Source organism: Psammomys obesus, unplaced genomic scaffold, assembly GCF_907164565.1.
Source record: "Psammomys obesus unplaced genomic scaffold, mPsaObe1.curated_primary_1811, whole genome shotgun sequence".
Lineage (NCBI taxonomy): Eukaryota > Metazoa > Chordata > Mammalia > Rodentia > Muridae > Psammomys > Psammomys obesus.
In genome coordinates this window covers 24,729,285-24,873,463 of record NW_026596069.1, presented here as the reverse complement: position 1 = coordinate 24,873,463, position 144,179 = coordinate 24,729,285, and the positions used below count along the sequence as shown (strand labels likewise).

At 38.2% G+C, this 144,179-nt stretch overlaps 2 protein-coding genes across 4 annotated transcripts in view; both read right to left on the bottom strand.

Moving 5' to 3' along the window:
- Usp14 (ubiquitin specific peptidase 14) overlaps positions 1–2,634 on the bottom strand; it is a 31,778-nt gene extending 29,144 nt beyond the window's left edge. Inside the window, exon 1 of one of the 2 annotated variants that reach the window (XM_055625315.1) lies at positions 2,415–2,634. In XM_055625315.1, coding sequence (XP_055481290.1) covers positions 2,415–2,430 — 16 coding nt within the window. In that variant the 5' untranslated portion in view covers positions 2,431–2,634. The remainder of the gene's footprint in view (positions 1–2,414) is intronic. The other variant, XM_055625316.1, reaches the window with a different exon arrangement.
- Positions 2,635–24,869: 22,235 nt separating this feature from the next.
- Rock1 (Rho associated coiled-coil containing protein kinase 1) lies at positions 24,870–122,515 on the bottom strand. Of its 2 annotated transcripts, none has more exons than XM_055625470.1 (33): positions 122,422–122,515; positions 99,458–99,539; positions 91,060–91,160; positions 90,390–90,527; positions 85,958–86,133; positions 84,515–84,599; positions 82,994–83,138; positions 82,327–82,465; positions 79,755–79,846; positions 75,328–75,487; positions 72,792–72,852; positions 69,788–69,876; positions 65,737–65,785; positions 61,956–62,091; positions 60,182–60,273; positions 59,843–60,089; positions 55,332–55,438; positions 54,019–54,169; positions 52,288–52,448; positions 50,348–50,532; positions 48,629–48,698; positions 47,551–47,645; positions 45,711–45,876; positions 42,582–42,675; positions 41,237–41,325; positions 39,683–39,871; positions 38,465–38,624; positions 32,040–32,110; positions 31,750–31,838; positions 28,993–29,071; positions 28,583–28,844; positions 27,796–28,003; positions 24,870–26,394 (listed from the first exon to the last, which is right to left on the bottom strand). In XM_055625470.1, exons 1-33 carry the CDS (start codon positions 122,512–122,514, stop codon positions 26,391–26,393), a joined length of 4,065 nt encoding a protein of 1,354 aa, XP_055481445.1. In that variant the 5' UTR covers position 122,515; the 3' UTR covers positions 24,870–26,390. The 2 variants fall into 2 exon arrangements, with proteins under 2 accessions (XP_055481445.1, XP_055481446.1); XM_055625471.1 differs by having other exon boundaries at positions 69,788–69,873.
- Positions 122,516–144,179: the final 21,664 nt, after the last annotated feature.

Below are 144,179 nucleotides of genomic sequence, written 5' to 3'. Positions count from 1 at the left end.
AAAACAGTTCCTCCGATTACCAAACACATTCTGCATGCATATACCACTCATACACAATAAATGAACACTGGTTTAGTAACAAGCAAGTTATTTATCTTTGGAGAGAACCTAATATAGTCTAATGAAGAGATGATGTGGTGGTTATAATAATGACTATCACAAAAACAAACGGCTCAAAGAGCAAATATATATATATATATATATATATATATATATATTTTTTTTTTTTTTTTTTTTTTTTTTAAAGCCACAGTCTCACTATGTAGTCCTGGCTATAATGCACTATGCAGACCAGGCTGGCTTTAAACTAACAGGCAGACTCTGCCACCCAAGTTCTGGAATTAAAGGCATGTCCCACCATATACAAAAAGCCAAAGATCTTGAGTAAGGAAGTATTTCTGTTTGTTGTTCTGTTTGGTCTTGCTTTTTAGAACAGATTCTCCCTCTGTAGCCTACGCTGTACAAAAATTAATGATCCTTCTGTCTCAGTGCTTCAAATGTTGAGATTTGAGATATGAGCCACCATAACCCAACCAGGAAAGATTTCTTGGAGAAAGAATTAACTTTTGAATTACCACTGCCAACTCTGAGTTGAATCTCAAAACAAAGGTACTGGCCAGAGATTAGAAGTATTCCTAAAACAGACAAGAAAAGCATTTAGCATGAGTTCTGAAATAGTAGTAATTCCCAGAGAGAATGAGACAGCAGAGGAAAAAACTAGAAGCAAGTTAATAAGGGCCAAGTTAGAAAGGTAGAATATGGCTGGGTGGTGACAGTGCACAGCTTTAATGGCAGCACTGGGGGGAGGGGCAGGTGGATCTCCGAGTTTGAGGCTGGCCTAGTCTAGAGTATGAGTTCCAGGACAGCCAAGGAAGGCTACAACAAAGAAATCCTATCTCAGGAAGAAACAACAACACAAAACAAAACAAAAAAGAAAAAAAGAATGGTAGCAGATAGCATATGGCATGTTAAAACACACATATGACCTTTACGGTACAGGCATGTGTAATCCCTGGAGACTTAAATAGAGGCTGCTTGGTCTGTTTATTATTAGACAACTCTAGGAGCAGCAAAATAACGAAATTCAAATGTGGCACAAACTGTAATCATAAAGAGACAAAAGGCAAAGGCACTGGGGAAATAGCGTAGTGGAACGTTCCTACTTAGCATGCACAAGGACGGTCCTGAGTTTGATCTTCAATACCACTAGAGCAAGAAGTTATTTTTGTTTGTTTGGAGTTTGGGGAAGGTTTTTTTGTTTTGGTTTTTTGGTTGTTCGAGACTGGGTTTCCCTGGCTGCCCTGAAACTCTGCAGACCAGACTGTCCTCAAAAATCAAAGTTCAACCTGCTTCTACCTTCCAACTGCTGGGATCAATGGCATGGGCCACTACACCTGGCCTACAAGTTTTAAAGTAATGTATAATAGTACAAACTAAAGATAACATGGGAATAAATGAAGGCATTATTAGAAATAAGGAAGAGGAGGCCAGGCATGGTGGTCATATATTTAACCCTAGCATTCGGGAGGCAGAGACAGGCAATCTCTTGAGTTCCAGGCCAGGTAGGCCTACACAGCAGACCCTGTCTCGAAATAAATAGATAAATGAATAAAACAGTCCACCCTAAGATCAATTATTATTCTTGATTCACATCATTCCTCTAATAAAGGAATTATGTATACCAAAGTGGAGAGTCAGAGATAATAAATCACATATCCATAGCCAACTAGAGTCACCATACACATTTCAAAGGCCATTTTGACTACGAGGAGGGACAGTGAAGTCCATTAACTAAGGAAAACGTGATCCTCAGTCAACACCTTGGAAAGCCATCAATAAATGACTCCTGCTAACACTATGTTTCATCTTCGAAGTCCAAAACAATCTATGCTGAAATTAAAACGAAGCATCAAAAAAGACTGATCGGCAGTAGGCTTCCCGACAGAACTGAATTGGTAGGGGACAGAACCAAAAGGGTCCGTAGGGCGCTACCGAGAGCAATGCCGAGCAGAAGTGAGCAAACCTGTACCTCCCACTTCCAACTTCTTTCCACGCTCATTCCACCCCTGCTCTCATCCAGGAACTCAACGCAATCACACTCCAGCAGCCTGGTCTCCTGAGCCCCAGGACACACCTTCGCCTTTCCCAGCACTCCAGGACAGCGACAGAAACTATTCTGCAGAGTCACGATTCTCCAGATTCTCCCCGTCTCCACTCCAGCTCCCACCCCACCCACGCGAAGACACAGCGGCCAAGCTCCCACGCGTGGCCGGGCTCCAACTCGTGTGGCCGCCACTGCACGCTCCCCACCGTGGCCCTCGGCGGCTGGGTCCTGCGCGCGCCTCTGCAGGCTGGGCTACGAGGAGGCCTAGAGTCGGCTGCGAGGGCGCGGCACGAGGGAGGACGGCGCTCACCAGAGTAGAGTGGCATGGCGAGGCAGGAGGGAGGACACGGCGCGGAAGGCTGGGTCTGACAAGGGCGGCGGAGGAATGAGAAGCAGCTCCTGGAGCCGGCCGGGAAGGAAGCGCGGGGGTGGCGGCAGCTCCGGTGCGACGAGCCTCATTCAAACCGGCCACTGGCGATGACGCAGCAGCACGCTGCTCACCCAGGGAGCCACCGCACGGGGGGAGGGGCCGCACGCCCCGGGGGCGGGGCCCGAGGGAGGCGGGGCCTGGCGTGAGGGGAGGGCTGACGTCGTGGGGGCGGGGCCTGGGCAGGAGAACCACGGCGGACGGAGGGAGAGGAGGCGCGACCTGAGGCTGCGGGTTGCTGAAGGGATGGGGCGGGGCGGGGCGTGGGGACGGGCAGACGGTGGGGCAGCGGCGGGTCCTGCAGTAGGAGGAACCCGGGGGTGCGTGGAGGAAAACGGGCGGACCCAGGGTGCGAGGAGGAGGAGCCTAGGCGGCTTGAAAACACAAAAAGGACGGAGGCCAGGAGCGGACGGTGGCCCTCGAGGCCTAGGAGAGGAAGCGGCGGGGCTGGCGCCTGGCAGGGTGCAGCCCCGGAAGTTGGCGCTCTTCCGCCGCCGCTGGCACCTGAGAACACGTGGTCCTCCTTGTGCCACAGATGGGAACCTGGTGTTCCCACTTACGGCTGGGTCATCATCTGTGCTTTCGTTAGCTCGTTGTTGCCTCTTACTAACTCGGTGCATTTCTGATTCTTGAACACGTGCTCAGGCATTGTCTGATGCCGTGACAACCGGAAGTGAACATTTATTGAGATTCCCATCCTGTAGATGCCCAGTGAGTTAACTCCATCAAGTTTGTTTACAGTACACACTTCGGTAGCACACTAACTTCTCCTAGCGTCTGTGGGGACCTGCTCACCTGTATTTAAAACACATGAGACCAAAGGCAGTCTTTGGAAACACACTGGCCATGGAAAGGGAGCTTTAAAAATTCTTTTGCAAAGCTATCCTCAGTGACAGCGGGAGTCCATGATAATAGCAGCCTTATCATACATTGCTAAATGGACGGATTTTTTGTTTAAGGTAGACTTCCTTACATAATAAAATGTATTAATGAGATTTTTGGTTTCGTTTGGTTTGGTTGATTTTTTTGAGACAAGGTTTCTCTGTGTAGCCCTGGATGTCCTGGAACTCGCTCTGTAGACCAGGCTGGCCTGGAACTCAGGGATCTGCCTGAATTACGGGATTAAAGGCTGTGCCACCACTTCCCGGGATATATTGGTAAGAACCTTAACCTGCATGTTTATGAATAAACAAGGCCTGTGAAATATGGCCAAATATCGGGACTCTTATAATCTTGTTAATGTACGCAAGACAAGAGAACAAGGCCTCTCAATAAAGTTAAGGGCCTTTATAAAATACCACTGCTTTCTTCTTCTGGCTAACATGAATTGTGACCATCTTTAAAATCCCCCATTTATTACTAACTTATCTAAAGAAAACCTGCTCTTACAATTACTCCTTTCCTATCCAGTAGTATTACATTCATAGCTAGTCTCTCCATTCCCCCCGAGTAGATGTGAATCTAAAGCACTCAATATAGGATACAAAATGAATCAAACACAGATCCTGTCTTAAGAGGACCTATAATAACTCAAAGTATTAACATATGCATGCATGAACTCCATTTCTAAATGGAGCCCTTTGCTGGGTGCAACAGAAGCCAGAGATAGACAGGCACAAAGAAAGAACTGTCTAGCTCAGCCTCCCTTCATATGCACGGAGGCAAAGATCGTGGGCCTTCCGAAATGGAAAAGCCCCTCAGTAGTTTCCCATCGCTGCTGTAACTCCACCACAAACTTATTGATTGCAAGCCAAACAGATGAATTGTCCTACCAGTGTGTAGTCAGAGGCCTGGGAAGACTTAACCTCAAGGTGTTGGCAGGCAGGTCACTTCCTTTCTGGAGGTACCAATGTCGATATCTAGTCCTTGCCTTTTCTAAGTGATACAAACTGTCTGTGTTCGCTGGTTGCTAATTCGGCCCCTGCCCTGGTTATCGTGCTATCCTCACGAGCTTCTGACTCTGACTACTGCCTCCCTCTTTATAAGCTCTCATTGATTACACTGGCGTCACCTGGGTAATTCAGGCCAAACTTATCATCTTAAAATCCTTAATGTAAATACACCAGTAAGTCACTGTTTGAAGGTAGTATGTACAAGCTCAGGGGATTCAAATGTGGACATATTTGCAGGAGCGTTATTTAATCTGCTACATACTTCCAAAACCAAATATTTGAAGTAAAACAATATCTAGTGTCCTTTCTTGTAAGATGTTTTTTTAAGGAACAATTTTATTATTTTATTATTTCTTGGAATTACAGACAGTTGTGAGCTGACATGTGGGTGCTGGTAATTGAACCCTGGTCCTCTGGAAGAGAAGTCAGTGCCGTTAACCACTGAGCCACCTCTCCAGCCCCAGCATCTATTATTTTTATTCCAATGTTTTCCTCTCTGCTGCATAATTCTTAGAGAATAAAACCTAGCCTTGAATAATTTAGGAAATATATGAGATCTAGAAGTGCTTTGCTTTAAAATATGTGCTAAGCATAATTGGAAATCAATAGAGATGCAGATAATACCCAGTAAATGCATTATTCTGTTAAAAAAAATAGAAAGACAGACCTCAAAATTCACCTGTTTGAAGATAAAAAGTTGTGGAAGAGTCAGGGAAGAGCAAGTTGACTGAGAATCCATCAAGTTCATCTGCCACCTATTTTGCAAGAGTTTTCCTCTGTGACTGAGTGTGGGTGGTTGCCTCTCATATGGCTGGGTGGGCAAAGGCGTCTGCTGCTATGCCTGAGGCTCTGAGTTTGCTCTCTGGAGCCCACTGGTGGGAAGGAGCTGATTCCCACAAGTTGTTCTCTAACCTTCAAGCAGGCACAAGAACCAACATACACACATGCACACACAGCATGCACAGAAGAAAGAAAGAATTAAATGTGAAGGTTTAAAAGCTTTCGCCTTTTTCCCCTTTGGTTTAATATGTTGCATGTATAGACAGATGTTAGCCCAAAGGAAGAAGCAAGAAAAGAAAGTATAAAATAGCAATTTTTAAAAAGATTTATTTCTTTTTATATGTATGAGAGCCTTCGCCTGCATGTACGCTGTATACATTGTGTGTGTGTGTGTGTGTGTGTGTGTGTGTGTGTGTTTGTGTTACCAAGGAAGCCAGAGGAAGGCATTGGATTATGGACAGTTACAGGCATCCATGTAGGTACTTGAACCCAAACCCACTTATTTCAAAAAAGCCACAAGTACTCCTAACTCCTGAGTCCTCTAGCCAGCCTCAGTGGTTTCCTAAAAGTAAGAATGTACACAGACTGCTCCCAGTCATGTTTCATTATAATTAATTACACGGTCATGGGAGCTGGAATTATAACAGAGCACAGGTATACAAGCTCAAACCCATTAACATTCAAGAAGGACAGTGGACTTTAATGGAAAACAGTATCTCTTCTGTTCATATTGTTTTGTACATTGTCTCCAAGCTTATGATGCCCTGTGAGTGACAAAACTCTGGTGCTTCAGTTTTCTCCGTTGAGCACTGATAATGGTTATACTGATACTGGAATTCCTCAGGGTTGTAATGTTAAAATGGCTGAGTACGTATTATGTTAAAATAATTACCAAACAGATAGTTTGGGACAAATAGTAAATGCGCTTGAATGTTTAACATCTACCTTTCAATTTAAGTTCAATTACTAAAGTTTTATTATTGTAGCCAATGGAAATATATATGTATATGTATGTATATATAAGTACATATGTATATATGGTTTTTGCTTGTTTTTTCAAGACAGGGTTTCTCTGTATAACAGCTCTGGCTTTCCTGCAACAGCTAGCTTTAGCAACACAGCAAATTTGCAGTCAGCTTGGGCTCCATAAAACTGTGTCTCAAAACCAAAACAAAACAGTTTTTTACAACTGAATGCTAGACAAAATAGTGTAGCAACCATTTTCATCACACTAGGCATCATAAATAATAATTATTCCAGTAATCATATGATTCCATATATAAGAGAATATGAATAGGCTATAAGCAAATATTACACGATGTTGTGTAAGAGACATGAGCATGGAAGATTTCTGTATCTGCAGTGATTCCAAGAACCCATGCCCCTTGGACGCTAAAGAATGGCTTTCCTGCCCTTTCCTGCCTTCCAGTAAAAACATTACTGTTATTCCTGTTACTTGTGGTGGTGATGTGGTGTGTGTGTGCGTGTACATCCACAATGTGCATGTGGGAATCAACGGACAACATTGTAGACTCAGTTCTCTCCCTCTGCTTTTATGTGGTTTCCAGGGATAGAACTCAGGTTGTCAGGCTTATGCATCAAATACCTTTACCTGATGACCCATCTTTTTTTATCTTTTTTAAATGTGATTTGGTATTTTGCCTGCATGTATGTATAGGTGAAAGTGTCAGATCTTGAAGTCACACACAGTTGTGAGCTGTCAGATGGATGCTAGGATTTGAACCCAGGTCTTCTGGAAGAACTCTCAGTGCCCTTAACTGCTGTGCCATCTCTCCAGCTCTGATGACCCATCTTGCTAATTCCATCTTCCAGTTTTGCTCTTCACTCCCACCTTGAAATGTCCCCACACCCCAATTTCCCTCCACTTATCTCCTTGATATATGTTTAAATCTTACAAGCTGGGAAATTTTCTCTGCCTGTTTTTATTCATTTATTTTGTATGTTAAAGTTTTCTCCTTTTTTGAGATTATAATACAATTATATTATAGGTCCATATATTCCTCCTGGCTCTCTTTCAAATTCATGGCTTTTTTTTTTTTCTAATTGTTGTTCCACGCTTAGTCTGTATAACGTTACTTGTATGCATGTTTTATGGATTCCTCTTTGGTCTTGGCTAACCACTTGGTGGGATCTTCCCTGAAGAAGAGTAAGTCTACTGCTCTCAGCATTCCTTAGTAGCCTGTAGTTCTCTGTGGAATGTTGAGGCCTTGTGAGTTTTCCCCCACCTACTTTGGCATGTCTATTGGTGTGATCCTTGTTTGGCTCATGTTAGGGCAGTTGTGTAGATAAAACTTTATGGATATAGTGTCTGACATTCCTAGGAGATACAATCTCACAGCAAACTCCCTGATCCTCTGGCACTGAGAACCTTTCCACTCACCTTTCCAAAATGGTCCCTGAGCCTAAGGTGTTGGATTTTCTTGTAGATGTACCCATTGGAACTGGACTCCACAGCTCTGATTTTTGGTTGGTTATGATTTTTTAATAGTCTCCAATGCCTTTTTATTATTTTAAAAATTTATTATGTATATGAATGTTTTTGCCTTCATGTATGTCTGTGTAGCACGTGTGTATCTGGTACCCACAGAGGCCAGAAGAAGGCATTGGATTCTCCAGAACCAGAGTTAGCATGGTTGTAAGTTGCTATGTGCGTGCTAGGACTTGAATTGACACTTCTAGAAAAGCAGCCAATGGTCTTAGCTGCTGAACACTCTCCTGCCTCTTCTCTGCCTCTTTAAACAACTGCTCTTGCCAGGTGGCAGTGCACACAGCGTTCAGCAGGCAGAGGCAAGAAGATCTCTCTAAGTTTGAGGCCAGCCTGGTCTACGGGATAGCCAAAGCTACACAGAGAAACCTTGTCTCAAAAATCCAAAATAAACAAACCACTGCTCTTTGGACCAGTTGGCACTTAATTACTTTTAATATTGACAATTTATTAGCAGTTAATGATTTGTAGTATCCTATTTGTGTGTGTGTGTGCGTGTAAATATATAGCAGTTATATTTTATATTTACATTTAGGCTATGAATCATTCTTCCCTCTTCACAGATTTTTGATGGCTACAGCCAGCTAGATGATTCAGTGGGTAGAGGTGACTACATGCAGTTCTGAGAACCTGAGTTCAATTTGCATATCTCACCAGGTGACAGGAGAGAACTGATTCCTGAGACTTCTCCTGTGACCTCCATATGAGAACCATGGCATGCACACATCTGCGTGTGCGCACACACACACACGAACATGTAAATAAAAATATATTGTCTGTATATGTTTCATGTCTGCATAAGGACTGCGCCTAATTTGTTCATCTGTGTGTTCCCCAGTCCTAGTTCAGATCAGACCACCATTACTAGGCATGGTAATGGAACTCCAAGAGAAGAAAGAAACTGAAGGATCTTGAAGACATTTGAGGCATCAGAACTCTAGATAACTACAGAAAAAAGCAAAAACCCTAAAGCAATCAAATCCATTCATTTGACAATTATTGCTTAATTATATACTCATGAACCCCTACATTCCAGGAACTCACAGTTTATCAGAAAATAAGGAAACAATACGAGGCACGTGCCTTTAGTCCCATCACAGGAGGCTGAGGCAGGTGAACCTCTGAGAACGTGAGGCCAGGCTGGTCTATATAGTGAGTTCTAGGGCTACTTAATGAGACTGTCTCAAAATGAAGCAAAATAGTACACATTATTAAAATATATGGCCAGGAATGGTAGTTTACACTTACAATCTTAGTATTCAAGAAACAGAAACAAGAGGATTGTAAGTTGTAGGCTAATCTGGGCTATAGTGAGAACCCATCTTGGAAAACAAACTATTAAAACATGTAATAGTGCATATGAAGATTAGGAGGGAGGATTGCTAGCTACAGCAGAGGGTGCCTGTGTGGGACTGTGGAACTAGATAAGGCAGGATGGGCAATATGGGATACGCTGATTATGGAGAGCCTAGGTACTAGGGGGAAATGTTCCGTCTCAGGTTAACAGGGTTCCCTTCTTAAGGTCACTGTTCATCACAAAGGAAAAGTAATGCTGACATTTCCACATGCTCCTTATTTAAAAGATAACCTGTAAAGAAAGACAAGACTCATCTTCCTGGCCTCAGTTTCACATCTCCCAGGCAGCTGTTGACCCTGTCTGATTTCAGATCTCAGGTCACTCTATAATTCTAAACAATATAATCTTATTACTTACTTTATCAAGTTTAATGGAACATTTAGAGCTTACTCCATAAAATATGAGAAACTATTATGTTGTATGCACTACATCTCTTCCACCTTCGATTTTCTTATTGAAAATACATTCTTTTGTTCAGACAATATATTCTGATCACAGTTTCCCCTTCCCAAATTCCTCCCAGATACTCCCATTTCCTACCCTCCCAACTTCATACTTTCTCTCTCTTTGGAGAACAAAGGTAGAAAGTGTTTCTAGGAATTGGCCACTATTCCCCGGGCCTCACAAATTCAAACAGCCTTCCAGGATTTCTGTATTTGCTGCAAAGAATCCTCCTTTAAAAAAAAATCATTAAGATTATTAGTTCTTTTACTCCTCAAAGTTATAAACATACTGTCCTAGTTAGGGTTTCTATTCCTGTAATGAAATACCATGACCAAAGCAACTTTGGGAGGAAAGGATTTATTTGGCTTTTACTTCTATATCACTGTCCATCATCAAAGGAAGTCAGGGCAGGAACTCAAACAGGACAGGAACCTGGATGCGGGAGCTGGTACAGAGGCCATGGAGGGTGCTGCTTACTGGCTTGCTCTCCATGGCTTGTTCAGACTACTTTTTGTTTGTATTTCGAGACAGGGTTTTGTTGGGGGTAGAGAAATCAGCATTTGAATAACAAGGGTAAATTGTATATTTTACAATTCCACAAGAACATTATACCAACACCCTTTCTACATTCCTCTCAGTCCTCTCCCCTACCCCCAGATCACTACTTCTCCATTTCCTTTCAGAAACGAGCAGGCCTTCCAGGGACATCAACCAAATACGCCTTAACAATATGCAACAAGCCTAGGCATATACCCTCATACCAATGCCTGGAAATTAAAAGCTCTCCCTCTCTCTGTTTTCTTTTTTTTTTTTTTTTAGTTTATTTATTCTTTTTTAGTTTTTTGAGACAGGATTTCTCTGTGTAACCCTAACTGCCTGGCTGTGCTGGAGCTCAGAAATCCACCTGCCTCTGCCTCCTGAGTGCTGGGATTAAAAATATACACCAATGCCACTATCATCCCCTGGCATACACGTTTTCTTAATTGAGGTTCCCTCCTCTCAGATGACGTTAGCTTGTGTCAAGCTGACATGACTATCCAGCACACATATGTAAACCTCAACTTCTTTTTCTATTACCTCACAGTTTCTTATCCCACTATGCTATACTGCTGCTTAGGTAAGAATGTCTACATTTTCTGTACTCTTGCTCCTCCCAACTTCTTTCAGCCACACTATCTGTAAAAACTACAGCCATTTTTAATCATAACCACCTGACTGTCCCTGAGCAAACCTACCAGTTTTCCCACCTAGTTTCCAACAATCCTATAAACAAAGAGAACTTTCAGAGCGGTTTGTGAAGCTCTGTGACAAGACCTGAAACTTCAGGGCCAGGGCTGTGCTAGACTCTGATATTCATTTGAGCATGACACAAATACATTCCAGAGGAAGTCACTGTTTTCATGACTTTTCCTCCCCTTCCGCTCACTCAAAATATGGTTATGCACCTGTTCTGCTGCCAGCCAAGACAGGTCTGCTAGTAAGCCCCCTAAACTGTACTCTGTAAAGTCCTAGATATGCCTGCCTTTTTCTCAGGGCTCATAAGAATATTTTGCATATAATTCTTCATATGCTAGAACCAGGTTTTCCCAAAACATCATTACTTTTATATGGTAAAATATTTCCAACAACAGGAACTGAATATATTACAGAATCAGTAAGAAATGGATCAAGGTCACGGAAGGTCAGAGGGCTAGGGAGCAAGAACGACCTCCTGGAGGCTGAGAGGAGACGTAGCCGTTAGGGATGCTCGCCACCCTTTCAGAGCCTTCAAACTCAGTTCCCCGCATCCACTTCAGGCGGCTCACAACTCCAGCTGCAGGGGATCTGACACCCTCTTCTGGCCTCTAAGGAAACCCCAGTGCACAGGTGCACATACGTTTACGCAGGCTCATACACATAAGTAATAAAAACCTAAAAACAAAAGAACGATCTACTGGCAGTGAGTACGCCTAAAAGTCTTCTTGGATGAATGAATTATTTTGCCATATTAGCTACACCGATAGTGTTTTCGGTGTAGGTATGGAGGTCATGAGCTCTCCTACATAAGAACGATATGACTTGATGGGCGCTGGTGGTGCATGCTGGGATTAATAGTACTCCAAAGGCAGAGGCAGAGGTAGGTAGATCTCTGTGAATTCGAGGTCAGCCTGGTCTACAAAGCAAGTTCCAGGACAGCCATGGCGACACAGAGAAACCCTGTCTTGAAAAACAAACAAACAAAACAAAAAACTATTAAAAAAAACAAACAGGTTCTCATTTTGTTGGCTGTCCTAGAACTCACTACGTAGACCGACCGAGCCTTTACCTGCCACTGCCTGGGAGCAAAGAGGTGTACCGCCACCCCCAGACTTACTCCTATATGACGTTACTAGCTATGTCCAATTAAGGTTCTGAGGAGGGTGGTGAACTTACAATGTCTGAGAGTGTTGCTTAGTTTTACAGTGCTGGGGATCAAACTGTGGGCGTCCTATGTGCTAGCCAAACACTCTACCACTATCTTCATTCTCCTGTTTTGTTTTTTTGAGACAGGGTTTCTTTGCATAGTCCTGGGTGTCCTGGAACTTCTGGTGCCACCACTGCCTGGCTTCTCTATTCTTAGCTTTGAAGATCATTTGGTTCCATTGAGATGAATAGGTCCAGAGTCATTTTCTTTCAGCGCTTTAGAGATATTTCATTCCCTTTTATTTCTGGTAAGAAATTGTTGGTTCAGTGCAGTTGCTTTTAATTCACAGGTAAATCTTTTCTTGCTGGTAGACTTTTGTTACTGAAATGTAAACTTTTCTGTTCTTTGTAGTAATTCAGTTTCATTACAATAGGTCTAGGAGTTCATCTAACAACATTCTCAATACTAGTCAGAAAGTTTTGAGATAAGACAGGCGTAGTGGCACATGCCTTTCATTTCGGCCAGCACTCAGGAAGGTAGAGGCAGGCTGTGAGTTCAAGGCCAGCCTGGTCTACAAAGTGAGTCCAGGACAGCCAGGGCTACACAGAGAAACCCTGTTGCAAAAATAAGTACATAAATAACAAATAATTAAATAAACAAAAAGCTAACCCTGTTTTGAATACTTTTCATTTGTCTTCTCATTTTATTTATTTTAGTAATAAATTATGTTTAAAAAAATTGTTTTTTGGTTTTGAGACAGGGTTTCTCTGTGTAGTACAGGTTGTTCTGGATCTCAGAGATCTGCTTGCCTTTGCCTACTGAGTGCCCTGGGAGCTGGGATTAAAGGTATATGCTACCACCACCCAATTATGTTTGAATTATTTTTTGTTTGAATTCTTAATAGTCTTCCAAATCAACACTCTGTCTAGTCAACTTATTTAACCAACTTCTGTTTTGTATTACTAAGGATTATATTTTACATTTCCAAGTTTGCTCTTTGGTTTCTTTTTGATAATTTTCTGTTTTACTTTGTATAGTATTTGCTATTTTGTTTCATAATTTATCTCAAGTAACAAAGATTCCTTCATATTCATTTTTTGTTTTCATTACTGTTTTGCTGTTAGTGGTGGTAAGCTCAAATATGGGCTTTGTGCATGCCAAGAAAAAAAAATATGATACTGTGAATTATTCTTGTGAACACCTGGATGTTCAGGACCTCTTTTCCTCCTCAACTACATCTTTATTAAGCCAGGATTTGGAGCAGGAAAATAAAAGCCACTTCCTGTCAGCCTGCGTCCCATCTATCCTTTCTTTTCCTCCTGCTTCTTCCTTCTTTCTCTCCGGGCCTTTTTTCTTGTGCAGCTGAGAGTAGAACACAGATTCTCACCATAGCCTTTTCCAAAAGTTAAGTATGTTCTCTCATAATGTTAAATGCCCATTAGCTTTTGTATGGCATCATTGTTTTCATCTGTGCTCCTTGTAAAATAAATCAGCCCAACCCGTTTAGATTTTTCATCTGTTTTTTTTTTTTTTTTTAAATAAAAGCACTCAAATGATAACGTGCGGGTCACACAGTACTGTAGCAGTGGTACCGAATCACGGTTGGGCATTTTCCCATGATAGGCTAAGCCTGTATGAGAGACTCAGGCGAGGCTCTCTTTTCCCTCTGCTGTTAGGCTCCCTCAGAACTCGGGGATACAGATTTTAATACAGCTGTTCCTCTACGCTTGTACAATGACTCTTACATTCCTCACACCTCGCTATTTTTCTTTGAATAACTTTCTTTCCATACAATTATATACCACACTAGAACAGCTTCACCTAGAAAGACAGTCTAAGGGGTGGGGCTGGGGAGACCGCTCCCTGGGTAAGCCGCTTACATGAGGGCCTGAGCTCACGTTCCCAGCGCCCATGCAGAAGATGGGCACAGCAGTGCATGTCTGTAATTCTAGAGCTGGAGGCTGGCCAACCAGTCTAGTTGCAGCAGTGAGCTCCAGGTTCAGTGACAGACTCTGCCTCAAAACATAAGGTGGAAAGGGAGAGAGGAACATATTGGACATCTGGCCTCCAGACACAGGTAAACACTACCACAGAGAGACAGACAGAGACACACAGAGAGATTTAAGGGTTTTCTTTATATTGAAAATGTCACTGTCTGATATTGGCGCCCAGGTGCTAGCATCCAGCCTTCCTGCTCATTCGCACACATCAATCATAGTGAGGTCATTCCATCAGTGATGGGTCTCAGTTCATTCCAGGAGTGTTGGGTAAGACTCTCCTCTGCTTTAAGCCCTCCTGTCTTCTGAGTTTGAGTGGTTTGTTCTTTTCCTTTTTTTTTTTTTTTTTTTTTTTTTTTTTTGTCTCTTTAGAGATAAGGTCTTGGCAGTCCAGACTATCCTAGAACTCACATACAATTCCTGACTTTGCCTCAAAAGTGCTGAGGTTACGGGCATGTGTTATCACACCTGGATTCTAGCCTCTTTTAGGCTCTTTTCCACCAGCCTGGTGCTGTGGGGCTTCTGTTACATATTGACATTTGTAGAGTACACATAAAGTCAATAAACAATGGCTCATTCAACTCAGTTAATGGTCATGGGATTCTGCTACTCTCTCTAATGGCCACTCTTGGTTGTCAACTTGACCACAATTGGAATTAACTAAAGCCCAAGCATCTGAGCACACCTGTGAAGGGTTTTTCTTGAGTGGATCGTTTGAAGTGGGAAGACCCACCTTCAGTCTGGGACACATTTTTTGGTGGTACTCTACATGCTCTTCTAGAACATAGAAGCAGGGAGCTTTTGCTTTTTGCCTGCTTGCCCTCATTTTTACTGCAAGTTCATTTTTTTCACTGGTATCCAAGTATGAAATTCTGGGGCATACTGAACACCAACTGAGGCATCCAGCCTTGTGGACTGAAAAATTCTTGGACTTTCTGTCAGGTGATAGCCATTGTTGGGCTAGCCAGACCACAGCCTATACAGTGCTCCAAGAAATCCCATCTTTATACATATAAACCCATTCTATCAGTTCTGTTTCTCTAGAGAACCTTAAGAAATTCACTATTCTGTTGTGACCAGTGGTTCATGTCTCCTGGTGAAGAAAAAACCTAAGCCTCAGGGCAGCCTTTAAACCCACTTCCACTTCCTCTCCTTCTGCCCAGCTAATTGGCCAATCTGATCTTTATCGACAGCTGCTACATCCATACAAGACATTCCTCCACAATTCCCCCTTTAGTCTAAAAAAAGGCCCCCTTTACATATACATCTATATTATTATATGTATATACAGTAAACTACATACAGCAAGAATGACCACAAAACAATTAGGAAAACCATATATAAAACTTACATTCATAGTGTTTTGCTTATTTGCATTTGGTAACCTTGAAGAAAACATCATCTCTCCCATTTTGGTGAGTCTAAAATTCTGAACCTATATCAATCTCCATCATATCTTGTATTAACCTAAAAATAACTATCTAGACCTAAAAACATCTTAACTCCTAAGCAACTAAGCTTAATTGTAAGACTATAAATATCTAGTCTTCAACCCCATTAGAGAATTGAAAAGGAGTAAAATTATTACCTGAGTAAGCAGGAAGTGCAGGCAAGCAGCTTCCAGAGCTATAGAGATGACAGAGACACCTTTCTGCCTGGACAGTCCCCAAAATTCCTCCATACTGTTGGAGCATCAGTATTTAGCCTTCCGGCCCAGGAAAACTGACAGACACATTTGTGAAGCAGCAACTATGAAGGACTTGCTTACTCTGTCTTGACAGAGCTAGGCAGTCAACTTCCTGCATCAAGTTTTGCCCATATTGGACAGCATTCTGTCCGCAGTTGAGTAGGAGTATTACCTTTTGCCTGGTGGCTAGCTTGCCACATTTGAATTATCTCCTAATGGAGATTCTTTGATGCTCATCACCTTCTTTGAGGTAGGCTGAGGTTATTATCAGAAGCTGACTTGTCTCATTGTCAAAGAATCTTTCAATTAATAACATTTTAAATGCCATATTCTATAGATTTGAGGTTTTTGAACAACACCTATCTATCTGTCTATCTAACCTGAATTGTTTGTTTCTAGCTATTTTTTTAATCTGTCAATCTAGGAAACATTTTTGTAATTGATTAAACTAATATCTAACATGACTATGAGTTTGATTGACTGCTAATATGCATTTCTTACTTATCCTAAACAGTTTTTTAAATTATTTATTATTTATACAGTATTCTGCCTGTATGTGTGCCACCAGGCCAGAAGAAGGCACCAGATCTGATTATAGATGGTTGTGAGCCACCATGTGGTTTCTGGGAATTGAACTCTTAGTACCTTTTGAAGAACAGCCAGTGTTCTTAACCCCTGAGCTATCTCTCCAGCTCTAATAGCAGTTTTTAAAGAATTGGAAGTAAACCTTAAATTTGCAAATGAATTATATAAGTCCAATTCCTTACATGAGATGAGACACATATATGTGTTAAAGTTAACCTTAAATTTGTATCAATATACCAAGATTTTTACCAACGAAAATTTTAACTCTGTACCAATATACAATAGTTCATATTAATGTAAGTAAAATTAACCTTATTTGAGAATGCCAATATTTCTAAGTTGAAGAGTAGAGTCAATGATCTATCTTTATATCCTATTATTTCTGTATTATCCCTATATTCCTCTCTTCTTCTCAATCCCCTTCCCTAAGAAGGAAAGACGAGAAAAGGAAAGAGAAATCCTGAGTCTAAGTTACTAAACCTTGTTTTTGCCCTGATCAAGACAATTTTACAACATGTAACTAACTCCCCTAAACAACAACATCCATAGCTCAACAGAATAACCAAAACCTACCCACACCAACCTAAGACTCCTTCCTGCTCATGTGGGGCATAGGATGCTTTTTTGGGGGCCCAAAGGAAATAGGGGGAAAAAAGGTTAATTACATTAGCAATAATATTTGTGGTCCAGTCTCTAAATGTTGAGAAAGTCTAGGCTTACGTGAAGCCCTGTTTGGAACAGTCTGAAAGGCTGGACCAATTGGGATCAGCAGCTGTCTTTGAAGCTGTCCTGGAAGCAAGCTCTGATGAATAGCAACTGAAGCAGTCTGAGGCAGGACAATGTAGGATGCTGGAATATCTTGTGTTAGCATTTCAGCATCCTCCAGGGTGAATCCTGTCAGGTCTGATCCAACCAGTATCTGGTTCTTTTGTTCTGAAAACATGTAATATCTCACAAGTAAGATATAGTCTTATAATCATAAGGTATGAGATGTGCAGAATGCACAGAATCAGTTAAGGAGGGTATTCTGTTCTTCGCACGAGCAGAAGAAAGGCATCTTTCTTAAGGCATTCTGGATCGCATACCAATTGTATCTGTCATTTTAAAAAATGGCGTAAGTGTAGAGGATTTTGTAGCCAACAAGATTTTATTGGCTATGCATAGCTGAAGTCTGGCTGGAGACATTTAAATGTCCCAGTCATTCTCAGAGCTGTTCCCATGTAGAGGGATCAGCAAATTATATTACCTGTCCTGTTTTAAACTATATATATAATGATTATTTACATTCAGATCTTAATTTTTCTATTTTACCCTTATGTTCTATGCATTTATTTTGTTTTACTTGAGATAATGTCCCATGTCCTACATCTTGTATACATACCTTTTGAAGTGGCCAAGCTGAATTCCAGTCTTGTGAAGTTCTTGCAGTATTAGCGCCCATATTTATTAAGCCTTTAATTTTATTCTTATCTACTTGTAATTTTAACTTTGGTTTCTTATCTTTTATAACAGCTTGTCAAATTACTTGCTTTTTGGTCTTTCCTGAGTTTTCTGATGTTAAAGCCGTTTTGGCTTTGCTATCTGGGTTGTTAAGGTTTATATGTAGAATAGTGCTGTTTAATTATTCTGTAGATGAGTTTTTCTGCTGTTGACTTGAGATAGCCAATTTGAATTTGGTATTGGAACTTCTTGGGACATTTCTTGACAAAGGTTCCTTTGTTTGTCCCTTGCTGATCTACCTTCATTAGTCCAGTGTCGGCCTTTGCCACACTACATATTCCAGAAGGCTGGGGCCTTCTTCTTAGATTAAATCTAGAAAAAAACCAAACCAAACAAAAAAACCATTGTTTTTAGGAATGCCTTGCCTATCATACCTTCTTAAATGACCTTGCTTATCACAATTAAAAAATCTAGGATTCTGAATTGTCTTAAAGTCTTTTGTGATAGCTTCTTCTATTAAAGTCATATTAGGTGAGTGAGATCTGAGGTCAGTCATATTTCTAATCCACTCTTCTATCTATGCTGATCTTGTGCTTAATGGCCTTATTACCTCTTTGCATTCAGTGTTAGCATTTTCAAAAGCTAAAGATTCTATTAGTGGCTTTCAAGCTAGTGGATCTGATATACTTCCATGCACAGCTGAGGTCAATCTTTGTAAAAAGTCAGTGAACGTTTCCAGTATAATGGTTATTAACATAGCAATATTTATATCTTTCCACATTTAAGCCATATAAAATGGTATTAACATCCAAAGGATCTGAACCATTGTGCCCTTTATTTGCCTATTTTCTTTAAAATCACTAATTTTAAAGTATATGTAACTATAATCTTTTATATCCAATTCTTTAAGCTTTTTAGTAAAGAAAAGGCAGAAATCTTTTCTTTTGCTCAGGATGTTTGCTTTTTTGTGGTGGGTGGGAGAGTGGAGTGGCTAGAGAGCTACCAGAAGGGCATGGACCAGATCATACCACCCTAGAAAACTGTGTAGATTTAGCCAGTCTTTTAATACCTGAATATGAATTTTAAGGGAATGGATAATGTGCCATCCATATTGAGTGCAAATTGTTGTGACCAGTGGTTCATGGCTTCTGGAAAACATAAGTCCCAGGGCAGCATTTTAACCATAAAAATAAAAATGCCAAGACACTCCTGCCCACCAGGGAAGAGAGTGTATCCTGAGCAGACATGGTGCTGGATGAGCCAAGAGATCTACATCCAGATCGTCAGGCAGCAGGAGAGAGTGATACTGGGCCTGGCTTGAGCATTTGAAGCCTCAAAACCCATTCCCAGTGACACACTTCTCTTAACAAGGCCTCACCTACTCCAACAAGGCCACATTGCTCTAGAGTGTCCCTCCCTATGAGCTTCTGGGAGACATTTTCATTCAAACCACCACATTCCACTCCCTGGTCCCCATAGGCCATTTTTACAGTGCTCTGTTCAACTTCAAAATCCACAGAGTCTGGCAGTCTCAACCTTATTTAAATGTTCAAAGTCTCTTCTGAGACTAATGGCAATCTCTTAACTGTAATCCTCTACAAAATCAAAACCAAAAAGCAGATCACCTACTTCCAACATACAACAGCACAGAATATATATTACCATTCCAAAAGGGAGGAAAGGTGGCTTAGTGAGGAAATACCTGATCAAAGAGAGACCGAAAACTCCTGGGCAAACACCAACTCTACATCTCCATGTCGTATGTCAAAGAGCTCTTCAGATCTCCATCTTCTTTCAGCTTTGTTGACTGCAACACATTTTTTTTCTCTCTCTTTGGCTGGCCGACTCCCTGTTAGTAGCTTTCTTAGGCAGGTCCAACGACTCTAACATCTCCAACATCTTGGGGTCTCTGCAATCCAGGAATCACCTTCACAGCTTCACATGATGGCCTCTCTAGGCCTCTGTACAGGCCACCCCTGACATAAGCAGCTTTCCTTAGTTATGGAGGAAAATTGCCATAATCTTTTCTTGTATCCTTAACTCTAAAGCCGGAACCACGTGGTCAAAGCTGTCAAGTTCTGCTCCTTGCTGAGGCCTGAAACATGGCCTCCTTGTTTTACCTCCATACACCAGGCTGGCCTTGAACTCAGAAACCCACCTGCCTCTGCTTCCTAAGTGCTGGAACTAAACATGTTTGCCATCAAGCTTTTCTTATATACCTTTTACAGATTGGAAGCTTAGCCTGGTGGGATTGTGCCCTGAGGTCACTATTCCTTTATTCCATTTAAGATCAGGTTTTTCTTTTAATGTTTTCCAGGTGCTCCTTTTCTCAAGCTGTACATTTTGTATTTTTCCTTGCTCAACTTGCTCCTTTTCATTATCGATCTGCATTAAATGTGGCCACTAATGACCAAGTAACACAGTTATTACAGGTTGTCGGAAACCTCCTTCACCAAGGCTACCAATCCATAACTCTTCAATTTAGCCTCAGGCATGTTTTTTTGGACAAGGGCAGAAAGCATGACATTAATCGCCAAGATATCACAAGAATGGTCTCTAGGCCACATACTATTCTCCTCTTAAAAAACAAACAAACAAACAAACAAACAAACAAACAAACAAACAAAAAACGCTTGAGCCAGGATCCTACAATTCAAATGCTCCTCAGCACCACTTTTTTCCATGGCCCATTTAGCCTGGATTAAAGCATTCAACTGAGTCCAAAGTCCACATTGCTCCAAACAAAAGCCACAGTCAGGCCTATCAAAGCAATAACCTAGTCCCTGGTACCAATTTCTGCTTTAGGGTTTCTCTTGTGAAGAGACCACATGACAATGGCAACTCTTAGCCAGGCGGTGGTGGTGGTGATGGCAGCGGTGGCACATGCCTCTAATCCAGCACTCAGGAGGCAGAGGCAGGCAGATCTTTGTGAGTTCAAGGCCAGCCTGATCTAAGGATTGAGTCCCAGGAGAGCCTGGAACAGTGCTAGAATTAACGGTATGCACCCCCAGGCCCTTCCAAGATTTTTTTTTTTTTATGTGCATGGCTACACAGAGAAACCCTGTCTCAAAAAACCAAAACAACCCCCCCCCCCAAAAAAAACAACAAATTCCCAAATAAAACCAATGGTAGCTCTTATAAAGAACATTCAATTAGGGCTTGCTTATAGAGAGCTTTAGTCCGTTATATGCATGTCAGGAAGCATGGTGGCACAAAGGCAGGCGTGGTGCTGGAGAGGTAGTTGAGGAGTTCTACACCCCTATCTACCGCCAGGAAGCAGAAAGAGTGACACTGAGCCTGCCTTGAGCATCTAAAACCTCAAAATCCATCCCCCAGTGATCCGCTTCCTCCAACAAGGCTAATAGTGCCTCTTCTCTATAACCCTGTGGGGGTTCGTAGAATAGCTCCACTTACCATTTGGATGTGTTGCTCCATTTCTGGTCTACAGTTAATTTTTAGTCCATACATAAATTCATGGTATCTTTGTGTGTATATGTGTGAATATATTTAGGAGGTATTCAGTCGTCATTATTTTTAAATTTTAGAGATTTATATACTTATTTGAGACAGGGTTTTACTATGTTGTTGTGGCTAGCCTAGAATTCTTAAGTAGACCAAGCTGTCTCCAGAGTGCTAGGATTAAAGGTGTGCACCACCATGCCCTGCCAAAGATTTTTGTTTTCATTCATGTGCATCTGTGCACCTTTGTAAAGTGTGTGCCGTATGTATTTTTGGTGACTCCAGAGGCCAAAAGAGAACTTAGAATCTCTGGAGCTGGGCTTACAGGCAGTTTTAAGTCTCCTGGCATGGTGCTGGGAACTAACTCAGGTCCTTCACAGGAAGTCAGCACTCTTACCCACTGCTCCAGCTCTCTAGCCCTTTAAGAGTATTTTTAAATTGCAGTTTTGGAGTCAGTAAAAAGTTCTGTTAAGCGTAAGAATTCCCCAGGGTCCCATACCATCAGTATTCCCTAACAGAGTGGTGTACTGGTTAATGAGCTAACAGAGCATTAGCACTCAGGGCTTAAGTTGGGACACTGTATGCCATACTTTTTAAAAAAATTTTTTTAAAAATACACATATTTTGACACTGTAATTATAGTCTTTTTTTAAAGACTTATTTATTTATTCATTATTTATACAGCACTCTATCTACATGTATGCCTGCTCAACAGAAGAGGGCACCAGATCTCCCAATAGATGGTTATATGAGCCACCATGCTGGGAATAGAACTCAGGACCTTTGGAAGAGCAGCCAGTGCTCTTAACCTCTGAGCCGTCTCTCCAGCCCCATACTTCTTTTTTAAAATCATAACATGGAACTTCTTTTTTTAAATCATTTTTACTGCTGTGAAAATGGTCAGTGCTCCAAGTGTCCATCCTTCTTTCCTCTTGTAATCTTAACACTATGCTGCGTTTTTAAGTTGGCTTCTTACACTTAGAATATGCATGTTTCTTTAATATTTTTCATAGATTGATCGCTCATTTCCTTTTACTGCCAAAGAATATATGGAATACATTCAAGGATGTACCACCAGTTAAAGTATCCTAAGAGAAAGCCTTGAGATACAGTTGAGAAACTCAAGTATCAAGGGTCTGCAGGAGATCAGAAAGACCCAAACAGCATGCCAGGTATTACAGAGGACTGCATAGGATGGGGTCAACATTCCCAAAGGAACTCAAGGGAATGCTCAGAAGTGTGGCCAGCATTTGAGACATCACCTGATTGGGTCCAGAGGAGAAGACAGAACTGTCCACCACAGAGGAGCTCCCAGGGTTGAGACAAGTTTCTGGGAGGTGAGGATGCTCTGTTTACATTAAAATGATCAGAGAACTGAAATAAGTAACTTAATGCACATTATACAAGTCTTGGAAAGCACTATCCCAAAAGAAATCATTTAGGTCAGAAATAGGGCTAGGGAAATGGCTCAGTTGGTAAAATGCTTGACATGGAAGCATGGGAACCTGAATTCAATTTCCATGTAGAGTAGCTATGCACAGCAGCACTGTCTGAGACTTGACCGCAAGCTAGTCTACCCAAATTGGTGATCCCCCGGCCAGTGAGGTACCATGTTGCATAAACAATGTAGGGAGCAATTGGGAAAGACACCCAACACCAATCTCTGGCTGCTACCCCCCCATCCCATCTCTCTCAGGTGGACTGGTAAACTTCCATTAGTATGTCTTCCAGTGCCACACCCACGCCAGTGTTGCCATAGTAGCATATGCTACAGGGTGGGAGACATGCTTTCTTCGGAAATTTGCTCCCTGGAGGGTCCCTGGCAGACTCATCCCACTTGGAAAAGAGACGTATTCTGAGATTTCTGTGCTTTTCGGGTGCAGTCTTGGGAATGGAATATTGACTCCTGAAACAGCACAACTAATTTTATAAAGAAATTTATTACTAGTAGATTATTAAAAGCTTTAATAAAAATAAAATGTAAAAGGAATAAGTTTAAGAAAAGTAATGAATTAGATTTAGTATTAATAGGCATTAAGGATAGTGAAAAAATAAAGGCTCCTTCTTAAGAAAAAAATAGCATGAGAAGTACAGCTGGCGGGAGTTTCCCCTCCCTTCAGTGCCTTGTTCCTAGGGAAGATCGTAAATCTTAAGCAAGACATATGGGAGGATGGTTAACAAAGGTGTAGTTAGATTTTGATACAGAGAAAGATTTTGGCAGGCATCTGACTTAGCTCCTGACTTTCCTCTTCACTGGTTAGCAATAATGAAACTACATTTGAGGTTTCTTTTTCTTTGTTTGCTCTGATCAAAAAGTTTTTAGGCCAAGATTTCTTGTGGGCATTGCTTTATGTTTGACTACATTTTGAGTTAAAATGTAAACTTTGTATTCTTGGTAAAAGTCTGAATGTTCTGGGAAGTATGCCAACTTTAAGGTGCCTTTTGTGAAATCATTATAAAAATACTAGCTTGATTTCAGTAAAGTCGCAGCAGTCAAAACCATCAAGGTGTCTCTGTCAATTCATCGCCGAATCCATGTCTTCCTGTCCAAAGCCTTGTTCTCCGGAGGAGAACAGGAGCCCGACTGGGCCGGTCTGTGGCATTCCAGTAACAAAGCGGAGAGAAATCTACAAGTTAATACATTTCTCAGACAACCTTGTTCTGGGGAGGGCAATGTCTGGATGGACAATGATTCACATGTGCAATCTGAGATCCCTAAGTGGCAGAAAGTGCGAAGCGCCAGACTGTTCTGTAGATAGAGGACACCTGAAAGCACTGTCAAGCACAGGTTCTTGGTCCCAGCATGCTCTGGCCATCACAGTGCTAAAATATGCTGGGAACATGAACATGGAGGGAGTTCTTCTGTAAGGTAGCCTTGGGAGTCCTCCTCAAGACAGTCAGTTCTGAGCAACATGATGCTCCCATTAACACTTCATTTAAAAAATCCTTGTATTTAAGTATTAACTGGGCTGGCTGCTACTCAACCTGGACATACTACTTAATGGGGATTGTTCTAAGAATAGTTCACGAACTGTCAGGCAGTAAAGGATCAGCACCCTATACCTACTTGGAAGTCCTAAGTTAGTTAAGTCCATCAAAGTGCATAGGTAGCAGGATGAGCCTCATGTTCCACCAGCTCCCAGGGTGGGTAACGTGGGTGCTCAACTCTGATGGTTTTGAGTAATACAGCTGAGGAATTACAACCATAAAGAACCAGTCTTTTTGTTTTTAATTACATGTATATGTATATGGTACCTATGTGTTGGTGCTCAAAGAAATCAGAAGAGGGCACCAGATCCTTCGGAGCTGCAGTTACAGGAAGTCATGAGCTGCCTGACACTGGGTGCTGAGAACTGAACTGCGTCCTGTAGGAAAGGCAAATGTGGTCTTAACTACTGACCCATCTCTTCAGTCCTGAAATCTGATTTTTTTTATAATAAGCTTAAGCAAAGCTGCCTGACTATAACCATGCAGAGAGACCTCTGACAGGACCTCTGAAAGAAAGCATTCTATCTTCTAAGGCTGTTCCCGGTTATTTGTATGGTATTTGTGACGGTCGAAACATAAGTTATCACAAGATATGCAGAACTGCAAAAGATCCATGGGGAACTGTTTTCCAACAAACATGGCCATCCTTTCACTTGAACAACAGCACCTCTTGTTTTAGAGCCCAAGCCAAGTTTTATCTTTTAAAAAATAATTTTAATCTATTCACAAAATTTAGCAAACATTTGTATACAATCATGGAATCATTTTTAGTATGCCATCTATTCATTCCAACCATGAGAAAATACCATAGTAGTCAATATTAAAAGTATCCATCCATAAATTATTTTATTTCTCATTAAATGAGCACAGAGTCATTAGCATATTAATAACAGATATGTTTATTATTACATATCCATCAGTGCGGCTTTCAATACCACTTGAAACATGCATATCACCCTAGAGAAGATCGCTTTTCCAGTGCTTATTTGATACACATTACTGCAAAGCCATTATAAATTACTGAGGAGGTATTTGGTTAAAAAAATAAACAATAAATCACACTGTCCATACAAATAACTCTTGTTTCCAGAGGAGAGTTGAACAGTATTTATATGGTAATTCCTATGTTAACTGGAAAACATCACAGATATATTTCATAATTCTTTACTATTGGTGCAACTTTGTATATTTTTTTGCAGATAGTTTTATAGTCTTTCATTATTGTAGCAGGTAGTTTGGTGCAAAGATTGTACTCAATTTACAAAAGTTCAACAAACCTTTATATATTTTAAATTAAACCAATTACCAATGAAAAAAACCCACTGACACACATAATTTTTTGTAAAATCTGTTTTCTGAAAAGTCTGTACTTATGGCAGTAAAAAATTCTCTCAAATTAAGGCACTAATAGGGCAATGCAAAACTCCCACTGAAAGTGTTCTATGAATAATTTACATTTCAAACAGTGCATACATTTTTATATGTTTGTTAACTTAACGTCTTTTCACTTAAAAACCACAAAGAAATACATTATATAATTACAGAAATGATGTACCCCACAAAATGCTTTTCACCTTGGTTCTCTTGTACAGTTAGTTCTTAATGTCTCTAGTAGTAAAATAACTCAATATGGCTTGGCAAAAATGCATAGATTAAATGTAATTCTTTTGTCTTCTCTCAGTCCCCAATCTACAAACTTGCTGAAACACATACAGTATTTTGTAAAGCATAATGTACGATAGTTAATTTCTCCATAAAACCCACTGTGGGCAATCAACAGTAAGGCTTTTAATTCTACAGTGAGGGCACTGAACTTCAAGTGACACCACTGTGTTCTTAAAATAGTTCTGTATAGTCTTGCAAGAGCACAAAAACTTAGTTATTTAAAAAAAAAAACAAAAAAAACTTGTCTCATTTTGAGATATTTTCTTTACTCCTTCCACAAGCTGATCTTGATAGTGATGGCCATTCCACTGAAAGTGAAAGTTCCTTCCTCTTGTTCACAGGAGGAAAACTGTTCTATCATGACTGACAGGCATTTTCATATAAATTCAAAAAGGCAGCACCTTAAAAAATATATCTAGCTAAGCTTTCCCCAATTGTACTTGCATTACATAGTAATAATTAATCTAATCTACCTGGAGGCAAACCCGCAAGAAACAAAAAAACAATCCTCAGTGTGCTTTTTGTGCCAAAGCAAGGACAGATAACAGCAATCTTAATCCTGAAAAGCCTGTGGTATTTGTGTCAAAGAAACAGCCTGTCTGCTTAGCATGGTTTAACAGCCTGGTTTATCAGGTAGCATCCCACATGATTCCAACACAGCAGTAGGTCCACATGGTTAACTGTTGAAGGAAAAAAAAAATCCTGTAATTTAAGAAAGATGCTCGATTCAAACAATTCAAGAACAACAACTGGAAGAAAGGCTAAGAGTGTGACTCAGTGGTAAAACTATTTGGCTAGCATGCATGAACCCCTGAGTTCAAACTCTATCAGTACCACCCTGACTCCTAAAAAATTAGGGAAAGGCAATACACACACACACACACACACACACACACACACACACACACACACTCTAACACAAAGAATAAGAAATAACATGAAATTCAGAGAAAACAGAAGAGGAAAAAATACTATAATATGATTTCCTTTTGTATTTCTAAAACACTGTCTTACTCAAACACTTACTTTAAATTGTTTTAGTCCTAGTTTATACTCTATACCTAGTCGGGTGAAATAGTATTCTACAGGGTTCAGTTGAATGCTATGATATATTTGAATAGTACGGAGGCTTGAGAATACAGAAGAAAAGGGTATGTATCATTTCAAAAAATAGGATTTGGTTACAATGAGAAGGGAGTGAAGAAAATAAGTGAATTAAAGATAGCTTCAAGCAGAGCATGGTGGACCAGCCTTTAACACCAGCACTCTGAGAAAGAGGCAAGGGGTTCTCTGTGAATATGAGGACAGCCTGGTCTACAGAGTGAGCTGCAGGACAATCAGGGCTATAAAGAGAAACCCTGTCTCAAAAAACCAAATGGGGTAGGGATTGGGTTTAATCAGGTCCTGTAACTGTCATAGCATTCAAAAAATTTTGAAAACAAAAATCCCATCAAAGACTTAAAAAAAGAGGGATTTAACTGAGTTTATCTATCTGTAACACAATATTCATCAAAACTAACAAATAATGATTTTTAAAAAGAACCCAATTCCAACACAGTGTAAAAGGTGAGAAACATTTTTCAATGACTCATTTGCATTTAAAAATATAAGTCTAGTGGGTTAAAATAACAAGGGCTAAACTATGTCACATACATCCTGACTTATGACAGAAACTGGGTATGAAAGTTTTATGTACTAATTCCTAAGAACAATCAATTAAGCTAATTTATAAAATCCTGAAAGTCATATATTAAGACCTACCTATAAATGATGTTCTCTGTAGTAAAAACATTTCAGTTTCTGATTTTAGAATGTATGCTGCCAAAGCTACCACAAGGCTTTTAATTATTATCATTGGTAGAATGATTTTGTTGACAGAGTCTCTGTATTTAGCTCTGGCTGTTCTGGAACTTGCTCTGTAGACCAGGCTGTCAGCAAGGTCACATAGACATACCTGCACCTGTTTCTGAGTGCTGGCCTAAAAGTATGCCCATCATGTCTGACTAGGTTTCTAATTTTCATAGACAGTTTCCAATAATTCTTATATTACTAAACAGATTAATATTTTATTTAGTCTTTACCTAGTTTTTCCAGATGTATTTTTGACTACCTTCCGGAAAGACTGATTTGCAGTGGATCTTGTTGACAGTGTTCGAGGAGAGGCACGGACAAAGCCAGATGGTGGGTTCTTAGGAATCTTCTTTACTAGATGAGTTACCCATTTTTTTTGTTCATCTTGAGAACACGCTAACAGCAGCATATCTCTTGCTGATGTTACATCATAACTTACTGCATTAAAAAGGTCAAGAAGAAAAACCCATAAAACTTTAACAATTGAAATCATAATACAATATTAAATCCATATATTTTCAAGTTCTTAATTCCTAAGATACTATAGTTTGTTATACTTGGACAACATCTTTGTCTTAATTTGACTAAGACTGAAATTTTTTTCTAAAAACCAAAACGATCAAAACCAACAGTCATAAACAAAGAAAAATAGTAAAATTTGAAATATGAAAAATGAAACAAACAAATACATCCATAGAACCTACACCTCCTACTTAAAACAGACCATCTATGCACATTTCCTCTGTCTCACTGTGAAGTGCTGTCTATGACAAGCACACATGGGAAAATAAAGGTGAAAACTCAAAGGGGAGCAGTAGGACTCACCCAAAGCTCTTCTCCCAACTTACAAGTTTTTCAGTGGCATGCCTTTTGAAAGGGGACATCTGCTTTCAAAACCTGCTAAAAGCTGAATCACTAGCTCTGTGAAAAGACTGTGGCATAGTCCCTCAGGTGCCAACACACTACGCCATGGAACCCACCTGCAGAAATCACAGCACCGAGTCACCTCACACTTACCTTTGCATGGGGAAATCAAGTCCTCTTTCTTATCTAGGTGATCCCTGTGGCACTTAACATGGCATCTTCGACACTCTAGGGCAGGGGGTGGCTTAAAGACATGCCACAGGGGTTTGGCACACGCCTCACAGTTGGCAGGGAAGTGATAGAGTGTAGGAATAAATTCATGGCCTTTGTGATTCTGGAAGTTAGTTTTTTCACCTTGTTGAACCGGTTCCATTTCTATATCTTTTCTACATTCACCTTCATTTGCATACAGTATCTAAATTCAGGAGTGGTAGAAAAAGGTTGGAAAAAAAATCTTAATCTGTAAATACAAGTTCTAAATGCATACAAACACTGGTATCTGCTTCACAAAACACTTACTGCTTAGGTAAAAGAGCCTTTAGAATCATAATGTAAATTTGTACCTGAAATATTTTAGGAATTTCTTCAGTTTCAGCTCTGTATACATCTCCCTGGGTTACAGGTCGAACATGAAACAATTTACTAAGAGAGAAATAAATAATATAAACCCATTATAAAAATGTCATTGGTAACAAAAGGCACACATTTCACTGTAGAGAATATATAAGTGGCAAAGAAGCAAATAAGAAGATGCTCAGCATCAATAATCATTCGGAATACCTGCATGCGTGTGTGTTTGTAAAACATGATGTCACAGTATACTTTTCAGAACTTTAAAAGAAACAACAGGAGCTGGAGAGATGGCTCAGTGGTTAAGAGTGTATTCTGCTCTTCTAGAGGACCAGAGTTTGGCTCCCAGCATCCATGTGGCTCACAACTGCCACTAACTTCAATTCAAGAGGCTTCAAAGACACCTACACTCATGTGCACACACCCTCATATATACATAATTAAAAAAAATAAAAGTTTAAAAGTAAAACTAACAATAGCAAATGCTGATGAAATGTAGAGAAGCTGTGGGGAATGTTGAGGTGAGCCTTTTGGAGGCCCACAGGGATGGTGAGTGAAGTGTCAGCAACTCCCACGGCTCCCCGAAAGATCCTGATCCACGCACACAGTGTTGCTCAACTAGCGACTCCTAGCACACTAGTGAAGTCTCAAAATGGATCCCAATGGTGACTGCTTCCCTTTCTTTATAGAAGGAAGTCTTCTAAGGTGACCTTGCCTCCCCACATTTCCCACATTTCCTTATAGTCACACCGACCTGACTGATTGTTAGGTGCTTGAAGATAGCATGGGACGATCTGATTGACCTTTCCATAGTTTAAAGGCCTTTACACTGGACAATAAAGTTAGATCTGTACCTTGAGTCTGGTCTCCGGAGCCCGATTCCTGGGATTCTGTGTGGCCTCCATCACCACTCACCACCCTCCTCCCCGGTTCCTGATCCCCATAATCACTCATATATTGCTCCCAGAAATGCAAAATTGTATATTCATGGCCATTTGTTTTATAAAACTAGACTCACTCTTATTTTTATTATTCTACTCAAGCTCATCACTCATAACTAATGCTTTAAACAGTATGAAACATCATCAGAGCTTGCTCAGTTTTCTTTGTATTCTAACTAGTCCCAGTTCCCGCAATATCTAACATAAAGCCCCTTACATTTTGTGTGTGGGTGCATGTGCCACAGAGTGTGTGTGGAAGCCAGGGAACAACTTTCTCAAGTTCATCCTTATCTTCCACCTTGTGCATTCCAGGGATCAAACTTTGGTCACCCGGCTCGGCAGCAAGGACCTTTACTCACTGACCAATATTGAAGGCCCTTCTTTCAACTTTATATAACTCTTCAACAGCACTCACCAAACCTCATTTTGAATTTGTTACACACTTAAAAATTTTCAACTAGTTGTCTCTAAGCTTCTTAAATATAGAATCTAATTATCTTTACATATATCACATATACACCTCTATGATATAGACAATGTATATGAATGAACACAAAGAAAAAAGCCCATGCTTATTAAGTTTTTAATATATTATTAAAAAAAAAAAAACAGCTGTTTGCTTATAGTACTTAACATAAACCACTAATGGTATCAGTATGATGATCAAATAATGCTATACTAAAGATTTGGGGCTGGAGAGATGGCTCAGAGACTAAGAGGTCTGGCTGCTCTTCCAGAGGACCTGGGTTCAATTCCCAGCAACCACACGGCAGCCTACACCTGCCTTAACTCCAGTTCCAGTGGTTCCGACACCTTCACACAGACACATGTGGGCAAAGTGCCAATGCATATGAAATTTTAAACTCTAAAAAAGGATTTCTTTTCCTGTGCATAAGTGTTTTGTCTGCATGTGTAAGTGTGCATCATGTGTGTCTGTTAAGTGTGGAGGCCAGAAGAGGCTGTTCGAGCCCTGGAACTGCAGCTATAGTTGTGGGTGCTGAGAAACAAGCCTGGGCCTTCTGCAAGAGCAACAGGTACTCAACCTTTGGGCTGTACAACTCCCCTATATTACCCTAGGAGATGCTCAGGGAACTCAAAATCACTAATAAAACTTTCCTTTCAAAGTATATAAATCTTGCATACAAAATTTTTCTTTCTTTTTTTTTTTTGCTTAGGTTAGATTTTTTTTAATTTGTAAATGTGTACTTGTTTGTGTAAATGTGTATGCAAACATGCCAGGGTGCATATATGGAGGTCAGAGGACCACTTTTGGGTGCTGGTCCTCATTTTTCCAACTTCTTTGAGACAGGGTGGCTTTGTCATGCTGTAAGCCAAGCGAGCTGGCTTCAAGCTTCTGGAGACTCTCCAATTTGCCTCCAAACTCTTTTTTTTTTTTTTTTTAATTTATTTTTTGTTTTATGTGCATTGGGAGGATTTCAAATCCCTTAGAATTGGAGTTACAAACAGTTGTAAGCTGCCATGTGGGTGCTGGGAATTGAACCCCGGTCCTTTGAAAGAGCACACAGTGCTCTTAACCACTGAGTCATCTCTCCAGCCCCACCTCCCAACTCTATAGTGGCATGCTGGGATTATGTTTGCCCTCCTACATCCATCTTTTACATGAGTTCTGGGGACTGGAACTCGGGCAGTTAGTTAGGTTTGTATAGCAAATGAATTTTTACCCAGTGGGCCATCTTATTTAGAACTGGAAACACTGTTTAAATAACACAAAATGTGAAGCAGTTCTAAAAATAACCCATAAGTAAACAGTCAAATGATGAAAACAAAATTCAATCAAAGGCAACTTACTCTATGTCCAACACCATAGATGGACTGGATTGCTCCTTATCTTGTTCATCATTATAGAACAAGATTTTTTTACTGCTTACCACAACATACTGAAATGACAAAAAGTGAAGAATTAAAAGAGCAACATTAACTTGATTTAAATTGACTAGCATAATATTTTCCATTTGTGTTTACATAATACTGTATACTTTAAATTCAATCTTAGTAAGAGAGCAATTAATACAAGTTCTATGCTTTATAGTTAAACATGTAACAAAATTATCAAGGAGAAGAAATTAGGTATATGGTACCTGTTTCTTCCAGCCATATCTTTTGATATTTCCTCTATTTGGTACAGAAAGCCAACCTTCAATTCTTGACTCTAGGAGAAAAAAATATATATATATTATTAGTAGTCAATCTTAAATTTTAAAACCAAAGAAAAATACTACAAGTTGTCTGGCAGCATGCAGCAACAGGCAACAGAAAACAGTGAAATGGATAAATGCTGTAATTTGCTCTTTCATGCTTCAATCACACAAATTAACTTTCAATGGCCAAACAAAGACTGCAGAAAAAAAAAAAAAAAAATCCAAAGCCACTTTCTCCATAAAATTAACATTTAGTACTCCATTGAAAAGGTATGAGATAACAATGTCTTTAAGAGCCAGGCAAGACTGGAGTGGATGACAGCTTAAATGGGATATGATATACAATTATTTTCAATATTATATAACATTCATATAAAAAATATGCAGCAAAAAAAAAAAAAAGAAAAAAAATGCAGCAAGTTGAACAATTCAGAGCCATGATTTACACAAGAGCAGGCAAAATTACTGAGGTGTCCTATTACTCACAGAAGACAAGAGTAGAAGATAAATAAATAAGGAATGCAGGCAGAACCAACTAGATACAAAGAATAAAAAAACAAGCATTTTATTTGTTTTCTCAGTAAAATATCCTAATTAAGTATTTGAGTAACACACTCAACAGTTTCATTAAAATTGTTCAAATTTGGTTAGGAAGCAACTTAATTCTATATGGAGAGTCTAATTCTAAACCTTCTCAAACTAACGAAGTATGAAGTCTTTTATGCTTATTTAACTCAATAAACAAAGGAAAAAAACCCACAAAAATAAGTAGGTTAACTGCTAGTACTTATACCACAAACTGCTATTTATAACCAAAGCCTTTTATTGGCAATTGCTGCTAATATTACATAAAGTTTATTCCTTCAGTGTGCCATGGATCAAACTCGGGCACTGGGCATGCTAGGTCAGTGTTCTACCAGAGTCACATCACCAGCTTCTAACTTTTTGCAACAGCCTCACTATATAGCTTACTTGAACTTAATATGTAGCCCAGGCTAGCCTTGTTTAGGCTCCTGAGTGTTGAGGTATTGTTGGTTAAATAGATTTAAAGTTTATTAGAAGTGTCTGAGGAATAATGATTCCTTTCAAGATGGTTATGTTAGGTTGAAGATAAGAAAATTCAAGTTCTTCTCATATTAATCTTATATTTAAGACATAAAAGAATAGAAAGGTAACAAATTTAAAGTACACTGCTACTGCTATAGTGTGATTATTATGGCTGAAACCTTTTTTTGTATAGATTTATTTATTTTATTATGTATATGAGCGCTCTGTTTTCATGCACATCAGAAGAAGGAATAAGATTCCATTACAGTGATTGTGAGCTACCATGTGGTTGCTGGGAATTGAACTCCGGACCTCTGGAAGGGGAGCTCTTAACTTCTTGAGTTCTCTCTCTAGCCCCCTGAAAGCTCAATCTTACAATAATAATAACAGGTATTATTACTGAGCATCTGATTGCCAAAATGCTTTGCAAGTGATACCTTGTATTTAAGATTTGTATAGATTATAGAATATCATATTCTTAAAAAAACTTTATTTATTCTATACATATGAATGCTCTGTCTTCATAGAAACCAGAAGAGAAAATCAGATCCCATTACAGAAGGTTGTGAGTCACAATGTGGTTGCTGGGAATTGAACTCAGGCCTCAAGAAGAACAGACAGGGCTCTTAAACACTGAGCCATCTCTCTAGCCCATGATATATCCTTACATGTCATTCTATTGTCACCTTCTATGTAAAAAAATATGATACCAAGGCCTTCCACGCATTGTTTATTATTATTATATTGATTATTGATACACATTTTATCTTAGAAAATGAGAAATAATACTAAAAGCCCTAGGACTCAAAGCCTGTATGTCTTAACTTCTGAGCTTATGTTTCTAAAATACAATAGTAGTCTATTCTCAAACAAGTCTCACAGTACTAAGTTACTGGCTTTAATATTATTCTGGTTGCTACTTCCACCAACTGCTTAAAAGTCTCCAAGTTTTTGTTGCTTTAATCAACCTCACGCAAACTATAGTTTACTAAATGAAACTGTGATAAGTTAAATTCAAGTTTCCTCTATTTCACCTAGCCTTTTCTTAACTGCTACTATTTACCTTTCAATAATTACCTTTCTCTTAAATAGTTCTCCTTGTGGGATCTGGAGAGCACTTAAGGGCACTTCAAGAGGTCCTGAGTTCAATTTCCAGCAATTCCCAGCAACCACATGGTGGCTCATAACCATCATAATGAGATCTGGTGCCCTCTTTTGGCATGCAGGCATACATGCATGCAGAACACTATATATAATAAATTAATTAATTAAAAATAGTTCTCCTTGTAAGTTTTGAGAGAGCAGGGACAACTAAGAACTTGGCATCTGATACACAGAAAATGTATAATTGATAATGTATTTTTTATTACTTTGCTATTCTGCCTTTTTTTCTAAATTTGCCAAGTAACTCTTAACAACCAAATCAGCAGTTTCATATTAAATAATGCGTGGAAGCACACATTATTTTTCCTACTAATATGGCAAAAATGGAAACTCTTACTTGAAAGCATGGTTTAGGGTGTCTAATACTAGTAATTCCTCACTAAAATAAAAGCCCTTGAACCTACACTTACACAAAACAGTGTACTCTAAAACACCCAATCCTACCCACTTCAGTAATTTCTCTAAGTGAAAAACAAAAAACAAAGCCAGGTGTGATGGTACACACCTTTAAATCCAGCACTAGGGGAAAGCAGAGGCAGGCAAATCTGAGTTCAAGGCCAGCCTGGTTTACAGAGCAAGTTCCAGGACAGCCAGGGCTACTTAGAGAAGCTTGTCTCGGGAAAGCAAAAAAAACGAACAAATATATCAAATAGAATAAAAATAAAAATAAATCCAAAACCAACCAACCAACCAACCAACCAACCAACCAACCAACCAACCAACCAACCAACCAACAAAAACCGACGCCCTCTTTAACAAAACAAAAACTCATGCTATCTAATTCTGTATTTGAGTTGAGAACTGAATTAGGACTAGTGATCATAGATTTTCACACACACACACACACACACACACACACACACACACACTCTCATACTGAAGAGCTGGCTCAGCTTAGAGGCTCACAACACAGCATTGACACTGGCCTCTCTGTTTCTTCTCCTAATTAATGTACCTACTAGCTCTAAATGCGGAGTTTCTGAAAGCCAAAACTAAATGTCCAAGTCCAGTGCTGTAAATTCCATCTTTCACACCACACACAGAAGTTAGGTTTTTTAGAAAGGAAAAGAAACTCAGAACTTATAAGTAGATTCTCATTGACAATGCCACAGGCATATAAAACAACATGGATTTTATACAATATACTTATAAAGTAACTTTAACTTGGAAAAAAAAAAAAAACAAGTCTGCAGTATTGTAACAGCAACAAATGACTCTTTCATGCAAATAACAGATTAAACCCAAGTGGACATAAATAGCTAATAAAGGCAATTTAAATATTAAAGCCATTTTTTGAAAAAGATTAATTTATTATGTATACAATGTTCTGCCTGTATGTACACCTGCATGCTAGAAGAGAACACCAGCTCTCACTATAGGTGGTTGTGAGCCACCATGTGATTGCTGGGAATTGAACTCAGGACCTCTGGGAGAGCAGCCAGTGCTCTTAACCTCTGAGCCATCTCTCCAGCCCTCAAAGACATTTTTTAAAGTTATCTTTTTCTTATCCACTTTACAGCCTGACTACAGTCCTACACTCACACCTCCCCCCATTTTCCCTCCCTTTATCCTCAAAAAAGGGAGGCCCCCGCGGGCAAACAACCTACCCTGGCACATCAGGTCGCAATAGGACTAGGTGCGTCCTCTCCCACTGAGGCCAGACAAGGTAGCCCAGCTATATGAAAGGGGTCCAAAGGCAGGCAGGCAGCAGAGTCAGAGACAACAACTGCTCTAATTTTTTTTTTGGGGGGGGGGCAGGCGGGCAAGGTTTTTCTGAATAATAGCCTAGACTTTGTAGTCTAAGTTGGCCTTGAACTCACAGAGATCCACCTATCTCTGCCTCCCAAGTGCTGGGATTAATGGTGTGTGTGACTCTGTCCAGCTGCCCTGCTCTAATTGTTAGGGAACCCACATGAATAACAAGCTCAAGCTGCACATCTGCTACATATGTGTAGAGAGCTTGGGTCCAGCCCATGCATGCTTCTTGGTTGGTGGTTCAGTCTCTGTGAGCCCCATGGGCCCAGGTTAGTTTACTATATAAGTCTTCTTGTGGTGGCACTGACTGCTCGGGCCCCTCATCCTTCAAAGCCATTTTTTTTAACACTACCAAAGTTTATTTTAACATATTACATACAATTTAATAGAGGTAGAGAACCACTGTGCAATGTTTTAGCTATATTTAAAAGTGACACACAAAGCAAACGCAATCAATTAATACTAATCAATCAATTAATTCTAATACAGAGAAGCATGGCCTCCATCTCATTGACTGGGGAAGGTCAGAAACCCTCACATATTCACATACTTGGAAACTCACCAGTAATTCACTCCTCTCAGGCTTAAGTTACAGAGTGTGAGATCCAAGCGAATGAAAAAGGAAATGATATAAATAAGGGATAATGAGGGTGACACCAAGTGCGTTCCCAATGCTTTATCCCCTACATTCTCTTCAGATAACTAAGTCAATAATTCCAAGAGAAGGTAATAGAAAGAAAAATAACTGAGGGGCATCTGGGTTGTTTCCAGCTTCTGGCTATTACAAATAAAGCTGCTACAAACATGGTTGGACTGGGGGAGGGGCATGGGTGAAGAAGAGGGAAAGAGGGTGGGATTGGGAGGGGTGGAAGGAGGGAGCCACAGGGGGGATATAAAGTGAATAAACTGTAATTAATAAAAATAAAAAAATTTAAAAGTGCTTAAATAAAATTTGAAAATTAATTCTTTCAAAACTTCATGTAATTAATTATAGTAATACTTTTTCTAATGCTGGTTAGCATGTTTATCACTTAAAGGTTTTAAATTTTCAAAATAAGTATTTAGCCCACCTTTCCACAGGGGAAAAAAAAAAGAAAAATAAGACATTTTTAAAAATCATTTATTTTTATTGTACGTGCATTGGTGTTTTGCCTGCATGTATGTTTGTGTGAGGGTGTTGGATCCTCCTGTAAACTGCCATGTGGGTGCTGGGAGTTGAACCCAGGTCCTTTGAAAGAGCAGACAGTGCTCTTAACCACTAAGCCATCTCTCTAGCCTGAAAAGGGCCACTATTACACTGAAGTTATTTTGTTATTTGGGCATAAGAAAAACTGTAACCCTAAAATAATCTCCTACTCACAGTGTGCCAGGTCATCACCTGGCAGAACCAAGAACAGACAAAACCAGTAAGATAAAGCTAACAGAAATGATGGGATAAACATGGTCAAGATTTTTGATTGACATTAAATAGACACATTTACTCCAGAAGTATCCTGCGGTTAACAAAAAATAAGTTTTCAATTTCAGTTCAACAACTAAATCACTGTAACTGTCCCCCACCCCTTAGCTTACTATAAACTCAAGTCATCTGGGAAGAGGAACTCCAGATGAGAAAATACTTTTATCAGATTGTCTACAGCTAAGTCTGTAGTGCACTTTTCTTAATAACTGATGTAAGACAGCCAAGTTCACTGTATGCACCACCTGTGGGCAAGCAGTCCTAGATTGTGTAAGAAAGCAGGCTGAAGGCTGGTGCAGTGGCATATGCCTGTAATCCCAGCACTCAGGGAGGCAGAGCTCTGTGAGTTAGAGGCCAGCCTGGTCCACAAAGCAAGTCTAGGAGAGCCAAACAGAGAAACCCTGTTTTGAAAAACAAAAAATAAAACACATAAACAAAAAGAGAAAGCAAACCAATAAACAGTGTTCCTGCCTCCAGGTTCCTGCTTGAGGTCCTTCTCTGACTTCCCTCAGAGATAGTGTGTGACCTGAGAACTCCAAATTGCTGTTCAAAAATTTTTTATTTATTTATGTAATATCTATGAGTGTTTTGCCTGCATGTTATCTGTGCACCACATAAGAAAAGGGTTTTGGCTCCCTTGGGACTGGAGTTACAAATGCCTGTGAGCCATCATGTGTAGGCTCTGATCCTCTAAAAGAAAACAAACACTTTAAACAAAAACATGTAAAACATCTTCAGGGTTTTTCTCAGGCACATCTGAATAACCTGCTTATGATTGCTTTTATTTTACAAAGTGCACTCGAGTAAACAACGATCACATGTCTTGGCTATTAAAAACAATTCTTCTTAAATAGTCATGGACAAAATGACGAAATGGAAAATGAAAAACATTTCCACAACATTTGCGCAAACCTGGATGACAGAACAGAATTATTCTTACCTGGAAGGTTTCCATCAGTCTCGTCAGCACTAGGAAAACTAGCGACACTAGTTGAATCCGAAAGATCCAAAAGTTTTGCACGCAACTGCTCGATATCACTCTCTTTGCTAGCCAACTGCATTTGAAGTTCATTTCTATGTGTACATTCTTCTACTAATTGCTATTTTTGAGAAAAAAAAATAATCAGACTCAAATAATTTCAACATGAATTGAAATGTAATGAGTAAGTACGCTGAGTGTGAAACATGCTGCACACTGCGGGTGCTTAGCACCATGGTTGGTTTTCTTTTGGAAGCATGTTTGGCCAGAGTGGCCCGGAACTACTCCACCTGGCAACTACCATAGACAATGATGTTCTATAGAATCTAGGCCCCTTCTCAGGTCAACGCTAAAGGTAAACTCCTTTCCCCCTTACTTTTGTGTAAGATGTATTTTTACTTTATGTATATGAATGTTTTGCCTGTATGCATGTATGTTACCATGTGTGTATGCCTGCTGGATCCTGGGAACTAGTGTTACAAATGACTGAACCACCATATGGATGCTGGGAATCAAACTCAAGTCTTCTGCAGAGCAACAAGTATTCTTAACCACAGAGACATCTCTTCAGACCTTAACCTTAACTTTGTTAAGAAATTTTTCAAATGTTAGTAAACTATTTTCTGGCTCTGCACAAATTAATTTTAAAAGCACAGAAAACTGAGGATAAAATCATAAATGACAGAATTAAAGGCTGGATGTAATAAAGAAGTCTTGAGACTACTTTATGTTCACAATTTCATATGTTACTGACATGTGAAAAAGTATAAAATATTATTGGTATTTTTATTTTAGAAAAGTAAATACCGAATAGAAAAATAAGCTTATATTTAAAAACCCTGTAACCCAAGTATAATTAATTATAATAGCCATATTTCAAAATCAGCTGCAATCAATCTAAAAATAAAAACCCTTAAATGTCTCTCACAAACTAGGGCCTCTAGTCAGCAGCCACTAATTAGTAAAAATAATTTAAGCCATGACAAGAGGTAAGAGAGCCATCTTTGAAATTTTTGGAGAGAAATGCTTGTATTAGAGCATATGTGATCAAATGTAAAGACTGTAAATTAAAATATAAACTTTTACAAAAGTAAGTCCATGTTAAGCAGCACAGCTAACAAGCAGACTGACAATGGAGGAGACGACCTCTACGTGCTTATGCACACACACAGACCTTACCGCTTGCATGTCGTTTAGCTCTTTCTGGTGTTTCACCACCATTTGGTTAAATTTCTCCCTTTCTTGGTTAAGTTCCAGTTGCAGCTTTCTATTTTCCTTTTCTTTTTTTCTCAAATCTTGAGTATTAGCTTTCTTCCTATCAATTTTAAAATCTTTGCGATTCATTATTTCTGCCAACTTGTTAACAGCCTGTTCAAATAATTAAAATAGTATTTGTAAGGTTCTATATACTGTAGCCATTCAATTTTAATGTCTATTAAAATGTATTGGTTTTCAAAGCTTTGCAGGATATTTTTTTCTTGGTATAGATATACATGCAAAGGTGCTAGGGAGACAGTATCCTATGAAGACCCCTAGAGAAGTTAGAAAAAGCTCGCTGGAATGCCCGTATATTCCTTCCATCCTTTCCATGTTTCCTTCCATTCTTTCCTTTCTTCTCTTCCTTTCCTTTCTTCTTTCTTTTCTTTCCTCTCTCCCCTTCCTCCCCTCTTCCTTTTGTCTCATTATGTAGCTACCTGGCCTGGAACTGCAAAGACCATACTGCCTCAAAGGCAGAGCATTCCACTTGCCTCTACCTCATGAATGCTAGCTTAAAGGTGGGTACCACTGCCACATGTTTCTTAATTAGGAGATGGAGAAGCAAGCAAAACATATGAAGGAGGGAAAGGAGCGATAGTATTTTAAGCACAGGTAAAAAGGCCAAAGAAATCTCTTTCCTTTGGACAAGTAGGAAAGCAAGGACCAAGTATCTGATTAGGTCACACAGATGAGAAAGAAATGAGTTTAACAGTAAAGATCCCCTTAAGATCGAGGCACCCACCCGAGTAATTTTAATATATATTTAGATTATTAAGTAATAAACCTAACACGAACTTAAAGATAAAATTACTGTCTGTCCTCATTATTTAATTAAATTATATTAAAATGAGAAAAAACATTATTGTAAAAATATAACTGAAGCACTTAAGTTTCTGAACTACTGGTTAACTTAGTAAATGAAAAAAACATGCAAGTTTTTTGCCTCCCCTTCCCCCAACCTTCTTGAGATAGGGTTTCATGTCAAGACATCAAGTTTTAATGACAAAATCATACAAACGAACAAAAACTGACCTAGAGGCATAATCAAATGCAAAACAAAATGGTAAGCCACCACCCTACAGTTTCTTACTTATTCTCAAACTATCACTCTGGCTTTTGAGCTATTATCTTCATGTTTTCTGTCAAAATAGGCTTTCAATACAATCCACATCACTCTTTCTTGGAGTGCTGGAAATGTACACGAATCAACTGCCCTACCACAGAGCAGTGTCCTTATACACTTGTGAGACAGTAGTGATTACGGTGTGAGCTACATTATGATCACACTAGTGAAATTACTACGCAAGTTGAATTTTCTTAACTGCATTTCTACATCTCATGTAAATCTTCACTCTGTTCTAATGAAAAGCTAAACCCTACGAGCTTTGTTTAGTAAAATCATCAAGAACAATCATCAGTTTTCGATTATACGATACTCAAATGCAAACCAACGGGAAGGGCTGATGGCACATGTACCTGTGTTTTTAGGGTCCTTTCAGTACTGATATTCTTTTCAAAGGCAGCCTTAAGATTATTTATTTCTTCCTCCTTCTTCAATTTATATTCTGCCAATAAATCGTGTAAACCATTATTATACAGTATCACATAATTTTATCTGCATTCCAAACTAACAATGTCCTCAATTATTGAAATTACTATACACAGTAATACATAGTATCTTTCAGTAAGTTTATTAAAGTAACTAGTTGACTTTACTAATTTTTTTTAAATACATGTAAGCCCAGGTTGCCCTTGAGCTCCCAATTCTCTTGCCTCCACCTCCCATGGGACTGCATGAATTTATCCAGATCATTAATATAATTTTTAAGGCTATATAAGTTAGTCAATATATGAAAACAAGCACTTAAAAATCCAATGTTAAACATAACTAAAGACTGATCTCAGAATTAGCTTTGCATTTCCTTTCTTTTTGACAGGGTGTCAACCTGGCTAACCTGGAGTGCTTCTGCCTTCTGGGTGTAGGAACTGAAGGCGTGCACCACCATGAATGGCTACATTGCTGCACTGCCACACTCTAGTATGGAGTACTTGGACACAAACAGAGAAGCCAGAAGAGGGCATCAGATTCTCTGGAGCTGGAGTTTCAGGGAGTTTTAAGTTGTTCAGTGTGGGTGCTGGGAACCAAACTTGGGTCTTCTAGGAGAGAAGCAAGCTCTCTTAATGGATGAGCCATCTCTCTAGCCCTCATGTTATCAGTTAAAAAAACACTAAAGCTAATTATCACAAACTTGTTTAAAATTTTTAAAAATTTTATGTGTACTAGTGTTATGCCTGCAAATGTATACCGTGTGCGTGCCTGGTGCCTTCAGAAGTCATGAGAAAGTGTTGGAACCAGGTGGTGGTGCACGCCTGTAATCCCAGCACTCGGGAGGCAGAGACAGGCGGATCTTTGTGAGTTCCAGGCCAATCTGGTCTACAAAGCGAGTCCAGGACAGCCAAGGCTACACAGAGAAACCATCTCAAAAACAAAACTAAACAAAAAGCCAGGCAGTGGTGGTGTGTGCCTATAACCCTAGCACTTGGGAGGAAGAAGCAGGAGGATCTCTGTGAGTTCAAAGCCAGCCTGGTCTATAGAGTGAGTTCCAGGACAGAGAAACCCTATCTCAAAAATCAAAACAAACAGAAACAAAACCAAAAAGTGTTGGATCTCCTGGAGCTGGAGTTACAGATGACTGTGAGCCACCATGTGGGTGCTGGGAATTGAACCTGTATCTTTTTCAAGTGCAGCAAGTGCTCATGATTACTGAGGTCTCTTTCTCTCCAGGCCCACATTGTCATTTCTTAAGGAAACTCCACATACCTTCTTCTGATGTCCTCATCCTTTCATTTAGCTCTTCATTTTCTTTTCTTAGTATTTCAATATCTTTGGTTAGCACACTGTTTGCTTCTTCAAGCTAAATAAAGCCACAAAGATTATAAAGCAGGTCAAACATTGCTTAACTATAGAAAATGCCTAGTTTCTCAGTTTAAAATATGTGAATGAATCATGCAGGCACCTTTAATTCCCAGCATGCAGGAGGCAGGGCCTGTCAGATATCCGAGTTTAAGGTCAGCCTGATCTACAGAGTGAATTCCAGAGAAACCATGTTTTGAAAAACCAAAACCACCCTCCCCTCAAAAATAAAAAAGTGAATATATAAGTTCAAATGTTTTCTTTAATCATAATAACAACTGAATGGAAGGAGTTTCTCAGGATTTGCTTATCTCCACTCCCAAGGCTGAGATTATAGACATGGGCAGCAATGTCAGCGTTTTTATGTGGGTGTTAAGAGATTCAAACTAAGGTCCTTTGCCTCTGAGAAGTTATGTGATCTTGACAGATTATATTAATCCTTTAAATCTCAGATTTGCCAAGATCATGTAACTTCTCAGAGGCAGAGGCAGGATTTGAACCCAGACATGCTTACGTCAGAGTTCTTGTTATCTTACAAAGAAAAGCTTCTGAAACTCCCACTTATCCCATATTACTATATAAAATACAGTATGAACTAAAAAAATAGGGAATTTGTAGGACTGGTTTTTATCACAATGGATTAGTCGACCATCAACAAGGAGTTTCCTATCCCAGAATGATTTCTCTGAATTTCAAAAGAAATCTAGTACATACAACCACTTTTAACATAGTACGAGAATAAGTGAGTTTAAAATAAGCATTTTGGCTGGAAGGAGGCTAATCCTGCCACCTCTTTGCTTCCAGGGAAGCTGGGCCAGGCATCCTGCCAGACAGATGAGTTCCTCTGTGACAATGGCAAGTCTCTGCCACATGGTGGATGACCGTGGAGATGACTCGGATGAGGCTAACTGTTCAGCACCTGCCTCAGGGGCACCCTTCCTGTGCAGTAGTGCCTGTAGAGAGGTGCTGCAACGGCACACAGGCGGTGGTGATGGCTCTGATGAGGCTGGCTGCCCCAACCTAGCATGTGGACGGCAGCTGGGCAGCTTCTATGGTTCCTTCACTTCCCCAGACCTGTTTGTCGCTGCCCATGGGCCTTTGGAACTTCACTGCATCTGGCTGGTGGCCATGCAGGAAGTTCAGTGTGTGCTGCTGCAGCTGGAGCTATGGCTGTGTTATGATCATTGTGTCCAGTGTATTAAGGCCTTGGTGAGTGCGAGGACCATCTGCTGCAAACACTTTCCTACTGCACCAAGCACCAGTCTGGGAGCCTTGAGGCAGCACAGGGCTGTCCACTATGGCCTATCATGCTCATGCCCACAGTGCTGGTCATGGCTTTACTGCCACATAACAGGTGAAGGACTACTGCCTCCCATGGGACAGCTGTGTGGGAGCAGCAGCGAGGATGATAATGGCAGCACAGGTGAGCAGGGCTGCTTCTCAGAGCCACAATTCTGTGATGGCTGGTGGCACTATGCAAATGGCGATGAACAGGGCTATTGAGCATGCCCTCTGGATCAGTATTCCTGTGAAGGTGGCAGCCACCTGTGACATGCCTTCAGAGCCCTGCTTGGTCCAAGACTCCTATCCCTAGACTCTCACTTGCAGCAGCACCCAAGATCCCCATTCTCCAGAGCAGGAAGGGCCCCCAACATGCTCCCCAACACTGGAGGCTAGTGATGAGGAGGCCCTGCTGGTCTGCTGACCCACTGGATACACTAGTGACTGCCACAGCCCCGCTTTGTAACAGGGAATATATGGTCATTTCTACCCTGCCTCTGCATTCTTTCTTATACAGAGAGCCACCCAGCAGCCTGAGTGGAGTACCTGGGCGTTCAGCAGTCTGGCTCTAAAGGGCATTGCTGGCAGGGACTATGGGGGTTGGCCTGGGAAAGAGCGTGGAGCGATGAGATCACTTTTGGGTCAGCATAAGCACAGCCCTTAAGAGGCTCAGTCAAATTGCTCTCTGTCACTCTAATCTGGAGGTTCATTTCCAGAAAGACAGGTGAGGCAGAGACAGGCTTTCTGGAATATTTTCACCCCACAGAGGCACCAGCTGCCCATTCCAGAACTACGACAGGAACTGTAGTTGAGGCCTGAAAAGGCCATGGGGGATATTGGACCTCTTTCGTGGTGAGTGCTTTATCTATATCTCCCCACGGGGGCCCTGGAGAAGATGGGCTAGTGACTTCTGCCCCATCTTGGGCCTTTTGCCCGCTGGCTGCTGGGTCTGTACCCAAGTGTCATAATAAGGCTGGAAATATGAGAAGAGAGTCTATTCTCTGCTTTCTCAGGAGACAGAAGCCAAGGTAGTGACTGATAATGGTATTATTTACCCTGTCCTGCCTCAGAGCCCCAGTTTCCCTACATGAAACCAGGGCTGTACTATCAGAAGTGACAGCATTTACGATGGTGATTTACGGGAAGGATAGTCCCAGCTGGAAATTTCTGGGTCCTTCTGGGTAGCTGAGTTGAAGGTGGCATGGAGGGTTGAAGATGGAGCATCACTGTCTTGTATGGGCTCCATGGAGCCAGCCTCAGGTTCAAACAGCAAACCCCACCAGGGCTGAAAGCCTCCTTCCACAGTGCCTTTCCAGCCAGAAGCCCATACACCTCACTGAGGTACGGTCCCATGGACTCCCCTTGCTCACAACAGCAACCAGCCCTGCTTATTCAAGGTTTTTCCAGAGAAGTTAGCAGAGCATTGATAAGGCAGGATGATAAGGACCCTTGATGATAGGCCTCTAAGGGTCAGATCTTTTTTTTCCAGAAAAAAAAAAAAAATTTTTTTAAAAACAAATCGCAAAACCCTCCTCAATAAACAACACATAAACAGAAGAAAAAGATAATCATTTCTTCACATAAAATATAACATAGATCTACAGAAGGAAAAAGAGCCCAGTGTATTAAGATTTTTTATAATTAAATGTAAGAAGCAAAAGTAAATATGCGTGTACATACAAACACCCCAATATTTTAAAATATGACCTAGTTTGACTTAAATCAATTTCAGCCAGATAGTCACTTATCACTTACCCGACTAACAGTATGATCTTTATCTGTAATCTCTTGTCTATTTCTTGAAGCAGCTTTCTTGCTTTCTTGAGTCAATTCAAAATACTGTTCTTCCAGAATTCCTCGAGCTAACTGCTCAGACTCAGCTTTTGTTTCTGCAAGATCCAACTGAGTAGAAAGAGTTTCTCTGCAACAGTTTTAAGTGACATGAATTAAAAAAATTCAGTTCCTTCTCCTTATATGATCACATAAATGACAACAACTATCTTAGACATAGCAGCCTACACCTGTAATTTTAACAACTGAGCTCTTGAGGCAGAGGGACTGAGAACTGAAGACCAGCCTAGACTACAGGTGAGACTGTCTCTGAAAACAACAACCCCAAAAAACTCTCCCCAGGCCTCCAAAAATCCACATAATTTTTTCTAAATGACAGAACCAAGGATTTTACTTCCTAAAGTAAACTTTAGATCCACTATAAAATTTTTATTCATGACTTTAACTTGTTGTTGTTTTCAAGACACCATTTCTCTGTGTAGCCTTGGCTGTTCTAGACTCACTTTGTAGACCAGGCTGACCCTGAACAGAGATCCATCTGCCTCTGCCTCCAACATGCTGGGATTACAGGTGTGCGCTACCAAGTCTGGATTTAGTAAATAAATTTCTTTTATTCCCCCATCCCAGGTTATTTTTTAATTTTTAAAATTTTATTTCAGTTATTTATTTTATATCCCAAGGGCTCCCGTACCTGTTCCCCTCCTCCTTTCCCTTGAGAGAAAGGGAACCCTCCTCCCCCTGTCTCAACCCTCCCCAGCACATTAAGTGACATCAGGACTGAGCATATCCTCATCCCGAGGCCAGGGAAGGCAGCCCTGCCAGGGGGAAGTGATCCAAAAGCAGGTGATATAGTTCATGTTAAAAGCGCTCCCCTACTCCTCCACTGGCCAGGCGACCAAGCTGCCCATTGGCCACATATGTGCAGGGGACCTAGATTTTAACTTCTTAAGCCATTCACTTTTAGAAAAAAGACTTTACTGTGGCTCTGGAATATAAGCCAGGAAGGCAAAGCTGAAAAGCAACTGGTGGACCAAGAGGTCAGATTCAAAACACTTTCATCCTTATTTCTACTGGGTAGAATCTCTGGGCAAGTTTCTTACACTTCCTGGAGCTTAATTTGATCAAGTCTATAAACTAAGAGGGGTAAATACAAATTATCTGTGAGCAATTCAGTGACTTTAGGAAAACATACAGATTCAAACTACTGTAACCTATTTGGAAATGTAATTTAAAAAAAAAAAAACACACACTTTGAAGCTTTTCAGAATTCCCAGAGTATGGTGGTTATTTCTAGAATTCTAGCACTTGGAAGGTGAGGCAGCAGGACTAAACAAGGGCAGCCTTGAATACAAGCGATTCTATATCAAAACACAACTTTTTGGAACTGATATTCACACTAGGACTAGATTACTTTATTTGTCTGTTTGTCCCAAAGATCCTCTCTTAGACAAGCCATCTTGGTCATCTGTATTATTTCCATGATTTTTGTAGGTTCTCAGTAAATTTGGGTTGTGAATTATCCCTAATCATGACCACCACTACTTCCTCCTTTTCTTTTCGTTGTTTTAAATATTATTTATTTTTATTTTATGTATATGTGTATTTCGCCTACATGTATGTCAAAGTGTTGTGCTGCCTGGAGCTCACAGGGGCCGGAAGAGACAGCCAATGCTCTCAAACTGGAGTCTTAAAGTAGACTAGTCTGATTTGATTATCAATTAGCAGAATAAATTAGTCCTACTCCCTATCTTTCAACTTTTTGAAGCACAGGTTCCTGTTCTGTTTCAAAGCAAAATAAACATACTTTTCACTTTGCAGCTCCTGTATTTTCCTTAAATTTTCTCTGTTTTTTTCTTCAATTTCTTCTTTAAGTTCCTTTACTTGGGTTTTATAAAGTGTCTGTAAAAACAAGTGATAAATACGGTGAGTTATAAACCATTCAGCAGTTTATCTTAAAAGTTAGAAAAGTTTTATTAACTTAAAAGTTAAAACAAGTTAAATTGGGGGTATAGAGAAGGTTCAGTGGTTAAGAGCACTATCTGTTCTTCCAGAAGACCCAGGTTCAGTTCCCAGTATCCACATGGCAGCTCATAACTGTCAGTAGCTCTAGATATAAGGAATAATTCAGCACCCTTACACAGACATACAGGCAGGCAAAATACCAATGCACATTTAAAGAAAAATCATTAAAACAAACAAACTGGGTGGTGGTACACGCCCAGCATTTGAGGGGCAGAGGCAGGTGGATCTGAGCTCAAAGACAGCCTGGTCTACAGAACAATTTTCAGTGCACACAAGTCTGCATAGAAACACCCTACCTTGAAAAACCAAAAAGAAAAACCCACAAACAAAAAACCAAGTTAAATCTCTGCACTTAATTATAGGAAATAAGGCTTGCAAGATAGATGGTAGTTGAGGGCACCATCTGATAAATGTTTAAGTCCATGCTGGATCAGAACTTGAGAAACTCCATGCCCACCCCACCTTAGCCTCCAAGTGCTTTGGGCATCAGACATGTATTTCCATGCCTAGCAACAAAGTCTTTGTTTAGGACAAAGTCTTACTCTGTAGCCCTGGCTAATCTGGATCCACCTGCCTCTGCCTCGGAGTGGTGAGATTAAAGCCCTGCATCACCATGCCCAGTCTACAAAGTGGTATTTACAGCTTTAATCTGATGGTAATTCACTGTTGAAAAATTGCAGTGGCCCACACCTGTAACTCCAGCAACTTGGGGAGGTAGAGGCAGACGAAGTTCTATGAGTTTAAGGCCAGCCTGGTCCACAAAGCAAGCACAGGACAGCCAAGGATACACAGAGAAACCCTATCTCAAAACACAAAAACAAAATAATAAAGTTTCTATAGTAAAAATAATTTTCACTTACAGAGAAGTACTGCTCAGCTTCAAGTTGATCTTGTAACTCCCGCATCTGCCCTTCGTTTCCTCTGTACTGCCTTTAGATAAAAGAAAATCAGTAAACTTTCCAATTTGATAGATTGCATTTAAATTGCTAAAATACAAAAAAATCAATAAAATTACTGCAAGAAAAACATATTTCAGAATCATGTTACTTTTCTAGCTCATCTGGTGAGCCACAGTCTGGCTTCATCTTGCGCCTTTATAAAATGCCTTGCAAAGCATGGGCCCCTTCCTAATGAAAGCCTTCTTCAGAAACAAATTAGCTGTGGGTCTCTCCAAACCATAAAAATGAAACAGACACTGCTGTGTTTTGTTTTCCTGTAAATATTTGTAGAAAAAAAGCAGGAATACACTTTACAGGCAAAAAAAGGTCACAGAAATACATTTTAAATGTCTTGTGTAATAAACAAAAGCAGAGGTCAGACATTATTTGAGTAAAAAATAAAGTGTAACATTTTTTGGCAATTAAACACATGAAGAGGTATAAAAAGTAATTACATGGGGAATATAAAAGGAAAGGAAGAACAAACTGGTAAGGAGAAAGACAAAATACGTACACATCACATACATTAACAAATCTCATAGGAAAAAGGACACACTCAAGAGAGGAAAAGACTCAAACACATAAGAACACAATAGAACATGAAGATCCAGATTTTCAAGGATTAATAATTTTATCCCAGGCTGCTAGGCTTTAATGTTAGACAGCAATTGCTTTGTAGTTTAGTAATAAGCCATGTAGCTGATAGGAAGTAAATAATAAATGCCAATTGAGAGCTGAGTGTTTGGGGAAAAATGTGTATCATCTGGTAAAAATGCAGCTTCTAAATAAAAAAAAAAAACCTGCCAATATAAATCCATAATAAAAGCAGACAGCTTATTACAATGCTGGGAGGTGATGGCACACGTCTTTAAACCCAGCATTCAGGAGGTAGAGGCAGGTGAATCTTTGAGTTCGAGGCCAGCCTGGTCTACAAAGACAGCAAGGGTTACAAAGAGAAACCCTGTCTAAGGGAAACAAACAAACAAACAAACAAACAAAAAACCACAAACCAAAACAAAAAGGGCCTCAAGGTATGGTAACATACATCTGGAGGAAATAAAATCACAACTTGGTGTAAGGAGTACCAATCATTCATACTATATCTGGCTTTGACACTCTGGTTTTGTCTTGATCTCCATTAAGGAGGCACCTGACATCTCAGCAGTAATGGAAAAATAAAAAAGACTAACTCTGGGATGAACCAAAGAAAACAAAAACACCCCACTCCCACCACAAGATTATGTCTAATTGTACTCTCTAAAATAAAATGATCTGGAATACTCTTATCAGGTATGGAGAGCTCTGATAATGCTTACAGATACGAAAATTATGAGAAAGCTGGTATTTCCACCATGAACAGACTGACTGTAAAGCCAGCAACCATACTAATCTATGTTTCTTCCTTTGAATACCTGTAATTTTAACTTAATTTAATGCAGTTTTAGCATGTCCTTCCAAAGCTTGAACTTCCTTGCAAATCTTCTTTGCAAGTAACTTCTTCTATCACATTATTATTATTATTATTATTATTATTATTATTATTATTATTTTGGTCTTTTTCACACATTTTGAGATCATTTGAACACAAAATATCAAGCATCTATAAGGCAATGAAAACACAAAAAATTTTTCTAGACTTACTTTGTAAGCTGTGCTAACTCAAATTCTAACAATCTCTTTGCTTCTAATAAAGTATTTATTTCTTGTTTCATCTGTTTTTCTAAACCTTTTAAATTGTCTGCTTCAAATGCTTGAGTCTTCAATTCATTCTGTAACAAGAGCCGTTTATTTGATTCCTGTTCCAGCTGCAGGGTGAGATTCTTAACCTATGAGTGAGGAAAATGAGTGACATCTTAATCACTTTAGCAATTTATTAGATATCTTAAAGGATACTAATCAAATCTCAAGAACATTATTATTCCTTGGACTATTCTAATTCTTCCTTGTAACTATTATTACTTATTTATTACTAAGTAAAAATAACATAAATTTTAGATATGAAATCTGTACCAAAAAAACCCCTCAGTTTTAACTAGCCTGGAGAATTTTGAAAATAATGATAAGAGTCATATCTGAGGGGACATTCCAAATGGGTTCAACTTAGCTGTTCACCCACAAATGTTTACATATTCTATTTTATACAATCCTAAAACTTAGAAAATAGTACTTATTGGTATAGGGCCAATGAACTCAAAATCTCTGCAGCAGTTTGCAAATGATTATCACAGAGATCATCAAATGGCCAAACTCTTCCATCTCTGTCTTGTACATACATTCCTCCTTTCTGTCCCTTCCTTGGATGGTTTGACAATACAACATGTTCAGACATAATGAATAATCTTAAACTGTGTTTATTCTTCAGCTCCCAAATGCCACACCTTTAACAAGGCTTTCCTTACCTAACGTATGTATGTTTGAACCACACATATATACGTTGCTGTGTCTGTAATTATGATCGGTCTTTCTAAGCTGTTTGCTCCCCCCAAGTATACAGATCATATGTATCTTATTCACCTTAATAACCCTAATGTTGAGACAAAAGGCCACTGTTTTTTAATTAAAAAAAAATTTTTTTTTTTTTCTTGAGACTGGGTTTCCCTGTGTAAGGACTGGCTGTCCTGGACTTGCTTTGTAGAATAGGCTAGTCTTTAACTCTTTAACTCACAGAGATCCATCCTCCTGCCTCTACTTCCCTAAGTGCTGGGATTACAGGCAGGTTAAAAAACCACTTGTAAATTTTACTTCATGTGTATGGAATGCTGTATCTGTGTATCACGTATGTGCCTGAAGAGGCCAGAAGAGGGTGCTGGGAATTAAATCTAGGTTCTCCTGAAGAGCAGTTAATGTCCTTAACAACTGAGCCACCTGCAGGCTCCAGCTTCCAAATTTTTAATATATAGTTATCCTGCTTACTAGTTTATTTTTAATCTCTTTTAAGTCAATACTACATTAATTTTTCTAAAAGGCTATTTTCACCTACAGCATCTCTATAGGTTTTAAAAGAACACCAGTTACTTCAGAGCTCAAGTGTCAACTCCAAGTGACAGTTCTCTGTATCTTTTCTTGTCTGATTTTACTTCCTTTTGCCCATGACTTAACTACGTTCTTACCAAGTATACAAATCTGTAATGACAATGTTGCCTCCATGAAGTCAAGTCTTGGAAACTACTTACAAATAATTTCTAAACTAGACAGTACCAACACAAAGCCTTTTATCATTATATCAATAGTATTATAAATATGTGCTATATGTTTCCTATCAAAGTAAGCCACTCTAAGCAGCAGTTAATTTTTTTAATGCTTTTCTAGATAACACAAATACTTTCTGATGGTCTGTTTTTTAAAAGAAATAATTTCTTCTAGGAGAAACTAAGACATTTTGATACAGTTTCATGGACTGCTCTGAAATACCAAGGAACACATCCTAGGGAGTTAATGTTTAATAGCTATTTGAAATGAATATTTTAAGTCCTGGAATGACAGTATAAGCAATGAACAGATACTTCTCAATCTTTTATACTGCAGTTACAACCTAGGATAGTTTCTCTTAAAAGACGGATAATATTAGTACTGTGTCTTACTTCATCTTCCATCCTTTCTTTGTTTTCAGTCAAATGTTCTAGCTTCTGCTGAGACTGCTTCAGATCAACATCTAGCATAGAGCACTGTTTCTCAGTCTCAACAACTCTATTTTCAGCCTTCTCTCGAGCTTCTCTTTCTTCCTTCAGCTTTTTTTCCATTTCTGCAACAGAAAAAGTTACAAACATACATTTAAAGAGCACCTTAATATTTTTACTTTAAATGGTCTGGAAACTGGTCTTTAAATTTTATTCTGGAACTATAATAGGTATTAATTATAAAAGTTCTAAGAGCATTTGAGTAATTTATATAGTAAGAATCTCTAAAGAAAAAGTTGTAAGTATAATAATTTAAAAATGTCACAATCTAGCCCTTGCCCAAAGGAGAGGAGACAATTCAATAAGGTTTAGATTAGAAGTGGAAGGGTATAGTTGGAAAGAGTAGAATAATAAGGAGTGAAATGAAGGTAAAGAATAGAAAAACATGACTGCAGGTATTAATCTCTATTTTGCACTGGTCTGGAAAAAAAAATTTTTTTTTAAGATTTATTTATTTGTTATGTATATAATGTGGTGTTTGCATGTAGACCTGCACTCCAGAAAAGTGGCACCAAATCTCATTATAGATGGTTGGGTGCTATCATGTGGTTGCTGGCAATTGAACTCAGGACTCTGGAAGAGCAATCAGTGCTCTTAACCTCTGAGCCATCTCTCCAGCCCTGGTCTGGAAATTTTTTAAGGAGGCTCTTAGGCTAGGAACTCTGTGCAACAGTGATAAAATTCCATGGTCGCAGAACACCTTTTTCAATTATTATCAGAAGGTTCTACCCTTTGCCAGCGTGTCTTATTCTAGGATATGGTCAGTCAAGTTCTGATAATTTTAAGCTTTTCCATAGTCAGGACAGTAGGAAGTTGCATAATTAAGTTTTTTTGCTATTCTTGGATCCTGCCCTCAAGCTGACAATTACAATGAAGTTCACTTTTTCCTTAACCTTATAAATACAGCTGTACTAACATAATCATTACTCCCAATTCCCCTCACTCCAATCTAACAGAAATCACTTATCTTACTCCAGATACCTATCCTTGAGTTCCAGTCGTACATAACAATTGAATCATTTATATATATATCTAAATATCTAATAAAATTATCAAAGCTGTTATTTTCAGCTTTGAATTCAAAACCTCAAGCTGGTTAAGCATGTTAGAGTTCTGCCGAAATCAAGGGAGAGATTTAAACACTGGGAGAAAAGAATCCCCAAACTTTGTTTTGTTTTAGACCCAAGCCCTAGTCTCACAAATGCTTAGCTTCTCCCGTACTGAAATTACTGGTTTGGGCCATCATACCTCGTATGTTTTCACTAACTTTTTTTTTTTTTTTTTGAGACAGGGTTTCCTTGTGTGGCCTTGGCTGTCCTGGACTCACTTTGTAGACAAAGTTGTCCTCGAACTCACAGCGATCCACCTGTCTCTGCCTCCCTGAGTGCAGGGATTACAGGCATGTACCATCACGCCTTGCTTTTACTAACTTTTATAGTAAAGACATAGTAAAGTAAGAACACTACAGAAGTAAAATTGTGATAAAAGAGAAGATATAATAAAAAATATTCTATTCTTAGAAAACAATGTTACTTATACTCTCTACCAAAGAAGTGACGTTTTGATCAAAACTGAATTTCTGAAAGTATTATTTAAAACTAATCACAGGAAATATTCATATTAAGTGACACTTACCACACATGGCAACAGACTTTGCCTCTTCAATAGACTGATGCTTATCAGTTAACCGCGCTTTGGTTACTTTGTGTTCATTTACTTCTTGTTCTAACCTCTGCTGTAAAGACTTGAGCTTGTAGTTCAAATCTATCTCTAAATTATTCTTTTCCTAAAAAAATTGGAATGAGAGCCATGGAATATAATAAACTGTGCAAGAGGCATGCAATTAAATCTTACATTCTTCAATATTCCACAGGAGATAAACACTTTCCTAATGACCCCTTCCCATCTGAAACATTCATGACAGCTGATGCAGAACTCCCTGTGCTGCTGGTTATATTCAGATGGTTTACACAAATGGATGCAACAATCTTTCACTTTGTTATTCAATTTTTGCTTAAAAATTTTTTTAATCAAAGAAATTCATCTATATTGATATGTAAATTCACATTTACTTCCCTTTAAAAAAAATGAAGTATCTTGGGACAAGGTAGTGAAATGTTTAGGTGAGAACAGTAAGAATGGATTCCAACCTTTTGAAAGTTTATTATTCTTTCTTTCATCTTATGTATACATTTATATCAGCTTGGCTAACAAAAAAAACTGTGGGATAGAATATGCCAAAGCAGTGGCTTTTAAAATATTTTTTTTTTTCTGAGGGAAACATAGAAATTGAGAACTAGATCTATAAAGTAATGGCTTGAGCCTTTCCTCAGTAGGTACTTAGTAGTAAAATTTTTGATAAAATTCTAAATAAATGCAGGGTCCAAGCAGGATGACCCCGTTGGGTAAAGACACTTGCCACTAAGCCTGATGACAATCTCCCTGCCCCTAATAAGTTGTCCTGACTCTAAACATGTGCCATTATGCACAACCCTACAGGAAGGAGGGAGGGAGATAAGATGGATAAAGGGAAAGGATGCAAAAGCCAATTGTTATTTTTCTTTTCTTTTACTTTTTTACTAACAACATAGTCTAAGCATACATAGTGTGTTAGGGCCCAGTCCTTTATTTTCTCTCTTCATATGATTTAACAGAGCAAGGATTAATACCTTCCTCTTAACTATGTACAAAGAAACTACAAACAATTTTCTTGTTAAAAGTTATTCCCAAACCAAAGTAATGTAATTATCTATTAAAACATCCAAAGCTTTTTAGAGTACAAACAAAAATATGGTAACAAGATGATAAATAAGGCATACATACATTCTCATACACCAAAAAACCAATCACACAATAAAATAAAGACATTACAAATGAATATTCTAAAATACCTTGTAACCTTTGATAACCTTAATATTACCCCATTATTAGGACAGCAAGTCACTTACCTTCTCCGAATGATTAAGCATGTCTTGAGCCTCTTTTCTTTCTTCTTCCACTCTTTCAAGATTATGTTTGAGATGCTTCACCTCCTCTTGTAAAGATGTAATTCGTGCTATGAAGTGAGAAAAATGTTAAAGCAAAACTAATTTATGGTACTATAAACCAGACTTGTGATTATCTGGGAGTGAGGAAGTGGGTGATGGAGGAATTTCATGGGACTTGGTGCTTGTTAATGTTCAGTTTTGAATTTTTATTTTGTGTATGTGAGTTTTGTTGGATATACGTTGTACCCCACTTGTGTGCAGTGCACATGGAGGCCAGAAGAGGGCAACAGGTCCATTGGAACTGGAGTTATAGATAGTTGTAAGCTGCCAGACAGGCGCTGGTAACTTAATCCAGGTCCTTTGTAAAAGCAGCAAGTGCTCCTAACTGTTGCACCATTTCTCTAGCTCAGTGGTTCCCTTCAACCTTCCTACTGCTGTGACCCTTTAATGGAGCTTCTCATGTTGTGATGACCCCAACCATAAAATTATCTTCATTGACTGTAATTTTGCTACTGCTATGAATCATAGCATAAACATGTTTTCCCACGGTCTTTAGCAACCTCTATGAGAGGGTCATTGAATCCCAAAGGGGTTATGAACCATAGATTGAGAACTGCTGAGCTAGAAAAACAGTTAACCAAGGAAGAACAAGGCTCATTCACTGAAAAAATTGTTACACCAGGTGCAGAGGAGGATGACTATAATTTCAGCTGATCAGTAAATGGAAGCAAGAGTGTTTGGGCCCAGAAGTTCAAGGGTACTTTGGACACCATTATCAGACCTTGCCCCAAAACCGAATGAAACACAAAACACAACAAAACCTCAAAACAATGATAAATAAATGGAAATAAGCTGCGTTCATAGACTGGAAGACTTATAAGATGACAATAACTATCTAAATCAACAAAAACATTCGAGCACTATTAAAATTTCAAAAGTATGTTCTTCAGAAATGGAAAAACTAATTAATTAGGAATTTCAAAGAATAGCTAAAATAATATTGTGAAAGAACAGTAACATTGGACAAATCAAACTCCCCAATTTCTTCTTCTTCTGACCCCCGCTTTTTTTTTGTATAAAGGAGATTTTTATTGTGGAAAAGTGGAAAGGCACCGATGATAGAAAGAGAAAGAAACAGAGAAAGCCAGCCAGCCAGCCAGCCAGCCAGCCAGCCAGGGAGAGAAATGGAGAGAGTAAGAGCCAAACTTCCCAATTTCAAAACCAAAACTACAATGGTTGAAACGTGGTGCTGACATAGGCAAAATTACATTACCAACAAAATAGACTTGAAAATACAGAAATAAAGCCATATACTGGGACTCTGTGTGTGTGCATGCTTGTGTGTGTGTCAAGGACACATCTGAGTGCAGGTAAGGGTAGGGGTCATAAGTTGATACCAAGTGTCTTCCTCAATTACCTCTTTACCTTTTTGTTTGTTTGTTTGTTTTTGTTTTTTTGTACTGCACTAAAAGCTCATTTCTTCTATTGCAGCTACACTGGATGGTCAGTGAGGCCCTGGAGATCTGCTTGCCTCTGCTCCCTCCAGGACTAAGGTTGAAGATACGTACTTCCCCACTTGGTTTTACATGGGTGCTAGAGATCTGAACTCAGGTTCTCATACTTGAACTTTACCCACTGTGCCATCTCCGCAGCCAAATCCATTCATTTATTAAAGATATTTTTTCCTGTCTTTTTCATTTATTCAACTTTTCCCCCAGTCCTAAAGATTAGACCCAAGGCTTTCAAGCATGAATGCTAGGTAAGTATTAAAATGCATCTTAGCCATGGACGATCAATGTTTAACAAAAAATGTCAAAAGCACTTAAAGAAGAAGGAATGGGTCTTGAGAAATACATTGGCCTCTACATGTGAGCATGTATACACACTCTTTTGTACACACACATGTACACACAGGCACGCATGCACAGAGGAGGAGCAGCCTCCTAAACAAATGGTGCTAAACAACTGGGTCTATCAGATGTTCAATATCACTACTCATTAGGAAAAAAAAAAAAAAATCAGGAATACAGTAATATGTGATTTCATTCCTATTCAGGCAGTTGCCTAGTGTTAACAACAACATGGAGAAATCCCAATTTCTTAGTAAGGGCAAATGAAATGGCTCAGCCACTGTAGAAAACAGTTTAGCACTTCCACAAAAGTTAAGGATAGAATTACTACATGGACCAGCAATTTCACACATAAATAGTCACTCAAAAGACTACAGATGGTATCCCAGCACTCAGGAGGCAGAGGCAAGCAGATCTCTGAGTTTGAGGCCAGCCTAGTCTACAGAGTGAGTTCCAGGACAGCCAGGACTACACAGAGAAACCCTGATTAAAAAAACAAAATAAAACAAAACAAAAAAGAATACAGAGAGCAAACAGTTTTAAAGTAATATTCGCAACATTGTTATTTACAATAACAAAAAGGAGAAAACATTCTAAAACTCTACCAATAGCAGAATGGATATGAAAACCGTAGTACAAACATACCACAGACTTAGCCTTTAACGAGTTACTAGCACATTCTACAAACATTAAACACAAAAGAAGCTTCATGTAAAAGATACATATTACATGATGCCTACAAAAAAATACATAGATCATGTAAATTCAGAGATTTAAAAAAAATTGTGGCTTCCAGTGGCTAGATGAAAGGGGAACAGGAAAAGACAATTTAATGGGTGAAAGGTGTTTAAAAAGCTGATGAGGAAATCCTGGAGACCTAGGAGACAGTTGTACAACCTTCTGAATACAATAAATGCTGGAAGCATAAAGATAGATGGGAACCATTGTGCAAATGCCTAAGAAAATGAAGAACTGGGCAACCACTACCAATAAAAACAGCCAGATGTCATGTACTAAGTTTTCTTGTTCAAGTCCTATGTGAGACACGTGGAGTCACTAGACAGATCAAGCTTTTAGATCTAAATCCCAATTTAAAGTGCTTACGAGGATAAAATAACATATTAAATTATACAGGTGGGAGAAATCAGCAAATTCAGAATGGGACATTTCAACGCTCACGAGGCAGGGCAAGCAGATCTCTGTGGGCTCTCAGGCCAGCCAGGGCTACATACTAAGATGGTTTCAGACCAAACAAGAACCTCAAAAATGAGACATTTGTTAAGTAATAAACAAAATAAGCAATGAAAAAGGACAAGCATGTAATGATACTATAACTTTTTCTTAACTCTTACCAATATCTAAAAGATTCTGTAAAAAACAAAACAAACAAACAAAAAAAACCACACAACAAAAACAATTAATAAACGGCATGTTGGTGCCAGCCTTGGAAGCAAGTTGTTCAAAGCTTAGACATAAGCAAAAGATAACAAACATAATAATTTTAAGAACTGGAAGGATTTATGGAATTTGAGCAATGAAATTACGTGGCTAAACTGCAGTCTAAACAGTGAGAAGAGCTTGACTTAAACAAGTGTGAGGCTTCCCTAGTAACTGCAAAAAGGCTCCTTTCTTAATTATATCTAGACCTATTTTAAGCCTGTGCCTGAGAGATAAGACTGCACAACTCTCCCCAGCTATGAGCCAATGGGAACCCCTAATTTCTGTTTCCAGAGTCACAAAATATGACCTGACCTCTCTACACAGAATTATAGTTAATCAAGTCCCATGAGAACCAAAATATGTTCCCTTCCATAGAGTATGTTTTAACTAAGTTAACTCCCCTCGATCCACCAGTCTTTTCTGAGAGGCCTGGCAATTCTCACACATATCTTTTGTGTAGGTAGTGTGGATGCTGCTACCAAACAGCAACAAAACCCAGGAAAATATGTGGGAAGTAAAGGCAGTCATCTTTGGAAAACAAATCAAATGGTATTTGCCTTTTTAAACTGTTGTTTTTATTTGCTGTTAGTTATGTTTAATCTGCTTCTTAGTTCTACAAAGAACACCAGTAACTCTAATCCCAACCTTTCCTAGTACCCTGGTCTATTTTTTTGGAAGGGGTCCCACTCTACAACTGAGGAATTTCTCTTGTAATTCCATTTGCATGAGGAACGTGGAGTAGTCAAGTCCCCAGGCACAGAAAGTAGATGATGGTTAGAGACTACTGCGAGAAGGAAAGAATGACAGTTACCGTGTAACAGGTACAGTTTTGTTTGGGATAACCAAAATGGTATGGAGATTTGTGAAAAGATGCATTATAATGTTGAATGCATTTAATGACACTGAAATACACACTTTAAAAGTTTAAAATGGGGCTGGCGAGATGGCTTTGTAGGTAAAGGGCTTACCATGCAAGCCTAACAACCTGAGCTCAATCCCTAGAATCAAAGTAGATGGAATAAGTTAATTTTACCAAGTTTTTCCCTGACCACCCATATATGCCCCATGGCAACACACACCTTTATCATGCATTACACATATCATAATAATAATAAAAAATTAAAGTAAAAACTTGCTATGGTAAGTTTTGTGACATATACTTTACATGAGAAAAAGTATTACCTTGAAGGTCTCCAATCATCTCAGAATCATGCCCTCTGTCTCTTCGCTCTGCTTCCAATACAGCTTGCAGCTGGTAGTAATCCTTGTCTGCTTGTGACTTGGAATTCTCTAAAATTCTGTTTCTCTCCTGTAATTCTCTGTTCAGGGACTCTAGCTGACTAATTGACTTGCTCATCTCTGTGTGACTCTTCCTTAATCTTACAGCTGTGTCTGATTCTGTCCTAAGTAAGTCATTGGCTTCTTCTAACTATTGAAAAAGAAAGAAAGAGGTTTGATCACATACAATCATGTTTCTTTTAATTAACTGTAATTTTAAAAGAATCCTGCTGCAGAACTGACCTGCTTCTGTAACTGTGTCAGCTTCTCATTAGCAAGCTGTGAGCTCTGACTTGCTTTCCGTAAGTCTTCCAACTGGTCCTTTAGTGTAGAAACTAGGAAGCCAAGAATGTAGAAATTACGTATTTTTGTTAGAAAACAACATCCTTTTTAAAAATAAAATTTACTCTTAGACCACAACAATCAGTGAAATTAGGTTCATTCCCACTCCCAAAACAAATTCTATCTTACAAGTTCTTATATTCTAAATTGATCAAAAAGTAGAGCACAGTTTTATAACACAAAGTAAAATAGTTTTGTTTCAGATACTGTAGTATTCCAAATTCTTTTTTATTGCCTTCATGGGACCAATCTATTGGTTTAAAATTAATAGTACAAAGCTACTTTGAGATGTGATTTCCTGTGTCCTGTAGGCTCTTTTCAAACACAAGTGCTCACGTGACTCTCCTGCCTTAACCTCCTAAGTGCTAAGGTACAGGGATGCAGCACTACATTTATAAAACTGTTTTGTTTTTTTTTTTTTTTTGCTTTTGAACACTAAAATAACTTGAATAATTCAGTATTTTTAAAATGGCACAAAAATCAAGATAACAAGTAGTAGAATGACGAGGATTCTTTCCTTGCTTTTCTCCCTTAATTGACTTTTCCTACAACTACTATCAGTTCTTCCTTAAGACAATTTATGAATCAACAGCCTAAAATGAAACCGAACATATCATATACATGTTTTCACAGGCATATCCACAGAAATACATACATATTTAATGATATAGAGATCCCTTTTTCTTTTCTTGAACTGTGTATATTTATGACACAGATATTTCAGTATCTGCAATATCACTGAATACATTGTTTATACTTTTATCAATCCTATATGAAGAGCCTTGTTTATTATATATGATACTGCATACATATATTTATAAAATAAACTATAAGTAAAACCAGCATTTTCAAATGGTATAAAAAAAACTTATGTATATAATACAATTGCAACACTGGCATTAAAATATAAAATTCTACACAGGGTGGTACATGCCTTTAATCCCAGCACTTGGGATGACAGAGGCAGTTGGATTTCTGTGAATTTGAGGCCATCCTGAGCTACTACTGGGAGGTGAGAGTGGGGCTGTAGCAACTCTACCTTAACAGTTCTCAAATGAGGATGCTTGTTAGAACTGTCTAAAGAGTTTATAGCAATACTGATACCAGGCCACATAACTACACCATAATTTAAATAGAAATTTCTGGAGTTTCTGAGTATTCTGTTTTTAAAGTTTTTTTGTATATGGGAGTTCTGCCTGCATACATATCTGCACCATGTAGGTACAGTGTGTGTGAGAACAGAAAGGGACGTTAGATGCTCTGGAACTGGAATTACAAGTGGGTGTCTGCCCCTGTCTGGGTGCTGAGAATTGAACCTCAGTCCTCTAGGAATAGCCAGTGCTCTTAACTGCAGTCATCTCCCCAGCCCTGGTTAGTGGTCTTCAATTCTTCTCAGGTGATTCTGATATGCACATAATTGTGACATCATTAGCTTGGCTAAACACCACTGAAAGTAAAGTGTTAAATGTAATGGAAGATTTGGGTTATTTAACTCATGAAGTAATGTGCTGACTGTGTATTATTGTAGTGTCATCAATCTATTATGTGAGCTACAATTAAGACAACCTCATGTTAAAGACAGTTCAGCATTAGACAAACATTTTGGGGGCTGCAGTTACAGCTCAGTGGTTGTGTCTACTTACATAGTCGAGTATTTTTCAAAAGAACAATTTACCTTCATTTTCTACATTTCTTCTCTTCTCATTTTCCTGTTCAACTTTTCTTTGGTACTCATTAATTCTATGTTGTAGCAACATCTTTTCTTTCTCAATTTGAGACAGTGCAGATTCTAGATTTCTTCTTTGATTTCCCTAAAATTATAATGGTGACAGTTACAACTGCAAACAATAGTTGACACATAGTTCCGGGAGTACTTTCCTCCTGAAAAATGTTTTAGATGAAACCTTAAGACCCAATTTTTTTTTTTTTTTTTTTTTGGCTTAAAACCAGGCAGTATATTATTATGACAGCTTTGCAGTGACAGATAAAACATGTCATACAAAGCAAGACACACCTACCTGAACTAGACAAAGATACCCCTTCTGTGTCTAAACCACCATCAGCAGTATATTACCAGTACTGCCAGGTTTTTGTTGCTTTCTTTTTACATTTCAGACTTGACATGAGGAAATTCTACTATGTGATTTTGTACATTTTCCTATCTGTAAGTAAATACTATATTTTATGTAGCTATTATCAGATTCACAGAGGTGATATAGATCTCCACAGTAGTTACTTAAAAACTCACTGTGTGCATGAAGGTTAGAGCACAGTTCATGGGTATCCATTTCTTCTTGCCACTGTATAGGATGTGGGTGTATGTAGGCTATCAGGTCTACATGCAAGAGCATCTGTTTACTGAGTCACCTCTTTTAACTTTAAATACAACTTGAAGCTGGGCATGGTGGCACATGTGTCATCTCAGCACTCAGGAGGTTGTGGTAGGATTATAAGCAGGAGTCACCAAGCCAAGCTCCTAAAAACCTCACACTTTTATATTTATGTTTCAATCTACTAACTATTAAGTTAACAGCCACAAGGGATGACACATAAGGTTCAGATCTTGGCTCACAATTGCTCCAGCACCATTTGTTCATCTGCCGAAATGCTTTTGCAATTTTGTCAAAGGTCAGCTGGCCACAATTGTGTGGGTTTATTTCTGTTCTTCGTTTCTGTTTTCCTAATCTATAGTCTTCAGGCAATATCATGTTGTTTTGATCACTATAGTTATGATTTTTCTAAGCACACCATCATGTTTCCTGCATAAAACATCTGGACAGGCTTAACTCTTACTTTCTGATCTCTTTGTGATTATGCGATTTACTGTTCTGACTATAACTTCTAGTACTATCTGAATAATGATGAAAGCTGATGTGGTTTTGCTATAACAGACCTTAGGGGAAGTACTTGCTTTTACAGTTAGTTATGAAGTGAACTATAGGTTATGTATATGCTGTTTATCAACTTGAGTTTCCTGAGAATTGTTACCGTGAAGGGATACTGCCTTTTTTTCTAATGCTTTTTCTGTATCAACTAAAATGATTATTTGGTTTTTCTTTAGACTATTAATATGGTGAATTAAGCTAATTGATTTCTAAAATATTAATCTTGAATTCCTGAAACAAACTATAGTCAGATATAGTATCTTTTATGTGCTGCTGAGATCTATGTTAGTGTTTTGCTAAAGACTCTGTAGTTGTAACAATGATCTCTAGTTTCTCTATAGTCTACGACTTGGTGTAAGGTCTAACAAAATGAATTAGGAAGTGTTCTTATTTTGGAGGTGTTGTAAATTATTTGGTGTTTTCGTTAAATTTGGCAGAATTCCCTAATGAAGTTATCTTGTCATCGAGATTCACTAGTTTGTGGGGGTAGAGAGAGTTTTAAAAAAATATGGGTTCACCTTCCTTACAATTATACATAGCTACTGAAATTATCTATTTCACACTGTGTGAGTTGTGGCATGTTGGGTCTTTAAAGCAATCAATTTAATTCACTTAAATGACATGTTTAGAGTTGTTCACATCATTCCCTCACAGTCTTTTTCATTCCTGATGCTGGTTCCTTTTCCCTTTGTCAGCCTTGCCAGAGATTTGGCACTTTTGTAATCCTTTTCACACAAGTTCTTTTGCTCCATCCATTTTCTTCATTGTTGTTTTCAGTTGCAGTGACCTCTGCTTTTACCCTTCTCAGAACTTTTGTTAAGATTAGTCATTAGCAACTTTTCTTTTCCTAATATGAACAATTATGCTAAAATCTTTCCTTCAGGCACTTGTGTTAACTGCATCTTCATTATTTAAGTATTTTCAATGATGAAAAGTTTTAACTTTTTTTCTTTAACATAAAAGCTTGAAGATATAATCAACATTCCAATGTATTTTTCATTCCCCTAAGATTGACACTTTTTGTCATTTGACTTTCATTTGTTCGGTTTTCCTGCTATCTAATTGTGAGTCATTCTGGCTTGATTACATTTTGGTCAGGACACTATCAATCTGATTTTTTTAAGTTTACTTTATGGCTAAGGACACGATCTATTTTGGTGTGTGGTTCTTAAGCACTTGAAAAAAACTGTATATTCTACCACAGTTGAACAGATGCTATTAATGATGTAGTTGTGTTCTATAAAGTCTACTATTGTTATTTCAAGGCCAGGGGAGGAGGGACCCATAGTGTTTCTACTATTAATTTTATTTTCTGAGACACAGTGTGATGTATTCCAGGCTAGCCCTGAATTTCCTATATATCTAAAGAGGACTGTGAACTTTTGTTCTTCCAGCCTCCATTTCCCAGGTATTAGGATTATAGGCATGTGGCAGCACCCCTACTTTAGGAGGTCCTGAGGAATGAAGTCATGCTACACAAGCATTCTTATCAACAGAGCTACTGCCTCAGCCTCACACCACATTCCTGTGGTGTTTCTTAGAAATTAAGTGTCCCACAGCTGGTCTGCTTTCTTCATAATTCTCAGGATCCTACAGTTAATGTATAGGAGCTTTAGCTGTACTTAGTGGCAGAAAGAGGGAATAGTACTTTTACTTTGCCTCTCTTTAAAAAGTAGGACTATGTTAATTTCATAATTAAGAACTTCCTCTCGATCTTGAATTCTAAAGGATGAATAACTTAAACTCATAGTTTATCTGAATTTAGAATTGATTCCCTAAAGACTCAAAATAAAATATACAGTGCCAACTAAGACTACATCGATACTGACCTCTGGTTAATGGTAAAATGTTCTCAAAATCTTTAGATGACTATATTTCTATTGTAAGCCACAGATTAAAGGGAAAAATATTACTAACAGATAAGATTACCTCAGGGAAAAAAAACAGAACAACAAAAAATTTATCAAAGATTAACTCTAGAAAGACAAAGCAAATTATACATTAGAAGAAAACTACAGAGATTATCCATTTCTTTTTAAGGGAGTCATCACACACAGTAGAAAGTTAATAAGAATAAAAATGTATTATATATTTGCACACAAATATCTATCAGGAAATACTGTTTCTCTGATAATGAAAGCAGGCTGGTAGGAAATCACAGAAAACATGAATATTTCTAAACCCAATTCTAAGCCTTGCTAGTCATGTGGTATTATGTCTATATCAATCATTTTGAAATAGTTCTTATTAGTCTGCCTTTCTGATATAGTTGCAACTTCTATTTTTGACCTTTTGCTTCTCTTTTGTCTTTCAACTATCACGAACCACAAAATTGAAATTTATGTACTAAAATTTCAACATGGTCATAGAATAAAGTTGTGCAAAGGAAACAAATTATAATATGTACACTTGAACCTGGAGTCTAAGGTAAAATTTTCTGGTTATCTTTTCTGATCTCAAATGAACTATCCTCTAGAAATGCACCAATGTAAAAGGGGGAAAATGACAAGGAAAACTACTTATGTTTAGTAAACTAAAAAAAAATAAAAAAATAAAAAAATAAAAAAATACCTCTTCATCCAGTTCTTTCATTATCTTGTCTAGTTTTATGTTTGAAGTTCTGTGAAAACAAAAGCAATACAGATTATAAATCTATTTACTTTAATCATCCAGTGTTAACACCTACACCCTTTACTTTTTCACTTCATTTTTTTTTTTCTTTTTTGAGACAGGGTTTCTCTGTGTAGTCCTGGCTGTCCTGAGCTTGCTTTATAGACCAGGTTGGCCTTGAACTCCGAGAGCCACCTGCCTCTGCCTCCTGAGTGCTGGGATTAAAAAGGTGTGCACCACCACCACCTGGGTTCATGTGATTTTCTTAAACGTTAGTATGTGTATATATGATGTCTTAGCTGTCTGGTGAAGACATGTGTTTCTGTGGGGCAATAAATAAACATTTTTTAAAGGCATACAAGTTATGTAAAATCGAAAGATGCCAATTATACTGAAATACAGATATAAAAATTTAAAAAGTAGCAATAATTTCAAAGTAATGATGAATATGAATGAGATGAGAGATTATGCAGCAATAGCAATACTGGAAAACACCTTGATTTCTACTGCAAAAAAAAAAAAATCATAGCTACAGTCTATTATCTGCAGAGTGTTGCTTGAGGAAAAGAAAAAGAAAACTCTGGGGCCAGCAAGATGCTCAGCAATTTAACAGTGCCTGCTTACATGCATCATGATCTCAGCTGGGTCCCAGTCTAACACCCTCCACACAGAGAGGTGCTACATCCCATGCCTTTGCACTCAAATACAAATACTAATAAATTTTTAAAAAGAAAACTGTTCTCCTCCTCCAAGTATAAAGACCTCAAACTGTACACTTAGATTCTTGGGAGAGGTTGAGAATTCTTCAACTGCCAGAGGCTGGTGGCACAGGCCTTTAATCCCAACACTCAGGAGACAGACTCAGGCAGATCTGAGCTTGAGGCCAGCCTGGTCTACAAAGCAAGCCCCAGGATCGCCAGGGCTACAAAGAAAAACTTCGTCTTAGTCAGAGCACCCTCAATCCCCAAAAAGTAATATTCATCAACTCCTAATACAGTAATTGCTATCAAGTAAAAGCCAGTCACTCAATCTGTCATAAAAGACTAAGTGAATGACAGGAAAAGTAGCATTCAGTAAATAAGTAAATGCACTGAGAAATGTAGGCAAAATTCTGAGATCTACTCAGTGTTATTATCTTCATCACAATTTGTGGGGTTTTGTTTGTTTGTTTTGTTTTGCTCTAAGCATAATGGTTCCAACATAGTGGTTCTCAACCTGTAGGTCATGACCCCTTAGGGTGGTTACTTAACAGATATCTTGCATACTGATATTTATATTATGATTCATAACAGTAGCTAAATTGCAGTTATAAAGTAGCAACAAGGTAATTTTATAGTTGAGGGGTTACAACATGAGGAAGTGTATTAAAGGGTGGCAGCATTGGAAACTACTTTTTTATACACACTGTATATGTAATGTGCCAATTCAAATGTCTCAAAATTAACCTGTTAACATCCAAAATTAGCCTGTTCTATACAGCTAGCTTCAACACTACCTTGCTTTTTTTCTAGAATGACTAAGTTCTTTATACCAACAGGGAATTATCCCTGACTCATCCCCCTTCCCCTTTTTAGCCTTTTAAATGTGGAATGTTGCCAATTAATTATTAATCTGTGGATGTGCATGTTTATGGGTATATGTGTGCAGGTATGAAGTGTGGGTATATGTGAAGTTCAGAAATTGACATCCCTGATTATGCTCCACTTTTTAAAGACAGACTGGGAACCCAGACCTTGTCAATTTCACCCACTCTGGCTGGCCAGCTGGCCCAGAAGATCTGTCTCTGCACTGCCCATAGAGAACTGGGACTACATGTAGCTGCCATGCCCACCTGACCTATAAGCTGGTGGATGGTGGAGAACCATTTTTCACTTCTTTAATAACTTTCGGTATATTCCCACCATATTTAGGTAAATTCCAAATCCCTTAGCTCGTCAAAAGCAAAGTCCTTTAATAGTCTGACTCCCCCTACCTTCCCAGTTCCCAGGCTCATTCCTCTTCTTATCCACCAGCTAATCAATCTCCCTTACAAAGCCTCTACATAGTATAATTCCTGGACTTGAAGCATTTTCTTCTACTCTTTTGACTTCAGTCTTCGCACCCAACTTTTGGCTCTGGTCTTTTAAAACATCTAATAAAGTGATATAAGTATCTGTTGAAATAATACTAATTATTTTATTTTATTTTTTTGAGGGAGCAGGCATGTAGCTTACACATGTAGCCCAGGCTAGCCTTGAACTTGTGATCTTCCTGTTCCACCTCTTCAGTGCTGGAATGACAGGTATAGGCCGCCAAGCAAGCATGTCATACTTCCAATACATTCCTGTATCATTTTATTCTCCCTAACTTACCAAATACCACACTAACTTATAATTACATATTACCTGATGTTTACAATCTCCATATGAACAGGGGCTATACCTTCTGTTATTTAGTACTATACTATTGGTATGTACATTATTTGGCACAAACTAAAATCTTTGTTGAATGAATGTAATTAAAATTATTTGAGTGTATGGGCTAAAAACTCTTAGTTCTCTTGCCTCAGCCTCTGGCTGAGATTCAATTTCCCATTTCCATTTCTTCAGGTTACAAATTTTCATATGATCACCTGCTTTGGCCATTCTGATTTCTTCCTCAAAGCCCTGTTCTCAGCAACACAACTGTATTTAATTTTGTTTAAAGTTTTTAAGTATTTAATTGTAAAATATGTGTACATGTATGCCTGTGTTGTCCATGGCGTCAGGAGGTGTTGGCTGCCCTGGAGCTGCAGTCACAGCTATTTGTGAGCCTTTCCATGCGGCTGCTGACAAGAGCAGTAAGCACTCTTTTAACTGCTCAGCCATCTTTCCAGCCCCTCATTTTTTTTAATGTAGAAACTTCTCAGTATTTATACATTTTTATCTACTCTTTTCCTTATTTCTAAACTTTACTCTTTGAAAGTCCTTCCAAATCTTGGCCTCAGTTGTTTGTTCATTGCATGAGTTTTAAAAAATTTTGTAATTATACACTTAGCTATATAATGTACCAGGAAAGGTAGGCAGGCAAAATCTTAAATTATTTCCTATGTCTCTACTGCTCTCAAGTTTTTCTAATTCCGTTTATTAAATACTGAATCTATTACAATTGTATTTCACTTATTCAATAATAGTCATAATTGTAACTATAAAGTCATTATTCGTAGTTAAAAAAGCACCAACATTATGCTAGGTTATTTTAAAATACCTTGATTATCCTTTCAGTCGTTTTCAACCTTTCCAATGCCATGACCCTTTAATACAGTTCCTCATGTTGTGGTGACCCCAATCATAAAATTATTTTCATTACTACCTCATAACTGTAATTTTGCTACTGTTATGAATTATAATGTTAATAACCAATATGCAGAATGGTCTTAGGCAACCCCTGTGAAAGGGTCATTTGACCCTTTAAGGAGTTGCGATCCACAAGTTGAAAACTGTTGCTCTATCCATAAACACGTTATCAGTCGAATTTGATTCAATCAGGAAAAACAGAAATTATGCTCTGTAAAATTTCAGTCGAAGTATGAAAATTAGTCATTTCAGCTCAGAAGATTATTTTGAATTTCAGAAAGGTTTTTCAATTAGCTAGTTAAAACGTAATGGAGGGATACATATGACTAAGGTAACTAAATGAATTAAAACTAAACACACTTTTTAAAAGTTATTATAGCAAATAGAGCTTAAATGGTCTGAAGAAAACGTATCTGTAACTAATGTTAAAACAAATGCTTCCTTCCTCTTCTTTTTGCAGTGTTTGGGATCAAATCTAGGGCCAGGGCCATAAATATGCTAAGTACCTACTCTACCGTAAATCTACATTCCAAGCCATTAATATTTTCAATTCTAGCCAAGACACATGTTTTATGAGTGTACATAAGTTGCAACTTTCATATCCCATCTTCCATATACCTCCAGGTGTTTACAGAGCATACATCCTAAAATATGTACAAAGCTTCTAATATGAGAGCATCATTGAAGGACAGTCTCACCTGCACTTCTGTTCCATTTCATCTTTTAATTGCATTTCATTATGCAGTTGTTCTTCAAGCTTGTAGATTGTTTTCTGTAAACTTTCCTGCTTTAATTAAAAAAAAAAAAACTTCATTCTGTTAATGTTCAGAGAAATTAATAACACCTTTTGTTAACAATAATCATATTTAGAATATGATTATTTAGTTTAATCCTTTATCTTTCTGAATAATATTAATGGATATTTTCTCAATACAGCTGTGCATAATTCATATGTGCATCAAACATTGTATATTAGCCCCATCTGTATATTTTTGTGCTTTACATACCAGTTAATAATGTACAATAATCCAAAGACACAGGCACAAAATATTACAATGTGGTGATAATAAAATTGCATATAAAATGTTCTAAAGAAAAGAAGGAGGCACTTCTAATTTTACCAAGAAAATAAATGCTTTATGATAAATCTAACACATAACAAAATTAGCCTTAAGGAGAAACAGGTAGAAAGAAGGCATTTTACCAATAAAGGGGAGTCCACAGGAAAAGAAGAAAATACTATATTGGTAATGGAAAGAAATCAAGTACAGCACAGAGGAATTAACTCATGTCAAACTTTAAGAAATAAGTAGTACCACGATCCTTATATGCACAATAAATTGAGGACTTAAAAATTTATAATTTTTGACGTAATACTGACATACTAAATATCATTTGAGGGCTAGGCAGTCTTGCCAACAAGCAAGCATCCACATAAGGAGCTGGGCATGGTGGCCCATGACTGTAATCTCAGTGCTAGACAGGGAGGAGAAAGGATGATGTCTGGGGTTTGCTGGTCGGCCAGCTTATCCAGTATCTAAGCTCCAGGATTAGAGTGAGACCTTGAATCAAAGAATAAGGTGGAAAACACAATGAAGATACTCAATCGAATCTGGCCTGTCAACACATACACACACACACACACACACACACACACACACACACTAAAAAAAAAATGAACAGAGCAAAAAAAAGTACTTCAATAGTTCCTTCCTCCCCTTTCTCACTTTTTCTCACATGTTTTCTTAATTCAAGAGGACTACCAAAAGAAAAAGAATTGTATCTGCTTTTCAAGAATAGCTGCTGGTACTTTGGAGGCTGATTCAGAAATATCAGAAGTTCAAGGTCATCATAGCTGGTTAGAAGCCAAACCAAGTAAAAAAATAAATAAATGGTATTGGGAAAAATGGCTCAGTTGATAAGACTGATCTAGGATGCATAAAACCCTTCTATTACCCAGTGCCACATAAACTAGATATAAGTGACCAATACCTATAATACCAACACTTGGGATTGAGGGGCAGAAAGATCAAGTTCATGTTCATCTTAGACTAGACATGAGTTTGAGGTCTGTAAGAGCTACAAAGAATGGGCTCAGTGGCTATTGAGCACTTAACTACTCTGAAAGAGGACTAGAGTTCAGTTCCCAGCACCCACATCGGGCAGCTCATAAGCATCCATAGCTCCAGTTCCAGGTGATCTGATGCTCTCTTTCTGTCTTCCACAGGTACTAACACTCACATGATATCAACATCTACCCAGGTATATACACATATGCATAAAATTTAAAATCTTGAAAAAATGTAAAAACAGTTTTTCAAAAACCTGCTATTCCTTTGCTTAATTAAAAGCATATAATAAAGATGAGGATATAGCTCAGTAGTCAAGTTTATATAAGACACGGTCTTTGATCCCCAGTATCTCAAAGCACCCAAATCCCCAAACAAAAGCAAATAAAAAGCATCCTGTGAGACAAATGGTGGTAGCTCACACCTTTAGTGCCAGCACTCAGGGGGTAGAGGCAGGTGAATCTCTGTAAATTCAAGGCCAGGACAGCCAGGACTAACACAGAAAAACCTGATTTTGAAAACCAAAAAAAAAAAAAAAAAAAAAAAAAGAAAAAGAAAAGCATCCTGTGTACACAAAGTATTTTAAGAACGCTCTATAGGCTAACAAGGTAATTATTTCTAAAAGGAAGAAAGGCAGGCTTGTTTTTCAGCCACATGAACAACAGAAACATACCAACTAGAACATACAAAGTTCCTTAATAATATGCTTATTTATCATATATTACAAATTCCAAAAGGACGAACAAATTATGTTATGCTGGCAATACTGGTTATTCTCTATTTTTCCAACTCTCTTTCAATCTTAAAGATCTACCTTCTACTTTTGTCATAAAACCTACAGATTACATTACTGGATCTGTTCTGCTATGGTTAGTCTCAGACCACAAAGGAAAATAAAAAACAAACAAAAACAACAAGAAAGGTGGAGATATGAAGTTACTTTGAACAGCTCTTGTTCTACATTCCGTGTTCCTCTTCTATGATGCCAGGCGTTGTAAAAGCTACAGCAACATAATTCTTCTTGCTCCCAGCAGTATAGGAGCAACAGCTTCCCACTGCTGTTAGTCCAACTGTGCTTTCTCACCCTTTAATTATTCTGTTTGATGTTTGCAGCAGAACAGTCCCTTCACTTAACTCTTTCCATTTAATGTAGGTATATACATAATGTGATAAACATGTCCACTAAAATACTATTCAGCCTTAAAAAGAAAGTCTAATATATATATTATGATATGGATGAAACAAGACTATCACATAAAAATGTATCTAATTCCAATTAAAGGAGGATGGCCCAATAAATTCATTGTGAGAGAAAGTAGAATAGTGGTTACTAGGCCCTGCAGAAAAGTTGATGAAATGAGTAGTTATCGTTTAATATAATTTACAGCTTGGAATGATGATTTAAAGGATAACTGTCAATCAATAGCAATTCATAATTTATTAACTATGCCTACATGTTTTTCCATTTAATATTCAGATAAATCATATTGAACAGACAATTGAAGTGTCAAATACCTAAACTTACTAACTGCACATTTACAAACAATGTATATGCCTACTCAATAGCATGTACACAAATACATTATTTACGAATTTAAAAATAAAAACAAAGCTGACAATAAGAAATACCTACCAAGCTTTTATCCACATTGGAGCTGGTTCTGTTCTCACTGGGATTTGCTGAAGGTAAGTATCTACAGGGCGAAGTAAGAAATTTAAAAAGAAAACAGCTCTTTAATATACAGCAACTAATAGTATCATGTGTCTTTTTATGTTCAGTGTTACACTACTTAATTTTTAAGAAATTAAGTACAAGTTTAATTTTTAAGAAATTAAGTACAAGTTTAATTTTTTAAGAAACACATGATATGTAAACTAAATAGTTCTTAAGTAATGTTGTGATTATAATTCAGTATTTCTACCAGAAAATATATCAATATTTATACTGTATAAGATAAATTAAAAACAAAACTAGCAAAATTTTAAATATACATAAATGAAACATATTAATGATCTATCAACATTAAGAAACAAAATGGTATTATTTATTACATGAAGTAGTCCAATATTTGCTGTTAAAATTCAAAGTACAATTTCAGTGAGTTTCTTCTAATTTTGCTTTTAACACCAAAGTTTTGAACTTTCAGTATTTGTTTCTTATTTTTATTTTTTAAATTCTTCACTCTTAACATCAAGAGAAAGATAGGGATTCCGGATGTTCTTAAAGCATTACCAACACACTAAAGGCTCTCCCATTGACTTCTATCTTTATTTTAGCTTTGCTGTAAAATGGTACAAATAAAAGTGCATAAAACCAGGAAGCTCCATAGTACACCAAAATCTGCCAGGGAATCGGAACTAGGTAGATCAATTATCTTAGAATCTTGCAGATTTACTATGTAATATAACTTGCATTATACAAAATTAGTAGTAAAAGGTTCTCTTAAGCATGGAGAGATGGCTCAGAGTTTAAGAGCACTGGCTGTTCTTCCAAAGGTCCTAAATTCGATTCTCAGCAACTATATGGTAGCTCAAAACCATCTAAAATGAGATCTAGTGTCCTCTTCTGGTGAGCAAGCATACATGCAGGAGAACACTTTTTACATAATAAATAAATAAATAAATCTTTAAAAAAAAAATGTTCTCTTAATGAAGCACGGGAATACAAGGATATCATTTGTCCATATCTTCCCCCAACTTTGTCTTTTTGTGTTTCAAGGTTTCTTTGTGTTACATATATTGTTGCTTTTACATAAAATATGGACATCTGATAGCTTTTTATCAGTTTATTAGGAATGCAGCTGAATACTCAAGGTATTTTGATAATCACACTATAGAGTTAAACTTTAGAAATAAAGAGCTCTTGGATTTCAGGGTGAACATTTCACAAGTTTTGTATCTCATACAAGTATATTCAAACAGAGTTTTTAGATTACAGTAAGTTAATGAATATTTTATTGACCGTTTTTATCTTTTTAAGACAGGGTCTTGCTCTTTGTATAGTCAACACTACGGTACAGAATAATATATAGTGCATGTTCAATGAGGATCGATTCTAGACTGGCCTTTCGGCTTCTGGATACTTTTGTCTCAGCCTTCCATGTGTCACTTACAGATATGTTCCACCACACCCAACAGTTGATTCTTTATGAAGAACAGCTACAGCTTCACCTTTTCATGTTATAAGCAATTACTTTTTAGAAAACACTACATTTCTGCATGCATGGTCTGCACATACATACACTCACGCACATAAAATAAAATAATAAAAAGAAATACCTATATTAGACAATAAGACTACAATACTTAAGAATATATTTTATTTTTGAGAAACTTTAAAAATAAATGTTATACTATAGGTACTATTGTATGTTACAGTTCATGGGAATTCTCATTAAATATTTTTCTGGGGGGGAGGGGAATCAATTTTTCAAGAACTAAAAATATTGCTTTCAGCATTAATACAGTGATGAAATGCTAGGTAAATGTATTATGTTGTTCCAAAATTTTTAAGCCATAATTCCTTAAAAAAACCAAAAAACTAGTTATAACTGCTTTATTGAAGTATATTTAGTGCAGCCATAGGTCTTGGCCATTTGAAGTTTATAACCCAGCGTTCTTTCATTCAGTTACAGAGTTGTGTAAACATTGTTTTCAGTGATTTTGGAACATCTTCTCACCACAGGAGTAAATGGTCACTGTCCTTTCTCCCAGGCCTATTTTCTCCCTCTCCCTCTTGGGCCTAGTTAGTCATGAGCGTGCTTTCTGTTTCGATGAAGTTTTCTTTTTTTTTTCTTCACGTATTAAAAAATTTGTTTTTTTGTAAATTACAGTTTATTCATTTTGTATTCCCACTGTAGCCTCTTCCCCCATCCCCTCCCAGAGCCATAATTCTTTAAATCAAAATAGTAATTGAAATATAAGGACTAAGAGAATTATTTTATCTGTTGTTTACACTTGAAGATATGCTATATAACTCAACACAGATTTTCCTGAAAAACTATATTCTAAACATGAGATTGAGGAAAAAAAACCAAATATGAAATACTAGAAATAAATATTGGTACAATAAAAAGATGTATACCATCAAATTACTTTAAAACAGTATTTAATTTGGTGACTATAAAAGAATTGTCACTTACCCCTAAAATACTGCTTGGTGTACTTACCTACGATTGCTGTAATATGTAAATCCTACAAAAGGTAGCTGATTGCCAACAAAAGCTTTAGGAATAGGAAATGTTTCTTCATCTCCTTTGTCGTCTTCTAAGTCATCAAAATTACTAGTATCGATGTCACTACTTAAATCAGGTACCACTGGTGCTACAGCTAAAAGACAGAAATTCAAATTTAGCACACAAGTAAATAGCAAAAATCTACAGCAGCTAAAGCCCAGCAGTCCAAGGCTAGCTAGACTGGGCAACAAGACAGACCTCATCTAAAGAGAGCCAACAGGATTCCATATAAAAATTGATGGTTTCTTGCTTCTAAGTAGCCTGTGAATCACAATATAAAATGCATTAAATTTTACAATTCTAAGATTTCCTAGAATTTCAAAATTGCAAAATGATTATATACTTGCAGTTACTAAATTATGCTTCAAGGTTAAGTTGAATGCTACAAGCAAAATTAAGATTTGCTACAAAATACAACATAGTTTAAAATATTCAAAAGCATTTGGGAATGCATACATTAATTTCCAGAACCTACAACTTAACAAAGCATATTCTTAAAAAAAAAAGTTTCAATTTAAGTTGTTAATCTGCTATATAGAAAACTAAAAATCAAAGTTATTTTTTAATAAAGACAAGGAAGGGAATCATACATGATGGTTAAATGGCTTCTATCTAAAAATATAAAAACTTAGTGACAATGTTTAAATATTCATAATACAAGAGAAAATACCATATGAAATTAATGTTACTGATATCTTCTAGAGCTTAAGTATGACACAAAAAGGCATATTAAAAACTAATTGTAAAGCCACAGCGGTGGCGCATGCACTAGGGAAGAAGAGGCAGGTGGAGTTCTATGAGTTTGAGGCCAGCCTGGTCTACAGAATTCCAGGACAGCCAGGGCTACATAGAGCTATCCTGTCTGGAAAAACCAAAGAAAAACAAAACAAAACAAAACACCAATTAAATAGCAAAGTCTTTGGTGTAAAGACAGAGCAGTCAAAAAAAAATACTGGATCACTACCTTAGATATAATTAATTACCTTACTTTCCTTTAGAGAAAAAATATGAATATAAAAAACCCAACTGCGCTTGTTTCATGGACTTTCTTATATAGAGGAGATATTTTTTGTTTGAATTACTGGGATCTAGGCAAAAAAAATTCAATCAAGTCCAATCTTAGCTGTAACATTAACCCAACAAACAGTAGCAACAAAGGGAAAAGGAACCCTTTCTACTTGTATGGTCAAAAGAACTGCCTGACTAAATAATGCCATCCTTCCAGTAACAGCAACTGTCTGGTTTATAAAATGAGGAGTAAATAAAAGGTCGCTGTTCTTGGGCAAGTAAATTATGGTCTCAGCAAAATCAGTCTTTCTTTCCTTTCTTCCCTCCCTCCTTCGGGAATTCCCTTTCTTTGCAGATAGAGTTTCATTGTTTTGTTTTTTTAGGCCACCTTGGCTGGTCTCAAGAGATCTGCCTGCCTCTGCCTCCTGAGTGCTTAGAAATAAAACTGCACCACCATGCCTGGCAAATACTTCTTAAAACAATAGTTTTCAATCTGAATTTTTCGTCCACTGATATAACATTTGACAATGTCTGTATATACCTGTGGCTATCATGAACGGGGAGAGAAATGCTATTACTGTCCGAGTCCATGAATACTGTTAAATAGTTTACAGTAGCACATAGTATTACAGTGATCAAGGCCTAGAACATCACACAGATTTAGATCTGAATCTCTGCATTTCATTGGCTCACAGAGTGCTTGCAGTATGGTAAAGTTTTTCAGGGGAGAGAGTGTTTCCATTTCTTTAGTCTTCTATCTTAATATCACAGCCCTGTCATTTCTTCAACTCTATTTCAAGCAAACATAAAAGTAATTTTATAATCTAAATATTTTATGCCTTTAAATAGAAGATGAATAAATTCAGGAGACTTGGAGAATGTACTGCACACCCAAGAAAAACAGGCTGGCCAGGAGACTAGTTGTCAGGACAACTTTAAAACATTCAAGTAGTAAAACTAAATTAGTTGTAAAGGAAAGCAATTTTACCAGAGAAAATGGGAATTCAAAAATATTAAAAGTAATAACAACTGGAATTGTAGAACTGCTCAGCCATTAAGAGCACTAGCTGCTTTTTGGGAGCCTGTGTGACTACCAGCACCCACATGGCAGTGCACAACTCTCTATAACTGAAATTCCAGGGAGATAACGCCTTCTTGTCTCTGAAGGCACCAGGTATAAACACGTTGCACATACACACACATAAGCAAACATCCAGATGATAGAAATAAGGAAATCTTAAAAAAATTTATAATCATTGTAACTTAGGTCAGTAAGTTCAGTTCCGAAGAAAGCATTCTTGGTATTTTAGGAGTGGGCTGCAAAGAAGGGCAAGAAGAGGGAAGGAGAAAAAAATGCCATAGAAAATGCTACAGCTTTTAGCTTTTCAATAATCACAAAGCAGATTAAGTTTAGGGAAGAAACAAACAAACAAACAAACAAAAAACTAGAGCAATGTTCCTAAGTATGTGAAATCTAAGACTATAAAAACTGTAAGGGTAGGCACGTGGCTCAACAGGAGAGTGTGTGCATGGAAAACACAATCCTAGGCTTGATCCTCAGTGTTACCACACAAACAACAGCAACAAAAACCCTCTACAAAACAGACAGTAATGCAGCTCTTTAAATATAACTGACAATATTAATAAAATAACAAAAGACAGCAATCATCTTTTAAGTATAGACAGTCATTGGACTTAAAGATATAATGGTAAAAAGTTTTATTAAGGACATCTAGGGTTTTAACAAAGTGACAGGGAAATCTGGACCCCAATTTCCATTTAACTATGAGCTGTACAAGGGAAAACTTGGTTTGACACTTTTGTTCTTCCAATGCCTGGAATAAAATCATGCTTGGCCTGAAACAGGGATTCAAATATTTTTCCTCTTCTACTTTCTATCAACTTTTCAAGCCAAAAAAGAAATATAACCATCCTATTTTTTTAGAGTGGTTTATTATGTGGCTATTGTATTACTATCTGTGGTACATTTTCTTACTCTAAAAAATGACTCAAAACAATTCAAAAGATACTTTTCTTCAATCTCCATATATAGATTTTTAAATTTTTATTTTTAAGCCTTCTTAAACTTTACGAAAAGCATATATAAATAAAGGAACAAAGCTTTTCAATATAACTCTGCCTCATTTCCTGCTCATTGCTCTCTAGCAAAAATCTACTTTGCGGCCCAAGGACAATAAAGGCCTCACATTTATCAGTAGAGAAGATTTTTCCCTGGATGTTAAAGAGTTTTCCTAAGGTCACATTGCTGCCATAGCTTCTCTAATAGGCCTGTAAGTACACAGTCAATGATACTTCTTGCTCTTGTACAATCTGTATTGACCTCTGGAGTAATTTATCTCTCCTTCCTCGTGGGTGATTTTATAGTGTAGGACAATATGTGCTATATTTTAAGTAATACAACTGTTTCTTTTAGTAACCTCTGATAACTAGAATACACCACTAAAATTAGTAAATCTACACCATCCTCTTATTCAAAATTAATTTAAAAATTCCACCATCAAGTAAGAACTACTACATACTGCCTCAGTGAACTGCAGAGTCCTACTATTCCTAACACTACTCAGGAGAGCTCATTCCATCACTGCTCATGGCTGGTGGCACAGCAACATTAGCCTTCTTCTGATAAATAAAAAGGGGGGGGGGAAACCCTATGAAATCTCTGTATGGAAAACAATGAATGCTTAGTCTTTCAAATCTGGGTCATCTTTGGTGTTATTATATAATTAGGTGGAAAAATGTATTATAATATATAAATACAATTTTAGTACAACTGTGTTATGTAAAGTTTTCTTCAGATCAACTTATACTTTTAACTTTGTTTTATAAAAAATAAGAAAATGCTCTACAATGACTAAATAAATTCTAGCATACTATATATTTCACAACTGCAATTTGCAAAGCTCTAATGAAATCAAGTATACCGCAAGTTCCAATGTCTACATAAACAAATCTGAGTTATACTCTGGACTTAGCTGTAACACAGCTACCTGACAACTTGAGTTTATAAAACTTGTCATTATAGAAGAGAAAACATTTTTATTCCATTTGTTCCTACTTACTGCTTTCTTTCATATAGAAATGACTAAGCCTAAAAGAACAACTCAAAAATGCTCAAGTACCAACTATGACTGACTCCATTTCTAGCTGTACGCTATGTGCAAGGGACATAAGAGGGCAGCGCCACACAGTTCTCCATCAATACCAAATTCTTTTTAACTAGGTTTAGACAATTTCTATCCAGCACTGTGAACTTATTTCCATCGACTGGACCAGATACTTTCAACTTACCACAACTACTTTCAAACACTCATGATTGGGAAAAAATAACTTACTATCTCGGAGTGTTTCCCAAGCCCATTGATCATTTTTGAAGAAGAGATGACGTTTGATTTCCTCTACACCATTTCTGCCCAATCTCACTTCTCTAAATAGAAAAAGAAGGAGAAAAGTAATTAATCATTTAAAATCTTATTATAACTTAACATAGGTTTCTTTGTGACAGAACTCCAAACCTGAGATCTGTCACCTTAAAAAAAAATCTGTTATCAGCAAAATTTTCAGAAAATGAAGAGCAGGTTGACATTAACAATCTTTTGTTTGTTTGTTTTTGTTTTCGTGACAGGGTTTCTCTGTGTAGCCGTGGCTGTCCTGTACTCACTTTGTAGACCAGGCTGATGTTGAACTCAGAGATTGGCCTGTCTCTGCTTCCCAGTGTGCTGAGATTAAAGGTGTGTGCCACCATGCCCGGATAAGAAAAAGTTTTTAAAAAGAAAAATATATACAGGGGGGATACAAAGTGAATAAACTGTAATTAATAAAAATATAAAAAAGAAAAATATATAAAAGCACAGACTTGTTCCTATTTTCTATTCTTAATGAAAATCCAGATGAACAGAGTTACATAAGTTAAACTGAATGACTTTTTTTGACTGTTTCTAAAGTTTGCAGTAAAGTTATAAACTTTTGTATAAACAACTTTAATTCATTTCAAATTCTACCAAGGATTCCAGAAATACATTCGAAATTTTAATTTCTTTATTTAAAAAAAATCTTCAGCATTTTTAGTAAGTTAAAACCTGATAATGACAAAGTAGGGCATGGGAGAATTACTCTATCTTAATAGTATGTGTAGAGGCCTTGCAAGCCCAAGGTCACCTAGAGTATGGCTGAGACTATAGAGCAGTAACATAACACTTAACTCTGAGTGTACAATGTCCTGGGCATAGTCTGCAGCAGAACAGTGACTCAACTTAAAGTGAACAAAACCAAAATTTGCAACTATCACTAGCCCTTTCGGAAACACTGTGAACTGAAACTTGCCTTCAACTGAAGTGAAAAGAAGAGCTCAGCGCCACATGTCCCCAGCAGAGCTTAATTGGAATGCCATCAAATCCAATTGTTTCAAAAGTCAAAAACACTGTTAGCCATTTCCACTGGCTCTTTCTCAGGCTATATTCTCTAGCACACAGTACTTACCTCACTGTAATTACCACTGCATAATATTTGTCTAGTTTCTAAGAAAACTATGAGGTTACTGAGGCAGAGGCCATGTTACTTGCTAATTTCTATAAGGCTAGCAGCAAACACAGCACAAGACAGCTCCTTATATTAAAATGTAAAAATCTAAAGGTTGTGTCTTTCAGGCTCTAAAGTACAGACTTAAGATAAATTAATTTTAATTAAAGTAAACCGCAAATTGAAATATATTTTAAGTACTAGGCTTCTGTTACCACTTATGTTAGCAATATACAATCAACATTGAATGTAATTTTAAAAAGTCATTTGAGCTGGAGAGATGGCTTAAAGGTTAAGAGCACTGGCTGCTCTTCTAAAGATCCTGAGTTCAATTCCCAGCAACCACATGGTGGCTCACAACAATCTATAATGAGATCTGGTGCCCTCTTCTGGCATGCAGGCGCACGTGAAAGCAGAATACTGTATAAATAAAAAGTTTATTTTTAATTTTTTAAAAAAATTTATGTGTATGAGTGCTCTATCTGCACACACACCTGCATGCCGGAAGAGAGCATTATAGATGGTTGTGAGCTGCTATGTGGTTGCTAGGAATTGAACTCAGGACCTCTAAAAGCGCAGTCAGTGCCCTTAACCACTGAGCCATCTCTCCAGTCCAATAAACAGCTTTTTTTTTTTAAAGGGGGGGGGGGTTGCAATAAATAGAATTAAATCCAAGTTCTTGTGCAAGTACAACACTGAACTAAGAATCCCACTTTCCCAGTCTCTTAAGACCTCAATTCTATTCCAAGCACCACAAACATAAGTATCACAGTAAACTACAAAAATGCATAGAATTTTTGTCCTACTCTTTTGTTTCAAAAACAATACAGTTTATAAGCACTTGTTGCAACTGGGAAACACAACAGCCATAACTATGTCTAGAAGAAAGACACTCCTGGGCACTTGGGAGGCAGAGGCAGCAGGTTTCTGAGTTCAAGGCCCATCTGGTTTACAAAGTGATCTCCTAGACGGCCAGGGCTGTGTGGGAAGAAAAAAAGAAAAGAATCTAAGATTGAATAATTATCAGTCTGATAACTGATCACATTAAAGTACAACAAAAGAAAAAGATTATCTGGCCATCAGCTGACTGCTTATGTGTACTACGCTGACAGCCAGAAAAGATCTCAGAATGCCCTAACTTTGTAACAGGCTTCATTATAATAAATAATTTTCAAAAAGACATCAGCTTTTATATTCTAAAATTTCCACACAAGAGGTCAAGTATGAACTTTAAAAACTGGAAAGCAAAATGAGAATGCCTTACAATTTAAAGAAGTGTATATAAGCTGATGAGATGTCTGTGCATGCCTGACAACCTGGATTTAAGAGGAGACAAGGGCACGAGCAAACAATAATAACAAAAGGAAACTCAGTATCAAAATTATTTACCTGTCAGTAAGGAAGGCACAAATGAGATTTTTTGCCTCTTTTGATATGTCATTATCATCAGGAAAAGTAAGTGAATTTTTATGGTTCATAATTTTACTATAAGTCCCAACCAAAGAATCTGCATAAAAGGGCGTATCACCTGAAAAAATTGACAGGAAAATTATAAACAGAAATACATTTACATCATATTTAAATACATTTAAAATCATATAAAAAATAATCAGTTACCTGTTTTAAAAAAAAGGCCAATAAATATTTGTTAAACTAAATGCATACAATTAATACAGAAAAGTTAACATATCAAAGTTAGCTTATAAACAGCTTTTAAAACAGACAAAGCAGGTTAGAAATCTTGTTTATTTCCTATAAATTAATACTGTTTAATATAATAAGTAATATATGAGAGAAAGCCAAGTGGTGATTTGGGGATAAAAATAGGAGATGCTTAAACAAAACAAAACAGAAATTGGAGAGATGCCTCAGCAGTTAAGAACACTTGTTGCTCTTCTACAGCACTGAAGTTCTACTCGCCACTTTCTTCTGGACTGTGCAAACACCACGCATGCACATGGTACACAAACATGCAGACAAAATAGCCATGCACATAAAATAACCTTAAACATACACACATACACACATCCCAACTAAAATGCCCTCCTTTACTCACCTACAAGCATTTCATATAAAAAGACCCCAACCGACCACCAGTCACACTCTCGTCCGTAGTAGCCATCCCCGCCTTGGGATTTCAATACTTCAGGTGAAATATAATCAGGTGTTCCAACTGCTGTATCACATCGTACCATACCTTCCTAAAAGGAGCAGCAAGCCTGGATTAGAATTAAATCATTTTCAACGGTTTTCTTAATATAACCCAAAGAAGAACTGGGTTATTTAATATCATATAAAAATTGTATATTCACAATAAAGAAATAGTCTAGATATCCATCATTAGACGAACAGAAACAATGCAGTACATAAAAAATGAGACCTTATCCAGCTATATTAAAAAAATGAAATCACAGCCTCTTCAGGGAAATGAATGATCTAGGTCATGTGAAGCAAAGTCAGATTGACAAAGACAAACACATATTTTCTTTCACATGCTGAATCTAGGTTTAAGTTTCTATATAGTGTGTGTGTTTGTGTGTGTGTATACACACACAACTGTGTACAATATCAAGGCAGAAAAGAGACCATGAGAAGATGGCAAAGGGAAAAAGAGCGATAATGAAATACATGTGACATGAGAACAAAAGAGGGGACTATTCAGGAAAGAGGGGGACCAAAAGGGAGGCACAGAGTGTTGCAGATGAGTAAGAACAAAGAATAGTGAATGGAAAAGCACAGTGAAACTCACTTCTGTATGCTAACAAAAAAATATTTTTAAACTATAAACTTGAAAAGCAACCAAAATATCTCAATCAGATACATGCATATAACATAATATATAAATATCAGTAAGTACACAAACTCCTATTTTTGTACTATTTTGTAGCACTGGCCAGATTCCACCATTTCTTCTACTAACTGCCAACATAATGACTACATATTGACTGCAGGGATCAAGTCAAGGTGAATAGACCGAGAGGATTACGCAACAGCATCTTACAGCATATAAATACTTATTTCATTATTTTTTTAACCAAAATATCTGACCAACTTAACTATACTAGGAACTGTGATGAAATATGCAAAAGCTAACTGTACAGATATGAAACGGAGCTCTATGCAAGGCAAAGGGCTTGATGGTGTTAACACAGAGGATCTAATAGTTATTAGATCCACATTTTAATGTTCCTTCCAAAATGATTTACTTTTACCTACTTTATTAATGCAACTGAGTAAATGTTGACACAATAGTTCTCATGTAATGTTTGCTTTTAATCAACATCTTTCAAAATAACTACAAATAACTATTTCTAACTACTGTTATAAAATTAAAACTAATAAATCTTTATGACCAAAGAAAAAAGGCAGCATATTTTCTCTTTCAGCTGTACGTATTTTGTTGTTGTTCTTGTTGTTATTATATAAACAGTGAATGAGCTGGCACTGCAGCACACTCCCAAGTGCTGGGATTAAAAGTGTGTGCCACCGCCACCTGGCTGGTGAGTGAATTCTTAACAGCATTTTCTAGAGAAATACTATCTTGATTAGAAAACAAAATTAGAAGTTTAAAATTAACCTTATTCATCTTCATACAAGTACCAAAATCTGCTAACTTCAAATGTCCAGACTTATCCAGCAACATGTTATCAGGCTTTACATCTCTGAGGAAGAGAAAAACAAACAACAGAGTATTGCTCCAACAGATCAGACACTGATGAAGGCTACGAAGCAGTTACTTCACATCAAGTACCCTAACCTACATGAGGCCACACTCAATCTGCAGAGCTCCTTCCCTACAAGTGCATCAGAACATTCCTTTACTTACTCCTTTTTTTAGGGCACAGTTTCATTTTTATTTATTTATTTTGTTTTTTAAGACTGGGTTTCTCTGTGTAGTCCTGGCTGTCCTGAACTCATTCTGTAGACCAGGCTTGTTTCAAACTCTGCCTCTGCCTCCCAAGTGCTAGGGTTAAAGGCATGCACCACTACCACCCAGCTACAGCTTAATGGTAATAAAATCAGTAACTTCAGAGACAAAGCACAAAAATACATTATTATCTAGACATAAAAGTCAGATAAACCATTATAATAAGAGAGTATATGAATGAACTCATAGAAGCTAATTCATTTTCATTTAGGATCCCAGATATGCAGAACAGCAGCTGCACATAAGACCCAAGAGGTGTTTTCAGAACAAATTAATTACAATGAACATATTTTTAATTATTCACTACTTTAATAAATTGTATTTAAAACAATTAAATCCCAGCCTCAACCCTCTCAGGAGCTACCGGTAGTTAATGTCTGCCTGGGGAAAGAAAGACACTTTCTTCCGTGGTGTTGCCACTGGTAAGTGCTTATGTTCCTGAAAATAATCCCTTAACCTGCAAGCAACCTCAGTTAAAAGCCACAGGGGTGTAAAAAGATAATAAAGTACAAGGGAGATTGGTTGGGTACAGAAAGATCAGTAGTAGTAGTAGGAGGACATGAATGGGTAATGGGTGGTGAATATGATCAAAATACATAATAAAGAGGTATGAAATATAACACATCTATTATGTATAATATAATGTATATGTAATAAAAATGCTTATTATGTAACTTTTGGAAATCTCTTTATAATTTTTACTTTTTAATATGTAATATAAAAGCTATAAAATTAGACTAAGATTATTAAAGAATATATTTATAAGCCGGGCATGGTTAACACATGACTGTAATCATGGCACTCTGGGAGGCTGAGGTAGGCGGATCTTTGTGAGTTCAAGGCCAGTCTTGTCTACAAAGTAAGTCCAGGACAACAAAGGCTACACAGAGAAACCCTGTCTCAAACAAACCAACAAATGGAATATATCTACAACAAGAATAAACTAAATGAGTTAGAATTCTACATGCTATCTGTGCGACAGGGGAGAAAATTAGGTAGGTTGGGAGAAGGACATATTAATCAAGTGATGTTTAAGTTCCCTTTCACTACTCCTTTCAAAAAACAAGAAACTGAAAGCATTGCTATCTTTACCTATGAATAAAACCCATGGAATGGATTGCATCCAATGCGAGAACTACTTCTGCAGTATAGAATCTTGCCCATTTTTCAGGCACATCATAGTTGCTCATCAGGTTTACAAGGTCTCCACCAGGCATGTACTCCATCACCATGTAAAGATACCGGTCATCTTGGAATGCATAAAAAAGCTACAAATTAAAAAAAAAAAAAAAAAAAAAACCATTAGAATGACTTTTGCAATATTTTCTTTTCCTATAAAACCTGACAAATACACTAATATAAGATGCAGGGAAGTAAATGGTTGACTTGCAGGATTAGCTGTAAGTGCAAGCTAATTCTCAGAGCAAGCATAGGACCACAAGAACACTTATACACACCAAAGAGCTATAAACTGAATATCGCAAAGAGGCAACTAGAACCATTTTCTCTTCATAGCCCTCTATACTACATCTCATTTTTTATACTGAGAAGTTTTTTTTTTTTCCTAATAGTTTCAAAAAGGAACACACCTATTTCTTAGGCAAAGAAGTACTGTACTTCTGGTTTTTAACATGCATATAAGAAATTTACTGCTGACTTTACAATGACATCAGAGCTTTGAAGTCTGACAAACTGCATCTCACTCACCCCCCTTCCTCTCAGTTGCCCTCTTCCTCCCACATCTCCCTCCCCTATTCTTAGAATAGGGAGGACCCTCTACCCAGAAACCCCAGTTCATCTAGTCACATGAGGACTGAGTTCAGTTCATCTTCTTCCCCTGTCGCCTGCTAGGGCAGTCCCATCAGAAGGAAATAATCAAAAAGCAGGCCACATAGTCCATGTCAGAGATACCTACCACTCCCCTAACTAGCGGGCCCACATGAAGCCTAAGCTGCCCATCGGCTAATTATAAGTAGAGGACCTAGGTCCGGACCATGCATTGTCCTTGGTTGATGCTTCAGACTCCACAGGACCCTCTGGGCCCTCGATGATTGGCTCTGATGGTCAAATAAAGCAATATTTTAAGTAAACACAAGTTCAGAACAAAACTAAAAGCAAACCCTAGGGAAAACAACACCAGATGTACACAAGCCTTATAAGCCAAAAGATGTCTTAACACCTTCATGTTTTTTTTTAACATGTTTAGTTATAGGCTTATCTTAAATGATTTTCACTTATTTGCCTGTTTATGTTCTCTCTCTCTCTCTGTATGTGTGTGTGCTGATGGTGAGGTCAGAGCATGACACTGGGTGTCATTCTCTATCACTCTGTCTTAGGACACTGAGATGGTTTTCCATTGAACTGTAAACTTGCTGTTCACCTAGCCTGGCCAGTCAATACGTTGTTAGGATCTGCCTGTTTCTGTCCCCCAGCGCTGGGATTATAGGCACATGCAGCTATATTCAAGCTTTTTCTCCCCTTTAATTTTTACTGTATGTGTATGGATCTTGCCTGCAATTAGCCTGTGCACAAAGTGCATGCCTAGTGTCTATGGAGGCCAGAAAAGAGCAACAGATCCCTTGGAACTAGCATTACAGATGTTTGTGAGCTACCATGTGGATGCTTGAAATTAAACCTGGGTCCAATGGCGCTATTAACTGCTGACATGGGTACTGGGGATTTGAACTTAGGTCTTCATGCTCACAAGAACAAATGCTTTTACCCACTGAGCAGTCTCTGCAGTCCCACTTATATTAATTTAAAAACTAAACAGAGACAAATAGCTCAGTTGGTAAAGTACTTGCCTTTACAAATACAAGAACCTAAGTCTGATCCCTAGAACACTTGTGAAAGTGCAGGGTGTGCTGGCATTCACTAGTAATATCAGTGCTGGAAAGATGGAGACAAGATAGTTGGGACTTGCTGGTCAGCCAATATTAAATGGTGTACTCCACACCAATGAGAAATCCTGTTTCAAAGGAAGTAGACAAATGGCACTGAAGATTTTCACCCCACTTCAACAAACGCACACACACCTATGCATACACATACAACAAATGCTCACATATCATTAACTTTAAAAATTCAACTTAGGAGTAAGGATAAGAAAAGAAGTATCATTTCATGATTGACCCACACTAAATGTAAAATTTCTCATTTGAGTGTCATAATTAAAGAAACACTGTTATTCTGGTGATAGTTTACCCTATTTACATACAATGTAATAAGTAAAAATAAACTAAGACATCTAAATTTTAAATTGAAGAATTATGACATATTTAATCTCTGACAGAATACTAAACATCCATTTTCATCAACCAAAGGCAATGCTGTCTCCCTGCTCTCTTGTCCCACACTTACATCATTCAAGAAACAGTCAACAATGTCTAAATGCATTTTTAGTTGTTGCAATTAATATGTGGAAGGAGAAAGAATTGCCAGTAGTGTATTACAGATAGACAACAGGAATGTTGTCAAACATCACAAACACAGCAGTAATTAAAATAATACATAGGATAATTGTGGTGATTTGAATGAGAATGTCACTAAAAGCTCATGTATCCTGAATAGTTGGTTCTCAACTGATGGCCATTTGAACTGGCTTAGGATGTGTGGTTTTGTCAGAAGTATGTCACTGGAAAGCTTTGAGAATTTAATGGCCCCTATCATTTCCAGTTTGTTTAAATCTGCTTTGTGTCTGCAGTTCCAGATGTAAGTTCTCACCTTTCTCCTTCAGCCACCATGTCCACCTGCTGCCACACCTCCCCACCATGACAATATGGACTCATCCCTCTGGAACCATAAGCCCAAGAAAGCCCTTCCTTCTAGGAGATGCCTTAGTTATGGTGTTTTATCACAGAAACAGAAAAGTATCTAGTACAGCAGTTCTTCATAATAAAGAATTATCTAGGGTTAGGTATGGTGAATTTCATCTAGGGTCAAGAATGGTGGCACAGGCCTTTAATGACTAGTGTGAGGTTGGCCACTAATGTTACATTAGTGAAACCTTACCTCAAAACAAACAAAAAGGACAAAAGGACAAAAGCATTACTTAGCACAAAAAAAACTGAAGCTAAATAACCCTGATATAAATAGGCTCCATAAAAATAAAGACTTCAAGTTTAAAATGTGGGGGCTAGAGAGATGATTCAGTGGTTATAAGCACTTGCTGCTCTTGCAGAGGACCTGGATTTGGTTTCAAACACCCACAGGGTAGCTCACAACCATCTTTAACTCTAGTTCCAGGAGACCCGATGTCCTCCTCTGGCCTCATGGGCTCCTGCAAGCATGTGGTACACTTATATACACCCAGGAGCACACATGCACAAAAAAAGTAGTTTTAAAAAAAATGTTACTATATATAAATAAACATTTTCTCAATTTTTTTAATTCCAATTATTAGGATGCTTATTTAGAGTAACCTTTAACATATACTGTAAGTAAATAATAAAATATGTTAGGAACTGGAAATGGTCTAGCTTAGACTTCAAAATTAAAGACAAAAAGAAATGGAGACGCCCTTGTTGCAGCATAAGTAGAACACTCAGAATAATTTAGTGGGGCTTTTGAACCTATCACTTTAGTTCACAATTAAAATAACCAATTAGCCAGGTGTGGCATGTGCCTATTATCTCAGCACTCAGGAAGTAGAAGCAGGAGGATCAGAGTTCAAAGCTATGGTTAGCTACATAGCAAGTGTGAGGTCAAGCAGAAGATCCTGTCTGGATTTAAAAAAAAAACAAAAACAAAAAAAACTTAAAGACAGTTTCATATTTATAAGCAAAGAAATTATGGCCCATGAACTTTAAATAATTTGACCAAAAGCAGTCAATATTTTCTTTGGAGACAGAATCTTGCCTGGAACTCCAGACCCTCAAGCCTCTGCCTCCAGAGTAATGTGGCCATGATGCTATGCTACACCATGTTGACTTTAGGGTATATGTTCCTTGCTACTAAAAACTTCAGGCCAACACAGGATTATTTACTGGCTTAGTGAAACTCAATCTTCTGATTTTCCATTCTTTTATTTCAATAAGAGAGATACATTTGCATGACTTGGCAGTTAGAAAAAGCTAAGAGGACTCATGTTTACACCCACAAAAATATTACTGAAGTTAAGGTAGAAATACTTTCCTTAAAGCAACTTAAATCTTACAAAAGACAATTATTTTGTTCAGACTTTTCTAAACATAATTCAACAAAATAAAGTTTATGACTTTACTAAATTTCTCAGATATGTTTTTACAACCTAGTACAGCATTAAGAAAACAGAATCAGTTGAGCATGGTGGCATACACCTTTAATCCCAGCACGCAGGGAGGCAGAGGCAAGCGGATGGTTATGCATTCGAGGCCAGCCTGGTCTACAAAGCGAGTCCAGGACAGCTAAGGCTATATAGAGAAACCCTGTCTCGAAAAATAAAAGCCAACAAACAAATAAAACAAAGAACGAAGAAGAAAGAAGAAAGAAGAAGGAAGAAGGAAGGAGGAGGAGGAGGAGGAAGAAGACAGTATGAAAACCATACCTGAACAACCCAAGGACTGTTGGCAAAAGCCATGATGTCCCTTTCTTCCCAGAAAAAGGCAGAATCAGATCTCTTAATCATTTCAAATTTGCTGAGAAGCTTCATAGCATATACTTTCCTGGTGGATTTATGCCTTACCTTTAAGATTGAAAACAAAATGTTGGTTAAATTTTAAGTTTCAATGTCTCATTGAACAATTTACATGACTTTAATACTTAATAAGACAGCTATGTTTGTTTCTTCTCTTCTGCTTACTTATCACAATTAGGTAGTATAAAGACTTTACCAGAAGTAATGTTACAAAAACAAACAAACAAACAAAAACAAAAACCACACCTTCTAGTCACTACATTTCCCATAGTCTGCCCCATCATGTATGTTGCCCTGCTTATAAAACTTTATTCCACAGCACGTTACATAGCATAATATCAGGAGCAAAGATTTTTTTTTTTTTTTCCTGTGAAACATGTTTATTGAAATGCTTGGGGAAAACACTTCCCTACTCATTTGGGATCTAACCCAAGGTTTTCATATCTTAAGCAAAAATGCCAAAAACATTTGAAGAAATGGTTTTATGAGAACAATTATATTCCCAAATATTATGTCAAACAGGCAGGTGTTTTGTTTTTCACTTAAAAAAAAAAAAAAAAGAATGAGTAAGGTAACCTACCAATTGAACTTCTCCAAATGCACCTCTGCCGATCACCTTCACTACTTCATAATCTTCAGCTTTCATCCGTAAATCTCTAATTTTATTTATTGTGTCTTTATCTGTATAAAAATATAATTAAGTCACTAAAGCATTATAATGAACACTACTTATTTTACAATCAAACTATCAAAAAACACAATAAATAAAAAAGAAAACACTTCATTACAAATTAGGGTTGGGATGTAGGTCAGTGGTGAAATGCTCACCTCATGAAGCCCTGGGTTTAAGCCCCAGCACTTTATCACTTGAAATATTGATACATATGAAATTATAAAATAGAAAAATACGTAATATGCTAAGATTGTTTCAAATAAATTCTGTAATAGTTCACTATCATACCAAGTGATTTTATAAAAATCTAATGACATTAAGTTTTAAACACAAAAACTGCTATCTCATCATGTATGTTGCCGTATTTATAAAACTTTATTCCACAGCAATTTATTTTATTTTTTAAAAAATGTATCTCAAACATCGAAGGTTTCTGTGGTTCTGGGGGTCAAACCAGGGCTCTGTCTATGCTAGGCAAATATATTTACCAACAACCACATTCCCAAGCATTAATAATAGTAGTTAATTTATTTCTGGTATTTAAAGTAAATATCAGATTTTATTTAGAAAATATAGGTAGATGTTTTGTATATCAATGAAGTAAAATTGTTTATATAAATCACTTCTTATGGTCCTTTTAAAAAGATAAAAATTCTGGCTAGTTTGAGGCCAGCCTGGTCTACAGATAGTTCCAGGACAGCCAGAGCCAAAAAAACCCTGTCCTGGGGGAGAAAAAAGGGAGGGAGGGAGGGAGGGAGGGAGGGAGGGGAAAGAAAGAGAAAGAAGAAGGAAGGAAGGAAGAAAGAAGAAGAAAGAAAGAAAGAAAGAAAGAAAGAAAGAAAGAAAGAAAGAAAGAGAAACAAGAAAGAAAAGAAAGAAAGAAAAAGGAAAGGAAAGGAAAGAAAAGGGAAAGAGGAAAGGAAAGAAAAAAGGAAAGGAAAAGAAAAAATACAAACTCAATATCAAAGACACATATACTAAGGAATTAAAATAAAATTTCTAGCTGGCAATCTTTGTACTTTTGGTATTAATCTTAAACTTTAAAAACATGCAGTAGGGAATCACTGTAATTATTTATATAAACCTGTCATGCTGACAATCATTTACAAATGATTTACAGATGACAATCATTTACAAATCCCAACTGGACAGATAGTCTAGCTATCTATCCTAATTTGGTCATAGTTTAAAACAGGACTATTTTAATCCATATGGGTCAACACTGGTATGAGATTGCATAGAAAAGCTTCACATTTCAGTGTTGTCCACACACATTAAAAAAGACTGCAGTTGCATGATTCACTTCCTGCAGTGAGTCTAAGAGTGTCTTGTGGGAGGGGGGCCTGCCCCGCCTTAGCTGGGGGCCACTTTCCAGCCGACATCAAAGGCACAGACACTAAAGGCTTGAACTCTGTTTCCTACTGTATTTCCCCATGCACCCTACAAGGGTGGGCACCTGGTGTTCTGCTGCTCCAGCACCTGGAGAGCAACAGATGCTTCTGGGACATTGCCAGGGGCTGTGTTGGCCATCCAAGGTATCATTTTTTTTCCCCCAGACAGGGTCTCACTATATATCCTTGACTGGCCTGAAATTCACCATGTAAGCCAAGCTGGCTTTGAATTTAGAGATTTCCTGCCTGTGTTTCCGAATAGTAGGATTACATGCATGTACCATCACACCCAGCTGAGGGCACCACCTTGAACAAAAGCCAATAATAAAACTAAATCTTAAACAGAAGAAAAAAGAAAAAAGGACCATTAAAGTTCCAGTTCCTGTTGAAATGTATGTTCAAACTTAAGTATTTGTTTAAGTTATTACCAACAGACATATGCAATGTTAATAAATTTCTTTACAAGGATAAATATATGTAATAATTTCCTAGGCACAGCACTGCGAAACCTACTACAAAGTTAAGATTAATATTCAACTAATTTATTAAACAAATATTTGTATTTACATCAGGTTCTAAAGTAATCACTAGAGATAAGGAAAGGTAATACTGTTACTCCTTTTAAGTAGTTAAGTTCTAGTAAATGAAACAACGAAAAACCTCATTTAAAGGCCTGGTGGGTGGTATTGCACATCTCTAAATCCAGCAGTAGGGAGACAGAAGCAGGAGAATCTCCGAGCTCAAGGCCAGCCTCCTTTACAAAGAAGTTCCAGGACAGCCACAGTTAAAAATCAAATTCAAAACAGTTTAAAATAAAAGAGATAAGCATGGTGGTTTTCGAGTACTAAGAGGATAACCAATTAACCTTGGAAAAAGAGGACTAGAACTTTTTAGGAAAACACCAGAAATACATTTAAAATGAAAATTAGCTGTTAGCCATGGGAGATCATGAAAACAGAACATTTAATGATGGAACAGTGGAGCTGTCCACACAAGGGCTCTGCTGCTAGACTAGTATATTTGCGGTAAAGTGGCAGCAGAGGCTGGAGCGTCTCAGCCTGGTTAGGGAGCCTGAACGTAGCCTTTAAGTCAGTAGTTAGAAAACTATTATTTGCTAGGCACAGTGACACACACCTTTAATAGCACTCCAGAGGCAGAGGCAGGTCTCTGAGTTCAAGGCTACTTGATCTACACATCCAGCCAAAAATGAATGAATGAAAAGAAAGGAAGAAGGAAGGAAGGAAGGAAGGAAGGAAGGAAGGAAGGAAGGAAGGAAGGAAGGGAAGAGAAGAGGAAGGAAGGGAAGAAGAAGAAGGAGGAGGAGGAGGAGGAGGAGGAGGAGAGTAGTAAGCGAGCAATCAAGCAAAAAAACTATCACTTAATAACAGGAAGCCCCCCCCCCCCATTACAGGTTTAGGCAGCTCAATGTATAAAATCAAGGCAAATAAAAACCACTAGCATGGGTTGGAAGTTGTGTAAAAAACAAAACAAAACACTAAGGTAAATAAGCATAATCAAATCTATACTTCAGCTACTCTGAAAAACGTTAACAATAAAATCAGTAAAGTAAGTCAAAACTGGAGTGGATAACTTTAAGAACATTTTAACATTCTACATGGAAAAAAAAAAAAAAACTAAACTGGGATTGTGTGTTAGAATGGCCAGGGACATGAAAAACTATCTAAGGCTCTAGTTACATAGTTTTGAACCACAGACACTTGCAAAGTCTTGAAGAAGCTGGAAGCCAAAATATTTGAAATCAATAGGTCCTCCTGGTTCCTTAATGTTAATTTGTCTTAGCACGCTACCAGGTGTAAAGGACTGCTGGCCAACAGCTTTGAGTCAAGCTCAGTTTTCAATGGCTCTAGCTTCCCTAGATGGATTCACCAAGGGATCAATATAGAATTAAGTACAGATAACAGTGAAGTTCAAACTGCAGACTTTAGTTTTTCAGCTGGGACTATTTATGCACCTTATCTTGGGATTTAAACCTCAGCAAGGCACTCCCTGACAGAGAAATGCTATTTATGACTCCACTCCTTTGAAGTAGACCACAGTGCACACACTAGAAGATTTTCCCAAGCCTAACTTAGATGACTGGATGTTACTGCATCTGTAAACTCTATCAACGGGAAACTTAGGCTGCATCTTCATTGTAATTTCCCTAACAATCAAGAAACAACCAGTATGATTCCCATTTGTTTTACATGGCACAACACCTTCCTATTTTTATTTATTTTTTTGGGCAGAGGCAGGTTGACATAGGGTTTCCACAATGTAGCCCTAGCTCTCTTAGAACTCACTATGTAGAACACATTGGCCTGGAATTCAAGAAACCCAATCTTCTTGTCTTGGTCTCCCCAAGTGCTAGGATTAAAGGCATGCCCCACTACACTTGGCTGTTCCTAATATCAATTCTGTGTTTTCTAACATAGTTGCTTGGTAACAATCCAAGATAAGTTAATCCCTCTCACACTATTAGTCATTTATACTCCCCTTTATATATAAATAATTTTCAGGGACTCTATACTTACATTATGCTAACACAGAACATACTAAATAAAACATGACTATTATTTCTCATTACCAGCATAAGATCAGACATAACAATTCCAATTAACATCAAAATACAAAAATTAGAGCAGGAAAAAAATAAGGATTAGATGAACACAGTGATTTTTCTCCCTACTATCATTCCATAATAGTACTAAGAAAAATGGAGGTGGGGGGGGTTGTATAGTTTCTCATAATGTAGCAAGTTACAAAGAAATCAGATTGAGGAAAGAATTATGGATACCATATGTAAGACAAGTATTCACTCAGAGTCACTAAGTAGTTATTATTCTTTTTTCATTTTTTTCATTAATTATATATCTTGATCATAGGCCCCTCCCTCCTCTCCTTCCAGTCCCAACCTCCCTCTCTCATATTCCTCAGAATAGGGGAGTCCCCTTACCCTGATACCCCAGCTCATCTATTCACATGAGGACTGAGTTCATCGTCCTCCCCTGTGGCCTGCTAGGGCAGTGATCAAAAAGCAGGAAACATAGTCCATGTCAGAGATATCCAGCACTCCCCTAACTAATGGGCCCACATGAAGCCTAAGATGCCCATCGGCTACAAGTAGAGGACCTGGGTCCAGACCATGAATTGTCATTGGTTGGTTCTTCAGACTCCATAGGACCCTCTGGGCCCTGGTTGATCGACTCTGGTGGGACATTAGGTATGTACTCATTTATAAGTGGATTTTAGTCATATAGTACAGGATAGACATACTACAATATGCACAGACTCCAAGAAGATAAGTAGGAAGAAGGACCCAAGGAAGGATGCATAAATTTCATTCTAGAGCAGTGATTCTCAAGCTGTGGGTCACAACCTCTTTGGGAGTCGAACTACCTTTCAAAGAGGTTGCCTAATGCCATGGGAAAACAAATATTTACATGATGATTTCTAACAACAGCAAAATTTCAGTTATGAAGTAGCAATGAAAATAATTTTATGGTTGGGGTCACCCACAACATGAGGAACTGTATTAAAGGGTCACAGCAAAACAAAACAAGAAACAAAGAAAAAAACTGAGCAAGACAGTGTTCCAATAAAGTTGTTATTTATAGAGCTGAAATCTGGATTTCATATTACTTTACATCATGATATATTATTCCTCCTCCTCTAACTTTTTCAATTGTTAAAAATGTAAAAATTACCCTTAGCTTAGGCTTTAAGAACAGCAGGTTCTCATCTGAGGACACCACTTCTCCCTGCAGCTCTTACTGTCCCATCTCTCTTAGATTCCTGGTCCCTAAGCAGAATAGGTAAAGCCAGCTGCCATCTCCACACACAACCTCTCACTGTGGCTGTGAATCTGACTCTCAGGTCACCTAGACAATTTTTTTTAGTTTACTGATTTCTTCAACATTCACCTGTTTTAATTCTTAGAGGCTTCACTCTCTTGCATTCTTCTGCTGCTCTCAGTTCAGCAAAACTACAACCCTATTTAAATCCAACTCACCAGTTATTCTATGTTAGCACTTTTACAGCTTGACATGTCTAGATAAACATACAACTACCTTTCTTATTTAAACTCATAATCATTCATATCAAGCTAGTTTTAATTCTGTTTATCAATCATGTAGATCCTTAACCTACTTTCAATATACACTCTAATTTCTAACATTCGCCCACTCCACAAGATAGTATGTACTGGCTAGTTTTATGTAAACTTGACATACATAACTAGAATCATTTGAAAAGTGGTAACTTCAAGTAAGAAAAGGTCTCCATCAAACGAGCCCTTGAGCAAGCCTGTGGGACATTTTATTGATGGATACTGATGTAGAAAGGCCTAGTTTCACTGTTTGTGCTGCCACCCTGGGGTTACTGGTCCTAGGTGATGTAAGAAAGCAGGCTGTGCAGCCAGTGAGGAAAAATCCAGTAAGATATAGTCCTCATTGCCTCTGCTCAGTCCCTGCTTCCGGGTACCTGCCCTGAGCTCTGTCAACGATGGACTGTGATGGGAACTGTGAGCTGAAAAAAACCCTTCCCTGTCCATGTTGTTTTTGATCTTGATGTTTTACCACAACAATAGAAAGCCAAAGTAAGACACTATAGACAATATATTTCACATTTTTGTGTTTTTTCTCTTACATCTCCCACAAACTTCCTACTGATTTTCACTCACATTGAAATTCTTACTGGTAGCCTATGGCAGTTCAATATCCAAGTGGGTTCCATAGTAATGGGAACAGGGACTATCTCTGACATGAACTGATTGGCGCGCTCTTTGATCACCTCCCCCTGAGGGGGGGCGCAGCCTTACCAGGACACAGAGGAAGACAATGCAGCCATTCCTGATGAGACCTGACAGACTAGGATCAAAAGGAAGGGGAGGAAGACCTCCCCTATCAGTGGATTTTGGGAAGGGCATGCATGGAGAACGAAGGGGAGGTAGAGGGCGCTACGGGGGGGGGGGGGGATACAAAGTGAATAAAATATAATTAATAAAAAATTTTTTAAAAAAGAAAATCTTACTGGTTAATATGCTGAAACAAAATCATGCATATATGCATGTATGCTGAATATATATATTCACTTTCTAGCATGTGTATACGTACGTATTTGAGCTTTTCACCTCTAACAATACAGTTTTCCTATCTTTTTTTTTTTTAGACAAGGTTTCTGTGTGTAGCCGTGGCTATCCTAAAATCACTCTGTAGAACATGCTGGCCTCAAACGCACAGAGATCCACCTCCCTCTGCCTCCTGCCTTTATTAATATATTAATATGATAATGTACACTGATTTTTGTACTGCTGACGGGAACCTCTTATTTGTGATTTTTATTTATCAGTACATATGATTTGTTAAAATTCTGTTGTATTAATATTAATTACTCTTTTTTGCATTTTTCTAGTTTATATTCCAAATAAGCTATACAAATTAAAACTTAAATTTAAAAGTTCACTATCAATTTTTACTTTGACTTGGCTTCCCTTATTTCTCTTCTAGCTAATGTTTCTATTTATAAAATGCAAAACAGATATACTTAATATTAAAAAAAGCAAAGCAGTAAAATTAAATTGGATATGGTGGCTCACACAGAATGCTAGCTTTCAGGAGGGTGAGGCAGGGCACCACTGTGAGTTCAAGGTAATCTTTGGCAGTAGTTTGAAACAAAGAAAACCAAACAGAAAAGAAGAGCAGGTCCACCCCCCCCCCGCAACATCTGTCATCCTATTTATCAAAATTATACTCTACCCTCTACCAACAAATAAGCAGTAGTCCATCTTTTGTTATTTCACTATGTTATCAAGTACAGGGATAAACAAACATAAATTAACAAAATTGTCCAATCCTTTCAGTGCAATACAAAAAAGTTAGCAACAATTTTATATTCAAAATTTCCAATTCAAAGAGATGGGGGTATAGTATAGCTCAATGATAGAGTACTTGAATGTGCCAAGTCCTGGGTTGAATTTTCACCACCAAGGGAAAAAATGATTCCCAAATCAGAATTTGGTGATAAACTCCAAGATAAAATTAAAACTGATTTTGAAGAAAAATCTGACAAATTACAAAATAGCTAAATAAAACTCTATGTAGAATAATAAAAAGAAATTACAACAGAGAAAAAAAAAACACAACTACTTTATATGACCACATGAAGGCTCAGGTACAAAAATAAATGTGATGGGAAGGACTTTATAATCTACTTCTTACTGCTAAGCTTTTAAATTACAAACTATTTTAACTTAATCTTTTTTTTTTAGGTTTCTCGAGACAGGGTTTCTCTGTGTAGCCTTGGCTGTCCTGGAACTCACTCTATAGACCGGGCTGGCCTCAAACTCAGAGATCTGCCTTGCCCCTGCTCTCGAATGCTGGGATTAAAGAAATGCGCCACCACTGCCCGGCTAACTTAATCATATTTTTAAGTAATTTCAAAATCTAAAATAAACTTTTAGAAAAGAGCATCTGCCAGCACAAATAAAACACCTGTCATAGAGAAAATCCTTTCATTTTATGATGGGTTGTCATAGATAATCAATTTTTACCTTTGGGTTTCCAACTGTAATAACTAATAATTCTTTTGTAAACAAAGTAGAGATCAAAGAAATATAATATTAAAATTTGAATATGCACATACATGCATTTTAAAATATATATATTTATTTTGGCTATTTACTTTTTCATTCCATTTTCCACAGATTACTTTGTACACTTTTTCTAAGCACCTAAACTAGCTTCTACAATTTCATTCTTAAGGTGTCTTGTTAGGGCAGCAGTTAGTGTCAGCCTTTGTATTAATATTACATAGAATTCATTGATAAGATAGTAAGAATGTAACAGAAGGGGAAAGGAGGCTTGAATCATCTGATATATAGTTACATGCACAGTAACTCTAAAGAAAGTACTTACATCTGCTTAGAAAGTTGTCAATATTTTTATTTTTTCTTAAGGCAGGAAAATCCAAATCATAAACCAAAGCATCCAATCCATCCTGAAGAAACAAACAGGAAGAGTTAGCACAACAGAATATTTTCTGGTTTGAATATTTATATCCTTTCTTCAATTTAGCTTGTGTTAATTCAACACCCTTTACAAGGTTATATAAGTAATAGGGAGGGAAAAGGTTCTATTTTTTTTAAATTTTATATACACATTTTCTTTTACACTTTCTAAATCTTCCTGTCAGTGGAGCAGGAAAATCACCAGACTGACTTCATGTGATTATGATTCATATTCTCTCTTTACAAAGACATGAAATTTTACATTCCACTTACCCTTACTTCTAAATGTATCTTCATTCCCAGGTGTTCAGCATAAACTTGTATCTGTGACTATAAATGTTTTACAGAGTAATAGCTACATAACATTTAATGAAGCATAAAATTTAAACTAAATCATACATAAATATGCAAGGTGTATACATATTTAATTATAAAAACATATTAAGTGTTCACAGGCCTCACTTTTCTCTTTAAAGCACCTTCTAAGACAACAAACAGGAGAAGAGGAATACAAGGTTTTTTGCTTTTCAAGACTAGACATTTAAATATATAAGCAAGTGCTGGGCAATGTGAAGATGTAGCAACCAAGAGAAAGCTTGTACTGAGACTGTATCTTGCTATATGTTACAGTAGAAGGCATGGTCAGGTAATCCTAAAATGTCTTCATCACAAAGAGTTGCTCTTTTTGTCGATGCGGTTAATGTACGATAAGAGATGTAGAGAACAATTATTTTGGATCATCTTAATAAAGTGATGAATTCCAGATATGTCACAGTATTTTCAAGCTTAAAAAAAAAATCGAATAATTACACTCCAAAGAAAAACACACTTGTACTTACATGCTACTAAGATAAATCACATAACCTTTTTGAGCCTGTTTTCTTGTCAGTAAAATGAGAATTAGTAGCTACCTATATATCCAGAACTTGTATCAGATTAGTGAGACTAGGTTAAGCATATAAAATCCTGAATATTGCCATTTTTATTATGTTTGTATTTTGTCTCCCTATTGCTAGGAATAACAAATTATACATTTTAGTTATGTGGTTATAAAAATCTTAAGAGTAAATTCAGATCATGATGCTAAATTCCCGTATGCAGGATTTCCATCTGCCTTTTGCTACATCTCTGAGCTTGGTGATGTACTTATTACTGAAAATCTGGCCACTTCCACTAGCTCACGAGATGTCTGGACCTAACATCAAATTTTTAGCTCTATAATAAGACAGGATGATCTATATTTTTCAGTACCACCCACAGGCATAACCCAAGGTGATTTAAGTAAAGAAATAAAATTAACAGAAACATATTCTAGTGTAATCAAAGCATATGCCAAATAAGGTTAAGGTAAATTAAGACACTAGAGTCAAAAAGAGGGGTTCAGGCTTCCACTTTCATATAGTAGAAAAGCTGTACAATACAAGCAATGTGAATATTCAGCCATAAATTAGGGCAAGAAATCCTGGTTGCAGAGATAGCTCAGTGGTTAAGAGCATTTGCTCTCTTCCAGAAGACCTGAGTTTGATTCCCAGCACCTGTATCAGGTATGTCACTCCAGGGGTCCTGATACCTTCTTCTGGTCTCTGGCTACACACACGGTACATATACACATAAACAGAAGTAAATTTAAAAAATTAAAAATGATGATGAATTCTGCATTTATTTATTTCTTTTTCTTTTAATTGTTTTGTTTTTGTCTTTGTTTTGAGACAGGGTTTCTCTCTGTAGCCCTTGCTGTCCTGGACTCACATCATGCTGGCCTCCAACTCACAGAGATCCACCTGCCTCTACCTCCCTGAGTGCTGGGATTACAGGTACGTGCTACCACCGCCCAGATGAATTCTGCAGTTTTTAAAAAGGTCGTATTATAATCATTTATAAATCAAGTCTTCTCTTCTGTTAAAAAAATTGTCTCTCAGACTTCAGACGGTAGTCAAAAAGTAAATATAAAATACCTATCAACTATTTTAAGTAGGGTCTACATAAACAGAAAGGACTGTCTAATTTTGAGGGCTTTAAAAAAGGGAAATATGAGAGCTGAAACATAAAGATAAAACCTAGCATGAGTAAGATGAAGACAAGGTAACGCAAGGAAGAAAAGTGATGAGTTAAAAGAGAGTGCTCCTGACTAGAAAGGGTAAAAAGACATGCAGGAGGTAAAACTGTAAAAAATGGGTTAGGGGACATTAAAGTATGATATACCAACTAGGAATTTGGATGTTTTATCTTCCAATACCCATTTGGAAACAAGAGTTTAGAAGGAAGGAAGAGAGTGGTATATGACATCTTTAATTTAGTAGTCTGGCAATAAAATAAGATGATGAATTAGAACTAAAAGACAGGTGGAAAAGGAGCAATTAGGAGGATATTATAAAATACAGGCACAACTAGATAAAGACTGGACTAAACATTAAAACTGAGTGGAGATAAGAAGCAAAAGAATTTTATGAATAACTAACAAGGGGCAGGATGAACTGAGAATGATTACATGTATTTAAGAATGTTTATACTGTATCTTCTAGCCACCTATAAGGGTGGCTTAAAAACAGGAAAAGATGTTTTGGACATACTAAATTTAAGGTACCCAATGAGCTTAAGTTATGGATAACAAAATAGCAGCCGACAATTTGAGTTTCACATAAAAAAGAATTTTTTTTTAAACTTTTGAGTCAGTCATGTTTTGAAGTCAGAAGGGTACACACAGCTCCTGAAAACAAATAGTTATCCAACAGAAGTAAATAAAGAATGAAAAGGAGTGAAATATAAAATCCTGGGAAACAACAGTATCTAAGAGGTAAACAAGGTAAAAACATACAATGGGAAACAGAGGAATAAAGATAGAAAACCCTTGGAAAACTGAAGAAACACCTACAAGGAACTTATGAGCAAGTAAAATGCAACACACAGGCCAAGTAGAATGAAGCCAAATCTTTGGAATTAAAAGGCACTGCAAGTAGTTGTACATGTTTGAATGACTTAATGCCAGTCAACTATATACATTTCAGAAAAAAATTAAAATGTTGAGTTTTATATTTATACATTTATTAGACTGCTTCGCTTTTCAAAGTACTACCTAGGCCAAATGGTCTTGATCCCATCATCTCATCATTACAAATGCTGGGATTACAGGCACTCTTTACTATACCCTAGTTCAATATATGCTGTGTTTTGTTTAAATTGTTTTTAAGTTGGCAAACTGAGGAGCTCTAAGGTCCCCTCTCCCCATAAATATTATCAATAAGCCATAACACACACACACACTCACTCTAACTGGACAGTGGTTGAAGTAATTTTGTAGGAGTTATGTAAAACTACGGCTTACAGGCAAATGAGAATTCACATTAAAAACAACGGGGAGAAGCTTTACATTACTTGCTTTTCCTACCCATCCCTGGGCAAGGACAGCCTTTAGGCTCCGGCAACTAACAGAATAAATCCCATTCCCACATACCTTGAACCCAAGGAAAAGTATACTGTTTATGTCTGTTTGTTCCTATCTATATGAGAGCTAACTAAGGGACCAAAGGCCTCATCTGTTTCACACATGGAGAATGCAGACAGGTAGGCAGCAGGTGCTACTCATGAAATTTTGCTAAATGGAAGTCTACTACAAGCTTCAACTGAGAACCGAGACAAGAGATTAAGAACAGATGAGAGACTTCTGATACAACACAATAATAAACGACCTAGGCCCAGTAAGACTGTTTGGGGGTATCTGTGTACTCAAAAGCAGTCGTATATATGACAGCACTTAGAAAATCACCTGCTGGTCAAGGCAAAAAAGCATGTTTAAAAACAAATAAAACAAAGAAAAAACCTACTGGGCCTTAAATTTTCACAAGGCAAACCTAGCTGAGAAGTTAAAAAATATGACAGCATAAAACAAGTTCAGAGACTAAAAGGTAGTTTTCTTTTCTGTGACACTTTTGTGTGTTTTTGGTGTTTGTACATCTAAAATTAAAAAAAGAAATTTTCATCTAAATAGCTACAGACAAACTTTAGATGAATACAATAATCACTAACAAAAGGGAATTCTGGCCATAGATAAAACAGGGCTAGGGGTGTAGCTCAGCTGGTAGAGTGACTGTCTGGTGTGCAGGAAGATCTAGGCTTGGCTCCCAGCACTGAAAAAGACTGGCACAATGGCTCAAGCTTGGAGAGAAAAAGGATCAGAGTTCAAGATCATCTTCATCTACAAAGCAAGTTCAAAGTCAGCATGGCATACTTGAAAGAGAAATGAGCTTGTCTCAAAACACAAAACAAAACAAAGATAACACAGTAGTCTGGAAAATGGGAGAAAACCTAATTGATTTCCAAAGTTAATATACTGTAATAAATGGCTAATATTTTATTTTAAAACCCACAAATAGACATAGGCACAGGAAAACGTGCCTTAATTTAGGTAAATTAAGTGCACAAAGCCAGGCGGTGGTGGTGCATGCCTTTAATCCCAGCACTTGGGAGGCAGAGGCAGGAAGATGTGGATGGGAGTTTGAGGCCAGCCTGGTCTACAGAGCAAGATCCAGGCAGGAGAGCCAAGGCTACAGAGAAACCCTTTCTCGAAAACAAACAAAACCCATAGTAATGATTTTCAATCATCAATCTAATTCCTTTCTCAAAAGCAAAAACAAAAACAAACAAAAGAAAGCAAACAACTAGACAAAGAGCTAAATAAACCTAAAGCATGGGCTGGAGAGATGGCTCAGAGGTTAAGAGCACTAGCTGTTCTTCCTAAAGGTCCTGAGTTCAATTCCCAGCAACCCCATGGTGGCTCATAACCATCTATAATGAGATCTGGTGTCTTCTTCTGATGTACAGGGTAACATTGTACATATAATAAATAAATAAATCTTAAAAAAAACTAAAGCAAACCAGAGAAAAGAAGTCATAGAGAAAAAATATTAGTAAGAATTATTCACATTATTACTCACTAAGACAGAGAGCTGGTTCTCTGACAGTAACAACCAAACTAACAACCTAGCCAGCTCATTAGAGGAAAACAGAAAACATCAAGTATTAGTATCAGAAATCAAATTACAAAAGAGCTTGAAAATGCAAGTAATGTGACACAGAAATAATAATGATGATAATAATAAATAGAAACAAATGTGGCAATGTTGATAAAGTCAACAATTCTTTAAAAAAAAAAAGACAAACTAAGCAAGTAACTATGAATATATTAATTAGTATTAACTCCTACAAAAAAGAAAAGAGGGATCTTGGGGGCTTGATGCTGTCTCCAGAATTCTATGAACCTTTACAGAATTGACACCAATTTTACATAGCCTCTTCTAGAAAACAGAAAGAGTACTTTTAGCTCATTTTGGATAGTCAATAATAACCTGATATCAACCAGATGAAGTAGAAAACTACAAATCAGTACCTTTTGTGAATATGGCTATGAAGTATTAACAAATGTAGATCAACAACATATAAAAAGAATGATAAACCAACCAAGTAGAGCTTGTTCCAAGACTTACAAGGTATTTAAAAAGGAAACTACAGGGCCTGGCCAGATGGCTCAGTGCATAAAAGCACTTAATTGACAACCTGAGTTCAATCCCAATAACCCGAATGATGGAAGGAGAAAAATAATTATCAAAAGTTGTCCTATAACCTCCACACACATGCTGAGACACGGCACACCCACACACATATAAAAACAAAATTTAGAAATATGTTTTAGAAAATGTAAACCTCTAAAACTCAACGTTATGAACAGCCTAATCCTGGCATTTGGGAAATGGAGCAGTAGATCAGAGGTCTCAGGTTAGTAGCCTCAGCTCCCTTGAAGAAAATTCAGATCAAGGTCTGGAGAGATGGCCCAATCATCAAGAGCAATTGCTGTTCTTGCAGCGGTCTTGAATTTAAAACCATATGCTACTCACACCCACTTGTGACCAGTTCCAAGGAATACAACGCCATCTTCTGGCCTCAGCACATACATGCTGCACATACACATACACTCAGGCACACACACACACACACACACACACACATATATATATTAAATTGTTTTTGTTTTTTTCGGGACAGGGTTTCTCTGTGTAGCCCTGGATAGCCTGGAACTTGCTCTGTAGACCAGGCTGGGCTCAAACTCAGAGAGATCCACCTGCCTCCACCTCCCAAGTGTTAGGATTAAAGACATGTGCCACAATCACCTAGCTTGTTTGTTCATTTTTAATGATTACTATATTTTATTATGTGCATTGGTGATTTGCCTGCATGTATACCTGTGTAAGAATGATGAATCCTGTGATCTGGAGTTACAGACAGTTGAATTTTTTTTTGAAATTCAAGGCTATATAGAGGTTGTGAAAAATTGGTGTTAATTCTTTAAAGGTTTCATAGAATTCTCTGGAGAAATAATTTTTTAAAATTCAAAACATGAGACTTGTCTCAAAACAAAACAAACAAACATTCACAGATCAAAGAGGAAACAGACTTCAGTGCTTCCAAAATAGGAATACAGATCTGATGCAATTCCTATAAAATATAACAAATTATTTCAGAGCTATGGTCACATTTTAAAATTAATATAGAAAGGCCAAAAAAACTATAAAGTAGCAATATAATTTTGAAACCACTTTAGCCAAGTTTGAGACTCATTAAAAAGCCATAATAATCAAGACCGTATACTATTCATAGAGGACAAAGCTGTAAAATAGACCAGGTACAGGAAACACCAGAAAAGACCAATAAAGGATAGCCAAATAAATTTGCAGATAAACAATTCAATGAATTCCGGATCAATGATACAACCACAAGAAAAATGAACTTCAACTTAAACTTCACAATTTATATTAACTCACTGATTTAAATGTTAAATTAAACCTTTAAGGGAAAAACAGGGTAAACTCTTTAAGATCTAAAGCTGAGTGGAGACATCTTAGACATCACAAAAAGTATGACCCAGAGAAAGAAAAAACAAAACCAATACACCAATCTTAATTAAGATTTACTCTGCCCTTCTAAACATCGGGGTTACAGGATTTTTAAAAGGTGATTTGAAGCCAGGAGGGCTGTGGTGGTGCAGAAGCACTCTTGAGTTCAAGGCCAGCCAGGTCTACTGCGCAAGTTTCAGAACAGCCAAAGCTACATAAAGAAACCCTGTCTTGGGAAGGAAAACAAAAAACAAAAACAAAACAAACAAACAAAATAGGTTATTTGAAGGAGGAAATGGGAAAGGAGGGACTTTAATTAGGGAGAGGGGAGATAAATACAGAAAAAAGAGGAAGGGGTAAAGTAACAGTAAAGACATTAAAACAGTAAAGGAAAAAAGTCATAAGGAATCATATTATCTATATACCTAAAATTACACATAATGCATATAAGTCTATATATACACACATAGTTAAAAAACAAATTCCTATCTGGAGTGGTAAGGCTTCTCACAAGAGCTATAGATTACCTAACAAAAACTACAGTAGCAGGGATGAGAAGCCGTCTTTTGTTATCAGAGTTGTCTAAGAGACTCCCCAAACATAAACTACTGCTGTTGCCTCTGACTGTCTCCCAGGGACTAAAGGTCCCCACTGCTGAAGATACCATGTAAGTCAGGCACAAGACACAATAAATCTTGGCTTGTTCTGACACAAAAGCTTCATCCCCGAGGACTACCGTTGTAAGAAGGCACTACAAAAGATTCCGAAGAAGAGAAGTAACAAACAGTCCTACCCAGATGTGATGGCTATAAACCAGCATGGCACAATAACCCTACAGGTGCAACAGTGGCATGCATACACACTGTTGGTGATAATCAAGTTTTCTTTTTATTAATTTTTATTTTTTTATGTTAATCACAGGTTATTTACTTTATATCCCAGCTGTAGCCCCCTCCCTCATTTCCTCCTGTCCCACCCTCCCTGATCCTTTCCAAATCCACTGCTAGGGGAGGTCCATTTGACCCTAGCTTATCAGGTATCTTCAGGACTGGCTGCCATGTCCTCCTCTGTAGCCTAGCAAAACTGTTCCTCCTTCGGGGGTGGGGGGTGGGGGGTAAAGGAGCCAGTCATTGAGTTCATGTCAGAAATAGTTCCTGTTCCCCTTACTAGGAAACCTACTTGAATCAACAGTTCTCTAATTGGACTTGAGGCATGTGCAACACGAAAACCCACTGGAAACCTGGTCAACTACTAGGGGCAGTGAGAGCAATACTTATCTGTGGGTATAATGATAAATACTTAAAATAGTTAGGAATTATGGTTATTTAGTGAAGCAGAGGTTGTAGGTTCTCCTCCCAAGATCCATGACTTCACTAAATAACCATAATTCCTAACTATTTTAAGTATTTATCATTATACCCACAGATAAGTATTGCTCTCACTGCCCCTATTTCCCCTCCCCTGTCCTGTCTGTAAGGCATCTTCTTGATTAATGATTGATGTCAGAAGGCCCAGTCCACTGTGGGCAGTGCCACCCTGGAGCAGGTAGTCCTGGGAGCTATAAGAAATATATCTAGTAATCCCAGTACTCTGGGAGGCAGAGGCAGGCAGATCTCTGTGAGTTTGAGACCAGCCTCGTCTACAAAGTGAGTCCAGGACTGCCGAGACTAAACACAGAAACTCGTCTCAAAAAAACCAAAACCAAAAAAAAAAGGAAAAAGAAACAAAGAAAGAGGGAGAGGAGAGGGAGGGAGGAAGGGAGGAAGGAAGGAAGGAATCTAAAAATGGGTCTAGCCAGGCACAGTGGCACACACCTGTAATCCTAGCACATGGGGAGGCAGAAGCAGGCAGATCTCTGTGAGTTCAAGGCCAGCCTGGTCTACAAAGTGAATCCAGGACAAGCTAAGGCTACACAGAGAAACTCTGTCTTGAAAAACCAAAAAGAGTCTAGAGAGCAAGCCAGTAAGCAGAGTCCCTCCATGATCTCTGCTTTAGTTCTGTCTGCAAGTTTCTGCCTTGAGTTCCTTTCTGTTTTGACTTCCTCAATGATGGACTATAAACGCTAGCTGAAATAAACCCTTTCCTTTTCAAGCTGCTTTTGGTCATAGTGTTTTATCACAGCAAAAGAAAGCAAACTAAGGTACTCCCAATCTTATTTTACCTAAACTTGGTAACATGTTACTATTATTTAAAATTGAATGGTATGCATGATGGTGTCATTAATCACTACCCCATAACTATTCACCATTACCCTTCAGAACACCATGCTTCACACTTCATAGCTTACTCATATTGTCTATCAACACTTAACTTCCCAGACACTACAAATTCCTATTTTAGTAGGCAGTTTGTGTGTGAGTGAGTGAGAGAGAGATATATAAGTGTTTAAAGGTCTATTTGTCTTGCCCAAGATAAACTGGAGGACTGATCACGCTAGTATTCATCACAAGGCATCTTCCTAGGAAGTCATGATCATCCTGAATTTGAATCTGCACAATGAATAATGTATACAATATCTCTTCAACAATAACATTCATGATCCACACATCATTTGTATCAGAGAAACAAATGATGTCAACAAACCACAGCAAGGAAAATCATCACTCAATATAACAGAAAATTCATCCACAGAGTGGTCAAAGGCTAGTGATGGCAGATTTTCCAAGTCTACAATACAGAAGACAAGTTCTGTAAGACAGCAAAATTACCCCTAATGGATTATCTGCAAACATCCACCTTTCAATCTTTGCTTGTTTGTTCATCCAGTTCACAGCAGTGGCAGCCTAATGTCAACCATTTGGAAACCCAGAACACAAACTGAGTAGCTGAACCTCAGCAAACTCCTCCAATTCTGTTTGCCAATACCCGTAATAGGCTTACCCATAATAGACTTCTCAACTTACCTAAATCAAGATGGCTATTGGCTATGTCCACACCCAACGTTGTGTCTCCCTGAAACATTTCTATCTGTAAAATAGCTTTACTGGAACTCTAGTTCCATGAGGTCCTCACAGGAGTTCAAAACTCTTCCAATGGGTGCACTTTGCACTGAGTTAATGCACTGGAGACAACACTCATATTCACATTCCAGGTATATGAAGCTTTCAAGGTAATTGTGCAGACAAGACAGCTACCTGTCTCTCTAAAATGTGCAGGCACGGCTACTGGACTCTTCCATTAGATTCTCTCCTGCTGCTTCCATAGGCAGCTCACAGTTCTCAGTAGACAATTATCTTAACCTCATAACATACTTCAAGTTCAGACAAAGATCTCAAGTTTACTCATCATCTCATCATATCTTTTAAAAATGGTTTTAAATTTTTTTAAAAAAAGTTTTAAATTAGCATGTGTGTGTGTTCATGTATATGTAGTGTGGCATATACTTGGAGGTCAGAGGACAATATATGGGAGTCAGTTCTCTCCACCATGGATTCTGGGGATCAGACTCCGGTCATCAGGCTTTCCTTTTACCCAATGACCCATCTCACCAGTCCCTTGTCTAGTCAAATTTGTGATTACAGTTTCTAAGATAAAATATCACAGGACTTAGTTTCACAACCCTTTCAATAAATATTTGTTAAGATCTTTTCCCTACATCTTTGTATATCTCCTTGCCACTGAAGTTTTTATACATACCTACATTTTATTTTCATTTCATTCAAAATTGCTTTATTTATTGCATTCTGTGTACCAAGTATTCTCTTCTACTCCCTACAAGAATACTTACCTTTGAGGCACATTAAATTGTTATATTCTTCCTGATACACTACACAGTAATATCAGTAAGTCTGCCACTCACTAGCAATATGCTGTTAGATAGCTCAACCTTTTCTGAGGTGTTATTTTATTCAAATGTGGCAATAATATCTTTCGCTTAGTCTACAGACTATTATAAAAATTAAATAAATGTGCCCAATCTTACTGTCTGGTCAACAAAGAGTCCATGACAACCAGGGCTACACAGAGAAACCCGGTCTTGAAAAAAATCCCAAACCAAACAAACAACCCCCCCTCAAAAAAAAAAAAAAAAAACCCCACAGAAGTATTTTAAGAATATGATTTTGTTTTAATCCCAGGTGTGGGGATATGAGGCTGCTTCAAAGCAGCTGACTATGATTTCCCTCATGCTCTAGCAGAGGTGTAATTTTGCCAGCTGCATATAGTTTCTCCGACTATGTGACAAATGCTGGGGACTTTACAGAGGATATATAAATGCGAGGGCCCCAGAAGCATGGGTGGTTGTTGGTTTGTTGGTAGGTGGCTATGGTTTGTTAAGTAGTCATCCTCACAGAAGAACAAACAAGAAATTAGCTATCTTGAAAGCAAAGAACAAACTTGCTCCAAGAAACTCAAATGCCCTTAAATCAGCAGGAAGTAGCCTAACAATAATGTCACCCCCTTTGCAACTTCTGACTATTAAGGGATCTCTTTCCTTTCCTCTCTATCCTTTTTTCTCTCTTATCTAGTGGCAGGGAGTTGGAAGGAAAGAATAAAAGGGATGGAGAAGTATGGAAGAAAGAAGAACCCATCAAGTAGCAAATACCAGTTACAATTACTATCCTGTGTTCTCTCATCCAAAATCCAGAAACATGGAGGGGGCAGTAATATAACTTATAATGGGCCAGGCATCACTCCAAAAACAAGTGACAAATCTATGAACAAGATAATCAGATACCTGCTTGAGTGAGCTTGCCTGAAGAGCATTAATATCACAAACGTAGTAGCTCAGAAGCCTTAAATAGTCTAAATATGTTTTCATTTAAGAAAAAAACAATTGTAGAACTTCCAATCTGTTGACTTTGTGAAAATATTTGTTCTTACAAATAGTAAATTAGTCTTGTACAGCTTTTCCACATTAAACAATTCCAGACACAAAATTGATGAATCAATGAATAAGCAAATGTTATAAAGAAAACAAGTCCTTTTCTTATGGCAGGAAGGAAACAGAAATGTAATAATTAAAAGACCACTTTATTCAGATTTGATATAAAATTTGATTCTTCATCTCTCCCCCCCCCCCAAAAAAAAAAAATCGGATCCAGGGGCCAGCAAAAGGAATCAGCAGATAAAGGTGCTCGCCACCAAGATTGCTATCTGATTTTGATCCCTGGAATCCACATGGTAGGAGACAACTGACTCTTGCCAGATTGCTCTCTGAACCGCAACCTCCCAACATGCACCCATATACATAATCATATGCATGAGCACACACACCCACACAAAGAAAAACTTAAAAATCAAATCTACCTACTTTCCTTAGATTCTATATCAAATTTGATTCTCAAATTGTAAACAAACAAAAATAGCTCTATCAAGCAAAATGAAACCAGTCATTTCTGCCAACTTACTATGCTAATCCTCTCCAACATAGCCTAGTGATTATTTTTCTCTTCTTAAAAGAATATCTTAAATGGAGTCAAGGCTTTTCCTATTTATTCCTACTTCGATTTCCTACCAGCAGTTTCCCAAAAGAGATGCAGGAGGTGTAATATCTAGCACACCATACACACATCTAAACCCTACTAAGAGTACAAATTCCACTACCCTATCTCTGTCAGTGCTGTTTCTCACATGGTAAACGGTTCTGAGGTAGTTGATCAATGAACAAGCATTTGGAACTCCTTCCCCAGGCCATCCAAAAACAACAATCAGCAAAGCAGCATGAAGCAACAATCACAGTTGGGACTGGAAAGATGGCTGTGTGGTTCAGAGCACTGTCTGCCTTTCTCTCTTCTTTCATCCCATTAGTCTCTAAAACAGTGGAGGCAGTCCCAGGGGTACCGCATCATCACCAAACTGAAGGGTTTCCTAGAATATTATCTTACCTTTGTAACAGTTTGTCTGTGCCATTAAGGCTCGAAAAGTACCTTCCTCTGCAAAGTAGCAATTAAAAGTTGAAGCATTCATCCTTTGTATCATAGAGTGTATTTCAAGGTACAGTCAGAAGTAATGACAAAAAGTCCTCTGAATTAAATTAAATAGTTAAATGTGAAAGGAATACTAAAAATTATACATGCTTCTTGCTGTGAAACAAAAGAAAATAAAAACATCTATGGAAGTGTTTACTGAAAAGTCCAACATATACAAAGTGAATAAAATGTAATTAATATAAAAATTAAAAATTTAATGAAAAAAAGTCCAACATAGTTAAACCAAGGTTTCAAATTTATCAACTTATCCAAGAAATACAGTCAGTACAGGAGTGGAAAAATCCAGATGGAAAAATAGATAACAGTATCACTGCCTTCGTCTCTTCAAAAAGACATCAGATAACAGATGAGAAGTTGAGATAAGGAGACTCCCTATTTAAAAGACTTTTAAGGGGTTGGGGATTTAGCTCAGTGGTAGAGCGCCTGCCTAGCAAGCGCAAGGCCCTGGGTTCGGTCCTCAGCTCTGGGAAAAAAAAAAAAAAAAAGACTTTTAAAAAACCAAATCAAAGCAAATAAAACCAGTAGCATGTAATGTAGACTGTTTAGTTTGCACAGACCCATATTTTAATACAGTAACTGGATTAAAAAATGAAAAATCTACTTTAGATACACAGAAAAATAAACATAAACTGGAAATTAATGAAACAAGGAGTGTTTGTGTTAGATATGATAAGTCATTGCGGTAATAAGCTCCTCAAGAGATCTGATTCAGAAACTCCACAACTCTTATATGGAAATTATATAACTCAGACAGCTTTACCACAAGTCTTTAAATATATCCCAAACCTTAGAATAATAGCATGGGTCATACATACATACTCTATCTCCCCTTCAGGCCTTACCCCAACACGATCTTAGTGTGACACACATTTACTATTTTTTCCCTACAATTATGAATTCCATGACAGCAGGACCCATGTTTGCTTTTAACTCACTAAATGGTGTCCCCACTGCCTTTTAGAGTTCCAAGTACAGAATACATACCAAGTAAATATTGTTGAGTGGATGAATGATAACAAAAAAAAAAAAAAAAAAAAAAAGAAATTAACATGATCCACTGTTGCAAAAGTAAATCAGAAAACAATCTGAGTAAAATATCAATCTCTTGCCAAAAGTTAGTACAGGAAGTATTGGAGTTTAGCCAGCCTTTTGGGGGTTTGTGTTCTTTGTTTTGTTTTTCGAGACAGGTTCTTTCTATGTAGGTAGCTCTGGCTGTCCTGGACTCCCTTTGTAGGCCTGGCTGGCCTCAAACTCACAGAGATCTGCCCGCCTCTTCTGCCAGAGTGTTGGGATTATAGGTATGTGCCACCGCGCCCATCCAGTTTGCCAGCCTTTTAAATGATGTCAAGAGTAGACATAAAGCTCTTGCCTCTGTACAGTATCACACTTTAATCTGAGTACCTAGCCTCCTACTAATCGTTTAGCAATTATAAGAAAAGTACACTTTATATTTCATAATCCCAAACAGAAAAGATCTACATTTTAGAAAAACAACACATATTTTACTTATTTGTGCAATGTGTGTATATGTGTGTTTGTGTGCGTATGTTTTGGTTTGAGACAAGCTCTGTTGCAGCCCAGGCTAACCTTAAACTCACAATGTAGCTGAGGATGACTTTGAATTCCTGATCCTCCTGCCTGTACCTCCTAAAGGCTGAGATTACAAGTTTGTACCACCACTCAGGGCACATACATATAGTATAATGGGTATAAAAGCAAGCATCTTGATTATCATCTTTGTTCAAAAAGCACAAACCCTAGAGCAGTTCTCAACATGTGGGTCACAACCCCTTTGGGGAGGGTTAACAACATTCTCACAGGAATCACCTAAAACAACTGGAAAATACAGATATTTATATTACGGTTCATAGCAGTAGCAAAATTATGGTTATGAAAAAGCAACAAAAATAATTTTATGGTTGGGGGCCACCACAACATGAGGAACATCAGGTCACAACTTTAGGAGGGTTGAGAACCACTGCCCTTATAATAATAAGGTACAAAATACAAAAACAAGTGCCAAATAGAACAAGTAAAATCAGTTTAGGAACTACTTCCAAAAATAGCATGACCCAAAGATAAGTTCCTATAGTTGTATTTCTACCTCAGTATCATTTAAATCTACAAATTTTATTTCTTAAATAATAAACCAATGATAAATTTTCAAAAAATTGTTATACTTATTTTATGTGTATGTTTCTTTGCCTGCATGTATGTATATGCACCACGTATGTGTCTGGTACCTTTGGAGTTCAGAGAAGAGTATCAGATCACTTGGAACTGGAGTTACATGTGTTTATGAACCACCATTTGAATGCTAGGAACTAAACCTGGGTCTTCTGCAAGAGCAACAGGTGCTCTTGAAACTGCTAACGCATCTCTCCAGCCCCAAAGACAATTTAAAAATTATAATGACTTACAGACTTTACAGATACAAAGCACATCAATAACTATCTGATCCAACTCTTTATCACTCTACAAAAAAGAAACTGACAAGAAAAAAATTTAATTGGTTACAAAGAGTTAATAAATAACAAGACTATGAGAATGTTTTGAACGTTAAGTCCAGTGTTCTTTTACTACCATCATGCCAATAGCATGTTTTTTTTAAAAATTACCATTTCATGTTGCAAATTACAGTACTACCTAGATGTTCACCTTTTTAAAAAGTTCAGTTATTTATTTTGTACGTATGTATGTTGTCATTTGATCGAGAACAGCCCCATGGATTCATGTATTTGGACGCTCGGTCTCCAGGGAGCGACACTACGAGGTAAGGCCCACCTGGAAGAAGTGCAGCTTGGGGTGGGTAAGCTTCGAGGTCTCAAAACCCCACGCTAGGCCCAGTCTGCCTCTCCCTGCCTGCAGATCAGGATGTGGCTCTCAAACTACAGCTTCAGCATCACACCTGCCATCACATTCCCTGACATGACGATGGACTACGCCTCTGAAACTGTAAGCAAGCCCCTAACTAAATTGCTTTCTCTTGTAAGAGTTGCCATGGTCATGGTGTGTCCTCAGTGCACTAGAGTAGTGACTAAGACAGGATGTGTGGGTAGGCACACATATCACATGGTCAGAAGACAACTAACAGAAATCAATTCTCCCCTTCCACCGTGTGGGCTCCAAGGATGTAACTTATGTTGTCAGGCTAAGCAGCCAGTATCTTTAAGTGATGAGCAAACTTGCTGACATCTGTCCATCTTCTTACATATAGACGTATATGCTATAAACAGCTATGGTATGGACTTCAACTAACTGAAGAGTTCTCTTTGTGTGAGTACCGGAACAGGAAAGCAGTGCTAATGGATCTTCAGTAACAGAAACCCATTTGAGTATTTCCTGATACATAAGCTTTTCTGTAATTTCCATTATAGAATCTGTAGTTTTCACTGCCCATATACCAAAATTTATAACCATGACATAAAAGTAAATTGTAAGATATAAAGGCTGATATAATTCAAAATTTATATACAATTCCTTCTTCTGAGTTAAAAATGTCTGATTCAGATTTAATGAATGACCCAATTTGTTGCCTGTCACCGTGAGCCACTTCTTTTTAAGCCCATAGTGGTGCCAGAGGGCCCCTACAGAAGACCTACTGAAAGTACAGGGTAGACATAAAAAGAGAGCACGATAACAACTAAATCTTAACTAATTAGCTCCCAACTGCCTTTCACACTAACCTAAAACCTTAGTGAAATTAGGGATTGTCTTAGTCGGTATTTTGTTGCTGTGAAGAGACACCATGACCAACAGCAACTCTTACAAAGAAAGCATTTAATTGGGGCTTGCTTACAGTTTCAGGGTGAGGAACAAGACAGAATGAAGGCGGAAACGGAGAGAAAAGCAGCAGGAAGATAAAGTCTGGGTTTAGAATGGGTTTTTGAAACCGCAAAGCCTACCCCTAGTCACACACTCCTCCAACAAGGCTACACCTACTCCAACAAGGCCACACCTCCTAATCCCTGTCAAACAGCACTACTCCCTAACAGCCAAGCATTCAAACAGATGAGCCTACAGGGCCATTCCTATTCAAACAAGTATATTGTAAATCCTGACTAAAGGCCTGGAGATGTAACTCAGAGTTTGGAAAGCATTTGCCATGAACATGCAAGATAATGGGTTAATGCCCACAACTACAAAATAAAACATGACTAAGTGAACAGTCTCCAAAAACCCCCTCCTCTAATTGAATCCATCGTAATGTCTACATATTTTAATATATTTTGTTTGGATGTTTTAATGATACATATCTGGATTATAGTCTTAGGTGTCAGGTAAATTACTCTGTGGTTAAAGAAGACAATGTATCAGCAATACTGCCATATGACAAGCCAGTGCAGCTATGATTCCAGCACTTAGGGAGGCAGCTCTCTGTGAGTTTTACAGCCAGCCTGGTCTACAAAACAAGGACAGCCAAGGCTACACAAAAAAAACTCGGTCTCAAAAAACCAAACCAAACCAAAACACAATACAACAATAATGGTTACCAATTTTCAGGTTACTAACCACCATACACTATGATAATTACATTATTTAATTCTCATAACAAACTAGCAGAATAACTTCTTTCTCATTTTCTTGAAGCTAAAATGAGCTTTCAAGAGATTACATATAATAAGTTGCCTAAAATTCTCCAGCTCACACATGACAAGGCCTAGATTTGAAGTCACATTTAGATCTACAGAAACATTTACTAAATATGTAAATGAAATAGGAGACTAGTTTTTTAAACGTCATAGTAATAAACAATCAGAACAGAATAGTTTAAATTATGCATGTTTGCAAAGCTGATGCAAGAATTTCACTGCTTAAAGCAAGGAATTTTTGGGGGCTACCTTCAGCATCATAGTGAGAACCTGTGATTAGAGTAAGAATGCTCATATATTTGAATGCTTAATCATAAGGGAGTGACATTATTTCAGAATTACTAGGAAGTGTGGCCTTGCTGGAGAAGGTGCATCACAGGGGGTGAGCTTTGAGTTTTCAAAAGCCAAGTCAGGCCCAGTGTATATGCATATATATGTGTGTGTGTATGTGTGTGTCTGTGCTTGCAGATCAGGATACAGCTCTCAGCTGCCTATGGACTAAACCTCTAAAATCATAAGCAAGCCCCAATTAAATGCATTTTTAAAATAAAAATTGCCTTGATCATGCTGTCTCTTAACAGTTACGCCTTGATCATGCTGTCTCTTAACAGTTACAGAACAGTGACTAAGACAAAGTCCCATCTCTTAAAAACAAAACAAACAAACAAAAAACGCTAAGGAAAAAGGTTTGGTCCAAAGCAGTCGTATGTCCTAATACTAGTAACACCCATAAACTTGAAATGAGTACTAACAGGCACACAGTTTTGAACAACGGTAGCCACATAGCTTTGAATACCAGTAGGCATATAGCTATGAACCTGTAGGCCCTGAGGTCCAAAGACTTAATTATCTTAGGTTTTTTTCATCCAACCAACAGTAGCATATTTTCAAAAAATGATTAATCCAACTGGTAAAGGGATGGAGCTTATGTAACAATCTACTCAAAGCCTAGTATTGCCAAAAACTTCACAACAAAATGTTCAGTTTACTGGCAAAGACAGTAGTGATCCTAACAACGCAAATAACTTATTTCAGAATATAAGAAATTTGGTGATAATATAATGTCCAAGTAGAGATGCCTAAAAATCAGTTAAATGTTTAGTATTTGAAATAAATAAAAGAATAAATAGCAAATGAGATGGCTCAGTCAATAAAGACGCTTGTAAAACAAGCCTGTCAACCTGAGTTACTTCCTCAGTAATGACATTAAGGTGAACTAAAAGAACAAACTCTCCACAAAATTTGTCTTCTGACATCCATATGGCAAGCACAGACACACAGAAACATACAATTAATAAATATGTAAATGATTTGTAGAAAATGGAAAGAGTGATAAGGAACTGATGCTTCAAGTTTGGAATAAATTATCCACTAAACTCAAGGCAAAGGGAAAAAATAAATCTGCAATGAAAAGATGGGGAAAGCACTAGTCAAAAATACAGAAAAGAGAAGTTCATGGAAGAAAAATGAAAACCAGCATCTAAATCTTCTTACATTTGCCTTTCACATACTGAAAAAAAAAAAAAAAACAAACAAACCAGTAACAAATATGTACTAAGGGACACAACAGTGCTAGAATGCTCTAGTAACATGGTTCCTTTCCCTTCCTCCACCCACAGCTTATACTTCACCAGATAGAAGAAAACTGAAAAGAAAGTCATGCTCTTGAAGAAATGATGGGACAGCCACTTAATCAGTGTTTCTTCCAGGTAAACTAGTAATATTATTACTGCTTCAGACAAAAAAAAAAAAAGTGTTTTCTGGGTAAAGTTAGACATTTGCTAGCCAACTGCTGTGAAACCAAAAAGTTTGAAAGCTTTCCTGACTGAAGAAGAGTGGATCTAGAGCAAACAATCTCACAACCTATAAATAATGAGATTTTAAAAGACTAGAATGACAAGGACTACATGTGACAAACAATATGAACATAGTATCAGCTCAATCAGTCAGCAAGGGTGAAAGTAATCTAAACAGAGGCTGGAGAGAACTAAGGGCTCTTGCTGCTTGTCTTGTCCATGTCTTGCAGAGGACATGGGTTCAGTTCCCAGTACTCAAATGGGTGACTCAGCCACCCATAACTCCAGCTCCAAGGGATCTGACACCCTTTTTCTGGCCTCTAACAACACTTACATGCACATGGCACACATACATACAAAGCTGGAGAGGCAACCAAAGTGAAAGAGGTATTATACCTCCAATCTAAAACAATTTTAAACTCCACACAAAACAAGAACAAATTCATTAAAAAGTATAGTGACCTGGTAAGTCACTGTGAAAAGTAAAGTGAACTGAGTAAATGAATGACTGCTCAATGATAAACATACAATACTGTACAAAGAAAACTCATGCTAGACACTATAAAACTGAAAAGTGGATTTCTGTTTCCAAGGAAAATTCTTATCTTTAAAGTTCAGAGTGGGGCTGGAGAGATGGCTCAGTGGTTAAGAGCACTGTCTGCTCTTCCAGAGGTCCTGAGTTCAATTCCTGGCAACCACATGGTGGCTCACAACCATCTATAATGTAAACTGATTCCCTCTTCTGGCAGGTGCAAATGCAACTAGAACACTCATATACATAAAATAAATAAAATTAAAAAAAAAATAAAGTTCAGAGTGATCTGATAAGATTTCAATAGTCACTTTCAATAATGAAATTTTTAATTATTTTATTTTATATGCATTAGTGTTTGTCTGCATGTATGTCAGTGTGAGTGTGTCAGATCTGGAGTTACAGACTGTTGTGAGCTGCCATGTGGTTGCTGGGAATAGAACCCAGGTCCTTTGGAAGATTAGCCAGTGCTCTTAACCGCTGATCCATCTCTCCAGCCCCAATAATGAAAATTTTAACAGATCAAGATTATAAGATTATTACAACAGAGAGGAAGTAATCAAATCTGTCCATTCACTATCCGTTCTCAAAATGTTCCTGTAAAGTCTTGCGCTCCTAATACCCGGCCTACCTTGACACTGAGGACATTGAGTGCTTGCTTCTTCAACTTTTCCTCTTTATTCAACCTTTATCTTTGACCCTTAGATCTCTCTCTAAGTTATTCCTTTTTGTTATATCGGCTTCAACTTGTGCTCTATGTAAATGATTTCCAAACCCTTATTCTTTTTTTTTTTTTTTAAGATTTATTTATTATTTATACAACATTATGCCTGCATACCAGATCTTACTATAGATGGTTCTGAGCCAACATGTGGTTGACTGGGAATTGAACTCAGGACCTTTGGAAGAACAGCGAGTGTTCTTAACCTCTGAGCTATCTCTCCAGCCCCCCAAACCGTTATTCTTTAAGTTTAATTCAACATCTCAAGTAGCCTACAGGCCATTTCTTCACCCTCATCTCACTATCTTGTCAAATACAACAAATTTAAATACATCTGTAGATCTATTCTTCTCAAGCAATTTCCAAACCTGATTATGTTCATCATTCTCACTGTAAGCCAGGCTCAACATTTTCAGAATCATGTAACTAATGCCTCTCTAGTTCTGAACTCTTGTCAATCAAGTCCCATCAATTCTTCCTTCCTCATTTTCATGTCCTAGCCCCGGTTGCGACTGTGTGTGGACTATTACGGTAATCTGGAAATTCTCCAATCTCACTTTGTCCCCGATCTTTTCTCACACAAACCTACCTTACTAGGTTACTCATACTCATTCATTCTGTGACAGCCCTAAGTGTGCTCAAACCCTCCACCTCTAACCCCATCCTTCCAGCTGTGTCTCCTTTCTCTAAAGGACGTCACACAGACAGCCCTGGATGCCCCACCACCCTCCATTTATGTTATTTCCACCGGCAGCCAATTCAGCAGAAAGTACACTTTGGCCCTCTCCACTCACAGCACTTTTTTTCCCGTTCAGTTTCCGTAATATGATTATTGAAAATGATTAATTGAAAAATGATAAGTAATCATTTGGAATGAATCAGTTGTTTTCTCAATCTATAAAATGTCTCACTTTGTTTCTGTGTATGGATATTAAAATATCTTTGTAAGTAGATCCAGCTCTCAAAAGAGTCCATGCAACATACACTTATTTTCTTGTACTCTCAACTCTATCCGATTCCTCCTAAATGATGCTGTAGCAAATGTGAAAACTAGCAATAAAAATAAAATAAAATAAAAGCTCCTAAACCCTCCTTAAAAATTCATAACAGGGGGAGCAAAAAAAGCAGAATAGGATTAACAGCTTAATGGTGGAGTTAGCATGTGCTGGGTCCAACTGGCAGGACCACTAATAAAAGCAACAAGAAAATCAAAGAACTACTTTTGTAAATATTGAAAGATATAGCAGCCGTGGAACACATTAAGTAAGTATTATAATTCCTTTCACTTCTATCATTCAATAAAATACTTTAACTTTATTATGCATCAACCTTGTTTCTCAGTATTAAAAGCATCTATAATGTGGGTAAGACATTTTACACTACCCAGAGTTCCCATTTCATAGTCAAGTATGTTTGGAGCAATCGTGAAGTGAAAGCCTTGGCGAGAAACCTTGCACACTGTAACTGTACAGAGATGTTTAGAACAACTGAAATGTACACTAATTTTAATCTACAAAATTTCCTGATCCAATAAGGGATTTTAAAATGTTATCTCTGTGAATGCCACTATTAAATCTTAAATCTCCAAACTATGATACACAAAGTTAATTCTCTGAGGTCCCATGTCCATATAGGCACTGAAACATGATTTTAGAGATCATGTGGTTTTGTCTGAACTAAAAGTAGTAATAGTAACTGTACCGGCGGCACTCGAATACCTATTATTTACAAATATTTGTACTTAGTATCAACGACTACACAATTTTTAAGGTAAAACCTAAGTACTTTAGAATATTTTTAAAGTAGCAAAAATGGTTATTGATGTACACGAATGAAATATATTTACTAACAATGTTTTTAAAGTCATCAACCTTGTGCTGGCTTAGTTATCTTACGTGTTTGCATTGAACGTTCAACAAAGTTTCTTTAGCCTCAGGTCACCTAAAATTTTATCTTAAAAATCATTTCCTCGGTATCAATTCTCCATTATCGTTTCCAAGGCTAAACTCCAAACCCCTGGGAATTCCGTAAATAGAAAGTAGATTTTCAATTCTACTGTCAAACTATGGGAAGGTTAATACTAGGATCGTCTTTCAACAAACTGTACAATATAAACGTGTTTAACGTTCTGCAATGCCTGCAATTGCGATGCCTGCAATCGCAGTTTCTAAGTGTGTTCGGTGGACTGACGGAGCTGAATCAAAACCAGAAGTTCTGAGCAGCTAGCAGAGAACCAGTGAAATTGCTAAAAAAGGGCTTGGACCTCATAGTTTACTGGTGCTTCAAAATTCTTGCAAAAGAGCAATCTGGCATCTTCCCAAGATGACTATGCACACCTGAGACTCGTTGCAGTTAACAAGACTGCAACCAAGAGGAGCCCAAGGCAACCCAGAAAAAAAAAAAACAGCGGCACTCACCAGCAAACAATCTGAATTCACTTCCGATTTGGGATCCCGCAGCAGGTTGTCGATTTTTTCAAACCGAGTCTCAAAACTGTCCCCAGTCGACATGATGCTGCTCCTTGTGACAATACCTTCGTCCTCGCAGCGGAAAGCAAGTTCAACCAACTTCCTCCGCGGTGGGTTTGCAGCCGCGGGGCAGAGGAGCCGGAACCTCGGGGTCACCAGGTGCACCCGGTTCCCCCTCCTCCCCCTCACTGAGGGGACCCCTGCTCTCCGGACCCCAGGCTGGGGCTGACAGCGACCCGCAGCCGCTCGGACGCCCAAGGTCGCATCCCACCCGGCAGCCCCTCGCCACAGCCGACGGCGCCGTCGCCAGCAGCCCGCTCGCTCCGGCAAGGCGCCTCAGCCTAGCGGGCCCCGGCAGCCTTCGCCATGGCGGGGCCCAGTCCGGAGAAGGGCAGCAGCGGGGAGAGGGAGCGCAGCAGGGTGGAGACTCCCTCGGGGCAGCCAGGGAGGGCGAGGAGGAAAGGCGAAAGCGAAGGGCGGGCGAGGAGTTGCGCCAGCCGCCGCCTGGGCCCCGGGCCGGCCCCGCTCCGCTGAGGCGCCGGAGGCCGTCTAGCCCCGCATCCCCGGGTACCCCCGGCCCGGCCCGACGCGCCGATCAGCCTCGGCCGAGAACTGGTCCCACGGACGGGCTCACTCTCCCATTTTGTCCGGTCGCTGCCGGCGTTGCTGCCGCGGTGTCCGGCGGGGCAGGGCGAGGTCGGCGGCCCGACGGAGCCTCGGAGGGAGACCGGCTGGAGGGCGGGAGGCCGGGGGAGACGGCCGCGGGGTCCGAGCGGCTGCTGATGCGGGAGCTTCTGGGAGGGGCCGCGGTCCGGGCTGGGAAAAGGGCGAGTCGCGGAGGCGAATGCCTGGGGGGTGGGGCGAGGAGGGCTGAGAGGGACTAATATGTCCGCCTTCCTGTTCAAACAAACCGAGACCGCCGGCGGGCAGTGCGCATGCGCGGCGCGGGCCTTCGGGAGGGGAACGGGCCTGGCCTCGCGCGCGCGCACGCTGGCGCCTGTCAGGGCGGGGCTGGCCGGGTCGCGACCGGCTCGAGGGTGGGGGCGGGGCCTGGCGGGCGGGGGCGGGGGCGGGGGCGGGGCCGGGTGGGCGGGCGGCGGGCTGGAGTCGGAGGCGCAGTGCAAGTCCGCGCCTTGCAGTTTTCCCAGCGTCTGGTCGCGGTGCTGGCTGGCGCCCCAGATTCGTTTCCTTTGAGCTTCTGGTCGGGAGAATTCTGACAAGAAAAAGGGTCTTGTTATCACTGAGATAGACACTGTTTGCGTGGTAGGAGGGTGCATTTCTTCCGAAGGCACCAGCCCCGGCGGAGCACTCTGGGAGGCCGTCCTGGAGCCCCACCACGCTGAACCTGTTTACGATTCAGTGGGAAAATCAGCACGCACTCAGCCTTCCCAAGCCCTGCGAGTCACGGGAGCCTTAAAATGTTGACTTTGGAAGACAGGATCAACAGTCAAAAGCAGTTTAATTAAAGAGGAAAATGTCCTAGAAAAGTCAATGTTTTGAGCTATTTCTATTCGTTTTCTCACATCCACTTGCAGTTCTGTCCCGCTTGCTAGATGCTTCAACTTCGGGGCATTCAGTAAAACTTTAAAATGTCGTTTTTATCACAACTACTGTGGGATATGATCATAATGGGCCTTTCCTAGTTCAGTTTCTTCACTGACTGTGGGGTGACAGAATGAAAGGCTTCTGATTATGTTTTTCACTTCCTTTAACAGGAGTCCGACCTGAATTTATTTCTAATCAACCCTTGGGTTTGATCATATGTCTAATGAAAAATTGCTTGTTGAACCTGCGGGTATGTTTTACCCCACACTGGAAAATGCTACAGATGAACCAAATGACCCCACATTAAAAAAGCAATGCACCGCATCAGCGCTGGAGTCACAGGTTAGGAAACACAAAACTTTTTGAAAATGTTTATTTCTTGTTTTCATTTTATTAGGTACAGAAATGTTTAACTATAAAGCCCACTGTGAAAATCAAAATAGGAAGTAAGCCTTCACAGAAAATCATAACCAAGATGAAAACTAGGGACAAACTTCAGGTATTTCATTAAATTCTTTTGCAGTGACTTTTCGTGGCCCCAGTATTTTAAGTCAGTCATGTGAATTAGATTTATTTTTAAGCATAGGGCTTAAAATAATCTGGCACTTTTCCTGAAATAAATTTCCTAAACCCTGCTTGTCCTTTATTTTATTACCATTTTTAGGTATTCTTAAGATTTTTTTTTTCCTCAGAGAACTGAACATTATGCTGTTTTCCATTTGGAAACAAATTTTAAAAGTACAGGTAGTAAGACAATGAGACACCAACAGAGGTAAATTGTTGACAATGCTACTAAAAGTATATGGTGAAGTATATGTACTTTTTTTTTTTTACCTATAAGACTATTCTGATAATTGTACCAAGCCATTACTTATATTTTAACATCAGGTGTTTGATAAAGTAGCCCAAACTACAGGTGCATGCCATGGCACCAAGCTAAATTTGTTTTTACATTAAAAAGTACCCAAGTGTAATATAGTAGACCCATGACATTAAAGTCTCCATCTTTAAAATTCTATTAGGGACAAGAAGGCTAGAAAAACAACTTAATGGTTTAAAAGCGCTTGCTGTTATGGTAGAGTATCAGAGTTGGGTTCCCAGCACCCATGTCAGGCTCGCAACTCTCTTTGTTGTCCTCTAGTCACCATACATAGATGGCACACACTAACACAAACATGCATACATACACATAAGATGTAAGAAGAAATCTTAAAAAATAAAATTATATTGTATAAATGTGACTAGAGTTTTCAAAAGAATTATAATTTAAATCACTGGGAAGAGCTGGGCCTGGTAGCATACAACTTTAATTTCAGCACTCAAGAGGCTGAGGCAGGTGGATCTCTGTCAGTTCAAGGCCAGCCTGGTCTATAAATTGAGTCCAGGACAGCCAGGGCTACACAGAGAAATGCTGTATCGGAAAAAAAAAAAAAAAAATTACTCTGAAGGATGTTAAGATCCTCAAATGCAATTATAAAATACTAACACCATGTATGAATATTCTTCATTGTTTTCAATGTATAAATGTTATTGAATATATTTAACATTTCTTTAAGAAGCAAAAGCAATAGAGAATGATGTTCTATTATTTAAACTTAATGTATTAAGATGTATACAAATAGCTTACCAAGGGCTAGGCACTACTCTCCAAACTATATATTGCCCCATTAAAACTTAAACATGGGAGCTAGGCATGGTGGCAGGCCTTTAGCCCCAGCACTTGGGAGACAGGCGGATCTCTGTGAGTTTGATGCTAGCCTGGCCTCCAAACTGAGATCCAAGTCAGTCAGGGTTACACATAAAGAAACCCTGTCTCGAAAAAGCAAAGCAAAGCAAAACAAAACAAAACAAAAACCTTAAAGGGATCCAGGCAATGGTGGCACATGCCTTTAACCCCAGCACTTGGAAAGCCGACCTCAGGCCTCTGAGTTCAAGGCCTGCCTGGTCTACAGACTGGGTTCAGGGACAGCCGAAGCTACACAGAGAAACTGTGTGGAGAATGGGGGGGAAAAGGAAACAAACTAACTAACTAAAGAACTGAAGAGATGGTTCAGAGTTAAGTGCACTTGCTGCTCTTCTGGAAGTTGTGAGTTTTGTTCCTACTGCCATGTCAGACAACTCACAACCACCTATAACTCCAGCCCCAGGGAATCTGACATCTTCTTCTGGCCCCTGACACTACCCCACATGGTATACACACATACACACAGAAAGCACACCTGTAATCCCAGCACTCGGAGGCAGAGCAGGCGGAGCTCTGCGAGTTTGAGGCCAGCCTGGTCTACAAAGCCAGTCCAGGACAGCCAAGGCTACACAGAGAAGCCGTATCTCAAAATGAAACAAAACAAAAACAAAAAAGAGAGAAGGATGTATATAATAATTTCAAACAAACTCTGTGCCATAGATGGGGAATCAGGTGCTCCAGATCATAACAAGCTTATTTGCTCACTAATCATAAAGGACCAGAATGGAGCAGAAACGATTTCCCAACAGTCATACTGAGAAGACTTGCAGCTACTGACGAGGCAAACGCTGTGCAATCTGATGGAGACCCAGCGGTGCACTGTACTGTTTGCATCGGCACAGATTTAAATGACTTTTGTCAGAGAAGGATCGTATGATTATGGTTCCTAGGGGGAAATGTCAAATGATTTTGTAGGTTCAGAGTAAAGATCATGACAGTGCTTAGTAACACTGGATTGGCTAGCCATTCCTAAACACTGGGTCCAAGACACACTGGCATCCTTTCGAGTGACCATGATTTGTAGCAAAGTGAGAAAAATAAAAATGTAATGATCATTACATTTAGTGCTTATACAACTGAAAGTGAAGTGATAAAAGGCTAACAACATTACTTACGTGCAAGTTGAACATGCAAATCCATGAAGTATTATGCATTTTGCAAGATCATAAAGGTTGTCCAACAAAATCTTTTAAAGGATGTAATGTTTTCATAAACGAAAGAGAACTAGTTAAAAAGGGTATCTTTTCATCTGAAATCTTTACTATGTTTTAAAAAATGAAACACAACTAATAGATGGTCCGTGGTTTGCTTGCCTATTTAAATGTGTTTGGTTGTTTGGGTTTGTTGTCACTCAAGACTGAGGCTGAGGTCTCACATATGCTAAGCATATGTCTTGCCACTGATATAACCCCAGCTTCTGGAATATTTTTAATGTTTTTAGTCAACAATTAAAGATTATAAACTTAGTAACTCTATGCACATATATAAACTAAGTTGGTCATATTTTTTAACTTTTATGGACTTAGGGATTCAGACATCTGAAAACATTTAATTTAGATGAGACCTATGCTAGAACCTAGAGTAAAGAAAGTACAGTCCTTGAAGAATTGGATGAGGCATTGTTGGGACAGATCATGGGGAAATTAGAATGTGGTGTAGACTTCAATATAGTAAAACAATTAAATTAGACATTCCTCTTATACACCTGGTTGAATGTTCATAGAATTTCTCTCATAAGCATTGGGGAAAAAATGTTGGAAGATGTAGCCTCCAAACATGGGTTCCAGTGCCCTTTCTCTCCTGATGGAGTTCCTATCAACACTGAAACTAGGGTGGGGTTTTTACCAGCAGAACGCAACATAAGCACTACGCCAGGCCTGAGTGTCTGGCAGATTTGTGCTTTGGGAAGGTGTACTAAACTGAAATCATGATGGCACAAGGAAACCCAAGCTCAAGCACCAGAAGAGATCACGTACAGGGTAACTGAAAATCCATCAGACTTTAAGAATAGATAACTCAGTCGTGGCCTGTTCCAGAAGCCCAGCTCCCCTCCTCCAACTCAGGCCTTTATACAGCTCAAACTGTGCTTGAACTTGCAACCTTCTTTCCGTAACCTCTCAAATACTTAGGTACCTGCCAGTCCCGGTTTTTGATGAGACAGGGATTAAGAGACTGGCTGATAGCTAGGCACAGTGGTGCACATCTGTGATCCCAGCACTTGGGGAGGCAGAGGCAGGCAGATCTCTGTGAATTTGAGGCCAGCCTGGTCTACAAAGTGAGTCTAGGATAGCCAAGGATACACAGAGAAACCCTATCTTAAAAAAAAAAAAACAAAAAAAAAAACACTAGCTGATCCTTCAAGCACTGCTCACACACGAGAATCATAAAATAATGAAATCATTCTTGCTTTGGTCTACTGTTTTGAAGAAATTTTGCAGAAATAGAAAACAAAACACTTGTGTCTCAGAAAAAAAAGTTTTATTCACAAGTAAATATGGAGATGAAAAACTGGAAGCAGTGTAGACTTATTTTTTTTATATTACCCTTTTTTTTTTAAAAGTATCTACAATGGAGCATTTAAAGAAATAACAAATTGATGGATGATAATGTCTTTTATTCCCAAGAGAACTTCTGTACAAAAGAACTGTAAATGTTTTAAAACAAATTAAGGAATGCAGGGCTAGAGAGAGAACTCAATTGGCAAAGTGCTTGCCCTGGACCTGAATTCAATCCCTAGAACCCACGTGAAAAAAAAAAAGCCATAAAAGCTGGACATGGTGACGTGTTTTGTAGTCCCTGTGCTGGGGAAATGGAAATTGTCTGGTCTGTGGGGCTTGCTGCAGCAGCCTAGCCTAACCGGCAAATTCCAGACTAGTGAGGGACCATGCATCAAGAAGGAAGATGACGGCTCCTGAGGAATTATGCTCGAATTTGACCTTCACAAGCACCTGCGTATGCATCCCCACACACATGAGCATGTACACTCAAATTACAAAACACTTCCAGATTTTGAAAATGACTATTAACTTACTTCATTCCTATAGAAATACATCTTACTTATATTTTCAAAGGGTTTATTTTTATTTTATATGTATGAATATGTACCTACATATACATGTGTTCCACATATATGCCTGGTGGCCAGGGAGGCTAGAAGAGGGCATCAGATTTCCTGGAACTGGAGTTATACACAGTTGTGAGCTACCATGTGGGTGCTAGGAATTGAACCTGGGTCCTTCATAAAGGCAGAAAGCATGCTGAGCTGTGGTGGTGCACGCCTTTAATCCCAGCATTTGGGAGGCAAAGGCAGGCAGATCTTGGTGAGTTCAAGGCCAGCCTGGTCTACATAGTGAATTCCAGGACAGCTAGGTCTACACAAACAGAGAAATCCAGAAAGGAAGGAAGGAAGAAAAAAATAACAGCAAATGCTCTTAACCACCAAGTCATCTCTCCAGCCCCTTAGCTATATTTTTATATTTCTTCAATTTCAATCATTTTATGCTAAATCCAGAACACATAAAGTTCCAGGTACATAGTATGAATTGAACATAAATTGTTAGTCAGTTTCATAATTACATATTATTCCAAAATACATGCCACAAATGTGTTAAGAATGTGATATACAGCCAGGCACAGTGGTGCACGCCTGTAATCCTAGCACTCGGGGAGGCAGAGGCGGGCGGATCTCTGTGAGTTCAAGGCCACCCTGGTCTACAAAATGAGTTCAGAACAGCAAGGATACACAGAGAAACTCTGTCTCAAAAAACAAAACAAAACCAAAAAGAATGTGATATAGCTAAGTTCCTATAGAAACCTTAGCCAACACTTCAGGAAAGTATGACAGCTATTCTGGTTGATGTAGCTTTCCAAAGGAAATCATATTTTTTAAAAATGAACGACTTCACTAGATTCCGAACAACTTTAGTAAATAGAAAGTTACAAGAATTTAGATTCAGTTTTGTTCCAAGAGTTTGGTTTTATATAATTAATATTTAACCCAAAGTAATTTATTTTTACATGTTTTTCTTGGTCTGACAAGAGAATCAGGAAGAATATGTTCCTTTTCTTAAGAGTATTTCTTTCGAGATCAGCCAAGAGTGAGTGAGTGAGTGTGTGAGTGTGCGTGCATGTGTGTGTTGTTTTTATTTCCACTGAACATTCAGGCTTGAGAATAAATGTAGTTTGGCATTTTTAGGTCTACTACAGCCTTGGTCCTGCCTAGGCAGAGTTGGAAATGCATGAATCTACCAAGATTACAACAAGAAAAGTGTATGGCAAGCTGTGAGCACACAGTGCCCTCATGTTCCTCCTGACTCAGCCTGGAATGTTTTCTTCTGACATCTGTTTTGTATTTCTTAGAAGCTGCTACTCCATTCAACTGCAAACATACTTGCATTGACCCGAGAAATAGAATGGAGAGCTAGGAGGAAAGGGATTTCTGTAAACTAGTTACCCCCAGCTTTATGTCATTACTGTCTTGGACCATAATGTATCACACCCCAAGCCCAAGCATGCAAATGGCTAATATTCCAATGTATACCAAAAGTAGGGGATTTTCTATCTGTGAACCTTTTGAGATGGTCTACTTGTGAGCACAGTGAGAGAGGGAACCTGGGTCAGCCGTGACAGCAACACACATAGTTGGGGCCACACCCTTTCATTTTTCCAAGTTTCCAATCGAGATATGTTCCTTTTGCCTAAAACCACCACTCCACTGAATTTTAAGGCTAAGCTTGCTTTCTGAACCACTGCTTTTCAGGTTTTTACATCTTTCTCTTCAAGGCCCTTTATTTGGTAAGTTGCCTTTTTTGGCAATGACCAGCTCGCACCCAGTATTCACTTTGCTTTTATCATTTCGTTCACTGCATATCACTCTCAACTTTAAGCCCTTCTAAATACCTAGAAAAAGAAAAAAATGTTTTTGACATTTTATTCTCATCATTCAATTATCTCCTGAAAATCTCTGCAACTGGAAAAGAACCATTAATTCTTTACAATCCCACCCACCTTTTTTTTTCTTTCTTTCTTTCTTTTTTTTTTTTTTTTTTTTTTTTGTGAACCAGGTCTTATGTAGCCCAGGCTAGACTCAAAGTCCTTATGTAGCTAAAGATACCTTGAATTCCTGATTCTCCTGAGTCTGTTAATTCTACCATGCCCATGTCAAATTATTTTCTGTACACTTTATTAATAACCATGATTCTTTCTATTTGCATACAGCCTAAATACTCTGTTGAATTTGTACATTTGATCTATGTGACCTTGTCTTTGTTGCTTTGTGCCTTCCTTAGAGCACAGCTGGAATTTTAAAAAGCAATAATCATGTTTTTCTTTTCATTATAAAAATAGTTCATGTTTTTAAAAATATTTGGGAAAATACAGAGTAATCATAGAGCAAAAATCACCTATATTTTTACCACCCAGTTACAATCATCACTGATGTCCTTGGGGTATCGCTTTTGATTTCTTTCCCCTCTGCAAACATTTGTTTATTTTACATGAAGTATATAAATTCTTGTATACTGTTTTTTTACTCAGCTTATATAATCTTGAAAGCCTATTTACCCTACTTTTAATATCTGCATAATGTTCCATTACAGAAAATTATGGTAATTTATTTAACTATCATCGTATTGGCCTATAAATAGTGCTATTATGTACTTCTCTGTGTATGAAGGTTTCTTTGTTTTGTTTTGTTTTGTTTTTCTTTAGAGTTTTTTTCCTTAGAAGTGGTTCTCATAACCAGGTCAGAATAATTTAACACTTTTAGGGAACATCATTTTGCCAAGTTGTTTATCAAAATGTTGGTACAATGTACAGTGCCACTACTAACATCCTACTCTCAGCACGGCTCTGTTGTTATACTTGTATTAATTTACAGGCCTCTAACTCACAGTTGAAAAGCTGCCTTTTTCCATATCTGTCGACTGCTTTTTAACTTTTAGCTTTCTTCGTCCTACATGTATTAGACCGACATCTGTGTACATCGCATGCCTGCCTGATGTCCAGTGATGTCAGAGGAGGGCAGTGGATCCCTTAGAACTGGAGTAATGGATGACTGTGAGCCGCCACGTAGGTGCTAAGAGCTGAAGCCAGGTTTTTTGCAAGAGCAGCAAGGGCTCTTGGCCACAGAGCTATCTCTCCGGCCATGATTTTTATTTTTCTCTGCATTAATTTATGCTTTGTACCTATTCATCTATTGGTTTTACATTTTTCCTAAATCCATTTATATCTTTATGTATACATATGTGATCGTAACCTTTTTTTTTTTTACTAATTGCAGATTTTTACAGTTTTTACATTTTTTGAAAAATTTTAACACATAGTTTTGTTTAAAAATGCTGTCAGATTTGTCATTTTTCTTTAGAATTTCTCAATTTTTAGAATGCTCTTGCATGTTCTGAAGGTTTGATATATATTGAGTTCCTTTTTTAGTGTTTTTGTTTTGTGTAGTTTGGTTTTTGTTTGTCTGGATTTTTTTTTTTTTTGACTCAGGGTTTCTTTGTGTAGCCTTGGCTGTCCTAGAACTCACTCTGTAGACTAGACTGGCCTCAAACTCAGAGATTCACCTACCTCTGCCTCCCCAAGGGCTAGGATTAAAGTCATGCGCCACACTGCCAGCTTTAACTCCATTTAAAAAATAATTTTCCTGTGTGGGGGTGTTTTTCCTGCATGTATTTGTGTGTGTCACATACACACAGTACCTGTGGAGACCAGAAGAGGGCATTACTGGAAATACAGAAGGTTTTTAGCTACCATGTCAGTGCTGGGAATCACTTCCAGGGCCTTTGGGACAACAGCCAGTGCTCTTAACCACTAAGCCATCGCTCTGTCTTCTAGTTCTATTTTCTTTTGTTCCTCTGCTCTTCTGCTCTTCTGCCATGTCCTGGTTGTATGTATTTTCATCTTAAGTCTAATTAGAATATATATTGATATAAAGGTAAAAATTGTATGGTCTCAAATTGCTAAACAATTTCAAAATATTCATTTATTTGGGTGGAGGTTGAGTGTGAGCACACTGCACTACAGCATGTGTCTGGAGGTCAGAGGACAACCTGCAGGAGTTGGTTCTCTCCTGAGGTCTGGGGATTCGACGGTCATCAGGCAGATCACCAGGAAGCACCTTTACCCATTGATCCGTCTCTCCAGCCCTTTAAATTGTTCAACAATTCAGATAACAGCATTAAACAATACTTTTCTTAATCATTCTGACACTATTACTAATATACATGAGCATGAATTGTTCCACATAATTGCATATGTTCTTGAACTATTCCATTGTACATGTATGGTTATACACCTCTTAAGAACAGAAAATGGGTTTAGTGAAATAAGAAGGTAAAAGTGCTTGACACAAAAGCCTGATGACCTGAGGGTGTACACACCCAAACCAAACGGGTATGTTCTGAGAAACGTGTCCTTAGGCAATTATTGTACAAACACTGTGGAGAGTGCTTAAAGGCTATAAATGTCTATGAATGTTGCCAGACCAGGACTATTTATCTAGAAATTGGACTCAGGAGCTCATACCTGCTAAGTGTTCACTCCATCAGCCCCGTGAAGATAATCTTCTGAGGCCTTTATCATATATTTGATCAGTCATTAATCAACATTATTCCTCTCTCATTTTTTCCTTTTATTAAGTTTCTAGATTATTTTAAGCATTTGTTCTTAAATATGATTGATAAAATAACTTTGAGCACCTCCTTCCCCCACCCCTCTTCTGTTGCAATTTTAGCTGCAATTGTTTTTCTCTATTTATTTTTGAGCTGGGATCTTACTATGTTGCTCATGCTGGCCTGGAAGTCATGGACCAAAATGACTCTTCTGACTCAGCCACAAGAATGTCTGAGACTTCGGACATGGACTGCCCTGAGTGGCAAAACATTTTACATGTATAACTTAAGTGCATAACATAATTTAGACAGAGCTTTGTGATACATCATCTTCTCATTTTCTTTTTGGTTTTTGGTTTTTTGAAACAGAGTTTCTCTGTGTAGTCTTGGCTGTCCTAGACCAGGCTGGCTTTGAACTCACAGAGATCTGCCTACCTCTGCTTCCCTGAGTGTTGAGATTTAAAGTATGTGCCACCATGCTCTGCACATACCATCTTCTCAGTGAGCAACTGGTAACTTTTATACAAAATTTACGACGTATTTCTTAGATTTTATCATTTTGGCCATGCATATTCCTTACTGCAGTTATTTCTGGCTAGTCTATAAATTTTGCTGCCACCCTAACTGGGAGTTTTGTTTAGACTATTCCGTGATTATATGAAAATTTACTGTTGAATTGTGATGTGCTTAGTACTTACACCCGGCCATTCTGCTGATCTCCTATTGTATCCATAAGCCTTTAATTATCCTGAAATTCTTAAAATATATTTTAGTAACTACTGTATTCATAAATACAACAGAATTAATTATGATATGTACTTATTTTAACATAACACTTCTTTTAAAATTAATTTGTTTTGTGGGCATGTGTGTGGATGAGTGTGTGCCACAGCCTGTGTATGGAGGTCAGACAACAGCTAAAGTAGGGGTCAGTTCTCACTTCCACCATATGGAGGCTAGGGATCAGACTCAGGTCGTCAGACCTGGCAGCAGGTGCCTTAACCCCAGCCGTCTCCATGGATCCTTTTTCACACTTCTCTAATGCTTGCTGATGTGTTTTGTCTTGGTTTTCCTCGAAAAAAAAGTTGGCATTAGACTTCAAAGCAAGCAATAATAACAGAATTTTCTAATATTGTTTTGTTTTTTACTTTTATGGTTGACTTCTTGTGGAAAATAATTCTGTTTTTTCACCTTCTATAGTAATACAGTTCCCTTTAAAAGCAAAATGTAAGTCTAAAAATGACACAATTGAGAAATGTTATTCAAATAAAAACACATGTTAAAATAGATATATTATTTGATAGATATTAATATATCAGTGAAGAGAAAAGCTGTTTTATGTGAGAAATTAAGTCTTTATGTCTTTACATGAGAAATTAGCAAATTCTTTAAGATGAATTATTTTTGTGTAAAACTGGCAAAGCAAGAAAAAAGTGTTAAAGATATATGTGAAAGCACCAATCTGAACCTCTCTCCTGGGAATAAACAGATTACAAAGAGAGTTGCAATAAAGGTTCTTTCCTGTAAACTGGTGATTTTATTCATGATTCTATTTACCAATATAAATCTTAGTTGTTATAACAGCTCAAATGTGAAAAAGAAAAAAAACAAACATGGGTTATTCTAATTGAGGTAGAGGCTAGTAGCGGGAGGTTCACCCCAATACTTTTGGAACCAAGAGTGCCATGGAATGCCTGGCGCAGGGCTCTGAGAGAGTGATTTCTAGTCACTATCCTAGATGCCAGGGAGAAATAGTTATGCAAAGCTGCCCCCATGAAGAAGAGTATGAGAAAATATACCGAGACATCATAGCATAACTAGAATGCTTGTGTTTTGACTGCAGCCAGTTATTTTAAGAATACACTTGATCAGTTGTCTGTACATAGCACTGAGCCTTTTTCTGCCCCAGGCAACTACTGATGTAGTTCCACTGGACTGCATGCTCTCCAAGAGCGTCATTATATTCAGTTAACAAAGCTCTGCAAGTATCTTGGCATTTTGTCTTATATTAAATATCAGAATGTAACTCCTTGTTTGACAAAGACAGAGAGCATTGACAGTGGACTCTGTCTCCTGACGATTACAAATAAAAAATAGTTATATATATATTAAACACTATTTCAGGGGCTGGAGAGATGGCTCAGAGGTTTAGAGCACTGGCTGCTCTTCCAAAGGTCCTGAGTTCAATTCCCAGAAACTACATGGTGGCTCATAACCATCTATAATGAGATTGGGTGCCCTCTTCTGGTGTGCAGGTATACATGCAGGCAAAACACTGCATACATAATTAATAAATAAATCTTTAAAAAAAACACTTTCAGAACTTTACAAAGTGAACACAATGGGTAAATTGTAGCATAGACTTAAAACTTAAAGAAGCAGCACAGGGCTAGAAACAAGGCTTTCACAATTAATAGTACTAGCTGCTCTTTCAGAAGACCTAGGTTCAATTCCCAGGACCCACATGGTGGCTCACAACCATCTGTAACTCCAGTCCCAAGGATCCAACGCCCTCTTCTGGCTTCCACAGGCATAGTGCACTAATATACGTGCATATAAAACATTCATACTTTTAAAGTATAATGATCTTTCCACCTTTCCCCCTTTTCTCCTGTGGCCTTTTTCTAAGGGGAAAACTGAACTGCAGAACTTCTTAGCAGCAATCAGGCAGGGTGTTAAAACTCTTAGAAGAAACTATCTCTGCAAAGAACTGGGGAAAAGAAACCTCTATAAAAAAGAGTATGAAAGGAATCCTGAAAAAAAAAAAAAAAACATAAACTGGGGAAGGGAGAATGACCCCAGAAGTGTGTAAAAGGTCCCAAAGTCCCAAGTCACCCATGAGACGCACGTACATGAGACAGGCCTGAGGCAAAGCAATCGTAACTTTGAGAACTGAATAAAGGCCTTCAACCTCAATACCCCTGCTCTTTTGAATCAGATAATTCGTTGTTCAGTCCTGTGCAATGTAAGATGTTTAGCAATGCTTCTGAAGTCTACCACTGCATGCCAGTCACCAATTAAGGTCAACCAGCTCCCAAGAGACCACACAAGTTGCAAGTGTATGTGGAGGTGATAAGTGTTGCACAGATGGAAACTGACAAAGATCTGGAAAGGTTAGAAATTTTTAAAACTTGCATTCTAAAGCTAATGTAACTGGTTGCTTGCAAAAATAACAATAATTATTTAAGATAACACTTTCTAAGGTTTTGACTAAATTCATGCTGAAATAATGAATACTCAAAAAAGTCCTAAACACAATAAAATGCCTCTAAAAATGAACTAGGAACAAGTGACTAATTCTCAAGGGGAAAAAAAATAGATCCTAACATCAAGATACATGTATGTTAAAGTGGTGAGACAACAGCTTTGAAGTAGGCATTGAGCAATAAGCTACACAAGGTAAAAATAGACACATGAAACAGAAGGAGAAGAAAAATAGTTTTTCTTGGCAAAGGAATGAAATGGTATAAAGAGAACAAACAGACAATGGGGTCTCAATGGCTTATTCACAGAGCTTTAAAAAATAAAAAAGCAATCCTAAAATGTGTATGGAGCCACAAAAGGCCAGCAACAGCCAAAGCATCTTGAGCACAAAGAACAAAACAGAAGGCTAACTTCAAAATACACTACAGTTGTGGTAATCAGGACAAAAGAGATACAAAAATAACAATATGTCACAAATAGATGCATGGATTGTGATGGTTAATATGGTCAATTTGACGGCATCTGGAATCGCGGGGAGGGGGCCAGCAAGCCTCTGTGTAATCCTGTGAAGGATTACCTAGACTAGGCAGGCCTCTGACCATGCCTTTCCAGACAAATACAAGAGGTTTCCATCCTCTTCACTTTCTGACTACCTTCCTGCATAGCCACTAAGTGCTCGCCACTAAGAATGTGCACAGGTCCTGAAACACACTCCAGCTTAAAGGCTACACACAATGGAGAACGTTGTAATTTTCCAAAGGAAAGCCCGTGATGACACGTTTTCAGTTGCCGGCATTAATCAGATTGCTTTCATGACATCGCTTCCTGCTTCCACAATATGCAATTCATCACCTGCTTCAGCCTTTAACTGACCATTCTTAACAGGTAACTGATGCTCATTTTCAGTATTCATCTTTTAAAAAAATCATTTTTGAACTTTAGTTCTCAAACAAAGAGGTAGTTTTTAGAGCCCAGGTGGCCCATGTCCAGGCCCACCGAATCTTCTAGAGTCGTGACATGCACGTAGAAAGGAGAAGAGGTAAATGAATATATAAATAACCATTGCTCCAGGAAACACCACACAACATGGTGTCAGCCCAGATCTACTTAGCTGTGATTTGTAACCTCTGTATTCTGCCTGTTTCGTTGTGCTGAGCTGGCTCAGCAATGCAGTGCTTAGAAGCAATGAGAATAGGCCTCTGACAGCCTCCCTTTACTCTTAATGTCCGGAGGGAAGCATTTAGACTGGCCCAACTATATTAGCTACATCTATTAAAACAGGGGTGTTTCCTTCTATTTTTTGATGGATTTTTTCAAAAGAAGGGGTTTTTTTTTTGTTTGTTTGTTTTTGACACAAAGATCTCTTATACAGCTGTGGTTGGCCTAGAACTCACAGTGTAGACTGTGTTGGCCTCAAAACTGAAGCCATCCTATGCCTCTGCCTCCTAAGTACTAGGATTGGATTATGAATATAAACCACCATACCTAATACAGTTTGATAAATGTTTAAAAGGCTTAATTTTTACATATGTGTGTATATATGTGTACGTGTGTGTATATCTATAAGTGTATGCGTCACACATGTGCAAATGACTATGGACACTAGAAGAGAGTATTGGGTCCCCTGCAGTTAGAATGAAAGACAGTTCTGAGCTGACCTCTGTAGGTGCCGGGAATCAAAAGCAAATCTCTAGAAGAGCAGCAAGCACTCTTAACCACCAAAGCATGTTGTCAGTTGCCTGATAAAACTTTTTAGAAATTCTGATATGAATTTTTTTTGTCTGTTTCTGTTTTGTTGAGATGGTAACTTTTCTTTTTTGTGTTGATATGATAAAAATAATATTCATTTAAAAAAGTTAATCGAGCCAGGCATGGTGGCACAGGCCTGTAATCCCAGCACTCAGGGAGGCAGAGACAGGTGGATCTCTGTGAGTTCAAGGCCAGCCTCATCTACAAAGTCTACAGCCGAGGCCACACATAGAAACCCTGTCTCAGAAAACCAAAAAGAAGAAAAAAGTTAATCCAACATTCCAGTCCTTGACTAAGCCGTCAATATGTCATGAAGCATTATCATTTTTTTTAATTTTTTTAAATTTATTTAATTTTATTTTATGTGCATTAGTGTGAAGGTGTCAGATTCCTTGGAATTGGTGGTACAGACAGTTGTGAGCTGCCATGTGGGTGCTGGGAATTGAACCCGGGTCCTTTGGAAGAACAGACAGTGCTCTTAACCACTGAGCCATCTCTTCAGCCCAGCATTATCATTTTTATAAATTGCTGTAGGCAGTATACAGTATATTGATTTTTAAAGATTATTTTTATCTGTTGCCTCCCCTGCTCATTTTTCAGTAATGCTTGCCTCAATAGCTATTGTTATCTGGTGGATTTTGTGTAGAACAGTTTTAATATCTGGAAATATTTGTTATAATTCACTTATGGTATCTGGAATTATATTTCTTAGAAATTTTAGGTCATGGACTGGAGAGATGGCTGTCCTGAGTTCAATTCCCAGCAACCACATGGTGGCTCACAACCTTCTATAATAAGATCTGGTGTCCTCTTCTGGTGTGCAGGTGTACATGCAGACAGAACAGTGTATACATAGTAAATCTAAAAAATAAAAGAAAGTGTTCTTATAAAAATTTTAGGTCAAATCAAAACGACCCTAAGATTTCACCTCACACCCATCAGAATGGCTAAGATGAATAACTCAAGTGACAACACATGCTGGAGGGGGTGTGGGAGAAAGGGGAACCCTCCTCCATTGCTGGTGGGAATGTAAACTTATACAACCACTTTGGAAATCAGTCTGGCGCTTTCTCAGACAATTAGGAATAGTGCTACCTCAAGATCCAGCTATACCACTGCTAGGCATATATCCAAAAGATGTTCAAGTATACAACAAGGACATCTGCCCAACCATGTTTGTAGCAGCTTTATTTGTAATAGCCAGAAGCTGGGAACAGCCCAGATGCCCCTCAGTTGAGGAATGGATACAGAAATTGTGGTACTTTTACACAATGGAATATTACTCAGCAATAAAAAACAAGGAAATCATGAAATTTGCAGTTAAATGGTGGGAACTGGAAAAGATCATCCTGAGTGAGGTATTCCAGAAGCAGAAAGACACACAGGGTATATACTCACTCACAAGTGGATACTAGACATATAATATAGGATAAACATATTAAAATCTGTACAGCTAAGGAAGCTAATCAGGAAGGCGGACTCTGTTCTGGCTATGACGCTCAATCCCCATTCAGAAAGGCAAAGAGGATGGACATCAGAGGAGGGAGAAAACAGGGAACAGGACAGAAGCCTTCCACAGAGGGCCTCTGAAAGGCTCTATCCTGCAGGGTATTGAGGCAGATGTTGAGACTCATAGCCAAACTTTGGGCAGAATGCAGGGAATTTTATGAAAGAAGTGGGAGATAGTAAGACCTGGAAGGGACAGGAGCTCCATAAGGACAGCGACAGATCCTAAAAGTCTGGGCACAGGGATCTTTTCTGAAACTGATACTCCAGCCAAGGACCATTCATGGAGATGGCCTGGAACACCTGCACAGATGTAGCCCGGGCAGTTCAGTGTCCAAGTGGGTTCCCTAGTAATGGGAACAGGGACTGTCTGTCATGAACTGACTGGCCTGCTCTTTGATCACCTCCCCCTGAGGGGCGGGGGGAGCAGCCTTACCAGGACACAGAGGACAGTGCAGACACTCCTGATGAGACCTGATAGACTAGGGTCAGAGGGAAGGGGAGGAGGACCTCACTTTTCAGTGGAGGGAGAGGGACACAGGTGGGGAAGAGGGAGGGGAGGATTGGGAGGGGAGGAGAAAGGGAGGTACAGGGGGGATACAAAGTGAATAAACTGTAATTAATAAAAACAATAGAATAAAGTAAAAGTTTGAGGCCACAAATCCATTTTCTTGGGTTATTTCTCCGCAAGGGTGGGGGGGTTGTTAGTGCTCTTAAAGCAGCGGCTCTCAACCTGTGGCTTTGGCAAACCTTCATCTCCAAAAATATTTATATTATGATTCATAACAGTAGCAAAACTGCAGTTATGAAGTAGCAACAAAGTAATTTTATGGTTGCAGGCCACCACGTGAGGAAGTGTATTAAACAGTCACAGCATGGAGAAGGTTTTACAGGAACTGGTTGTTCTGTTTCATGAAGTTGCTGTATAGTTTTAGAAGTAAATTTTCATCCTATTACCCTACTGTTCTTGTAACCTTTGTGGTGTCTCTGGTGAAGGCTCCACTTTTATTCTTAACATTGAGAACTTGTTTCTCCTCCTTTTCCTTTGTTAGTTTGGCTAGCCACTTATAAAGTCCATGATATTTTCACTGAATCAGTGTACAAGCATCAACACTATTTTTTTTTTACCATTTTAAACAAAAACTCAGTGTCCATTAAAGAAAAATATATAGATTACCCACTCTCGTGACTTCTAATCTGCTTTCCCCCTCATGCCGTCTAATCTATTTTCTGTAGCTACTTTATGCCTTTTCTGGCATGTTATTAAATCTCTACACTCAATTTGTCATTTGGTTCATGCTATTCTATTTTGGTATGTTCTGCTGATCCTAAATGGAACAATCTCCCAAAGTTAGTCAAGTTGGTCAGAAGTCTTCACTTACTTTTTATTGTATATCTCTGGGTATATCTGCTTGTATGTGGGTGCACTACACACGTGCCTGGTGAGCACAGAGATCAGAAGACAGCATCATATCCCTGGATCTGCACTAGGGGTAGTTGTGAGCCACTGTGTAGTTGCTGGGAACCAAACCTAGATCCTCTGAAAGAGCAACAAGTCCTCTTAACTGCTGCACCTATCTCTCTAGCCCCCAACAATGTTATCCTTCTACACTCTACTCTTTTTTTTGGGGGGGGGGCACTGGGAACTAAATCTAGACCCTCCATGTGCTAGAAAAGCTAGGCAAGTTCCATTCCACTGAGCTCTATCACAGCCCTTCTTTTGTTTTTGTTTTTTGAGACAGTGACTGTCTTGCCAAGTTGCTAAGGGTGGCCTCTAGCTCACTCTGCAGTAGAGGGAGGATTTATTACCCTTCGGAATTGGTCTCCCGAGGAAATAAAACACAGGCTTAGACCAGCAGCCCCAGCTACTCCACTAGTTTAAAACTTAAATGTTCTACAGATTCTGATAGGTGCCCGTGCCTTGTGTAGGCAGTGGGTGCCTCATGTTTCCTCTATCTCCATTTGGTTTGGTTTCATATACTTTGAAACCCCATTGTTAGAAACATGCACATTCAGAATTATTACTTCTTTTGTAGGCTACCCATTTGTAATTGTGTTAGGTCTCTTTTCCTCAATAATAATGCTTCTTTTCCTAAATCTCCTTCAATGTAAGCTGTCCAAATTCATGACCTGGAAGTATTCCATCTCACATTCCCGAGTCAGATATCTTAATCTAATTTAGTCAGAAAATCCAGTAGTTTACATGTTTCTAAAAACAGAACTATTGAACTTAGAACAAACTGAGAATTGTGTGACTAAAGCACACAACCCCCACAAACAAGGCCATCTCACATTACCAAAAAAGAAAATTTTTAGAAAGTATTCTGCAAACTAGCATACTAAATGTAAATTGAAATGGTACATGGAACCCTACATTTTAGGACTTCTAGCCTGTTTTCTTTTTCTTTTTTTCTTCTTCTTGGTGTTTTTTTTTTTTTTTTTGTTTGGTTTGGTTTTGTTTTGTTTTTTAGAGAGAGAGAGAGAGAGAATTTCTCTTTGTAGCCTTGCCTGTCCTGGACTCACTTTGTAGAGCAGGCTGGCCTCAAACTCACAGAAATCTGCCTGCCTCTGCCTCCTGAGTGCTGGGATTACAAGTGTGTGCCACTGCAGCTGGTTTAGCCTATTTCTTATTTATACTTCTTCAAAAGTATCCTTTTCCCAGCAAACTTCAGAAGAAACAAGCATCATAGTGACACCCCTCCCATTTTCCATGGCAGAATTAGAGCGCTCTCTCTCTCTCTCTCTCTCTCTCTACATGCCAACCCAAATTCCTGAGGGAGCCAAGATCTACGCGATATCTATTTCTGGATCTGTGGGTAGTGGAGAATTTTGTCAGGTTGTTTTTAGTCCTAACAAGGCAGCATATACCAACATAGTGGCTGTGTTCCTACTTACCTCATGGTTGTTATTTTTCTTGAATAGCCCTTTCCAAAACAACAACAAATCGACAAACCAGAAAACAGCCTTTGCACAGAGAGAGAGAGACAGAGAGAGAGCACTACCTCTGATGAGATTTGGCAAAGAGGTTAAATGATGCAGATGGGAGAGTCCTTGCTGAGTTTCAGACCTCTCTCCTGGGACGCGAGCATTATAACACCTGCCTCGGGGTTGTTGTAAGAATGAGCTAGGATTAATGATATGGTTTAGTAGGTTAGGGTGTTTCCTGCCAAGCCTGGATGACCTGAGTTCTAACCCCAGGATGCACAGGTAGAAAGGGAGAAATGGCTCCTTCAAGTTGCCCTCTGAGCTTCACATGCATCGGAATACATAAATGAATATACACTAAGAATAAAATAATTAATTAGCGTCGAGGGTGCTATAAAACATCTGATGCCTACCACTAACACTCATTTCTCTATAGAGCAACAGGATTTATCACCTTACTACCTTAATCCTCTGGAATTTAGGTTGGCACTTAGGGAGTGTGTGTGTGTGTATGTGTGGTGTGTGTGTGTGTGTGTATGCTCCTGCAATTGAAAAAGTTGATAGTTTTCACTTATGTTTCCTTCAGATTCTTTTACGTTAGAAAGAGAGGCAGTTGGCATTTCAGGATTCTCCCCCCCCCCCCCCCCCCCGGATGCTGGGGACAGAATCCAAGGCCTTGCAGTGCAGGCAAATCCACTGAGCTAAATCCAAACTCTTAGAAAATTCTTTTAAAGTTCTTTTATTCTTTTTATTCTCTGCTCTGCTTTCCATCTTCAACAAGATGGTTAAACCCACCCACATTATTCTCAAAGAACTCATATTAATTTTAAGCATACAGAGTGTTTTTATGAACCTTTATGTGGTATTGTATCTTCTAGACTAAAATTGAAAGCTAAAAACTCCCTGGTCTTTCTAAAACGCATTACCCCTAAATACCAGTTCTTAGATAAACTCCAAATCTCAAGTTCTCAGATTTCACATCCAGTCATCTTGAAGTTTGCAATAAAGTCTGTATTTTAAGTATATGACAGTAATATAACTAACTAAAATTGGCCCAGATCACTCTGAGTTTGACCAGTCTTAGTATGTGTTAGCAAATCTCAAAAAACCAAAGCCAAACATTTTATGGTAGGGTTGGGTGAGCAAATCAGTTGGTAGAGCATTTAACTAGCACACATGGAGTCGTCTCAGCTCTGGATAAGCCAGATGTAGCACACTTACAATCCCAGACCTCGGGAGGTCGGAAGCAGAAGGAGCAGAAGGTCAGGATCACCTATGGCTACATAGGAGTTTGAGCCCAGCCTGGGCTAGAGACTGTGTCTCTAAATAATGACATTAAGTAAGGAAGTAAGCAGAGTCTCATGAAAACATTTTTAAATTGACTCAAAATGTAAGTTATAAATAAAAGTACTTTTTACATT

Bases quoted from the DNA above. Each gene is read 5' to 3' on its own strand.
- Rock1 (XM_055625470.1), bottom strand. From the start codon at position 122,514: ATGTCGACTGGGGACAGTTTTGAGACTCGGTTTGAAAAAATCGACAAC. The intron at 99,540-122,421 runs GTGAGTGCCGCT...TTGTTTCTTCAG, and splicing joins TGAATTCAGATTGTTTGCTG to GATGGATTGGATGCTTTGGT. The intron at 54,170-55,331 runs GTAAGTGACTTG...CAATTTTTTTAG, and splicing joins TGCTTAATCATTCGGAGAAG to GAAAAGAATAATTTAGAGAT.